The 112,770-nt window shown below is 46.9% G+C and overlaps 3 protein-coding genes across 10 annotated transcripts; 2 read left to right on the top strand and 1 right to left on the bottom strand.

The window, feature by feature from the left end:
- The first annotated feature begins 8,687 nt into the window (after positions 1–8,687).
- ubl4a (ubiquitin like 4A) lies at positions 8,688–19,357 on the top strand. Of its 2 annotated transcripts, none has more exons than XM_072246238.1 (4): positions 8,688–8,842; positions 9,541–9,646; positions 18,735–18,931; positions 19,039–19,357. In XM_072246238.1, exons 1-4 carry the CDS (start codon positions 8,795–8,797, stop codon positions 19,147–19,149), a joined length of 462 nt encoding a protein of 153 aa, XP_072102339.1. In that variant the 5' UTR covers positions 8,688–8,794; the 3' UTR covers positions 19,150–19,357. The 2 variants fall into 2 exon arrangements, with proteins under 2 accessions (XP_072102339.1, XP_072102340.1); XM_072246239.1 differs by having other exon boundaries at positions 8,691–8,842; positions 18,738–18,931; positions 19,039–19,355.
- Positions 19,358–37,942: 18,585 nt separating this feature from the next.
- Positions 37,943–56,897, bottom strand: LOC140190316 (red-sensitive opsin-like). Its single transcript, XM_072246942.1, has 6 exons — positions 56,792–56,897; positions 55,746–56,042; positions 54,852–55,020; positions 43,773–43,938; positions 39,721–39,960; positions 37,943–38,059 (listed from the first exon to the last, which is right to left on the bottom strand). Exons 1-6 carry the CDS (start codon positions 56,895–56,897, stop codon positions 37,943–37,945), a joined length of 1,095 nt encoding a protein of 364 aa, XP_072103043.1.
- A 12,470-nt stretch (positions 56,898–69,367) lies between these two features.
- Positions 69,368–109,316, top strand: naa10 (N-alpha-acetyltransferase 10, NatA catalytic subuni). Of its 7 annotated transcripts, none has more exons than XM_072246443.1 (9): positions 69,376–69,475; positions 71,233–71,662; positions 77,162–77,260; positions 78,150–78,208; positions 88,953–88,998; positions 102,052–102,167; positions 103,395–103,439; positions 106,155–106,239; positions 107,990–108,727. In XM_072246443.1, the coding sequence occupies exons 2-9, from the start codon at positions 71,651–71,653 to the stop codon at positions 108,275–108,277; spliced, it is 750 nt and encodes a 249-aa protein (XP_072102544.1). In that variant the 5' UTR covers positions 69,376–69,475; positions 71,233–71,650; the 3' UTR covers positions 108,278–108,727. The 7 variants fall into 7 exon arrangements, with proteins under 7 accessions (XP_072102547.1, XP_072102544.1, XP_072102542.1 ...); XM_072246441.1 differs by lacking the exon at positions 71,233–71,662 and adding an exon at positions 71,048–71,106; XM_072246447.1 differs by having other exon boundaries at positions 71,233–71,693; positions 107,990–108,726.
- Positions 109,317–112,770: the final 3,454 nt, after the last annotated feature.

Genomic DNA, 112,770 nt, shown 5'->3' with positions numbered 1-112,770 from the left:
TCCTAAATTCAATTCCACGATTTATGAAGGCCAATACACCGTACGCCTTCTTAACCACAGAGCCAACCTGCGCAGCTGCTTTGAGTGTCCTATGGACTTGGACCCCAAGATCCCTCTGATCCTCCACACTGCCAAGAGTCGTACCATTTATACTATATTCTGCCCTACCAAAATGAACCACTTCACACTTATCTGGGTTGAACTCCATCTGCCACTTCTCAGCCCAGTTTTGTATCCTATCAATGTCCTGCTGTAACCCCTGGCAGCCCTCCACACTATCCACAACACCCCGAACCTTTGTGTCATCTGCAAACTTACTAACCCATCCCTCCACTTCCTCATCCAGATCGTTTATAAAAATCACGAAGAGTAAGGGTCCCAGAGCAGATCACTGAGGCACACCACTGGTCACCGACCTCCATGCAGAATATGACCCGTCTACAACCACTCTTTGCCTTCTGTGGGCAAGCCAGTTCTGGATCCACAAAGCAATGTCCCCTTGGATCCCATGCCTCCTTACTTTCTCAATAAGCCTTGCATGGAGTACCTTATCAAATGCCTTGCTGAAATCCATATACACTACATCTACTGCTCTTCCTTCATCAATGTGTTTAGTCACATCCTCAAAAAATTCAATCAGGGTCGTAAGGCACGACCTGCCCTTGACAAAGCCATGCTGACTATTCCTAATCATATTATACCTTTCCAAATGTTCAAAAAACCTGCCTCTCAGGATCTTCTCCATCAACCTACCAACCACTGAAGTAAGACTCACTTGTCTATTATTTCCTGGGCTATCTCTACTCTCTTTCTTGAATAAGGGAACAACATCCGCGACCCTCCAATCCTCCGGAACCTCTCCCGTCCCCATTGGTGATGCAAAGATCATCATCAGAGGCTCAGCAATCTCCTCCCTCGCCTCCCACAGTAGCTTGGGGTACATCTCATCTGGTCCCGGCAACTAATCCAACTTGATGCTTTCCAAAAGCTCCAGCACATCCTCTTTCTTAATATCTACATGCTCAAGCTTTTCCATCCGCTGTAAGTCATCACTACGATCACCAAGATCCTTTTCCATAGTGAATACTGAAGTAAAGTATTCATTAAGTACCTCTGCTATGCCGTCCGGTTCCATACACACTTTCCCACTGTCACACTTGATAGGTCCTATCTTTCATGTCTTATCCTCTTGCGCTTCACATACTTGTAGAATGCCTTGGGGTTTTCCTTAATCCTGCCCGCCAAGGCCTTCTCATGGCCCCTTCTGGCTCTGCTAATTTCCTTCTTAAGCTTCCTGTTAGCCTTATAATCTTCTATATCTCTAACATTACCTAGCTTTCTGAACCTGTAGATGCTTCTTCCTATTGATGCTGCCTGGCCTGCTGCGTTCTATCAGCATTTTGTGTGTGTTGTTCTCTGAACCTTTTGTAAGCTTTTCTTTTCTTCTTGACTAGATTTATTACAGCCTTTGTACACCACGGTTCCTGTACCCTACCATAACTTCCCTGTCTCATTGGAACATACCTATGCAGAACTCCGCACAAATATCCCCTGAATATTTGCCACATTTCTTCCATACTTTTCCCTGAGAACATCTGTTCCCAACTTAAGCTTCCAATTTCCTGCCTGATAGCCTCATAATTCCCCTTACTCCAATTAAACACTTTTCTAACTTGTCTGTTCCTATCTCTCTCCAAGGCTATTGTAAAAGAGATAGAATTATGATCACTATCTCCAAAGTGTTCTCCCACTGAGAGATCTGACACCTGACCAGGTTCATTTCCCAATACCAAATCAAGTGCAGTCTCTCCTCTTGTAGGCTTATCTACATATTGTGTCAAGAAACCTTCCTGAACACACCCAGCAAACTTCACCGCATCTAAACCCTTTTCTCTAGGGAGATGCCAATCGATATTTGGGAAATTAAAATCTCCCACAACGACAACGCTTATTATTACACCTTTCCAGGATCTGTTTCCCTATCTGCTCCTCGATATCGCTGTTATTATTGGGCAGCCTATAAAAAACACCCAGTAGAGTTATTGACCCCTTCCTGTTCCTAACCTTCACCCACAATCCCTCCATGATGTCCACCTTTTCTGCAACCGTGACACTATCTCTGATCAACAGTGCCACGCCCCCACCGCTTTTCCTCCCTCCCTGCCCTTTCTGAAACATCTAAAATCCGGCACTTGAAGTAACCATTCCTGTCCCTGAGCCATCCAAGTCTCTGTAATGGCCACCACATTATAGCTCTAAGTACCGATCCACGCTCTAAGCTCATCCACTTTGTTCACAATACTCCTTGTGTTCAAATAGACACACCTCAAACTGTCGGTCTGAGCGCGTCCCATCTCTGTTACCTCCCTACCCTCCCTCACACACTATCCTTCTTTTTATTTGTCGGTCTATCTCTGTGTCCAAATGTCTATTATTTATTTACTGCATATCTATCTATCAAATTATCTATCTATATATTCATCTAACTATATTTATGTCAACCCATCTATCATTCCATTGAGCTACCTAATTCACTTAGCCATCCATTTATCTCTGTTAATCTACCAATATGTATATCTATATTACCTTCTAAGTATCTATTCATCTATGTTTCCATTTATCTATCAGTCAATCTACAGTTGTTGGGCACGTGGCCAAGTGGTTAAGGCATTCGTCTAGTGACCTGAAGGTTGCTAGTTCGAGCCTCAGCTGTGGGAGTGTGTTTGTGTCCTTGAGCAAGGCACTTAACCACACATTGCTCTAGTATCTGTGCAAGGAGTGCCACCTCACACAGACTTCCAATCTGCACCTTATAAGGCATGAAAATGCCCAGTGCACGCCTCTCATCTGCCTCATGGTCTGAGTTGACATTCCCTCCCTCCCCAATCTGCAATCTGTCAAACTAAATATCTATTTAGCGATATATGGCCTAGTTCTGCTCCAATATCATATGGTCTTATCTGGCTATTTACCTACCCATCTAACTATCCATGGATTCTGCATGGAGTTCGGTGACCAGTGGCGTTCCCAGGGATCTGCTCTGGGACCGCTTCTCTTGTGGTTTTTATAAATGACCTTGATGAAGAAGTAGAAGGATGGGTTAGAAAATTTGCTGATCACCCAAAGGTTGGGGGTGTTGTGTATAGCCTGGAGGATTGTCAGAGGTTACAGCAGGACATTGATAGGATGCAGAACTAGGCTGAGAAGTGGCAGATGGGGTTCAACCCAGATGAGTGTGAAGTGGTTCATTTTGGTAGGTCAAATTTGAAGACAGAATATAGTATTAATGGTAAGATCCTTGGCAGTGTGGAGGATCTGAGAGACCTTGGTTGATAGGACACTCAAAGCTGCTGCACCGGTTGTCAGTGTTGTTAAGAAAGTGTATGGTGTGTTGGCATCATCAACCGTGGGACTGTGTTTAAGAGCCGGGAGGTAATGTTGCAGCTATATAAGACCTCGGTCGGACCCCACTTGGAGTACTGTGTTCGGTTCTGGTCACCTCACTACAGGAAGGATGTGGCTACTATAGAGAGAGTGCAGAGGAGATTTACAAGGATGGTGCCGGGATTGGAGAGTGTACCTTAAGAGAATAGGTTGAGTGAACTTAGCCTTTTCTCCTTGGAGCGACAGACGATGAGAGGTGACCTGATAGAGGTGTATAAGATGATGAGAGGCATTGATCATATGGATAGCTGGAGGCTTTTTACCAGAGCTGAAATAGCTAACACAGGGAGGCATAGTTTTAAGGTGCTTGGAAGTAGGTACAGAGGGGATGTCAGGGTTAAGTCTTTCACACAGAGAGTGGTGGGTGCATGGAATGCATTGCCAGTGAGTGTGGTGGAGGTGGATACAATAGGGTCTTAAGAAACTCTTAGATAGGTACATGAAGCTTAGAAAAAATAGAGAGCTATGCAGTAGAGTAATTCCAGGCAGTTTTGAGAGTAGGTTACATGGTCAGCACAACATGGTGGGTCAAAAGGCCTGTAATGAACTGTAGATTTCTATATTCTATCTGTCTATACATCCATCTATATACAGCTGCAAGAAAAAGTTTGTAAACTCTTAATTACCTGGTTTTATGCATTGATTACTCATAAAATGTGGTCTGATCTTCATACAAGTCACAATAGACAAACACAACCGGCCTAAACTAATAACAAACAAACCATTGTACTTTTCATGTCTTTATTAAACACATTGTTTAATCAATTACAATCCAGGCTGGAAAACGTATGTGAACCCTTGTATTTAATAACTGCTTTTCCACCGATTAAACTGGCACCCGCTCTTCATTAGCTATTTCATTTTCTTCAAAATACTGTTCAATTAATTCAGTATACATCACCCAGTTATCTGTTGTGCAATCAAATGTGTCTCTCTTTCTGATGTAGCTGGCTATTTCTGCCTTTTATTAATTACTGTATTCTTATTCTTCTTATTATTACTATCATCACTTGGTACTCACTGTTTATGAACTTGTGAATTTCATCTGTCTCCTGCCTTTTTTAAACTCAACCTTCTCTCTCCCCTTGTGAAGAAACACACTCAGTGCTTCTTCTTAACTTGACCATCTTTCTCCCCTTGTGAAAAAACCCGCGTTGTACTTCTTTTTAACTTGATTGTCTCCCTCCCCTTGCGAAGACAAAAACCTGCTGTGTTCCAACAGGTAGGCAGTTGTCTCGGGTTCATTTTAAAATCTACTTGTCACCACTGTTATGTTTAGTGACTTCAAAAACTAATGAGGAGAAAAAAACACGGGAGCCAGGAAAATGTGTCTACTTACTTTTACCAGCTCAAATATATCACAGTGGCATAATAACGTATGCCATTCACGTACTTCATACATATAACCCCCTAATCAATTATGTAGATGACAAAGAATGTTTAATCAAACAATATATTTACAATATTACTCAAATATTACTGAAATATTATGTACACAACAATTGTGAGTAGTTTCAATCTCCTGGGAATGCACACCTCACACTACCTCACATGGTCCCAGAACATATTCTACACAATCACGAAAGCTCACCACTACCTCTACTCCCTCAAGAAGCAGAAGAGAGCTGGACTGTGCGCATCTACGTCCTTCTTCACATGTGCAGTAGAGAGCATCAGGATATGCTGTATCTCTGCATGGTATGGAAACTGCACTGTGGCAGCAAGAAGGCTCTACAACGATAGTCACAACTGCCCAAAACATCACTGGAAGTAGCCTACCCACCGTCAAGGACATGCAGATAGGTGCCAGAAAAGAGTCAGTAACATCATGAAGGATCCCACCCACCCTACTCACAGAATGTTTGTCCCACTCCCATCAAGGGAGGAGGCTACGTAGCATCCACATCAGGACCACCAGTCTCAAAAACAGTTACTTTGCCCAAGCAGTAGAGTCGCTCAACACCACCGCCCACTAACCCACCCCTCCACATCCCCAATGACCTGCACGGTTTTGTACTCCTTTTCCTGAGCATCTGTCAGTGCTAATCCACCCATGGTGTCATCCATGCGGTATATCAGTGTGCATACTTGATGCTCTTCTGAAGTCAGAGTGAGATTGCCCAGGCATCTCTCAAAGCTCTCAGAGCCATCTCTCAAAGTACCCTGCTTTAGAGAAAGCAAATGTCTTGGGGAGCTTCATTAGGTAAGTAGATGTAGGTACTGCAGATATTTGCTCCATTTTTCTGTTTGTTTGTTTGTTTGCTTATTTATTCATAATTTGATTTATTTGGACTACAAAAGTCGTCTTTTCTCTCCCTGAGAGTTTGACTGACTTCTCTGCTGTGTCTGTGTCTCTGTGCACTTCCCTAGGCTAGTGGCCCACAGATTATTACAATGTATCTACTTTTGGGTGTAGTTGGAAAGCGTTGCTTAGCTCAGCATTGTCTGTCTCAGCTCAGCCTTCTGGTGCATACAATTAGCAACTAGCATAGGCAGTTTAGGTAGTAAGTCTCTGGATGATTTTTATAGATATATGCTAACAAGAACAGACTTACTCTAAATTTTTTCTTATTGCAGATCTCACTTGGTCTGTAGAGCTAATTTATCATAAATCAACCACCTCTGACACCATGTTGTGTTCAATATTGAGGGAGAGTGCAAAGCACACCAGGACACCAACATGCAGGATATTCCTCTGAATTTTATTGATAACGCTGCTTGTACAATGTGTGAACTCCTCCCATGTGGGTGTGGCTAAATGACTGGCATAGGATTAACCCATTAACCACCAATACACCTGACATTCACTGAGACACTCCTGTATCCAGTGTCACTTTATGGTCATACTTTACAATCAATCTATGTATGTAGGTTATCTTATTGTGCATTTTTATTACTGTATTCTTTATCTTATTTTTTTGGGCTCCATCAGATCCTTTACACTTGCGTACTGCAAATGACATTAAGCAATCTTGAATCTTTTAGACAAAGGATACAGATTTGAAGATTGAAATTGAAATAGAAATTGAACTTGAAATATCTTTATTGTTATTGCATAGTACAAGTTGTCATGCACTAATACAGCGAAAATGAGTTTGCAACTCTCATACTTAATGCTATAAAACAACAAATAAAATAAATAAACAATAAATAAAATCAAGTAACCAGCCAGTACAAGCAACGTCCAGCAGTACGAAAGCGCAACTCAGATGCATGACAGCCAGAAAACCAGTATTAAAGTAGCAATATAACAAATTTATGGATGATGCTTGATCGATTGGTTCAGAGCAATTATAGCTCTGGGGAAAAAGCTATTTTTCAGTCTGGAAGTGCGGGCATAGAAAATCTTACAACGTCTGCCAGATGGAAGAAGTTCAAACAGATGATTGCATGGGTGTGTATTGTCCTTACAGATGGTTGTAGCTTTCCTTAGGCTGCGAGAGCTGTAGGTGTCCTCCAGGGCTGGGAGCTGTGTCCCGATGATCTTCCGTGCGCTAGAGACGACCCGCTGAAGTGCTTTCCTATCAGCTGCTGTACAACGGAGATACCACACAGAGATGCAGTATGTTAAGATGCTCTCTATGGTGCAGCGGTAAAAGGGTCACCAGCATCTGTTCAGGTAGACCAGCTTTCTTCGGCGTCCTGAGGAAAAACAAGCGTTGCTTTGCTTTCTTAACTATTGTAGTGTTGTTAGTGGACCATGTAAGGTCTTCTGAGATGTGTATTCCCAGAAACCTGAAACTGGACAGTCTCTCCACTATGTCTCCGTTAATGTAGACTGGAGTGTACCTGTCATCTCATGACTTTCCAAAATTGATAATTAGCTCCTTAGTCTTTGCTGTATTAAGAGACAGGTTGTTCTCTGAGCACCAGCTCACTAAGTTCTGTACCTCCGCTCTGTACGCTGATTCATCTCCGTTGGAGATCAACCCGATCACTGTTGTGTCGTCTGCAAATTTGACGATGGTATTGGTGTTAAATGCAGTATGTTGATTCTTGTACATGACAAAGCCATCTTTTTTGTTAAAAACTATTGAAGAGGAAAATAAATCCTAACAGAGGGAGGAACATCAGGCAGTTCCACTTACGGAGCTGGATCAGCAATGAACTGGAGTGCTGAGTTCCACAGCGAGTCCTCACTGGGGGGAGTTCAGGACCGGGAAAGTGATTATAGAACATAACTTCTCTGGGGATTGCCACTTTGCCGTGGGGATAGGCTGGAGTACCTGTGATCCAGAAAGCTATGCAGTCTGGAGCTTAGCTGCTGATGGGGTCGTCACCCATGGCGGTAAGGTCCAGGAGGAGGTTGCAGACAGAGAACAACCAGCCAACTGGAAGATGGTAACGCATTACAACGGTCGTGAAGGCTGTACGATAGGGTCTGGACAGGTACATGGAGCTTAGAAAAATAGAGGGCTATGGGTAACTGTAGGTAATTTCTAAGGTAGGAATGTGTTCAGCACAGCTTTGTGGGCCGAAGGGCCTGTATTAAAACATAGAACATAGCACAACACAGTAGAGGCCCTTTGGCCCACAATGTTGTGCCGACCCTTAAACCCTACATCCCATATAACCCCCCCCCACCTTAAATTCCTCCATATACCTGTCTAGCAGTCTCTTAAATTTCACTAGTGTATCTGCCTCCACCACTGACTCAGGCAGAGCATTCCATGCACCAACCACTCTCTGAGTAAAAAACCTTCCTCTAATATCCCCCTTGGACTTCCCACTCCTTACCTGAAAGCTATGTCCTCTTGTATTGAGCAGTGGTGCCCTGGGGAAGAGGCGCTGGCTATCCACTCTATCTATTCCTCTTATTATCTTGTACACCTCTATCATGTCTCCTCTCATCCTCCTTCTCTCCAAAGAGTAAAGCCCTAACTCCCTTAATCTCTGATCATAATGCATACTCTCTAAAGCAGGCAGCATCTGTAGGTTTTCTATGTTTCTAACCTGGCCCTGGGGAAATGCCTGTGACCATTCACCTTATCTATGCTCCAGCTCCACACATCCCCATCAACTCAAGGGAAGGGGGAGATTTTAGAACATAGCACAGTACAGGCCCTTCGGCCCACGATGCTGCAGTAGCATTTAACCTTCAGCAAGACCCTTCCCTACCAGTTGACCCTCAATTTCGCTATCATCCATGTGCCTACGGATTCAAGATTCAAGATAAGATCTGGGACCTGTGCCAGCTGCCCGCGGCTGAGGCCTGCGCCTTTAAGGGGCTCCCTGTTCGGCTCGGCCGCGGCCTGCGCCTTTAAGAGGCGCCGTTCTCGGGTCGGCTCGGCTCCGCCGCCCGCGCCTTTAAGAGGCGGCCTGCTCGGCTCAGCCCGGCCGCCCCATCGCGATGAGGATCAGCGTTAAACTTCTGCACGGAGTCGAGTGCGGCCTTGAGGTGCGCACGGTGGGGCGATTAGAGAGCAGTCTGGTGGGGGGCGAGGTGGAGGAGACCGCGGGGGTGGGGGTAAGGAGAGGTATCATAGGGAGGGGGTGAGGGGAACCGAGTGCCGGTGATCGGGGTGGAGGGGGTAAAGGTAGAGGTCGGGTTAATGGGGTAGTGAGGGGGTTTGGGCTTGGAGATGTGTAGAGGCACCGGGGGTCTGGCTGGAGGGGTAAGGGTAGGGGGTTTGGGCCTGGAGCTGTGTGGAGGCGCCGGGGGTCTGGGTGGTGGGGGTGAGGTTGCTGTGGGCGGAGAGAATAAAGGTAGGGGTGGGGGACGTGGGGGATGGGGTAGTGACTGAGGCGGTGATGGGATGGGAGACTCCTGAAGTGGTGTCGGCTGTGCCTGTGTGGAGGTACCAGGGGTCTGGGTGGTGGGGTGAGGTTATTGTGGGAGGAGGGTTTGAGGGCAGGACTGGACAGTGGGGGTGGGGGTCAGAGTTGAGGGGGTTAGTGGGAGAATGGAGAGTGCGATCTGAACAGGTTGGGACAGTGGAATATGGGGCAGGGGACACGGGACTGGGAATGGGGGGGGGTGTATAGATGGGACTGGTGCTAGTCAACAGCAGAGGGGATATTGGGCCAAAGGGTCTGAAATTCCCCCACACCCTTCGGAAGGCTGAGTCCTGCGTCTGTGGCCTGGGTCATTTGCAGGTTCCTGAAGACGAGGTAGTCTCTGCCTTGAAGGTGCTGATCGAACAGGAGCTGAAGATACCCAGAGTCCAGCAGCGGCTACTATACAAGGGCAAGGCACTGGCAGGTACAGGTTTGGGTGTGGGGGTAACTGGTATCTTTGGTGCAGGGGAGGAGAGAAGAGCGGGCTAACGGGATAGATCTAGGCTGAGAGCTTCCCAGTCCCAGAAGTGCCGATGCTTTAGTGATTCTTAAATCCGTTGGTCAGACTGGGGTATGGACTCTGTATCCAGAGAATGATTCTGGCATTGAAAGGGTTAACATAAATGTTTGCCGCCTTCAGTGTAATCGCTGGAGTTTAGAATGGGGTGGGGGGAGGGATTTCTCATTGAAACCTGTTAAATATTGAGAGAAAGAAGATATTTCCAACGGGGGGGGGGTCTCGGACCGGAGGGCACACCTTCAGAATAGAAGGACGTCCCTTTAGAGCAGAGATGGGGAATTTCTTCAGTCAGATGGTGGATCTGTGGAATTCATTGCTACAGGTGGCTGTGGAGGCCGAGTCACTGGGTGTAATTAAAGTGGAGGTTGTTGATTAGGAAGGATGTCAAAGGTTGAGGAAAAGAGGAGAAATGGGGGTTGGGGAGCAAAACTAATCATCCACGATAGAATGGCAGAGCAGATTTGATGGGCTGAATGGCCCAGTTCTGCTCCTATGGCATAATGGTCTGAAATTCTCAGGGGTGTGGACTGGATCTCGGGGGCTAATTGAGAATTAACAAGTAACAGACCAACCATTTTCTTTTCCCATTTGGATGTTGGCTCTCTCACCAGGGCAGTGTGAGCTGAATCTTCAATTGTTTTTGAGGTGGGGAGGATGCTCAGTGAGAACGATGGGGCCCTGGGGAGTGTTGTAGAACAGAGGGAGCTGGGGGTACAGGTGGACGGTTCCCCAAGAGTGGTGTTGCAGGGTGTCGTAGAGCAGCCCACGAACCCACAGTCATTTGCCTCAAAGTCCGGTGCTGGTGCCATTACACCACCATCTATGGAGAGGAATAAACACTCGACATTTCGGGCTGTGACCCCTCATCTGAACTGCAAAGGAAGGACAAGAAGCCAGACTAAGAAGGTGGGGGGGTGGAAGAGAAAAGAGTCCAAACTGGCAGCTGATAGGTGGAGATGGGTGGATGTAGGAGGGGGATGAAGTAAGAAGGTGGTAGGTGGAAAAGGTAAAAGGGCTGAATAAGCAGGAATCTGACAGAGTGGGGAAGCTGATGGGCAGGTGAGGAGAAGAGGTTAGAAGGGGGTCAATGGGGAATGGAAAGAGAAGAGTGGGAGGCTGACATTACTGGAAGCCATCAGGTTGGGGGGCTGCCCAGATGAAATAGGGGGTCTTGCTCCTTCAACCTGAAAGTGGCCTCATCGGGGCAGTAGAGGGGGCCGTGAACTGACATGTCGGAATGGGGAAAGATGGCATTAAGCTGGAATTAGTGCAGAGCAGATTATCGAGGATGTTGCTGGAACTTGAAGTTGTGGAAAGAGATTGAGTAGGTTGTGACTTTTTTTTTACACTGGAGTATCTTATAACAATTACAGCATGGAAACAGGCCAAATCGGCCCTTCTAGTCCGTGCCGAACGCTTACTCTCACCTAGTCCCACCGACCTGCACTCAGCCCATTAACCTCCATTCCTTTCCTGTCCATATAGCTGTCCAATTTAACTTTAAATGACAACATCAAACCTGCCTCAACCACTTCTGCTGGAAGCTCGTTCCACACAGCTACCACTCTCTGAGTAAAGAAGTTCCCCCTCATGTTACCCCTAAACTTTTGCCCCTTAACTCTCAACTCATGTCCTCTTGTTTGAATCTTCCCCCCCCATGGAAAAAGCTTATCCAGGCCCTTCAGCCCACAAAGCTGTGCTGAACATGTCCTTACCTCAGAAATTACCTAGGGTTACCCATATCCCTCTATTTTTCTGAGCGCTATATATCTATCTAGGAGTCTCTTAAAATACCCTTTTGCATCTGCCTGCACCATCGTCGCTGGCAGCCCATTCCACGCACTCACCACTCTTTGCATTAAAAAAAACTTGCCCCTGACATCTCCTCTGCACCTACTTCAAGCATCTTAAAACTGTGCCCTCTCTTGCTAGCCATTTCAGCCCCAGGAAAAAGCCTCTGACTATCCACATGATCAATGCCTCTCATCATTTTGTACACCTCTATCAAGTCACCTCTCATCCTCTGTCGCTCCAAGAAAAAAAGGCTGAGTTCACTCGACCTGTTTTCATAAGGCACGCTCCCCAATCCAGGCAACATCCTTGTAAATCTCCTCTGCACCCTTTCTATGGTTTCCACATCCTTCCTGTAGTGAGGTGACCAGAACTGAGCACAGTACTCCAAGTGGGTTCTGACCAGGGTCCTATATAGCTGCAACATTACCTCTCAGCTCTTAAACTCAATCCCACGATTGATGAAGGCCAATACACCGTATGCCTTCTTAACCACAGAGTCAGCCTGCGCAGCAGCTTTGAGTGACCTATGGACACGGACTCAAGGATCCCACTGATCCTCCAGACTACCAAGAGTCTTACCATTAATACTATATACTGCCATATTTGACCTACCAAAATGAATCACCTCACACTTATCTGGGTTGATCTCCATCTGCCACTTCTCAGCCCAATTGTGCATCCTTCCAATGTCCCACTGTAACCTTTGACAGACCTCCACACTATCCACAACACCCCCAACCTTTGTGTCATCAGCGAATTTACTAACCCATCCCTCCACTTCCTCATCCAGGTTATTTATAAAAAATCACAAAGAGTAGGTCCCTGTGACACACCACTGGTCACCGGCCTCCATGCAGAATATGACCCGTCTACAACCACTCTTTGCCTTCTGTAGGCAAGCCAGTTCTGGATCCCATGCCTCCTTACTTTCTCAATAAGGCTTGCATGGGGTACTGAAATCCATATACACTACATCTACTGCTCTACCTTCATTAATGTGTTTAGTCACATCCTCAAAAAATTCAGTCAGGCATTAAGCCATGACCAGCCTTTGACAAAGCCATGCTGACTATTTCTAATTATATTATACCTCTCCAAATGTTTATAAATCCTGCCTGTCAGTATCTTCTCCATCAGCTTACCAACCACTGAAATAAGACTCACTGGTCTATAATTTCCTGGGCTATCTCTACTCCCTTTCTTAAATAAGGGAACAACATTCACAACCATCTAATCCTCCAGAACCTCTCCTGTCCCCAAGGATGATGCAAAGATCATCGCCAGAGGCTCAGCAATCTCCTCCCTCGCTTCCCACAGTAGCCTGGGGTATGTCTCGTCTGGGCCTGCTGACTTACTCAACTTGATGCTTTCCAAAAGCTCCAGCACATCCTCTTCCTTAATATCTTAGTGCTCAAGCTTTTCAGTCCGCTGTAAGTCATCCCTACAATTGCCACGATCCTTTTCTGTAGTGAATTCTGAAGCAAAGTATTCATTAAGTACCTCTGCTATCACCGTTGATTCCATACACACTTTTCCACTGTCAGACTTGATTGGTCCTCTTCTTTTGCATCTTATTCTCTTGCTCTTCACATACTTGTAGAATGCTTTGGGGTTTTCCTTAATCCTGTCCACCAAGGCATTCTCGTGGCCCCTTCTGGCTCTCCTAATTTCATTCTTAAGCTTCTTCCTGCTAGCCTTATAATCTTCTAGATCTCTACCAGTACCTAGTTTTTTTTTAACCTTTCGTAAGCTTTTCTTTTCTTCTTATCTAGATTTATAACAGCCTTTGTACACCATGGTTCTTGTACTTTATCATCCTTTCCCTGTCTCATTGGAATGTACCTATGCAGAATTCCATGCAAATATCCCCTGAACATTTGCCACATTTCTTCTGTACATTTCCCTGAGAACATCTGTTTCCAGTTTATGCTTCCAAATTCCTGCCTGATAGCTTCGTATTTCCCCTTACTCCAATTAAACGCTTTCCTAACTTGTCTGTTCCTATATCTCTCCAATGCTATAATAAAGGAGATAGAATTGTGATCACTATCTCCAAAATGCTCTCCCACTCACCTTCCAAGAATCGATGGATTCTGGCATTGTACCGGATGACTGGAAAATTAGAAATGTTATTCCACTGTTTAAGAAGGGTGGGAGTCAATAGAAAAGAAACTATGGACCTGTTAGCCTGACATCAGTGGTTGGGAAGTTGTTGGAATCGATTGCTAGGGATGAGATTACGGAATGCCTGGAGGCACATGACAAGATAGACTGAAGTCAGCATGGTTTCCTGAAAGAGAAATCCTGCCTGACTAACCAACTGCAATTTTTTGGCAGAAAGCAGAGAGTGGGAATAAAGGGATCCTATTCTGGCTGGCTGCCGGTTACCAGTGGAGTTCCACAGGGGTCGGTGTTGGGACCGCTGCTTTTTATGATGTATGCCAATGATTTGGACTATGGGATTAATGGATTTGTGGCTAAATTTGCCGAAGATACAAAGATAGGTGGAGGAGCAGGTAGTGTTGAGGAAACAGTCTGCAGAGAGACTTGGATAGTTTAGGGGAATGGGCAAAGTGGCAAATGAAATACAATCACAAACACAAGGAAATCTGCAGATGCTGGAATTTCAAGCAACACACACAAAAGTTGCTGGTGAACGCAGCAGGCCAGGCAGCATCTCTAGGAAGAGGTACAGTTAATGTTTCGGGCCAAGACCCTTCGTCAGGACTAACTGAAAGAAGAGCTAGTAAGAGATTTGAAAGTGGGAGGGGGAGGGGGAGATCCAAAATGATAGGAGAAGACAGGAGGGGGAGGGATGGAGCCAAGAGCTGGACAGGTGATTGGTAAAAAGGGATATGAGAGGATCATGGGACAGGACGTCCAGGGAGAAAGAAAAGGGGGAGGGGGGAAACCCAGAGGATGGGCAAGGGGTATAGTCAGAGGGACAGAGGGAGAAAAAGGAGAGTGAGAGAAAGAATGTGTGTATAAGAATAAATAACAGATGGGGTACGAGGGGGAGGTGGGGCATTAGCGGAAGTTTGAGAAGTCATTGTTCATGCCATCAGGTTGGAGGCTACCCAGACGGAATATAAGGTGTTGTTCCTCCAGCCTGAGTGTGGCTTCATCTTTACAGTAGAGGAGGCTATGGATAGACATATCAGAATGGGATGTGGAATTAAAATGTGCGGCCACTGGGAGATCCTGCTTTCTCTGGTGGACAGAGCGTAGGTGTTCGGCGAAACGATCTCCCAGTCTGGGTCGGGTCTCGCCAATATATAGAAGGCCACAGCGGGAGCAGCAGATGCAGTAAATGAAATACAATGTTGGAAAGTGTATGGTCATGCACTTTGGTGGAAGAAATAAACGGGCACGCTATTATCTGGATGGAGAGAGATCTCAAAATGCAGAGATGCAAAAGGACCTAGGAGCCCTTGTGCAGGATACCCTAAAGGTTAACCTCCAGGTTGAGTTGGTAGTGAAGAAGGTGAATGCAATGTTGGCATTCATTTCTGGAAGTATAGAACATAAGAGCAGGGATGTGATGTTGAGGCTCTGTAAGGCACTCATGAGACCACACTTGGAGTATTGTGTGCAGTTTTGGGCTCCTTATTTTAAAAAGAATGTACTGACATTGGAGAGGTTTCAGAGAAGATTCACGAGAATGATTCCAGGAATGAAAGGGTTACCGTGAGGAACGTCTGGCAGCTCTTGGGCTGTGTTCCCTGCAGTTCAGGAGAATGAGGGGGGATCTCATAGAAACATTCCGAATGTTGAAAGACCTGAACAGGTTAGATACGGCAAAGTTGTTTTCCACAGTAGGGGAGTCTAGGACGAGAGGGCACGACTTCAGGATTGAAGGCCGTCCATTTAGAACAGAGATGCAGAGAAATTACTTTCGTCATAGGGTGGTAAATCTGTGGAATTTGTTGCCGCGAGCGGCTATGAAGGCCAAGTCATTGAGTGCATTTAAGGCAGAGATAGATAGGTTCTTGATTAGCCAGGGCATCAAAGAGTATGGGGAGAAGGCGGGGGGTGGGGATGACTGGAAGAATTGGATCAGCCCATGATTGAATGGTGGAGCAGACTCGATGGGCCGAATGACCTACTTCTATATCTTATGGTCTTGTATCAACTACATTTAAAAGACGTTTGGCCAGGTACAGTGTTAGGAGAATGTGCACACATTTAGATATGGGAGTCTGACGTACATTTTTGTATTACTGAGATACAGCAAAGAACAGGCCCTTCTGGCTCTTTGAGATACATCGTCTGGCAATCCCGCCCCCCGGCCTTATTTAATCCTCACCTAATCGCAGGACAATTTACGATGACCAATTTTACCTACCATCCAGTACATCTTTTGAAAGTGGGAGAAACTGGAGCACATGGAGGAAACCCACGCGGTCACAGGGAGAACGTACAAACTCCTTACGGACAACAGCAGGAATTAAACCCAGGTCCCTGGTACTGTAAATCACTCCACTACCCTGCCACTTGAGTCTAGCTTTGTGTTTACTTTAAGCAAGGCATGCATGTATCACATAGCAATTCATATTTTTACATATAACCCATAATGAGTTATTGAAACAAAGAATGCTTAATCAAGCAACATATTTACAAGATTACTTAAATTTTACTGAAGTATTAAATATACAATGTTCCTCCCTGCTTAGCTATAAACTCCAACTGGATAGAGAATGCTTGTCAGTTATTTACATAGTATATTAGGTAATATAACTACTCTACAGACATCCACAGCATAGTCAATTTTAGATTGTTCCATTCAGGCCTAAAGATTTAATCACTGTGTAGGATTTCTCTTGTGGGATAGTAGTGAGACTTGCGGCTGTGAAGCGATCTCGTGTTCTTGGGCCTCCTCCCTGGTGTGGGATCTGGGGAATTTTTTATGTTCTTTTAGGGGTCCAAGAATGAGTGAAAACTTACGATCTTTTGTTTAAAGTTTAAAGAAAGGAACAGGTGCAGAGCATATGAAACTAAGTGGCAGACAGAGGCACAATTGAGTTGCAATGTGGAATGAAAGTGAGCGTGAAATGTCGAATCAGAAACCAGCCTGACCAAATCAATTGTGTCACCGTTGCTCAGTAGATAAAATCCAGTCATCTGTTGTGAAATCAAATGTGTCTATCTTTGCAATGTTGCCATCCATTTCCGATTTTAAAAAAAATACGATTATCACCTGCTTCTCTTTGTGTTGGTGAATTCTTCCATCTTCTGACTTGTTATTTTTAAAAACTTGATCATGTCTTCCCTTGCGAAGAACCCGTGCTGCGCAGCTTTTTCCTTTAAAAACTGTCTCTGCGCTTTTTTATTTGCACACTTCAACAGGTGAGCAGCCATCTCAGGTTCATTTTAAAAGTACCTTGTGGCCACTGTAATGTAACTTCAAAACATCAAACTAATTCAAAAGAAGACACAGGAGTCCAAAGTGTGAGGCTAACTCCATGTTTACTTAAATTGAGGCGCTCACATGTCCTGTGGTAGCCTGAGGACATTTGTAATTCACGTATTTGTGCATACAAGCTGTAATATTTTAAATGAGCAAGAATGCTTAATTAGATTAGATTATGAGGACACGCAGTCCTCTTTTATTGTCATTTAGTAATGCATGCATTAAGAAATGATACAATTTGTTCCTCCAGAATGATATCACAGAAACACAAGACAAACCAAGACTAAAAAAAACTGACAAAAACCACATAATTAAAACATAGTTACAACAGTGCAAAGCAATACTGTAATTTGATGAAGAACAGACCATGGGCACGGTAAAAAATATTCTCAAAGTCTCTCGAAAGTCCCATCATCTCACGCAGACGGTTAAAGGGAGAAACTCTCCCTGCCATGAGCTTCCAGCACCGCAAACTTGCCAATGCAGCACCCTGGAAGCACCCGACCACAGCCGACTCTTGAGTCCGTCCGAAAACTTCGAGCCTCCGACACCGAGCACCATCTCTGCCGAGCACTTCGACCCCGGCCCCAGCAACAGGCAATAGGCAAAGCCGAGGATTTGGGGCCTTCCCTTCCAGAGATTCTCAATTGCACAGTAGCAGCGGCAGCGAAGCAGGCATTTCAGAAGTTTGTCCCGATGTTCCTCCGTGCTTCTCACATCTGTCTCCATCAAATCAGGATTGTGCACGGCCCCTATTTAATAAATACGATATCATTTCGGAGCAGCCGCGCGTGCTGCGTCGCGCCGCCATCTTCTCCTCCCCTCCAAAATCAGACAACGTTTACAAAATTAGTCAAAAGTTATTGAAATATTAAATGTTTGTACAAATACAAAGATTTGTAAGGCTTGGCCAAAGGGGGTAAACTTAATGGAGGATCTTGGTCAGCGTGGACCATTTGTGCTGAAGGGTGTGTTTTTGTGACGTGGGGGTATGGGGGTGGAGTTGGAGGTATTGAATAGGGAGGGGGGCTGAGCAAATTTGTTGTGAGTCTTCGTGTCACCATTGAGAGAGCTGTGGCTTTTCTCTTTGGAGTGAAGCAGAATGAGATGTGACTTGATTGAGGTGTACCAGATGAAAATATGGATTGGACAGCTGGTACCCTTTCCCAGGGCAGAAATGGCTAATACGAGGGGACATGATTTTAAGGTGAATGGATAAAAGTATAGGGGGGATGTCAAGAGGTAGGTTTTGTTTCTAGAGTGGTGAGTGTGTGGAATGTGCTGTCAGGGGTGGTGGTATTTAGGGTTATTTAAGACACTATCTTATTCTGGCTTCTGCCCTCTTATTTTCCAGTCCTACTGAAATGTCTCTGCATGAAGCATCGACTGTTTATACCTGTCCATAGATGCTGCCTGAGCTGCTGAGTTCCTCCAGCATTTTGTGTGTTAACAGGAGAGTGGCATAAGAACCATATATAGAATAGACAGCCAGAATGTGAATGTTTTAAACATGGGGCTTTAATTTTAGGGTGATTGGGAGGTAGAAGGGCTGTAACAGAAGAAAGTTGCTTTTTTTTTTATTTTGTGTGTGGAACGACCTTCCACGGGTGATGGTAGAGGCAAATACATTGAAGACATTAAAGAAACTCTCAGATAGACACATAGGTGATAGAAAGATGGATGGCTCTGTGGGAGGGAAGGGTTAGGTTGGTCATGGATTAGGTTAGAAAGTCAGTGGAACATTGTTGGCCAAAGATATGTTCTATGTTCTTCCCCCGTCTCCCCCAGCAGACGAGCACCGGCTGACGGATTACGGTGTGCACGCAGGTGCCAAGCTGAACCTGGTGGTGAAGCCGGCTGACCGGCCCTCACCCGAGGGGACTGCCCAAACCGGGCGCCCCCAGGCCTGGCAGCAGGTGGCCCGTGTCCTGGAGAGGCACTTCGCCCCGGCTGATGCCGAGAAGGTCCTGGAGCAGCTGCAGAAGGTACGGCCCCGTGCCTTGGGTGGGGTGGGATTATGGAATATACGTGCCGGGTGACGGCCGCCACCTCAACTCCCTCAAGTGACTAACTCTCTTCGGTCTCTCCTCAGGATTACGAGAGGAAACTGCGCCTGTTGAGCCTGGATGACGTGGAGCGGATCTCCACGCGCCTTCTCCATCCTGACACCGCTGAGGCGATGGACCTCTCCTTCATGGAGTGAGGGAGCCTCCTTCCCCTCATACTAACCCATCTCCACACCTCGGTCACTCCACTCTCCTCCTGGCCTCAGAAACGGCCCACCCCCCCCTCCCCCCACCACACCTCACTGCGGAATGTCGTGCTTTGAGCTGCTCAGAACCACTGGGATGAAAACGCAGTGACTGCTCAAAACGAAAATTAAAGGAATAATTCCAAGTGTCGTGCCTTGATTTGGAGAGGGTGCAGAAGGGGTTCACTACAATGCAAAACACAAAGGATTCTGCGGATGCTGGAATTCTTCAGCGACACGAACACGATGCTGGAGGAACTCAGCAGATCAGGCAGCTTCTTGTGGAGACAACGTTGCGGGCTGCGACCCTTCTTCAGGGCTGAATCTGGAGTGTTGTGTTCAGTTTTGGTCACCAAATTACAGGAAGGATATAAATAAGGTTGAAAGAGTGCAGAGAAGGTTTACAAGAATGTTGCCGGGACTTGAGAAACTCAGTTACAGAGAAAGGTTGAATAGGTTGGGACTTTATTCCCTGGAGCGTAGAAGAATGAGGGGAGATTTGATAGAGGTATATAAAATTATGATGGGTATAGATAGAGTGAATGCAAGCAGGCTTTTTCCACTGAGGCAAGGGGAGAAAAAAAGAGGACATGGGTTAAAGGTGAGGGGGGAAAAGTTTAAAGGGAACATTAGGGGGGGCTTCTTCACACACAGAGTGATGGGCGTGTGGAATGAGCTGCCACATGAGGTGGTAAATATGGGTTCTTTTTTAACATTTAAGAATAAATTGGACAGATACATGGATGGGAGGTGTACGGAGGGATGTGGTCCGTGTGCAGGTCACTGGGACAAGGCAGAAAATAGTTTGGCACAGCCAAGAAGGGCCAAAAGGCCTGTTTCTGTGCTGTAGTTTTTCTGTGGTTTCAGGTTTTGGCTTGAATTGTTGATTATTTTGCTGCAGCTTGATCTGAGTTTCTCTAGCATTCTATGTGTTTCTTATTCACACTTTTAAAAAAAAATACACCACACAGTAGCAGGCCCTTCTGGCCCACGAGCTGGTTCTGCCCGATTATACCCATCTGATGAATTAATCTACTGATCTGTTCATCTTTGGAATGTGAGAGGAAAGCACTCACCCCCATTTGAAACTTTCATCGGCACACTGCCTGGGTCAGAGGGCGTGCTGTAAGGGGGGGTTGGGCAAACTTCCGTCGTCTTCTCTGGAGCGTCAGGGGATGATAGGAAACCCGACTGAGGCTGATAAAGATCGTGAGAGCAATAGATGGACTGCCTCCTTCCCAAGGTTGACGTGGCAAGAGCGGGGCAGTGTGATTAGTTTAGGGACTGACGCGGGCAGTGAGGACAGAGGGGCAGGGGTTTTAGTCTGGGGTCTGACACAGGGCTGTGAGGAGGAGTGGTGCAACGGGATCAGTTTGTGGACTGACATGGGGCTGTGGGGAGAGTATGGCAGTGGGATAAGTGTGGGGTCTGATACAGGGCAGTCGGGGAGTGAGTGGGACAGTGGGATAAATTTGGGGTCTGACACGGCAGTGGGATTATTCTGCAGACTGATGGCTGTGGGGAGTGTTTGGCAGTGGGATTAGTTTGGGGACAGGGTTGCTAGGAGAGGGGCAGGGGGGTTAGTTTGGGGTCTGACACAGGACTGTGAGGAGTGAGTGGTGCAGTGGGATCAATTTGTGGACTGATAAGGGCTGTGGGGAGATGATAGCTGTGGGATTAGTCTGAGGTCTGATACAGTGCTGTGAGGAGAGTGGGGCAGTGAAGTTCATTTGCCGAGTGACACAGGACTGTGGTCAGTGTGGGGTAGTGGGATTTGTTTGGGGACAGATACAGGGCTGTGGGTAGAGAAAGGTAAACTTGGATTTGTTTGGGGACTGACATAGGGAGAGAGGGAGTCAGTGGAATCAGTTTGGTGACTAATAGGGCTGTGGGATAATTTTGGGATGCATGACGGGAGATTGGGGCTGTGGTGAGGGAATGGGATTAGTAGTTTTTGGAACTAACTCTGGGTTCTGAGGAGAGTGGGACAGTGAGGAGACTGCAGGGTAGTGTGATTGATCAGAGGACTGACAGCTGTGGGGAAGTGGGATCAGTTCAGGGACTGAAGGAGCTGTGAGATGAGATTAGAATAAAACTATTTATCCCAAAGGAAATTATTGTTGCAAGGTTACTCAGTCAGGAAATACATACTTTAAAAATACAAAATATAAGCATTGAGGTATGAAAAAATATAAAATACACATTACAAAGTAATAGTGCAAAATATAAATGTGCAATGAAACCATATACATATATACTTGAGGAGGAGTTGTATAGCCACAGGGAGGAAGCACCTGGATGGAATCAGTTTGTTACTAAAGGTGCTTCTCTGCTTGTCCAGAATGTCATGGAGGGGGTGAGAGGGATTGTCCATAATCCTCCGTGGCTTGTGCAGCATCTTCCTCTCAGGCACAATCACCAGGGAATCCGGTTCCACCCCCAGAGCAGAACCAGCCTTCCTGACGTGCTTATCGATCTTTCTGGCATCAGCTGCTCTCACCCTGCTGCCCCAACAGACTACAGTGTAGGATAGAGTGCTGGCCACCACTGAGTCGTACAACATCTGTAGCAGAGTACTGCAGATGTTGAATGACCAGAGCCTCCTCAGGAAGTACAGTCGGCTCTCCCTTGTACAGAGCTTCTATTTTTAATTCAGTACAGTTTATTCCAGGTATTTGTAGTCCTGGATGACTTCCACAACAATTCCCTTGATGAAGATGGGAATGCAGGGAGTTCTCACCTTCCTGAAGTCCACACCCATCAACAAAGTTGTCCATCACTCTCCCGTACTCAGCCTCTTGACCCCCCCCCCCCCACAACTGCTGAATCATCCGAAAACGTCTGCAGGTGTCAGGACTCCGAGTTTTATCTGAAGTTCAAGGTGAAGATGGTGAACAGGAAGGGGGTCAGGACAGTCCCCTGAGGTACCCCTGTGCTGCTAACCACAGTGACTGATACATGGCTCTGCCATCTCATATACTGTGGCAGCCTGGACGGGTACTCTGTAATCCAGGACACTAGGGGAGCATCCACCTGCATCTCTTGTGAGCTTACTCCCAGGTAAAGCAGGTGGCATAGGGTTAAAAGTGCTGGAGAAATCAAAGAACATGATTCTTACAGTGCTGCCTGGCTCATCCAGGTGAGTGTAAGCCTGTTGAAGCAGGAAGATAATGGCGTCCTCAACTCCAATATGTGGTTGAGCAAACGGCAGGGGGTCCAGTGATGGATTTATGATGGTCTAGAAGTGTGTCAGGACCAGTCTCTCTAATGATTTCATAACGTGAGGTCAGTGCCACTGGGTATGGTGGGACTTGTCTTCTTGGGTACTGGAACTAGGCAGGATGTTTTTCACAGCACAGGGACCCTCCCCAAGCTCAGGCTCAGATTAAAGACGTATTTAAAGACTGCACCCAACTGAGTATCCTGAGTGCCCTTGGGCTGATGCCATCCAGTCCCAAAGCCTTGCCTGGGTGGGGTGGAGTCTGCTAGGCTCTCTCCTTACCTGCTCACCGGTGACAGCCCATGTGTCTGTGGTTGTTGGCTCTCTAGTGTCCTTTGAGAGAGATGGAGGCCAAGGGACGAGAGGGGAGGAGCTTGTGGGGGGGGTGGGTGGATGTGTTGTCGAGGGGTAACCAGAAGCTTCCTAATCAAACCTGGTGAAAAACCAGTTTAACTCATTGACCCCGTCCTGGACCCCTTCAATCCTCTGGTCTTCTCGTTTTCATACCATTCCACACATCCTTGTGTTGTTCCGCTGCAGTTTCCTCTCTTGCCCTGGGCGATCTTCTCCCTCAGCCTAATCTCCATATCTGAATGCTCTCTTATTCCTGTTCAACATGGCTTTGATGATCAAAGGTTAATTGTTTGGGAAACAGCGTACAGTCCTAGTTGGAACAGTATTATCCGCACAGAAGTTAACATACCCTGTAATGCCGTCAGTCTATCAACGTCCTCTCCATATGGACTACAGAGCATATCCCAGTCAGTTCCTTCAAAGCAGCCTTGCAGGGCTTCATCGGCCTCCTGTGACCATTTCCTACCAAACTTCTTGATCACAGGTTGCTGCTGGACCAGAGGCTTATACAAAGGCCGAGGTACACCAGGTTATGATCTGATCCGCCAAGAGGGGTGAAGATATGGCATTATATGCGTCCTTAATATTTGCATATAAGTAGATCTTATTTTCCCTGGTATGACAGTCCACAAACCGTGTGAAAGTGGACAAAGAGTGTGAGATGAGAGTAGGGCACTGGGATTATATTGGGTAATGACAGGGCTGTGGAGAGGGTGTGTGGTACAGTGATTTGGCCACTGACAGGGCAGTGGGTTCAGTTTGGAACCAGGTTTAATATCTGGCATATGTCATATAACTTGTTATGTGAGAACAGTACATTGCAATACTAAATTATGGTAAGTATGTGCGTGTATGTGTATATATAGAACAAAAAGAGAAAAGAAAAAAAGTAGTGAGTGAGTGTTCTTGGGTTCAATATCCATTCAGAAATCTGATGCCAGAGGGGAACTTCTTTCTTTCTAACAGAGGGACATGTGGAATGAGTGAGATGGTGTGATCAGTCTTTGGAGGAGTATAGGGTTCTAGGGAGAGAATGGTAGTATGGCTCATTTGGTGAGTGAGATGGGGCTGTGGGCTTGGATGAGGATTGGATGCGGGGCCAAGAGGAGAGTGTGTGGAAGCGGGAATCATTTGGTGAATGGCAATTGGCTGCGTGCAAAGAATGGGCAGTGCAGTCTATTTGGGGACTTTCACGGACTGTGGGATTAGCTTGGGGACTGACAGCTGTGGGGAGAGAGTATGGCAGCGGGTTCTTGTTGGGAAGTAACAGGACTGTGGGGAAAGAGTGGGACAGTTTGTGGATTGACACAGGGCTCTAGGGAGAGAGCAGGACAGTGTGGTTCATTTGGGACTGAAATATGGCTGTAGGGATAGAGCAGGCCTATGGGATAAGATGGATGGATAGGGGAAATAGATACAGCTGCAAGGAAAACCTTTGCAATTACCTGGTTTTCTGAATTAATTACTCATAAAATGTGGTCTGAGCTCCCTCTCAGTCACAGTAATAGACAAACACAATCTGCCTAAACCAATAACACACGAACAATTGTACTTCTCGTCAACACTGAGTACACCATTTAAACAATCACAATCTCGGTTCAAAAAAGTGTATGAAGCTTTGGGCTAATGCCCTGTCATCGTCATCATCATCAGGGGCCGTGCCCAGTTTGAGCTTTGACTGCCGTGGCCCACACACTCCTGTTTCAGGTCAAGTGGATCAATTCATTGGTATTCATTTCCAGTTCTCTGGCTGCTGTCTCCATCATCATTTGTCCTTGTCATCCTCTTGCTTTCTTCCCTTCAATCTTTCCCATAATTACCGTGCATTCTAACTCGTCTTTCCTAATCACATGCCCAATGAAGTTACGTTGCCTTTTCATGATCTCATACATTATTTCTCTTTTTGTGTTTGCTCTGTCCTTCATGACATCCTGGTTAGATATTCGTTTCGTCCATGATATTCTTTGCATCCTCCTCAAAAACCACATTTCTGCTACTACAATTCATTGCCTCATGTTACAACATTCTGAGCCATATAACATAACTGGATAAATGTAACATTTCAGTACTCTGAGGCGGGTTGTCATGCCTAATTTGGTATTGGTCGGTATACTCTTCATTCTCATAAAGGTGTCTTTTGCCATCCTTATTCTTCTTTTGATGTCCAAGTCACACCTGCCATCTGATGTCACCCAGCTTCCTAAGTAGCAAAAGTTCTGTACTGGTTTTATGTCTTCCTGTTTATTCTTAGCCTGCAGATAGGATTCTCCTTCTTTTTAGATATCACCTTACAGTCTGTCTTTTTGCAATTGATAGATAGACCCATTTTTGCGCTTTCTTCAACAATTATATCAATTAAGTTTTGTACTTCTTCCCCGGTACTTGCAATTAACACAGTGTCATCTGCATATCTGAAATTATTGCTGTTTTCACCGCCAATTTTGATTCCCAAAGTTTCTCTTATTTTTTAATGCCCTGTGTAAAAGCTATTTGGAGCCAGGTGTTCCAGTCAATGAGATGAGACTGAAGGAGTGGGTTTTGGAGATGCACTGCCCTTTATTTTGAAAAAAAGACACATAAAGTCAGGTTACTGACAGAGCCTGCTCTTCACAAGAAAGATCTGTTTATGTGTACCATGCCTCAAACAAAACAACTTTTGATGGACCTTAGAAGAAAATTGTAGAGATGCATGAAGCTGGAAAAGGCTACAAAAGCATTTCAAGACCTGAGTGTTCATCAGTCCACAGTAAGAGAAATTGTCTGCAAATGGAAGAAACTAGGTACTGTTGATACTCTCCCTGGGAGTGGGCGTCCTGTAAAGATCACACCAAGAGTACAAAGTGCAACGCTGAAGCAGGTGAAAAAGAACCCACGGGTAACAGCAAAAAAACCTGCGGAAATCTCTGGAACTAGCTAAAGTTTCTGTTCATGTGCCTATTATAAGAAAACCACTGAACAAGAATGGTGTTCATAGAAGGAAACCAGTGCTCTCCCAAAAAAATCTCAAGTTTGCAAAAGACTACCTGGATGTTCCACAACCCTTCTGGGGCAATGTTCCATGGACAGATAAGACAAAAGTTGAACTTTCTAGCAGGAATGCACATTATGTTTGGAGGGAAAAGGGCCCTGCACATCAACACCAAAACCTTATCCCTCTTGTGAAGCATGGTGGAAGGGGAATCATGGTTAGGGTTGCTTTGCTGCCTCGGGGCCTGGACAGCTTACAATCGTTGAGAGAACAATAAATTCAAAATTGTATCAAGACACTTTGCAGGAGAATATCAGGGTAGCAGTCCGTCATCTGAAGCTTAATAGAAATTGGGTGATGCAACAAGACAATAATCCGAAACACAAGAGTAAATCAGCAATAGAATGGATTAAAAAGAAGAAAATTCGTATTTTGGAATGGCCAAGTCAGAGTCCAGTCCTTAACCCAATTGGATTTCTGTGGCTGACCTGAAGAGGCACTGTTCATGCAAGGTATCCCAGAAATATTGATGAACTGAAACAGTTTTGTATGGAAGAATGGTCTAAAATTCCTCTTCACCATTATACAAGTCTGATCAGCAGAAACGTTTGGTTGAAGTTATTGCTGCTATTTGACGACTCCAACCAAACCAGCTGAAATAAGCTTTGCTGATATCATAGAAGTAATAGTGATAGTCGTAGTCATAGTCATACTTTATTGATCCCGGGGGAAATTGGTTTTCGTTACAGTTGCACCATAAATAATAAATAGTAATAAAACCATAAATAGTTAAATAGTAATATGTAAATTATGCCAGGAAATAAGTCCAGGACCAGCCTATTGGCTCAGGGTGTCCGACCCTCCAAGGGAGGAGTTGTAAAGTTTGATGGCCACAGGCAGGAATGACTTCCTATGACGCTCTGTGTTGCATCTCGGTGGAATGAGTCTCTGGCTGAATGTACTCCTGTGCCCACCCAGTACATTATGTAGTGGATGGGAGACATTGACCAAGATGGCATGCAACTTGGACAGCATCCTCTTTTCAGACACCACTGTGAGAGAGTCCAGTTCCATCCCCACAACATCACTGGCCTTACGAATGAGTTTGTCGATTCTGTTGGTGTCTGCTACCCTCAGCCTGCTGCCCCAGCACACAACAGTAAACATGAGAGCACTGGCCACCGCAGACTCGTAGAACATCCTCAGCATCGTCCAGCAGATGTTAAAGGATCTCAGTCTCCTCAGGAAATAGAGACGGGTGTGACCCTCCTTGTAGACAGCCTCAGTGTTCTTTGACCAGTCCAGTTTATTGTCAATTCGTATCCCCAGGAATTTGTAATCCTCCACCATGTCCACACTGACCCCCTGGATGGAAACAGGGGTCACCGGTACCTTAGCTCTCCTCAGGTCTACCACCAGCTCCTTAGTCTTTTTCACATTAAGCTGCAGATAATTCTGCTCACACCATGTGACAAAGTTTCCTACCGTAACCCTGTACTCAGCCTCATCTCCCTTGCTGATGCATCCAACTATGGCAGAGTCATCCGAAAACTTCTGAAGATGACAAGACTCTGTGCAGTAGTTGAAGTCCGAGGTGTAAATGGTGAAGAGAAAGGGAGACAAGACAGTCCCCTGTGGAGCGCCAGTGCTGCTGATCACTCTGTCGGACACACAGTGTTGCAAGCACACGTACTGTGGTCTGCCAGTCAGGTAATCAAGAATCCATGACACCAGGGAAGCATCCACCTGAATCGCTGTCAGCTTCTCCCCCAGCAGAGCAGGGCGGTTGGTGTTGAATGCACTGGAGAAGTCAAAAAGCATGACCCTCACAGTGCTCACTGGCTTGTCCAGGTGGGCATAGACATGGTTCAACAGGTAGACGATGCAGGAACATTTAGAACTAAAACCATTGTTGATTGCAGAATCAAAGGGAAGGGCAGTCCATTTCATCAAACGTGGTTGAATTGAAGAAATTGTGTGTTGTCAGTTTAGTAATGGGCTTAATGATATACTGAAATTGTTTAATTTGTAGAATCTTGCAAGAAAGCATTCAAAAATTACTCCTAACTGAACCACAGCTCACATTTGAAAGAACAGTTGAAATTGGTGTATCAATAGAAACAGCAGCTAGAGAGGCAATTGAGTTGCAGTCAGGAATGAAAGAGAGTGTGAACAAAATTGCAACATTGAAGTAAAACTCTACAAGGTCAAACAAGTTGTTTTGCTGTTGTGGCAGATGCTCCAATACACTAGACTATCATCGGCGTCCATCAACCCCAGGGGATCAAGGGTTTGTGCCTCTGGTGGACTGTCTCCTCTCCAGGGCGCAAGCCTGGGTGGGAAGATTTGAAGAACTGGCTGTTGCCCATGCAGTGGGTTCCCCCTCTCCACGTCACTGATGTACTCCAAGGGACCGATACAGCTTGGCACCAGTGTCATCGCAGAGGTTGCCAGAGTGAAGTTGTAAACAACAAACTGCCTTAGGGACCTTGGCTCTGGATTTCTTCCTTGGGGTTTACTCCTGAAGCTTTTCCCATGGGTGGATATGGCCACAAGGCAGTGGTGGTTTACAATCATAGTCTTCCTTCTCCTCGGCAGGCAGCCGTTAAGTCCCACCTGCCCGAACACTAGACTAATGCAGGTAAAGGTGAAACTTGCAGAAAATGCAACAAAGTAGGACACATACAAAGAACATGTCGGGTAGACAAAAATAAATGAACTGCACAGGGAAGGAAAAAAGATTTTTAAAAAATCATGCTGCAGTTTCAAAAAGAGCACTAATCTGCATGCTGTTGATGAAAAATCTGATAGTGATGTGAGTGACACAGGACTGGATAGCCCTGAAATTTGTGATGTGAAAACTAACAAGAGATAGGCAATATGACTTTCACCAGAAGTGAACGATAAATAAATTAAAATGGCTTTGGACACTGGCTCGGCTGTTTCAGTCATTCCGCAAAATGAGTTTGAATGACATTTCAAAGATACTGAAGCCTGCAGATATCCAACTAAGAACCTGAGAAAAGATAACTCCTTTGGGAATGACATCCATAACAGTGAAATACAACAACCAACAAGCCACATTGGGCTTGTACGTGGTAAAAACAGGAGAGCCAACATTATGAGGGTGTAATTGGCCGTGACAACTACAACTTGATTGGAGATCCATCCACCATTTATTTGCATATCACATTCCTGCAGTAGACTCAACTGAAAGCAAATGAAGAAAGGTACTGGATGATGCCACAGCAGTGCACTGGAGAACTTAGACATATCAAGGGTAAAATGGTGCTAAATGAAAATGCCATAACCAAGTGTTACAAAGCCTGTCCAGTTCCTTATGTGACGGGGTCCTGATTTACCCCTATGAACTGTTGTTTTGAAAAGAGAGAGAGAGAGAGAGTGCTCAACAAGACACCTTGTTAAAAAGCGAGAGAGAGAGAAGGAGAGAGCGAGACGAAGACTGCTCACAGTTTGTTTATACTTTTCCAAGGACATTCCCTGCTTGTACGTTCTTACAGAAAGACAAGGGAGGAGTTGTTTGAGAGACAGTTGGTGCTCAGCACGGGGAGATAAATAGAAGGTCAGATGATAGACCTCAGACACATGGTCTTGGACACTGAATGAGCTTTGTTGTACCCGCAGAAAAAGTGGGTTTTTGGAGGATCGATCAGGCAGATCGATCAGTCGCTCTTGCAGTGTGAACAGGGTGTGACTGGTGGAGAGTTATTTGTGTGTCCAATCCTCGCCAGGGTTGATGATTCCACCACAGAAGAACGGTCCCCTTTGTTGTTGTCACAGTCAGTGACGTTTAAAGGATTTCGGAGGACAACGGGAAGATTGATGGTGACAGCTCACCTCAAGACTCAAATCTCTCCCTCTCTCTCTCCATCACTACTCAACTCAATACCACAAACTGAACTGAACTTTACTCATCATCATAAGACTGTATCTATTTACCCCTAGACATGAAAAAGATTGTTTTCACGTATTTCCACACTTATTTATATATAATCATTGCTAACCTGTTTGATATATCTGCATTTATATTACTGTATTGTGTAGTAACTAATAAATATCATTAGTTAGTAGCAATACTGGACTCCAAAGTGTTTTCCATTTCTGCTGGTTCTTTAACGTGTCACGGTGTACGTGACACTTATACCATCTGTGATAAAGTAGCCAGTGAGCTAGATCATTTGGAGGTTGAATGGAGACCACGGGCAATGCCAGTGGTCCCCATAGACAAGAAGAATGGGTCTGTCAGAATTGGTAATTTTAAGGTCACCATTAACCTAGTACTGAAAGTTTGCAAACCTTTCTGGGGGGAGCTTCAGCAAAGTGGACATAGCTGACACCTACCTACAGTCATAGTCATAGTCATACTTTATTGATCCCGGGGGAAATTGGATTTTCGTTACAGTTGCTCCATAAATAGTAAATAGTAATAAAACCATAAATAGTTAAATAGTAATATGTAAATTATGCCAGGAAATAAGTCCAGGACCAGCCTATTGGCTCAGGATGTCTGACCCTCCAAGGGAGGAGTTGTAAAGTTTGATGGCCACAGGCAGGAATGACTTCTTATGACGCTCTGTGCTGCATCTTGGAGGAATGAGTCTCTGGCTGAATGTACTCCTGTGCCCACCCAGTACATTATGTAGTGGATGGGAGATATTGTCCAAGATGGCATGCAACTTGGACAGCATCCTCTTTTCAGACACCACCGTCAGAGAGTCCAGTTCCATCCCCACAACATCATTGGCCTTACGGATGAGTTTGTTGATTCTGTTGGTGTCTGCTACAGATGGTGTCTACAGATGGAGATGGAAGAAGTGTCCAAAGCATTTTTCAACATAAAGGGCTTTATGGCTGTATTTTTGGAGTAGCATCTGCTCATGCGCTCTGGCAGAAAGCCATGGACCAGGTGCTGCAAGGCAGCCCAGACACTCAGTATTACCTGGATGACATCACTGTACCAGTGAGCATAAGGAACATATCCAAAATCTCAAGACAGTGTTAAGAAGACTATGGGCTCAGAGCACGATGCAACAAGTGTGAATTCTTTAAACCAGGCATCACTTACTGTGGTCACACCAACAACGCATTATACAAGCGTGCTGAGAAAATTCAAGCAGTGGTGGATGGCCCAAGGCCAAGCGATGTGTTGCAATTGCCCTAGTTTTAGGATTTGTCAATTACTATAACAGGTTCCTGCCAAACCTGGCTACTGTGCTCCACCCCTTGAACTCATTATGACAGATTAAAAAGAAATAGCAATGGACAAAGCAGTGTGAGGTGGCTCTCCAAAAGATAATGAAAGTGGTGACATCGGACACTGTTCATATACATTATGACCCACTTCATCCAGTGAAGCTTGCCTGTAAAGTCTTGCCTTACGGTGCAGGTCCATTCATGTCACATGCTATGAGTGATGGAAGTGAACGCCCTGTAGCCTTTGCATTACGTTCCCTTACCGCTGCAGAGAAAAATTACGCACAGATTGACAGAGAGACCTTGAATCTGGTCTGGGGTGTAAAACATTTCAACCAGTACGTATGGGAGAGAGTTTGCCCTCGTTAATGGTTATCAACCACCGTTGTCCATTTTCAATTCACAGAAGGGTGTTCCACTAACAGCAGCAGCACAAATGCAAAGATGGGCTCTTGGAGGACACGATTACAAGATCGAATTCCATCCAACAGCTAATCATGGAGATGCTGATGGATTGTCCTGTTTACCCTTGGAAAAGGGAATATCTGAAATTTTTTCAAAAGAGGACACTCCTCTTGATGTATTCTCCCTAATACAAATTGAAAATCTCCCTTTTACGGCAGAGATACTGTCTCAGGTCTACATGGCCACCCAAAGTGGTTGGAATGTGCTGCAGAAATTCCAGCACAGTGGTGAACTTCCCCTTGATGGGGGTTCTTTAACCAACCGGCACAATTCTGATCACTGAAGTTTAGCAACACCATGACCTATTTCCACAAAAAAAGGACTTAGTTTTATTTTGTTCTAATTGTGTAAAAATCTTGCACAATTTATAGTCATAGAGCACTACAGCACTGAAACAAGCCCTTCAGCCCATCTAGTTGCTGCCAATCTATTCTTCTACTTGGGTCCTTAGCTACATAGGCTATTGATGACCTGTCTCCATCATCCAAAGACGATGGTACGGTTGGACTTCTGTAATCCATTGTGTCCACTGTACAGGAGATTTGCCTTATTGGCTTCACCAGAGCATTGTTGGTTGACCTTACCCATTCCCACCTCTCACAACGGGGACATAGGGATGGACTTTGAGAGGCAAACTATTATTCTGCCTATTCCTAACTGCCCACTTGGACCATAGCCCTCATATCCCACCGATCCATGTACTTATCCAAATTCCTCTTAAAAGCCGAAATCGAACTTGTATTCATCACTTCCACTGGCAGCTCTTTCCACAGTTGCATCACGCTCAAGTGAGTAAGTTCCCCCTTAGGTTTCCCTTAAATATTTCACCTTTCGCCCTTACCCCATGACCTCTAGTTCTAGCCTCACCCAACGTCAGTGGGAAAAATGTGCTTCCCTCATTCCTATTGGGTGTTGTCCATTTGCCATCAACTCATGACGACCCTGTGGATAGTGTAGATGTCCATAGGGTTGTCATGGCAAGATATGGAAGTATCTGTGTAGATGCTGCTGCCCAGGTTGGGACCTGGCCGGATTTGAACTCAGGACCACCCAGTCTCCAAGTCCAGTGCTGATGCCACTACACCACCGACCAGCCCAAACCGTGCCCTAACTTTACCACCCATTATTTTGTCTACCTCTGTCAAATCTTCCCTCATTCTCCGATGTTCCAGCAAATAAGGTCCTAATGTTCAACCTTTCCCTCTAACTCAGGTCCTCAAGACCCGGCAACACTTATTTCATGTTTCTGTTGTGTATGCTGCTTATCTGATGCTGTGTTGCTGTGATGCTGATGCAGAGCAACACACACCAAAACTCAGCTGGTTAGGCAGCATCTGTAGAAAAGAGATAACAGTCAACGTTTCGGGCTGAGACGCTTCTTCAGGATTGAGCGAGAAGGGGGTGAGATCCTCAAATTACCTGGTGGGGCGGGTGAGGGGGAAGAGGCTAGCTGGAAGGTGATAGGTGAAGCCAGGTGGGTGCAGAAGAAAGAATCTGATCGGAGAGGAGGGTGGACAACAGGAGAAAGGGAAAGAGGAGGGGACCCAGGGGCTAGTTTTGACCAGCAAGGGCAATGCGAGTCTGTCTGTTCAGGAGCCAGCATTGGATCAGTCTCCATGCAGCACCTCGTCCACAGCCGTTCCAACGTGGGTGGCCCTGAGTTGGCATCGCCTGATGGAATCCATGAAGCACGCAAGCCTCCCCACGACATCAACGTGTTGACCAGGTCGTGGTGGAACGGGTAGGTGAGAAGTGAAAGGGCAGAGCGGGGAATAGAGGAAGTGGGGAGGGAGAATTTTGTTCAACGGAAGAGGAATTTGAGATTCATACCATCAGGCTGGAGGGTACCTGGATGGAATATAAGGTGTTGCTCCTCCACCCAAGGGGGGGCCTCAAGAGGAGGCCATTGGAATGGGAATGGGACATCCCACTTGTGGCGGATGGTGCGGAGGCATCGACAAAGTGGTCCCCCAATTTATGACGGGTGTCACCAAAGTCGAGGAGGCCGCATTGGGAGCACCAGACGCAATAGGCGACTCCAGCAGATTCGCAGGTGAAGCGTTCACCTGGATGGACTGTCTGTGGTTCTGAACGCGGGTGGGAGAGAAGGTGCATGGGCAGGTGTAGCACTTGGGCTGCTTGCAGGGATAAGCGCCTGGAGGGAGGGACGAAGGAGCGATCAACTTTTCTTTATTGTGCACTTCATAATAAACCCGATCTCGACTTTGAGAACGATGCCAGTCAACGGAAAGTTCAGAGAAGACCAAACAGAAAGATAGCTTCTGAGCCTTGCCAAACGTTGCAGAATTTGTATTTAATTCAGAAAATAATTTACATGAAGTAGACTATAAAACTATCACAATTTTTATGTGGTTTTTGAATGCTGTTCACTAGTTAGAATGAACGATTTAAAAAAACATAGAACACACAATATTACGGCACAGTATATATACAGAGTGGGCAATTTGCCTCTGTAAACATGTCACAGCATCCAGTCACCCTCCCAGTGGCCGTGAAGTGTCGATAGAACGAACGTGACAGTGTTTACACGAGGCAGTTGCTGGTTTGGGTGGGCGTTCAATTTTCAATACAGTGGATTCCTGTTAATCAGGCCATCAGTTAATTGGGACAGCCACTTACTTGGGACAACTCTGAACGAACAGAATCAGAATTCAGAATCGGGTTTAATATCACCGGCGTATGTCGTGAAATTTGTTAACTTTTCGGCGGCAGTACAACGTAATACATAACAGAGAAAAAAATACTGTGAATTACAGTAAGTACATATAGAGTTATAGAAAACTACGGCACAGAAACAGGCCATTTGGCCCATCTAGTCCATGCCAAACCATTTAAATATATATTAAATAGTTAAATAAGTAGTATAAAAAAATAGAAATGATCAAGAGAGAAATTAGACCAGATTCCCTTCATTTATTTAAGACACTAAAAGGGACAGGAGATTGTTAAGACCATAAGATATAGGAGCAGAATTAGGCCATTTGGCCCACTGAGTCCATTCTGCAATTTCATTATGGCTGATCCGATTTTCGCTCTCACCCCCAGTCTTCTGCATTCTCCCCCGTATCCCGCTGTGCCCCGACCAATCAAGAACCTATCAACTTCTACCTTAAATATACCCAATGACTTGGCCTCCACAGCCACCTGTGGCAGTGAATTGTACAGGTTCACCAATTTCTGGCTAAGGAAATTCCTCCTCATCTCCTTTGTAAAAGGATACCCCTTTATTCTGAGGCTGCGTCCTCTGGTCTTAGACCCCCACTCCCCACCCCCATCATAGGAAACATCCTCTCCACATCAACTCTATCAAGGCCTTTCAATATTCAAAGGTTTCAAATGAGAGAGTTCTTCTGAATTCCGGCGAGTACAGGCACAGAGTCATCAGACACGCTTCGTAATGCAAGCATTTCAATGCTAGAATCAGAATAATTGTTGTAAACACCCTTTGAACTCTCTCCAGTGTCAGCAGTTCCTTTCTCAGATAAGGAAACTGCTCACAATACTAAGTGCGACCTTACCAGTACTGTACTTTATAAGACCTCAGCATTACATCCTTGCCTTTATATTCTAGTCCTCTCGAAATCAATGCTAACATCGCATTTGCCTTCCTTCCCACAGACTCAACCTGCAAGTTAATCTTTAGGGAATCCTGCATTTCTCTCCATTTAGAAAATAGTCTATGCTTTTATTCCTTCTACCAAAGTTCACTTCCCAACACTATTCCATCTGTCACTTTGACCATTCTCCTGTTGCTGCTGAACAACTTCTAACTTGTATCACTTGTGTGGCCCACAAGTTAGACACCCCACCGTGCTTAGAATGAACTGTTTTTAAATAGCATCAGTTGCGCATGTGAGTTCAAAAAAGCTGCGATTTTTGTCACTGATAGTGAGCAAGAAATAAGCAGTCAGACAATTCAGAACAGTTTTGCTCACTGTAGTTTCAAGCACTCAGGCTTGGAGATGCCAGAAATGGCTGGGAATGAAAATGAAACGATTTCACTACTTCAACAAGTTAGGACCTACAAATAATTCGAAGGTGTGGACAATCATCTTGAATGTTACAGTGAAATTAAGATTTGGAGGATGCAATTGTTTGAAGTTGTATGGAGGCTGTTCTGGACTAGGTGTCTGTGATGATTTTGTTTGTTTATAGTCAATCAAAAGCGTAATTCCTCTGTCGATGACTGTTAGGAACTCATGCTAGTTAATAGTACTCCAGTAGTACTGATAGTGTCCTAACTTGTTCTGAATTTCTCTCTTAACTGTATACTTTGTTTCTCAGTTAAACATTAGTTTTTGTCTTTTTTATACATTTTTAAACTATTTTCATGAAACTTCGGCTAATTAGGGCAGCCACTTAATTGGGCCAAAATGTCCGGCTCCCAATGTGTCCCGATGTAACTGGAATCCACTGTATTTTCTAAAAAGTACACACAAGGTTGGGGTTTACAATAACTTGATAAAGAAATCTATATATTTTGCTTTACGCAGTTCTCCTGATTATTCGAAGGTCAGTTCAGACTTATTGATCGGAAATACACCAAAACAGAGTGAAATGCTGCTTGCGTTAACGACCAACACAACCTAGTGATGTGCTGGTGCAGCCCATGTGTGTCGCCACACGTTCCTGCTCCAACGTAGCGTACCCACGACGCTCAGCACAACAACACAGAACACAACAAGCAACAAAACAACAGCAGCAAATCGAGCCCCGTTTCCCCCTCCCTCTCTCACACACACACACACACACACACACACACACAAACACATGGACAGTCCGGACCTCTGGGCTTTGACTTCTGCACTTCCGATCGGAAATGTCAGTTACCTGAAGGACTCACCCCGAGTTGGGATTGCTGGCGTGAGAACAACTGATTGACTCAGGTACTCAGACAGAAGATAGAGATTCACATGCTGGGGGGAGGTCGGAGCGATGAAGAGGGTGGGGGCTGAAATAAACCCTGAGGATCAGAGCAGTTTATCATCTATTTTGGGGCTGAGGTCTTGAATTCATTGGGGTTTCCTTTCGCCTGGAAAGAGAGTGCTGTCATGGGGAAAGGGGCACGGCAGCCATTTTCTGACTTAACTGTGAGACTGGCACTGGGACTCGGGGCAGAGTCATCTTTCCAATGGATCGGAACCCCTTGGGACTTCCGCGTCCAACCGTGAGGGCACATGCCTCCTGTGGAAAAGTTTGGGATGGGTAGAGCCCCTGGATGGGGAGTCGAAACAAAGGCAGGCCTACTAGCCAGCCCCGTCCTGGTTCAACACCATCCATCAACGGGTCCGAATGAATCAGTGGCCAGGGGAACAAGAGCCACTGTCCCAGAAAGAGTCGACACAGAGAGGATGTTTTCAGTAGCTGGGGAGTCGAGGACCAGGGGGCACAGCTTCAGAATACAAGGACATTCCTTTAGATCTTGAGATGAGGAGGAATTTCTTGAGCCAGGGAGAGGTGAATCTGTGGAATTCATTGCCACCCGCACCTATGGAAGCCAAATAATATTTAAAACAAAGGTTTATAGGTCCTTGATTACTAAGGGCTGCAGAAGTTAGGAGGAGAATGGCAGGTCAAACTCAGTGGGCTGAACTAATGTGGCAGGGGGATGGGAACAAGTGCAGAGAGACAGAGGGGTGTAAAATGAGGGTAGAAGCAAAAAGTAGTAAGGTGAAAAGTAAAAGCAGCAGGCAGGCAAATCCAGGGCGAAAATCAAAAAGGGCCACTTTTCAACATAATTGTATAAGGGCTAAGAGTGTTGTAAATACAAGCCTGAAGGCTTTGTGTAAATGAATGGCCCTAATTCTGCCCCTGTGTCTTATGGTTAAGTGTGTCAAAGAATTAGTGACAGTCAACTCTGAGAGAACAGGGCACTGGCATTGAGATTTAAAGTTTTATGGACGATAATGGACTCTGGCCTGGAACGCAGTCAATGTTCTAATGAGGCAGGTCATCGATGTTGGATTGGGATGTAGATTTGTTCTCCTTGCAGTTTACTATCCCTAAGTTTGCTTGTATTTTTATATAATTACATATATACATATATTTGTTCAGTGAATTTTCCAAACATTACAGTAAAATACTTCCTGGTTATTAGGGAACTGCAGTTTCTGTGTTTTTCTCGAAACTTCTTAGTTTTCAGTAACAGGCGTCAGGCCACTTGATCTGGCTATCTTATCGGTTAATTGTTTTATAATTGGAAAGCTGTTATCTTGAGTCTAAGAGATGACCATGATTGGTTCTTCCTTTGTCTTTTCTTTGTTCCTTTCTTGTTCATTTCCTACTCTTGTAACACTTAATAAAATGGCCACAATCAGTAATTCCTGTGCCTCATTCTTGACTTCCGAAGGACCTTTGGATCGCTAAAGTATCAGGATCCAACATCGAGGACCTGCCCTGTTGTCCAATGTCAGAAATCGGTCAAGTGGGAGATGCAGAGTGGGAACGGTGGAAGTGTTCTCCTGGGAACATACCTCCGACCCGCCCGAGCTGCGATACTCAAATCAGGCCGGGGAAACCGAGGAATTTGAAACCGATGACACCTCTGTTTTCGATGTTGAGGAGAGCTCAGAACCGTCGTCCACCTTCTTCCCAAGGAGTTGCATTATACAGCTCCGGAACTGACAGGGAAAGACGACACAGGTTAGCTACCTGTTAACAGAGTGAGACTCCCTCCGTACCTCCCATCACACCCTCCCAGGGTCAGACACAGAGTGAAGCTCCCTCCACACCGTCCCATCACACACTCCCGGGGTCAGACACAGAGTGAAGCTCCCTCCACACTGTCCCATCACACACTCCCGGGGTCACACACAGAGTGAAGCTCCCTCCACACCGTCCCATCACACACTCCCGGGGTCAGACACAGAGTGAAACTCCCTCCACACCGTCCCATCACACACTCCCGGGGTCAGACACAGAGTGAAACTCCCTCCACACCGTCCCATCACACACTCCCGGGGTCAGACACAGAGTGAAGCTCCCTCCGCACTGTCCCATCACACACTCCCGGGGTCAGAGTGAATCTCCCTCCACACCGTCCCATCACACACTCCCGGGGTCAGACACAGAGTGAAGCTCCCTCCACACCGTCCCATCACACACTCCCGGGGTCAGAGTGAATCTCCCTCCACACCGTCCCATCACACACTCCCAGGGTCAGACACAGAGTGAAGCTCCCTCCACACCGTCCCATCACACACTCCCGGGGTCAGACACAGAGTGAAGCTCCCTCCACACCGTCCCATCACACACTCCCGGGGTCAGACACAGAGTGAAGCTCCCTCCACACCGTCCCATCACACACTCCCGGGGTCAGACACAGGGTGAAGCTCTCTCCACACCGTCACATCACACACTCCCGGGGTCAGACACAGAGTGAAGCTCCCTCCACACCGTCCCATCACACACTCCCGGGGTCAAACAGAGTGAAGCTCCCTCCACACTGTCCCATCACACACTCCTGGGGTCAGACACAGAGTGAAGCTCCCTCCACACCGTCCCATCACACACTCCCGGGGTCAGACACAGAGTGAAGCTCCCTCTACACCATACCATCACACACCACCAGGGTCAAACACAGAGTGACGCTCCCTCCACACTGTCCCATCACACACTCCCGGGGTCAGACACAGAGTGAAGCTCCCTCCACACTGTCCCATCACACACTCCCGGGGTCAGCCACAGACTGAAGCTTCCTCCTCACTGTCCCATAGACACTCCCGGGGTCAGACAGAGTGAAGTTCCCTCCTCACCATCCCATCACAAACTCCTGGGTTCAGACACAGAGTGAAACTCCCTCCACACCGTCCCATCACACACTCCCAGGGTCAGACACAGGGTGAAACACCTTCCACACCGTCCCATCACACACTCCCGGGGTCAGACACAGAGTGAAGCTCCCTCCACACCGTCTCATCACACACTCCCAGGGTCAGACACAGAGTGAAGCTCCCTCCACACTGTTCCATTACACACTCCCGGGGTCAGACACAGAGTGAAGCTCCCTCCACACCGTCCCATTACACACTCCCAGGGTCAGACACAGAGTGAAGATCCCTCCACACTGTCCCATCACACACTCCCGGGTTCAGACACAGAGTGAAGCTCCCTCCACACTGTCCCATCACACACTCCCGGGGTCAGACACAGAATGAAGCTCCCTCTACACCATCCTATCACACACTCCCGGTGTCAGACATAGAGTGAAGTCACTCCACACTTTAGTGGAGATGTGACTAGGTGGTGTGGTGGGAGGAAAGTATGCTGGAGTTTTACTTACCTGTCTGTTCATGAAGATGTAAATAATGGGGTTGTAGATCGTGGAGCTCTTTGCAAAATAAGGAGGGAGAGCAGCTGTCAGGGGGTGGAAAGCATAGCCAGGGTTCAGGGAGGCAAAGACCGCAAAGAAAGTGTAGGGCCCCCAGCAGAAGCAAAAAGCCAGAATCATCACCACTACCATCCGTGACACCTCCTTCTCAGCCTTCTGTGTGGTCTCCGATTCCTTCTGCTGCATGGCCACCTGAGGGGACAGCAACGAGCATCAGCAGAGTCTGGCTCACACCTCCCGGTCCCGCGCACCTCCCGGTCCCACGCACCACCCAGTCTCACACCTCCTGGTCCCGCGCACCACCCGGTCTCACACCTCCCGGTCCCACGCACCACCCGGTCTCACACCTCCCGGTCCCATGCACCACCCAGTCTCACACCTCCCGGTCCCATGCACCACCCAGTCTCACACCTCCCGGTCCCAGGCACCACCCGGTCTCGCACCACCCGGTCTCACACCACCCAGTTTCACACCTCCCGGTCCCGCGCACCACCCGGTCTCACACCACCCAGTCTCACACCTCCCGGTCCCGCGCACCACCCAGTCTCACACCTCCCGGTCCCGCGCACCACCCAGTCTCACACCACCCGGTCCCACGCACCACCCAGTCTCACACCTCCCGGTCCCGCGCACCACCCGGTCTCACACCTCCCGGTCCCACGCACCACCCGGTCTCACACCTCCCAGTCCCATGCACCACCCAGTCTCACACCTCCCGGTCCCATGCACCACCCAGTCTCACACCTCCCGGTCCCAGGCACCACCCGGTCTCGCACCACCCGGTCTCACACCACCCAGTTTCACACCTCCCGGTCCCGCGCACCACCCAGTCTCACACCTCCCGGTCCCGCGCACCACCCGGTCTCACACCACCCAGTCTCACACCTCCCGGTCCCGCGCACCACCCAGTCTCACACCTCCCGGTCCCATGCACCACCCAGTCTCACACCACCCGGTCCCACGCACCACCCAGTCTCACACCTCCCGGTCCCGCGCACCACCCAGTCTCACACCTCCCGGTCCCGTGCACCTCCCGGTCCCACGCACCACCCGGTCTCACACCACCCAGTCTCACACCTCCCGGTCCCACGCACCACCCAGTCTCACACCTCCCGGTCCCGTGCACCTCCCGGTCCCACGCACCACCCGGTCTCACACCTCCCAGTCCCACGCACCACCCGGTCTCACACCTCCCAGTCCCACGCACCACCTGGTCCCGCGCACCTCCCAGTCCCACGCACCACCCAGTCTCACACCTCCCGGTCCCGCGCACCTCCCAGTCCCACGCACCACCCAGTCTCACACCTCCCGGTCCCGTGCACCTCCCGGTCCCACGCACCACCAGGTCTCACACCTCCCTGTCCCGCGCACCACCCGGTCTCACACCTCCCGGTCCCACGCACCACCCGGTCTCACACCTCCCAGTCCCACGCACCTCCCAGTCCCACGCACCACCTGGTCCCGCGCACCTCCCAGTCCCACGCACCTCCCGGTCCCGTGCACCTCCCAGTCCCACGCACCTCCCGGTCCCGTGCACCTCCCAGTCCCACGCACCACCCAGTCTCACACCTCCCGGTCCCACGCACCACCCAGTCTCACACCTCCCGGTCCCACGCACCTCCCGGTCCCACACACCACCTGGTCTCACACCACCCAGTCTCACACCTCCCAGTCCCACGCACCACCCAGTCTCACACCTTCCGGTCCCGTGCACCTCCCGGTCCCACGCACCACCCGGTCTCACACCTCCCGGTCCCATGCACCACCCAGTCTCGCACCACCCGGTCTCACACCACTCAGTCTCACACCTCCCGGTCCCATGCACCACCCAGTCTCGCACCACCCGGTCTCACACCACCCAGTTTCACACCTCCCGGTCCCGCGCACCACCCAGTCTCACACCTCCCGGTCCCGCGCACCACCCGGTCTCACACCACCCAGTCTCACACCTCCCGGTCCCACGCACCACCCAGTCTCACACCTCCCGGTCCCGTGCACCTCCCGGTCCCACGCACCACCAGGTCTCACACCTCCCAGTCCCGCGCACCACCAGGTCTCACACCTCCTAGTCCCACGCACCACCTGGTCCCGCGCACCTCCCAGTCCCACGCACCTCCCAGTCCCACGCACCACCTGGTCCCGCGCACCTCCCAGTCCCACGCACCTCCCGGTCCCGTGCACCTCCCAGTCCCACGCACCACCCAGTCTCACACCTCCCGGTCCCACGCACCACCCAGTCTCACACCTCCCGGTCCCACGCACCTCCCGGTCCCACACACCTCCCGGTCCCGCGCACCACCCAGTCTCACACCTCCCGGTCCCACACACCTCCCGGTTCCGCACACCTCCCGGTCCCGCGCACCTCCCGGTCCCACACACCTCCCTGTCCCGCGCACCACCCAGTCCCACGCACCACCCAGTCTCACACCTCCCGGTCCCACGCACCACCCAGTCTCACACTTCCGGGTCCCATGCACCACCCAGTCCCACGCACCACCCAGTCCCACACACCTCCCGGTCCCACACACCTCCCAGTCTCACACCTCCCGGTCCCGCGCACCACCCAGTCTCACACCTCCCGGTCCCACGCACCTCCCGGTCCCACACACCTCCCGGTCCCACAGACCTCCCGGTCTCACACACCTCCCGGTCTCACACCTCCCGGTCCCACGCACCACCCAGTCTCACACCTCCCGGTCCCACACACCTCCCGGTCCCGTGAACCACCCGGTCTCACACCTCCCGGACCCACACACCTCCCGGTCCCACGCACCACCCGGTGTCACACCTCCCGGTCCCGCGCACCACCCAGTCCCACACACCACCTAGTCTCACACCTCCCAGTCCCACACACCTCCCAGTCCCACGCACCACCCAGTCTCACACCACCCGGTCCCACGCACCACCCAGTCTCACACCTCCCGGTCCCACGCACCACCCAGTCTCACACCTCCCGGTCCCGCGCACCTCCCGGTCCCGCGCACCACCCGGTCCCACGCACCACCGGGTCACACGCACCACACAGTCTCACACCACCCCGTCCCGCACACCTCCTGGTCCCAACACCCCTCCCTGCCTCACACACCTCTTCGTCCCTCACACAGGGTGTGACTCTGTGTGTGTGTGTGTGTGTGTGTGTGTGTGTGTGTGTGTGTGTCTGTCTGTCTGCATGTGTGTTTGTGTTTGTCGGTCTTTCTGCATGTGCATGTGTGTGTGTGTGTGTGTGTGTGTGTCTGTCTGTCTGTCTGCATGCGCACGAGTGTCTGTGTGTGCGTGTGTGTGTGTGTGTGTGTGTGTCTGTGTGTATGTGTGTCTGTGTGTGTGTGTGTGTGTCTGTCTGCATGCGCACGAGTGTCTGTGTGTGCGTGTGTGTGTGTGTGTGTGTGTGTGAGTGTGTCTGTCTGTGTGTATGTGTGTGTGTGTGCGTGTGTGTGAATGTGTGTGTGTGTCTGTCTGCATGTGTGTGTGTGTGTGTGTGTGTGTGTGTGTGTGTGTCTGTCTGCATGCGCACGAGTGTCTGTGTGTGCGTGTGTGTGTGTGTGTGTGTGTGTCTGTGTGTATGTGTGTCTGTGTGTGTGTGTGTGTCTGTCTGCATGCGCACGAGTGTCTGTGTGTGCGTGTGTGTGTGTGTGTGTGTGTGTGAGTGTGTCTGTCTGTGTGTATGTGTGTGTGTGTGCGTGTGTGTGAATGTGTGTGTGTGTCTGTCTGCATGTGTGTGTGTGTGTGTGTCAGTGTGTCTGTGTGTGAGTGCGTCTGTGTGTGTGTGTGTCTGTGTGTGTGTGTGTGTGTGTGTGTGAGTGTCTGTCTGTGTGTGTATGTGTGTGTGTGTGTGTGTGTGTGTGTGTGTGTGTGAGTGTGTCTGTCTGCGTGTGTATATGTGTGTGTGTGTGTGTGTGTGTGTGTGAGAGAGAGAGAGAGGGCATTGTTCACCCATGCCCCTGGCTGTGGCCAGCCACTCAGTCACTACTCTCCCTGCTGGGCTGAGAAGCGGTCAGACCCCTCACCGATCGAATGGCCATCCAGACTTGCAGGTAGCAGATAATGATGACCAAGAGGGGGAGAACAGCGCAGGTGGCGGTCAGAGTGATCATGTAGGACTTGACCCCGGGGTCCGTGCTCCCGCTGAATACGTCTGGTCCGCACGAGGTCTTCAGCCCGTGAGGCCAGTATCTGTCAAGGAGATAGAGAGTCAGATAGCCTGAGCTGGGTCAGCTGGCCCGCTTCAGGACACGGGGAGAGCCACAACTCCCACTCCCCACCCCAGGAGGTACAATCTGTTGTCGTCTAACTCTATCAATTCACACAAATCGGTGGAGGATCTCAGCACAGCAGGCAGCATCTATAGGGCGGAATAAACCGTCAACATTTCGGACTGAGATGCTTCATCAGAACTCGGCACAAAACAGGCTATTTGGCCCATCACTCACATGCCGATTTTTAAAAAACCCTTCTCAGCATCTCCTGGTGGCCACCCATTTCAATTCAATTTCCCATCCCCATTGCAACATGTCCTCTACTGAGGCCAAACTTATCCCTCCATGTTCCATCTAGGCAGCCCCCAACCTGATGGCGTGAACAATGAGTTCTCCAACTTCTGGTAATTTGTCCCCCTCCCACTTCTCTCTTTCTCTATTCCCCATTCCCTTCTCCTCCACTGCCCAAATTTCCCCTCCTCTTCCCCTTTCTTCCATTGTCCACTCTCCTCTCCAATCAGATTCTTCCTTCTTCGGCCCTTTACCTCGTCCACCTATCACATCCCAGCTTCTTACTCCATCTCCCCATCCACCTTCCCCCTCACCTGGTCTCACCTACCACCTGATGGCCTGCATTCCTTCCGGTACGTTTTGTAACTTCAAAACATTAAATTAATTCAAATGGAGATACAGGAGTCTGGGAATACAGGTCTGGCTTCATCTTTACTTATAACGAAGCACACGCGATCAACTGCTAGTGTGATGACATATGCAAGTCATGTATTTTGACATATAACCCATAATTAACCATTTAAATGAACAATTAATCAAACTATAAATACCCAAGATGACTCAAATATTATTGAAATATCACATACACAACACCATCCCCTCCTCCTTCTTATTCTGGTGTCTTCCCCTTCCTTTCCAGTCCTGATGAACAGTCTCAGCCCGAAACTGTTGACTGTTCATTCCCTCCATAGATGCTGCCTGACCTGCTGAGTTCTTCCGGCTTTTCGTATGTGTTGCTCCAGATATGGGCATGAACTAGAAGGGCCGAATGGCCTGTTCCCGTGCTGTACTTTTCTATGTCTCGATGACTCTGCTTCCAGCGTCTGCAAAATCTTTAGTGTCTCTGAAAGGAAACGGCTGGAGGGAGTCAATGGGTCTGCCGGTGTTGGAAACAGCTGCTGTTCTGATACTTTGTGTTAGGTATCAGATGAATTGACGTAAGACTAAAGGTGTAGTTTTACTGACCGGTGGTGTGGTGGCTTTAGCATCAGACTTCAAGGCCAATGACCTTGGGTTCAAATCCGGCTAGCTTCCACCCATGCTGGGTTAAGTGTCCCAGCCTCGGCCTTGTTTTAAAAAAAAATTAGTCAAATGCCACAGAAACGGCAAAAACGCCACCCAATGCGCCACAAGACATGGAAAGGAACATTGTAGTTTAACATGTGTACTTTGGTTCTAGTTTAATCATCTGTACTTTTCGCAAACTCATGTATTTTTCACAGTAAGTGATGGTTCGTCCCTATTTACTGGCAGAAGGCAGTATAGCAATTACATATACTGTATCTTTCCATTGGCTAAGTGTTTGCACATCAACCATGTGGTGTAACTGTGCAACCATTAAATGGTTTACCTTATCTAAGGAATTTTCTCTCATCTCCACTATAAAGATGATGGATCTTTCAGAGGGGTTTGTCTTTTACCTTCACCTTCATTGCTTTTTGTGTTTTGCTTCTCGGCTCCCCATTGAGTTTCCCTAGTGTTCGTATGTTTGTTTGTACTTTAAAATAGACGATCGTTAAGAATTAAGCCTGCTCGCCACTCTTGACTTCTGGGAGGACCCCCAGAATATCAGGGAAATAACTGAGAGCCGGCAGCAGCATTTGTGGGGGGGGTGGTGGACAGTTGATGTTTTAGGCCGAGACCTTTCATCAGGACTGAAAGACAGGCGGGAAGAGATCTGGTGTAGAGAGGTGAGGGGAAGGAATCAGAATCAGGTTTACTATCACCGGCACGCGGCGTGAAATTTGTTAACTTAGCAGCGGCAATTGAATGCAATACATAATATAGAAGAAAAAAATCAATAAATAAATCTTATTCAGTATACTTTATATAGATTAAAACTCATGCAAAAAAACCCAGAAATACTATATATTAATTTTTTAAAAGTGAGGCGGTGTCCCAGGGTTCAAGGTCCGTTTAGAAATCGGATGGCAGAGGGGAAGAAGCTGTTCCTGAATCGCTGTGTGCCTTTAGGCTTCTGTGCCTCCCACCTGATGGTGAGTGAGAAAAGGGCATGCCCTGGGTACTGGAGGTCCTTAATGGACGCTGCTTTTCTGAGACACCGCTCTCTAACGATGCCCTGGGTGCCTTGTAGACTAGTACCCAAGATGGAGCTGACTAGATTTACAACCTTCTGCAGCTTCTTTCGGTCCTGTGCAGCAGCCCCTCCATACCAGACAGTGATGCAGCCTGTCAGAATGCTCTCCCCGGTATATCTATAGAAACTGCTATTGTTGCTTTTTTAAAAATAACTTAGAGAGTGCGAAGTGAAGGAGCCTTGGGTCCCACAAGATGCAAGATTCGATCGCCTCTGTGGCTGGAGGCTGTGGACTCGCTCTCGGCTGTGGTTTGATGTCTAGTGTCCTCCGCGCTTTACTTGTTGCGCTTCAGCGCGGAAATGGACCTGCGCCTACGGCCTGAAGTCGTCGAGTCCCCGCTGGACGATGTGGCCGCAACTGCGGCCGCCGGCTCCCGGACCAGCTTCGCTTGCCTCCGCGGCTTGCGGCTGCGGGCGCTTGCTTTGGAGGCGCTGCAGTCTGGTGTTCAATGTCCTGTGGGTTACTTGTTCGCTTTTTTTGCAGTTTGCGCACTTCGTCCTTTTTTTAAACGCACGTTTGATTGTCTTGTGTGGGGGTTTTCTTTAAACGGGTTCAATAGTGTTTTATGGGTGCCTGGAATCAGACGAATGTCAAGGTTGTAAATAAATATACTTTGAACGTTTAAGTGCCTATACGGGAAGCAACACACATCAGAGTTGCTGGTGAACGCAGCAGGCCAGGTAGCATCTCTAGGAAGAAGTGTAGTCGACGTTTCGGACCGAGACCCTTCGTCAGGACTAACTGAAGGAAGAGCTAGTAAGAGATTTGAAAGTTGGAGGGGGGGGAGGGAGATCCGAAATGATAGGAGAAGACAGGAGGGGGAGGGATGGAGCCAAGAGCTGGACAGGTGATTGGCAAAGGGGATATGAGAGGATCATGGGATAGGAGGCCTAGGGAGAACGAAAAGGGGGGGGGACCCAGAGGATGGGCAAGGGGTATAGTCAGAGGGACAGAGGGAGAAAAAGGAGAGAGAGATAAAGAATGTGTGTATATAAATAAATAACGGATGGGGTACGAGGGGGAAGTGGGGCATTAGCAGAAGCTAGAGAAGTCAATATTCATGCCATCAGGTTGGAGGCTATCCAGAGGGAATATAAGGTGTTGTTCCTCCAACCTGAGTGTGGCTTCATCTTTACAGTAGAGGAGGCTGTGGATAGACATATCAGAATGGGAATGGGATGTGGAATTAAAATGTGTGGTCACTGGGAGATCCTGCGTTCCCTGAAGGACAGAGCGTAGGTGTTCCGCGAAATGGTCTCCCAGTCTGTGTCAGGTCCACCGGGAGCACCGGACGCAGTATATCACCCCAGCCGACTCACAGGTGAAGTGTTGCCTCACCTGGAAGGACTGTCTGGGGCCCTGAATGGTGGTGAGGAAAGAAGTGTAAGGGCATGTGTAGCACTTGTTCTGTTTACAAGGATAAGTGCCAGGAGGGAGATCGGTGGGGAGGAATGGGGGGGACGAATGGACAAGGGAGTCACATAGGGAGCGGTCCCTGCGAAAAGTGGGGGGGGGGAGGGAAAGCAGGCAGTTTAGTGGAGATTAAAAGGCTTTTAGACTGACACATGACTGTGAAGGGACTGGAGGGATGTGGATGAGACACAGGAAGGGGACATTTAGCATAAAAGATAGGCACAACATTGAGAGTGAAATGGCCCGAACCAGTGCTGTACTCTTTATGTACCATGTTCAATACAATGGAATGCAGTCAAGGGTTAAGTGGGATGGCACAGTAATGTAGCGGCTACCTTAACGCTTTATAGTACGAGCCACCCTGGTTCAAATCCCACCGCTGCCTTGAAGGGGCGTGTACGCTCTCGGAGCCAGTTTCCTCCAGCATTTCAAAAACGTACCGGTTAGTGAGTTCAGTGGCATGGGCTCATTGGGCTGGAAGGGCTTGTCACTGTGCTGTTTTATCTTTAGATAGACAGATAGTTAGATAGATAAATGGATAGATGGAGCATAGAAGGTTGAGGGGGGACTTGACAGAGGTGTTTAAAATTATGAGGGGGATTGATAGAGTTGACGTGGTTAGACTTCCATTGAGAGTGGGGGAGATTCAAACAAGAGGACATGAGTTGAGAGTTAAAGGGCAAAAGTTTCGGGGTAAGATGAGGGGGAACTTCTTTACTCAGAGAGTGGTAGCTGTGTGGAACGAGCTTCCAGCAGAAGTGGCTGAGGCAGGTTCGATGTTGTCATTTAAAGTTAAATTGGTTAGATATACGGACAGGAATGAAGAAGGAAGTCTGAGAATCGGAGCGGGAGTACGGAGGAAGCCATTTTTGAATTTTTCGGGTTTTTTTTTCCATCGGCGTTCAGAGAGGCGGGACTGCGCAGGCATGTGACGTCGGGCAGTGAAGCACGAAAGATTTAAAAGGAACAGAGCCTTTTTCAGCGGGCAGCATAGTTTGCGGGCAGCAAAGTGAGCCGGGAGCAGAGTGAAGGCTTAAGGGCTTTGGCTCAACAGGCTTAGGCAGAAATGGGCAAGGCAAGGAAGGTTTTGGTATTCATTTTTTGTTGTTATTTGAGGAGAGGAGCAGTATGAGTGTGAGGGCAGTTTGTTGTTCTCCGTGCCGAATGTGGGAGGCCCTGGAGTCTCCAAGCCTCCCGGACATCCACATCTGCACCAGGTGCGCTGAGATGCAGCTCCTAAGGGACCGTGTTAGGGAACTGGAGCTGCAGCTCGATGACCTTCGTCTGGTCAGGGAGAGCGAGGAGTTGATAGAGAGGAGTTACAGGCAGGTGGTCACACTGGGGCCACGGGAGGCAGACAAGTGGGTCACGGTTAGGAGGGGGAAGGGGAAGAGTCAGGTAATAGAGAGTACCCCAGTGGCTGTGCCCCTTGACAATAGGTACTCCTGAGTACTGTTGGGGGGTGACAGCTTACCTGGGGGAAGCAACAGTGGCCGTGCCTCCGGCACTGTAGCTCAGAAGGGCAGGGAAAGGAAGAGGAGGGCAGTTTTAATAGGGGACTCAATAGTAAGGGGGTCAGATAGACGATTCTGTGGACACAGTCCACAGACCTGGATGGTAGTTTGCCTCCCTGGTGCCAGGGTCCGGGATATTTCTGATGGTGTCCAAGATATCCTGAAGTGGGAGGGTGAGGAGCCAGAGGTCGTGGTGCATATAGGTACCAATGACATAGGTAAGAAAAGGGAAGAGGTCCTGAAAGGAGAATATAGGGAGCTAGGATGGGAGTTGAGAAGAAGGACCGCAAAGGTAGTATTCTCGGGATTACTGCCTGTGCCACGTGACAGTGAGAGTAGGAATGCGATGAGTTGGAGGATAAATACGTGGCTGAGGGATTGGAGCAGGGGGCAGGGATTCAAGTTTTTGGATCATCGGGACCTCTTTTGGCACAGGCGTGACCTGTACGAAAAGGACGGATTACACTTGAATCCTAGGGGGACCAATATCCTGGCAGGGAGATTTGCGAGGGCTACTGAGGTGACTTTAAACTAGAATGGTTGTGGGGTGGGAATCAAATTAAAGAAACTAGGAGAGAGGAGGTTAGTTCACAACAGGGGGTTGGGAACCAGTGCAGAGAGACAGAGGGGTGTAAAATGAGTGTAGAAGCAAAAAGTAGTAAGGAGAAAAGTAAAAGTGGCAGGCCGGCAAATCCAGAGCAAAAATCAAAAAGGGCCACTTTTCAACATAATTGTATAAGGGCTAAGAGTGTTGTAAAAGCGAGCCTGAAGGCTTTGTGTGTCAATGCAAGGAGCATCCATAACAAGGTGGATGAATTGAATATGCAGATTGTTATTAATGAATATGATATAGTTGGGATCAGAGAGACACGGCTCCAGGGTGACCAAGGATGGGAGCTCAACATTCAGGGATAATCAATATTCAGGAGGGATAGACATGAAAGAAAAGGAGGTGGGGTAGCATTGCTGGTTAGAGAGGAGATTAACGCATAGAGAGGAAGGATATTAGCCGGAAGGATGTGGAATCGATATGGGTAGAGCTGCATAACACTAAGGGGCAGAAGACGCTGGTGGAAGTTGTGTACAGGCCACCTAACAGTAGTAGTGAGGTTGGGGATGGTATTAAACAGGAAATTAGAAATGTGTGCAATAAAGGAACAGCAGTTATAATGGGTGACTTCAATCTACATGTAGATTGGGTGAACCAAATTGGTAAGGGTGCTGAGGAAGAGGATTTCTTGGAATGTATGCGGGATGGTTTTTTGAACCAACATGTCGAGGAACCAACTAGAGAGCAGGCTATTCTGGACTGGATTTTGAGCAATGAGGAAGGGTTAATTAGCAATCTTGTCGTGAGAGGCCCCTTGGGAAAGAGTGACCATAATATGGTGGAATTCTTCATTAAGATGGAGAGTGACATAGTTAATTCAGAAACAAAGGTTCTGAACTTAAAGAGGGGTAACTTTGAAGGTATGAGACGTGAATAAACTAAGATAGACTGGCAAATGACACTTAAAGGGTTGATGGTGGATATGCAATGGCAAGCATTTAAAGATCGCATGGATGAACTACAACAATTGTTCATCCCAGTTTGGCAAAAGAATAAATCAAGGAAGGTAGTGCACCCGTGGCTGACAAGAGAAATTAGGGATAGTATCAATTCCAAAGAAGAAGCATACAAATTAGCCAGAAAAAGTGGCTCACCTGAGGACTGGGAGAAATTCAGAGTTCAGCAGAGGAGGACAAAGGGCTTAATTAGGAAGGGGAAAAAAGATTATGAGAGAAAACTGGCAGGGAACAGACTGTAAAAGCTTTTATAGATATGTGAAAAGAAAAAGATTGGTTAAGACAAATGTAGGTCCCCTACAGACAGAAACAGGTGAATTGATTATGGGGAGCAAGGACATGGCAGACCAATTGAATAACTACTTTGGTTCTGTCTTCACAAAGGAGGACATAAATAATCTTCTGGAAATAGTAGGGGACCGAGGGTCCAGTGAGATGGAGGAACTGAGGGAAATACATGTTAGTAGGGAAGTGGTGTTAGGTAAATTGAAGGGATTAAAGGCAGATAAATCCCCAGGGCCAGATGGTCTGCATCCCAGAGTGCTTAAGGAAGTAGCCCAAGAAATAGTGGATGCATTAGTGATAATTTTTCAAAACTCTTTAGATTCTGGACCAGTTCCTGAGGATTGGAGGGTGGCTAATGTAACCCCACTTTTTAAAAAAGGAGGGAGAGAGAAACTGGGGAATTATAGACCAGTTAGCCTAACATCGGTGGTGGGGAAAATGCTAGAGTCAGTTATCAAAGATGTGATAACAACACATTTGGAAAGTGGTGAAATCATCGGACAAAGTCAGCATGGATTTGTGAAAGGAAAATCATGTCTGACGAACCTTATAGAATTTTTTGAGGATGTAACTAGTAGAGTGGATAGGGGAGAACCAGTGGATGTGGTACATTTGGATTTTCAAAAGGCTTTGACAAGATCCCACACAGGAGATTAGTGTGCAAACTTAAAGCACACGGTATAGGGGGTAAGGTATTGATGTGGATAGAGAATTGGTTGGCAGACAGGAAGCAAAGAGTGGGAATAAACGGGACCTTTTCAGAATGGCAGGCAGTGACTAGCGGGGTACTGCAAGGCTCAGTGCTGGGACCCCAGTTATTTACAATATATATTAATGACTTAGATGAGGGAATTAAATGCAGCATCTCCAAGTTTGTGGATGACACGAAGCTGGGCAGCAGTGTTTGCTGTGAGGAGGATGCTAAGAGGATGCAGGGTGACTTGGATAGGTTAGGTGAATGGGCAAATTCATGGCAGATGCAATTTAATGTGGATAAATGTGAGGTTATCCACTTTGGTGGCAAAAACAGGAAAACAGATTATTATCTGAATGGTAGCTGATTAGGAAAAGGGGAGGTGCAACGAGACCTGGGTGTCATTATACACCAGTCATTGAAAGTGGGCATGCAGGTACAGCAGGCGGTGAAAAAGGCAAATGGTATGCTGGCATTCATAGCAAGAGGATTCGAGTACAGGAGCAGGGAGGTACTACTGCAGTTGTACAAGGTCTCGGTGAGACCACAGCTGGAGTATTGTGTGCAGTTTTGATCCCTGAATCTGAGGAACGACATCCTTGCCATAGAGGGAGTACAAAGAAGGTTCACCAGATTGATTCCTGGGATGGCAGGACTTTCATATGATGAAGGACTGGATCAACTAGGCGTATACTCATTGGAATTTGGAAGATTGAGGGAGGATCTTATTGAAGCGTATAAAATCCTAAAGGGATTGGACAGGGTAGATGCAGGAAGGTTGTTCCCGATGTTGGGGAAGTCCAGAACGAGGGGTCACAGTTTGAGGATAAAGGGGAAGCTTTTTAGGACCGAGATGAGGAAAAACTTCTTCACACAGAGAGTGGTGAATCTGTGGAATTCTCTGCCACAGGAAACAGTTGAGGCCAGTTCATTGGCTATATTTAAGAGGGAGTTAGATATGGCCCTTGTGGCTAAAGGGATCAGGGGGTATGGAGGGAAGGCAGGTACAGGGTTCTGAGTTGATGATCAGCCATGATCATACTGAATGGCGGTGCAGTCTCGAAGGGCTGAATGGCCTACTCCTGCACCTATTTTCTATGTTTCTATGAAAGGAGTGGAGGGTTATAGGCTGAGTGCAGGTCGGTGGGACTAGGTGAGAGTAAGAGTTCGGCACGGGCTAGAAGGGCCGAGATGGCCTGTTTCCGTGCTGTAATTGTTATATGGTTATATGGTTATAGATGGACAATTAGGTAGATAGATAGATAGATGGACACAGAGACACAGACAGACAGATAGGTAGATGGATAGACAGACATCTAGATAGACAGACGGATAGATGGATAGACAGACAGTTAGGTAGATAGATAGACAGATAGGCGGTTACGTAGATGGATAGGTAAATGGATGGATAGACAGACAGTTAAATAGATAGATGGGTAGATAGGCAGACAATTAGATACGTGGAGAGATGGATAGATGGACAGAAATGGACAGATAGACCATTAAATAGATAGACAAATGTGTAGATAAATGGACAGATAGACAGTTAGAAGTATAGTTAGTTAGATGGACAGACAGATGATAGAAAGAGAGAGAGAGAATTAGAGTAAGAGAAAGAGACAAAGAGTTTGGGGAGATTTGCTATGTCACCAGAGTCTGGAAGTTGTCTGCAGACGTGCTGTGGAGAGCATTGTGGCAGGTTGTACGACTGTCTGGCATGGAGGTCCCAATGCACAGGGTCAGAAGAGGCTGCTGAGGGTTGTAAGCTCAGCCAGGTCTATCAGGGGCACAAGCCACCAAAAAGTTAAGGGCGTCTTCAAAAGCCGTTACGTCAGGAAGGTGGCATCCATCATGAAGGCCCCCTCCATCCGAGGCATGTCCTCTTCTCACTATTACCATCAGGGAGGAGGTACAGGGGTCTGAAGACACACATTCAATGTGGAACAGCATCTTCCCTCCACCATCAGATTTCTGGACCACCAGGAACCCACGAACACCACCTCACTATTTCAGTCTCTGTTTGCACTACCTTTGTGAATTCTTGCTGTAACTTACAGTAATTTTCACTTGTGCTGCAGTGCTGGTGCCAAGCAACAAATTTCATGATACCGCACACAGATGGAGATGGGTGTGCAGAACACACTGCCAGGGGTGGCAGGAGAACTGAAACATTAGGGACGTTTAAGAGACAGATGATAGAAATTTGACGGACTATGTAGGAAGGAACGGTTAGATTGATGTTAGAGTATGTTGAAAAGTTAGACCGTAAGAGATAGAAGCAGAATAAGGCCATTTGGCCCATTGAGTCTGCTCCACCATTTCATCGTGGCTGATCCATTTTCCCCCTCAACCCCATTCTCCTGCCTTCTCCCCATAATCTTTCATGCCTTGACTAATCAAGAACCTGTCAGCCTCCATCTTAAATACACCTACGACCTGGCCTCCACAGCCTGCTGTAGCAATGCATTCCACAGATTCGCCACTTTGGCTAAAAAATTCCTCCTCGTCTCTGTTCTAAAGGGACGTCCCTCTATTCTGAGGCTGTTCCCTCTGGTCCAAGACTCCCCCAGTGTAGGAAACTTCCCCTCCACATCCATTGTATCTAGACCTTTCAATATTCGACAGGTTTCAATGAGATCTAAATTCAAGTGAGTACAGGCTCAGAGTCATCAAACACTCCTCATTTAATAACCTTTTCATTCCTGGAATCATTCTCATGAACCCTATCCAACGGCAGCACATCCTTTCTTAGATAAGGGGCCGAGAACTGCTCACAATAATCCAAGTGCGACCTCACCAGTGCCTTGTGAAGTCTCAACTTTACATCTTTGCTCTTATATTCTCGTCCTCGCAAAATGCTAACGTTGCACTTGCCTTTCTCACCACCAACTCAACAAGCTGGCACAACATAGTGAGCCGAGGGGCCTGAACTGTGCTGTAATGTTCTACGTTCTACTGCAGCGGTAATCTGATTCTGACTCAGATAGATGGCCCTGAAAGCACAGGGAGGGTGGATGAAGGTTCTCACCTGCTCCATCCGAAAATAGGAGGAAGACACCAGATAGTGGACCACGTCCAGGAGAAGATGATGCCAGCAGAGGCCCACTTCTCGTCAAACTTGACGTTCCCAAATGGTTTGCAGACGACCACCCAGCGCTCCCATGCAATGACGGTCAGTGACCAGAGAGCTGTAATACCTGGCGAAGGAACAACAATGTCACCAACGCAGCTTGTCCCATCGCCAACCCTGCCACCATCTCCAAACAGTTTCACCAAACCCCTCTGACTCAACAAACCCGTCCTCGCCTCCCTAGTTACCCCAAAACCCTTGTTCCCACCCCAACACCCCAACTCTTCTCACGGTTACCCCAAAACTCTTGCCAATATCCTGAGTCCTAACCGTGTCCTCAACTCCTTGCAGTTACCCCAAAATTCTTGTACTCACCCCAACACCCCAACTCTTCTCACAGTTACCCCAAAACCCTCATCCTCATCCTGACCCTCAACTTCTCACAATTATCCCAAAAGCCTCATCCCACCCTGACCCCCAGTTCTGCCCTCATCTCCTCATGGTTATCTCTCATCCCTACACCAACCCTCTCATCTCCTCACGGTTACCTCATATCTCTCATGCCTACACTGACCTCAACTCTGCCCCCATCTCCTCATGGTTACCTCAAAACTCTCGTACACACCCTGACCTCCCAACTCTACACCCTCATCGCATGGTTACCCAAAACCTCTCATCCCCACCCAAACCCCCAACACTACCCTCATCTCCTCACGGTTACCCCAAAACCTTCATATCCACCCTGACACCCAAGCCTGCCCTCACCATACCCCAACCTCCCAACTCTGCCCTCATCTCAGTTACTCCAAAATACCCAACCCCATCCTAGGACCAAGGGATGGGAGGTCTCACCGCAGACAGAGACAATGAAGCCCTCGAAGATGCACATGGGGTGGCCGAGGATGAAGTATCCGAAGATCTGGTTGCAGATGCTGACGGTGCTGGCGAAGAGGGTCTCGCCGAGGTCAGCCACCGCCATGTTCACCAGGATCCAGTTGAGCGGGTGTCGTAGCTTCTTGAACTTCCAGGTGGAGACCAGCACCAGGCCATTGGTGAAGATCGAGGCAATGACCACTAGCACCATCCAGAGGGTGGTCAGGTCGTAAGCCCAGCGGGGGGCTATGTGGTAGTTGGGGCCCTCAAATGGGCCTGTGGAGGTGGGGGGGGGGCGCAGTGCAGGGTGGGAGGGGTTGAATGGAGGGAGGAGAGTGAGTAGGAATATGAGGGTAAAGGTTGGCAGGAGGATGGAGGAGGAAGGAGAGGACAAGACGGGGTGGAGGAGGTATGGGATGTGGGGAGAGGACAAAGGGGTGTGGGGTGGATTAGGATGTGAGGAGGTGTGGGGAGGGGGAGGAGAAAGTAGTGAGAAGGGTGGGGAAGGCGATGAAATGGAGGGATTAAGATGGGGGAAGGATTGGGAGTAGGGGGTTGCAGATGGAGAACAGGTGGGGCGTAGAGAGGGAGAGGAGAGAGAGAGAGAGGTTAGGCCACAGTGCATGAGTGTTTTCCCTCCCCTCTCCCTCTCTTTCTCTAATCCGGGGGTCACTGGGCAGTGACGGGGAGCAGGAAACTGGGCTGATTTTCCCGCTCTTCTTGGGTGATGTTCAGGATAGCCTCTTGCCCAAGGGGACTAGGGCGAATGTGAGTGTTGATCCCCCAGCGAGGGACAGGGAAGTAATGGCTTTCAGGACACCAGGGAAACGAGGTGGGGCATGAGGGACAGTCCGAGGAGTCATACGTGGGGTATGAGGAGCGGTAAGGACCGGACACCCTCTCTGAGGGCCAGACGTTTCATGGAGCAATATGCAAGGTGGGGAAGGGGTGAGAGGGATGAGGTGGCCTTCTGCTGGGACGTGGCACACCTTCCCGATTACCTACCCCCCCCCCACATCGCTTACCCCTGGTGGAATTGCTGTTAGTGTAGATGAAAACACTGCCCTGCGTGGTCTCCTCCTCATATCTCCGCCGTGCCGCGTACCCCGCTGCGTTCCAGGATTCTGTCATCTCCCTCGCTTCGTGACCCCCTCCTCCTCCTCTTCCTACCCACCCTCCGCCCCGATCTCTGAGCCGACGGACCGTGCACGGCCGGAGAGAGCTGGGCGTGACTTTATAAACCACTCAGAGATTTGCCTCCCCCCCATCCACTGGCAAACCCTCCCTCACCCAAAATCCTGCCCTTAAGAGCTGAAATATTATTCTGCTCTTCCTCCCAATACTCCTCTGACGTCAACAGGCAGGCTTGAGTGGAGACTTTTCTGGGCGTCTGAGGTGAAAGGCCTCAAGTGACAGGTCAAGAGTAATCGGGATTCCCAGCAATCTGTTCTTATTACTTCCAAGGTCTTTGCGCCCTCCCTTCTAAATGAAACTGGGTCAACCCTCACTGAGAGTAGGGAAGTCCTCACCACAACTATGGAGGGGTTGTGGTCTTTAAGGGTGAGTGCGGTGCGGAGCTTGGGCTGAGAAGTGGCAGATGAAGTTCAACCTGGAGAAGGGTGCAGTGGTTCATGTTGTAAGGTTGACTTTAAAGGTGAAATACAGGGTTAATGACAGAAGTGTGGAGGAACAGAGGGATCCTGAGGTCCACATGCATAGATCCCTCTAAATTGCCACGCAAGTTGATAGGGTGGTTAGCCAGGTGTATGGTGTTCTGGTCTTCAGTTAGTCAGGGGACTGAATTCAAGAGGCGTGAGGTAATGTTGCAGCTCTATAAAACTCTGGTTAGACCATATTTGGAATATGGTGAACACAGGAGATCTTGCAGGTGCTGGAAATCCAGAGCAACACAAACAAAATGCTGGAGGAACTCAGCAGGTCAGGCAGCATCTGGGAAAAGGAATAAAGAGTTTATGTTTCAGGCCAAAACCCTTCACCAGAGCCAGAAAGGAAGGGGGAAGAAGACAGAATAAGTTGGGGTATGGGAAGGAGTTATCTTCCCCACCTTCTTATTCTGGCTTCTAACCCCTTCTTTTCCAGTCCTGGTGAAGGGTCTTGACCCCAAAACGTCAGCTCTGGAATATTGTGCTGCATTCCGGTCACCTCATTATAGGTAGGACCTGGAAGCTTTAAGAAGAGATTTACCAGGATACTGCCTGGATTATAGAGTACATTTCATGAGGTTAGGTTGAGTGAGCTAGGACTTTTCTCTCTGGAGCGAAGGACGATGAGAGGTGACCCGATGGAGGTGTACAAGATGATAAGAGGCACAGGTAGAGTGGATAAGACATTTTCCCAGGGTGGAAATGGCTACTAGGAGGAGGAATAATTTTAAGATGATTGCGGGAAAGTATAGGGGGGAAGGCAGAATCAGGGTTAACATCAGAATGTGAAAGGTTTAGAGAGGGTGCCGAGGAGATTGACCAGCATGATGCCTGGATTAGGGAGTATGCCTTATGAGGATAGGCTGAGCGAGGAGCAAAGGAGGGTGAGAGGCAACTCGATAGAGGTGTATAAGATGATAAGAAGCATAGTTCGAGCGTGTGGGTAGCCAGCAGCTTTTCCTCAGCGCTGAAACAACTAATATGAGTGGAGGGGAAGGATGTCAGAAATAAGTTCTTGTTACACAGAGTGGTGGGTGCATGGAACACCCTGTCGGTGGCGGGGTGAGTGGGGGCGAGGGTTGATATATTAAGAACATTTCAGAAACTCTTAGGCACTTGGATAATATTAGAACAGAGGGCTATATGGAAGGGAAGGGTCAGACTGACAGTGGAATAAGTCAGCACAACACTGGACTTCTACTGTGCGTAGTTCATGATATGATGAAGGCCAGTATGCCACATACCTTTTATTTTTAAAACCTATCTACTCGTGTTGACAGTTTCAGGGAACAAAGGGGGAACTGCTTCGTCCAAGCACCTTTGCTCTGTCCGCCGTAACGGCTGGGATTTCCCAGTGGTCGCCCATTTTAATTCATCATCCCTTTACCACTCCAACATGTCGGCCCATTCCCTCCTCTACTGCCACCATGAGGTTGGAGGAGCAACAGCTCACATTCCATCTGAGTAGCCTCCAACCTGATGGCAAGAACGTTGACTTCTCTAACTTCCTGGTAATTTCTATCTCCACCCCCCCCCAACCCCTTCTCTTTTTTTTAAATTCCCCATTCTGGTTACCCTCTCTCTCCTCTTCTGCCATCACCGCCCTCTTGTGCCCCTCCTCCTTCTCTTTCTTCTTTGGTCTGTTCTCCCCTCGTATCAGATTCCTTCTTCTTCACCCCTTTATCTCCTCCACCAATCACCTCCCAGCTTCTGGCTTTACTCCCCACCCACCCAGCTAGCCCCTCACCTGATCTCACCTATAACCTGCCAGGCTGAACTCCTTCCCCTCCCCACCCCTTCTTATTCTGGCCTCTGCCCCCTTCCTTGCCAGTGCCAATGAAGGGTTTTAGCCCAAAACGTCAACAGTTTATTCATGTCCATAGATGCTGCCTGACCTGCTGAGTTTCTCTAGCATTTTGTGTGTGTGCATTAGAGCTGTTTCTAATTCCTGATCCATAATCCCTACAAGATCTGATCCTCTCACTCCGTGACACCATCCCCACGCACTCCATAACCCAGTTCCATAGTCCCATGAATTTAACTTGTAATTGAGTAAACTAATCCCCCCTCCAGGCACAATGTCCCTATCCCTACATCCTCTCTCCATCCATGTGCTTGAGAGTCTCTTAAGCACTTGAATTAAATTGACTTTATTACTTGCATCCTTCATATACACGAGGAGTAAAAATCTTTTCGTTACATCTCCATCTAAATGTACAATGTGCAATTTATAGTAATTTATAATGAACAGTATGTACAACAGGACAGCCAATATAACATAGAAATGCAGTTGTATCAGCATGAATTAATCAGTCCGATGGCCTGGTGGAAGAAGCTGTCCTTGGGCCTGTTGGTCCTGGCTTTTATGCTGCGGTACCATTTCCCGGATGGTAGCAGCTGGAGCAGTTTGTGGTTGGGGTGACTCGGGTCCCCAATAATCTTCGTCCCTTTTTACACACCTGTCTTAGTAAGTATCCTGAATAGTGGGAAGTTCAAATCTATAGATGCACTGGGCTGTCCACACCACTCTCTGCGGCATCCTGCGATTGAGGGAAGTACAGTTCCCACACCAGGCAGTGATGCAGCCAGTCAGAATGCTCTCAATTGTGCCCCTGTAGAAAGTTCTTAGGATTTGGGAGCAGTTACCAAACTTCTTCAACCGTCTGAGGTGAAAGAGGCGCTGTTGTGCACATACACAGCTGGTATGTACAGACCATGTGAGATCCTGGTGAAGTGTATGCTGAGGAACTTAAAGCTGATCACCCTCTCAACCCCAGATCCATTGATGTCAATAGGGGTTAGCCTGTCTCCATTCCTCCTGTAGTCCACAACCAGCTCCTTTGTTTTTGCAACACTGAGGGAGAGATTGGTTTCTTGACACCTTTCTCGTATCTGCCTCCACCACACCTAGCACCCTCCACTCTTTATGTAAGAAACTTCCCCCGCACATCTCCTTTGAAATTACACCCTTACACCTCAAATGCATGTTGTCTGGTGTAAGGCATTCCAACACTGGGGAAGTGATCCTGGCTGTCTATCAGCTCTCCTTGTATCCCCTGATGCTCCAGAGAAAATAACCCAAGTTTCTCCAACCTCTCTTTATAGTACATGTTCTTTAGTTTGCAGCTAAACCTCTCCAAAGCCTCCACATCCTTGATGGAATGGGATGCCCAGAAATGAACAATATGAGGGGTGATTGATAAGTTTGTGGCCTAAGGTAGAAGGAGATGAGTTATTAACTTCAAACTTTCTGCATAATCATTCAAAGAGTTGAACCGCACGTGCATGTAACGAGAGCATCTTGGACCTCCAGGTCCACAGCAGGGGTGATTGATAAGTTCGTGGCTTTAGGTAGAAGGAGATGAGTTATACAGCTCTCGTTACATGCACGTGCAGTTCAGCTCTTTGAGTGAAAATGCAGAAAGTTTGAAGTTATTAACTCATCTCTTTCTACCTTGGGCCACAAACTTATCAATCACCCCTGCTGTGGACCACTTCTGGAGGTTCAAGATGCCGACTTCTACAAAGAAGGGATCCGTATACTCCACGACTGCTGGACTAAGTGTGTAAATGTAGGAAAAATAAATGTGCTAGGTTTTCTAAAATTGACTCCTTCTACCTTAGGCCACAAACTTATCAATCACCCCTCTTACTTCCAATGCAGCCTGACCAGAGCTTTATAAAGCTACAACACAACTTCCTGATTCTTTAACTCAGTACCTTGAATAATAAAGGCAAGCATGTTGTATGCCTTCTTTAACACAGTGTTACCACTATGGACGTGGACTCCAAGATCCCTCTGTACGTTATGGGTCCGACCATTAACAGTGTATTGTCCACCATATATGTGATCTCCCAAAGCACAACACCTCACAATTACCCAGATGTCACCAAAGACATTTGCAAATTTCTACAGACGTACTGTGGAGAGCATTCTGACTGGCTGCATCAGCGTCCGGTATGGGAGGGGTGGGGTGGGGTCGAAATCAGCTGCAGAAAGTTGTGAACTCAGTCAGCTCCATCCTGGGCCCTGGCCCCCCCCCCCCCCCAGCATCCAGGACGTCTTCAAGGAGCGATGCCTCAAAAAGGCAGCATCCATCATTAAGGACCCCCATCACCCAGGACGTGCCCTCTTCTCATTGCTACCATCAGGGAGGAGGTACCGGAGCCTGAAGACACACACTCAACGATTCAGGAACAGCTTCTTCCCCTCTGCCATCAGGTTTCTGAATGGATATTGAGCCCATGAACACCACCCCACTACCTTTTTTCCACTTGTTGCACTATGTATTTAATTTAACTTAAATATATATATTTTTTAAAGTGAAGTTTGTTATGTGGCATTGTACTGTTAGCATGTAACACACACTGCAAATTATATTTTATATATATATATATATATATACAGGTTTTATTATTATTTACTGCTGCCACATAACAAAAAATTTCATGACATATGCCAGAGGTATTAAACCTGATTCTAATTAAACTCCATCTACCCACCTACACTAGCTACAACACCTCCAATCTTCTTATCATCTGCAGACTTATATACCCACCCATTTACATTTTCATCTAGGTAATTTATATATATCACAAACAGCAAAGGTTCCAGTCTGGATCATTGCAGAACACCACTGGTCACGGACCTCCAGCCAGAATAACTCGCATCGACCCTTTTCAATGGGCAAGGCAATTCTGAATCCAGCCGGGCTAATTCACCAAGGAATCGGGGAGGGGGGCATTACCGGAAGTTCGAAATCGATGTTCATGCCATCAGGTTGGAGGCTACTCAGATGGACTATAAGGTGTTAATCCTCCAACCAGAGGTGTGGCCTCATCACGACAGTAGAGGAAGCCATGTACTGACATGTCAGAATGGGAATGGGAAGTGGAATTAAAATGGGTGGCCATTGGGAGATCCTGGTTTTTCTGGCCAACCACAACCTGTGTTGAGGTGCTTGGCAAAGCAGTCTCCCAATCTATGCTGGGTCTCACCAATATGAAGGAGGCCACACCAGGAGCACTGGACACAGTATATGACCCCAACAGACTCACCTGGAAGGACTGTTTGGGACCCTGAATGGTAGTGAGGGAGGAAGTATAGGGGCAGGTGTAGCACTTGTTCTGCTTGCAAGGGTAAGTGCCAGGAGGGAGATCAGTGGGGAGGGATGAATGGACAAGGGAGTTGCATAGGGAGTGATCTCTACGGAAAGCAGAAAGTGGGTGGGTTTGGGATTCCACACTCTTACTGTGACTCCTCGTTTTTTTTTCTCCGGTTCTGATGAAGGGTCTCGGCCTGAAATGTCGACTGTACTCTTTTCTGTGGATGCTGCCTGGCCTGCTGAGTTCCTCCAGCATTTTGTGTGTGTGTGTGTGTGTGTTTGTTGCTTAGGTTTCCAGCATCTGCAGATTTTCTCTTGTTTGTGAACGTGGAAGGCATGCGAGTGTGCAGCCAGACTGTCTACCAGCCTCTTGTTTCCTGCTGCCCGAGGAAGGTGTCTGTGTGTGACGGTCTCTCTCCCTCCCTCTCCCTCCCTCGATACTGTCAGAGGATGGTGCCAAAGTCCTGGGTCTTGGACAAGATTTAACCAACGCAGGTTGTGGATTAGACTCTGTAGTTCACATTATGATGTGTTTCTGGTTTCTAGTTGCTCCTTTTTTTGCTGCTATTTTGGGCGATTTTGATCGGAGCGGCCTGCAGATAACAAACACTGAGCTGAACTGAGTCTTTCAATTTTGTGTTTTATATTCCGTATTTTTGGCTCAATTCTTTTTGTTGCTGTTTGCGCGACGTTTTGCGCATGGGGGGGAAGTGTTTGATGTTTTTCTTTGAATGGGTTGCATGGTGTTTCTCTGTTTCGTGGCTGTCTGTGGGAAGACAAATCTCAGGGTTGTACACTGCATACACACTTCGATAATAAATGTACTTTGATTCTTTAAAATCTTTCCCCTCTCATCTTAAACCTTTACCCTCCCCTCCTTTCCAGTCCTGAAAAATGTTGACTGCTTATTCCCTTACAAAGATGCAGCCTGACTTGCTGAGTTCCTCTAGCATGTTGTGTTTTGCTACTGTATGTCCTCCAGCTCACCCTGGGGAAAAAAAAACTGTGTGTGTGTTCACCCCTTTTATACCCCTCATGATTTTATACACCTCTGCAAGGCCATCCTTCATTCTGCAATCCTCCAGTATCAGATTCAGGTTTATTATCACTGACATATGTTGTGTGACTGTGTGGCTCGGCACAAGCTCAAATGCCATCTATAAATTTACTGATGACACAATTAGTGTTGGCAGAGTTTCAGACGCGACAAGAAGGCATGCAGGTGCGAGGTGGATCAGCTGGCTGGGTGGCACCGCCGCACTCAGCATCGGTAAGAATTGTAATTGATCGTGGACCTCAGAAAGGGTAGGATGAGGGAACACACAGCAGTCCTCAGCGAGGGATCGGAAGTAGAAAGGGTCCCTGGGCGTCAACGTCTCTGAGGGTCACTAGCACTGTAAAGCAATGTGCTAACCACTGTGCTGCTGCGCCGCCCCGGTAGGAGTGATCAAGCAGTGATGCCTCAAAAAAAGGTGGCATCCATCTTTAAGGACCCCCATCACCCAGGACATGCCCTCTTCTCATTGCTACCATCAGGGAGGAGGTACAGAATCCTGAAGGCCCACACTCAGAGATTCAGGAACAGCTTCTTCCCCTCTGCCATCCGATTCCTAAATGGACATTGAACCCATGAACACTACCTCACTACTCATTTAACTTAAAACTATATATATATTTCTACCGTAATTTACATCTGAAGGCACTTGAAAAGTTCCATCAATGCTGTCTTCGAAACACCTTAAATATCAGCTGGGAAGATAGAAGAACCAATGTCAACTTGCTAAATGAAGCAAAAACAACAAGCATTGAAGCCTACGTCAAGAGCCAGGTAAGATGGAGCGGTCATGTTGTTCAGATGAAAGACGAACGTCTGCCGAAACAAATCTCCTACTCCCAGCTTAAAGAAGGCAAACGTAAACGAGGCGGACAACAGAAGAGATTCAAAGACGTCTTAAAAGCCAACATGAAGAAATGTAACATCGACATCAACAAGTGGGAAACCAATGCCAAGGACAGGAATTTCTGGCGAGCCATCATCCGAGAAGCAACAGCAACTTTGGAAGCCAACAGATGTGCAGAATTAGAAGAAAAGAGAAGAAAATGGAAAGAGAGGCAGCAACAACCAAAGCCTGGTCTGCCATCTGGAAATACCTGTCCTGAATGCGGAAGAACTTTCAAAGCCAAGATTGGACTCATAAGCCACTTGAGAGCCCATAAGTAGATCAACAGAACAAAGACCATCATCCTCGACCTCGAGGGATAGCCACGACGACGACAGTTTCTATTATTATGTATTGCAACATACTGCTGCCGCAAAACAATAAATTTCAGAATCAGGTTTAATATCACTGGCATATGTTGTGAAATTTGTTTTGCAGCAGCTGTATATGTACATAAAAATTACTACAGGTTACGAAATTAAATAGTGCAAAAGACAAATAACAAGGCGGCGTTCATGGCTTCGTGGACTGCTGAGAAATCTGGCGGAGGGGAAGAAGCTGCTGCTGGATCATTGAGTGTGGACCTTCAACCCGAATTAGAATCAGGTTTAATATCACTGGCATATGTCGTGAAATTTGTTTTACAGCAGCAGTACGTTGCAATCCATAGTATTAAAAACTATACATTACAATAAGAATATATACTGTAAAATAAAGTAAATACACAGTGCAGGAAGAGAGTGGGGAAATATTAGGTCATGTTCATGGGTTCGTTCAGAAATCTGTTGATGGAGGGAAGAAACTATTCCTAAAACGTTGAGTGTGTGTCTTCAGGCTTGATGGTAGCAATGAGAAGAGGGCATGGCTGGGTGATGGGGTCCTCAGTGATGGATGCTGCCTTTTGGAGACGTGCAGTAGGCCAATGCCCAAGAGGGAGCTGCCTGAGTTTACAACTTTCTTCTGATCCAAACCCGATGGTGATTGCAATAAGTTAGAATGCTCTCCACAGTACGTCTGAAGAAATTTATGAGAGTCGTTTGTGCCATAGCAATTCTCCTCAAAACCCTCATGAAATATTACTGCTGTTGTACCTTCTTTGTAATTACATCAACGTGTTGGGCTCAGAGATGTTGACACCCAGGAACTTGAAACTGCTCACACTTCCGATCCCTCGATGAGGACTGGTGTGTGTTCTCTGAACTTCCCCTTCCTAAAGTCCACCATCAGTTCCTTGGTCTTACCGAAGTTGAGTGCAAGATTGTTGCTGCGACATCACTCAACCAGCTGATCTATCTGGTTTATAAATGACCTGGTTGAAGAAGTAGAAGAGTGGGTTAGTAAGTTTGCTGATGACACAAAGATTGGGCGTGTTGTGGATAGTTTGGAGGGTTGTCAGAGTATGGTGGAGGATCAGAGAGATCTTGGGTCTGTGTCCATAAGACACTCAAAGCTGCTGCGCAGGTTGACAGTGTTGTTAAGAAGGTATATGATGTGTTGGCATCATCAACCATGGGGTTGAGTTCAAGAGCCGTGAGGTAATGTTACAGCTATGTAAGACCCCAATTGGAGTACTGCGTTCAGTTCTGGTCACCTCATTACAGGAAGGTTGTATACTATAGAGAGAGTGCAGAGGAGATTTACAAGGATGTTGCCTGGATTGGAGAGCATGCCTTATGAGAATAGGTTGAGTGAACTCGGCCTTTTCTCCTTGGACCAAAGGAGGATGAGAGGTGACCTGATAGAGGTGTGTAAGATGATGTGGGTCATTGATCATGGGGATTGTCAGAGGCTTTTTCCCAGAGCTGAAATGGTTAACACGAGGGGGCATAGTTTTAAGGCGCATGGAAGTAGGTACAGAGAGGGTGTCAGGGGTAAGCTTTTCACACAGAGAGAGGTGGGTGAGTGGAATGCACTGGTGGCGATGGTGGTGGAGGCGGATACAAGAGGGTATTTTAAGAGACTTGGATAGGCACATGAAGCTTAGAAAAATAGAGGGCTACGCGCTAGGGAAATTCTAGGCAGTTTCTAGAGTAGGTTACATGGTCGGCACAACATTGTGGGCCGAAGGGCCTGTAATGTGCTGTAGGTTTCTATGTTCTATCTCACTCCTGTACGCCTCTTTGTCACCATCTGAAAGTCTGCCAACAATAGTTGTGTCATCAGCAAATTCATAGATGGCTTTTGAGCTGTGCCTAGCCACACCGTCATCGGTGTAGAGACAGTAAGACACGCATCCTTGAGGTGCACCAGTGTTGATTGTCAGCGAGAAGGAGATGTTAATTCAGATACGCCCAGACTGTGGTCTCCCGGTGAGGAGGTCAAGGATCCATTTGCAGGTGGAGGTACAGAGGCCCAGGTTATGGAGCTTGTTGATTAGAACTGAGCATATGATTGTCTTGAACGCTGAGCTGTAATTAACAAACAGCAGCCTGATGTAGGTATCAGTATTGCCCAGGTGATCCAAGATCAGGTGGAGAACCAGTGAGACAGCATCGGCTGTAGACCTATTGCAGCGATAGGTAAATTGCAGGGGATCCAGGTCCTCGCTCGGGCAGAAGTTGATTCCATCCACGACAACCTCTCAAAGAATTTCATTGTCGTCGATGTGAGTACCACCAGATGGTAATCATTCAGGCAGCTCCACCCTGCCTTTCTTGGTCACTGGTATGCTTGTCGCCCTTTTGAAACAGATAGGAATCTCCGACTGCAGCAGTGAGAGATTGAAGATGTCCTTGAACATTCCCACCAGTTGGTTGGAATAGGTTTTCTGTGCCCTACCAGGTACATCATCAGGGCCTGATGCCTTGTGACGGTTCATCCCCTGTTGAAAGGTGTTCTGACATCACCTCCGAGACAGAGATCACAGCGTCACCGAACGCTTTAGAGACTCGCAGAGATTTGATTTCATTCTCCCTCTCAAAGCGAGCATAAAAGGCGTTGAGCTTATCAGGAAGTGACGCATCTCTGCCATTCATGATGGTAGGCTTCGCTTTGTAGGAAGTGCTGGCCTGCAAACCCTGCCAGAGCTGACATGCATCCAATTCTGTCTCTAACTTCAATCGGAATAGGTTTCTTTCTCACTCCTAGGTTATAACTGGATGGCTTGTATAGTTCTGGATTACCAGTCTTGTGCCACAGATCTAGCCCTCAACAGACTACCAATCTCCTGGTTCATCCACAGATGTTGGTACAGGTACGTCCAGTATATTCTCAGAGGTACACACTCATCGGTGCCAACAGTGGCGTATTCATTCACATCTGAAGATGAATCCCTGAATATTGTACCGCCCACACGACTCAAAGCAGTCCTGTAAGAATTCCTGTGCCTCCCTTGTCCATGCCTTTCTGATCCTCGCCACTGGTGCTGCAATCTTTCGTCTCTGCCTATATGTTGGGAATAGAAGTACAGCCAAGTGATAGAACTTACTGAAGCGTGGGCTTGGGATGACACGGTGTACAAGAGAAAATCTGCAGATGCTGGAAATCCAGAGTAACACACACACACACAATACTGGAGGAGCTCAGCAGGTGAGGCAGCATCTATGTTAGAGAGTAAACAGTCGACGTTTCGGGCCGAGACCCTTCTTCATTCCCGATGAAGGGTCTCAGCCCGAAATGGCGACTGTTTACTTTTCCGTAGATGCTGCCTGGCCGGCTGAGTTCCTCCAGCAATTTGTGTGTGTGGGGCACAGTAGGTGTTCTTGAAGGGGTCAAGTATGTTGGTTCCTCTGGTTGTGCCAGTGATACATTTGTGGTAGCTGTTCAGAGACAGTGATAGGAAGGCATTGGAGTGCACAGTTCCTTGCCTGTTGATTACGTTGCTCAGCACTTCCAAAGCCTGCCTGACGTTGGCCTGAGGTGGAATGCACACCACTACCAGGGTGATGGCAGAAAAATCCCTTGGCAGACAAAATAGACAACAGCTGGATGTTCAAGGTCGGGTGTTCCATAGTGCATTACTCATAAAGTATACTCCACTGGACTCAAAAACAATTATTTCCCTCAAACCATCAGGCTGATGAACACCTCCACCCATTAACCCACCCACCACATACATTGCACATGGTGTTTTATATTTATTATTATAAATATATACATTTAATATTTATATTTATTATATTAATTGTGGGGTTTGGTCATTTATTGTTATCTTTATACTTAATACATTATTTTATGCTGCATCGGATCCTTTACACCTCATGAACTGAAGAATGACAATAAATAATCGAATTTTGAAAATAAACCCGATTCTGATTCTAATTCTAATCCTGTCAGTGTGCCAGACATCTTCTTCACTACCCTGTCTCCCTGTGATGCCACTTTCCACGAACTATGCACTTGTACTCCCAGATCCCTCTGTTCTATAAAACTGCCCAGGACCCTGTATAACAAAAAGCTCGATTTGACTTAAATCTGCTGAGGCTATTCCACTGTGGGAGGCATCACAGCAGACTAACCTGCCTCAACATCTTGGTCGCAAACTTCCCAAACCATATTCATAGGTTGGCACATTATCAGAGTGGGGTGGGGAGTCTTTACTAGATTGTAAGCAGAAACCCCATTTAATTTCCTTTGCAACCCACAGTTTGATGGGGACCTAACTTTTTCCTTTAAAAGACTGGGCTGCCAATTCAGCGGCGGGCTCAGATCGTCAATCATCATTGGCTGATACTTCTGACAATCACATTAGCTTTCCACACTATTGGCGCAGGGATATGTCAATTGCATGATTTCGGCGCCGGAGTAGTTGGAGGGCGGGCCTAGAAGCAGGAGAGAGAACTTTGAACGTGGCCCCGCCTTCTCCTCGCAAGATAGGTCCACTTGCCCGTCAATCGGCGATGGTCGCGTCGCTGGTTGGGTGGAGACGGCCAGGCGTAGCCAATCAGAGAAGGCGGTCAGGCTCAGTCACGTGGTGCTTGCTGAGGCGAGGGACGGCGAACGGCGGTTTGTTCGGGCTTTGAGCAGCGAGATCGGCCGCCATGAATATCCGTAACGCTAGGGTGAGTGAACTTCGGGGATAGACGGTGGCGGGAAGAAGCCTTCGGCTCCCGATAGTCAGGGTCTTCGGGCGGAGTTGTAACTTCCCCAGCCCGGTGCCAACGGTTGGTAAAATCGGGCCGAAGAGCGGCCGCGTGGAGACCGGGACGCAGGCCACGCCCCTTGGCCACGTTACGCTGAGCTCGCGATGTGGTTTTCCCCGCCTCACCCGTGACCTCGGTTGGCACTTCCGCCTTTATATTGGGGTTCCATCCTATATAGAAAACCTTCGGCCCAATTAGAAATTATCTGAGGATACCCATAGTCCTCTATTTTTCTAAGCTTCATGTCCCTATCCAGGAGTCTCTTAAAAGACCCTATCATGGGGGAGATTCAAACAAGAGGACATGAGTTGAGAGTTAAAGGGCAAAAGTTTAGAGGTAACTTACTCAGAGAGTGGAGGCTGTGTGGAACGAGCTTCCAGCAGAAGTGGTTGAGGCAGGTTCGATGTTGTCATTTAAAGTTAAATTGGATAGCTATATGGACAGGAAAGGAATGGAGGTTTATGGGCTGAGTGCAGGTCGGCGGGACTAGGTGAGAGTGAGAGTTCGGCACAGACTAGAAGGGCTGAGATGGCCTGTTTCCATGCTGTAATTATTATATGGTTATATCCACCTCCACTACCTTTGCCGGCAGCCCAGTCCATGCACTCACCACTGTCTGTGTTAAAAAAACTTACCCCTGACATCTCCTCTGTACTGAAAGGTCTAGAGCGGACATGATGAGGATGTTTCCTATGGATCAGAAGGCACAGCCTCAGAGTAGAAGGACGTTCCTTTAGGATTGAGATGAGGTCGAATTTCTTTAGGCAGAGCATGGTAAATTTGTGAAATTCATTGTCACAGATGACTGCGGAGTCCAAGACATTGGATATATTTAAAATGGAGATTGATAGATTCTTGATGAGTTAGAGTGTCAAAGGCTAAGGGGAGAAGGCAGGGGGATGAAGGTGAGTGGGAAAATAATCTGTCATGATTGTACCTTGCAGTATTTTAGATGGGCTGAAGCAACACTCACAACACGCTGGAGGAACTCAGTAGGTCAGGCAGCATCCGTGGAACTGATCAGTCAATGTTTCGGGCCAAAACCCTTCGTCAGGACTGAAGAAGGAAAGGGCAGAGACCCTATAAAGAAGGTGGGGGGAGGGTAGGAAGGAGAAGGCTGGTAGGTTCCAGGTGAAAAACCAGTAAGGGGAAAGATAAAGGGGTGGGGGAGGGGAAGCAGGGAGGTGATAGGCAGGAAAGGTGAAGAAGGAATAGGGGAACACACAATGGGTAGTAGAAGGAGGTGGAACCATGAGGGAGGTGATAGGCAGCTCGGGGAGGGGACAGAGTGAAATAGGGATAGGGGAAGGGAGGGGGAGGGAATTATCGGAAGTTGGAGTATTATATGTTCATGCCAAGGGGCTGGAGACTGCTTAGACGGTATATGAGGTGTTTCTCCTCTAACCTGAGTTTAGGTGTTGCTCCTCCAACCTGCAGAGTATTTTGTTTTAGATGGGCCGAATGGCCTAATTCTGCTCCTTTGTGTTTTAGAAAGTTGAAGATGCGCAGCACAACAAAGAATGGCAGGTGCTTCGGATGCACTGCAGAAGGTGTGTGGAAACAGACATGCATAGTTCGAGAGGCATTTAGGCAGACTTGTGAACATTAAGATTTGCTTATTAGCCACATGCAAATCAAAAAAATATGCTGTGAAATGCTTTGTTTTGTGTCAACAGCCAACATAGTCCAAGGATTGAGCTGGGGATGGCCCGCAAGCGTCGCCATGCTTCTGACGCCCACATGGCGGTGGCTGTCCATCGTGTCTGACAATGATAGGAAACCTGAGCGGGAGAGTTATTAAAGTGGAAAAGCCAGTTCCACTCTTTCGACCTCAGAAGTCCGGGTCCAGTGGATGACCGTGACATCTTCTGTGCCCTGTCAGGCCCTCTGCTCTCCACGTGGTGTTGCAGAACCGCCTTCCTAGCCATTGGATCTCTCTCTAGATCCCATCCGCCCAAGCTGCCGGAGCTGACTTTGGATGCTGGGACAGGCATTTCCCTACCTCATCGGGATATGAGGCCGCTGGCTACCCTTACCTGATTTAACCCGAAGTTTTGTAGCAAGGTGTGGCCCCTGTCATGTGCAAACAGCTACATGGAGCCACAGGTGAGAGCTGAGTGCCTGTTGGGGACCAAAGGTGAGTGAGCTGCGTTTGTGCACGATAAGTCCTTTCACCAGAGGTGCTACCCCTCCCTAGACACCCCATAAATCCTAACCTAGCATGCCTGCAGCTCACTAGTCGTCACCCTTACAGTCATTGGAATGTGGGAGGAAACCAGAGCACCCGGTGGAAAGCCATGTGGTCACCTGGAGAACTTGAGGCAATGGAAATCGTCAGGAACAGGCACGGTTTGGAGGGATGCAGACTGATTGCTGGCAGATACCTGTAGTTTAATGAGGTGTCATGGCTGGTGCAGGCATTTTGGGCTGAGGAGCTTGTTACTGTGATGTAGCTTCCTGTGCTCTGTGAAAGGGGACTTTTAAGATGATGGGCTTTGTGGTGTGAATGCATCAGGTTAAGGAGAAGCGCATGGTCAAGTGGTTAAGGCGTTTGTCTAGTGATTTGAAGGTCGCTAGTTCGAGCCTTGGCTGAGGCAGCGTGTGTGTCCTTGAGCAAGGCACTTAACCACACATTGCTCTGCGACGACACTGGTGCCAAGCTGTATGGGTCCTAATGCCCTTCCTTTGGATAACATTGATGGTGTGGAGAGGGGAGACTTGCAGCATGGGCAACTGCTGGTCTTCCATACAACCTTGCCCAGGCCTGCGCCCTGGAAACCTTCCAAGACGCAAATCCATGGTCCCATGAGACTAACGGACGCCTAAAAAAAAAAGGAGAAGCTGTCAATCGAAAGTGCTCACTGAGGTACCATGGACATCTTGGCTCCATGACATATAATGGAACAGAGCGAGCTAGAATTCATTGGAAGTGGTGTCATGGATGAACAAAAGTGGTGAGAAACAGTGTCCGAGCATTAAGTGCAGGAGTTGGGACATCATGTTGTAGTTCTACAGGTTGTTGGTGAGGCCGCACTTGGAGCAGTGTGTACAGTTTGGGTCACCCAATTCGTACAAAAAACATTAGATTGGAAAAGGTTTGGAGAAGATTTATGAGGAGGTCTTGAGGGCTAGAGTTTTGGTCAGGCTGGGTCTTTTTTCCTGGGAATGGAGAAGGAGATGTGATCATTATGATTATGAGAAGCAGGAATAAGCTGGACACCTGCTAGTCTTTTTCTCATAGTAGGGGAGACCAAAACTAAGGGTGTATTAAGTCTAGCATGAGAGCAGAAGGTTTAAAAGGGATCTAACGCAACCATTTCAGGCAGAGGGTGGTGAGTATATGGAACGAGCTGTCAGGGTAATTGGTTGAGGCAGGTACAATAGTTTCATGTAAGAGGCATTTGGATAGGTACATGGAGAAGTGGGACATGTGCTGAATGCAAGAAGTTCAGATTAGCTGATTGGACACTGTGGTCAAGTTGGGATAAAGGGCCTATATTTATGCTCCGTTGCTTAATGACTCCAAACCTAATTAGGAATCAGGAGGTACCCTGACAGGTGTGAGAGTGTGTAACTCTGTCCCATGGGGAAGAGTTGAGGGGGGGGGAACAAGGTCTGAGGGAGAAGGTAAGAGAGTTACATTAGCTGCATAGGATGGGTGGGTTGCGGTTACACACACAAAATGGTAAGAGTAACTCAACAGGTCAGGCAGCATCTGTGGAGATGTCATTGTTTAAGGCTGAAATCTCCCATGAGGACTGGAAAGGAAGGGGGCAGATGACAAGATAAGAAGGTGGGGGGAGGGAAAGGATGGTGATAGGTGGAATAGGAGAGGAGGAAGGTAGGTTGGTGGTGGGGGAGTGTGAAGGAATAATTTAAAAAGTTAAGAAGTGATGGGTGGAAAAGGTAAAGGACTGAAGAAATGAACAGAAGAGGAATGTGCACCACGGGAGAAAGTGAAGGAAGAGGGGCACCAGAGAAGGGGGTGAAAGGCAGGAGAGGAGAAGAGGAGGGATAAGAGGAGAACCGGAATGGGGAATGGAAAAAGAGATGGAGGAGAGGGGAGAAATTACTGGTAGTTATAGAAATTGATGTTCATGCTGTCAGGTTGGAGGCTACCCAGACAGAAGATATTGCACCTCCAACCTGAGATGGCCTCATCTTGGAGTAGATGGGGCCGTGGACCAACATTGCAGAATTGGAATGGGCAGTAGAATTAAAATGGATGGAAACCAGGAATTCCTTCCTGTTGTGTGAGGAACGAAGGTGCTCGATGAAGTGATTCCCCCCCCCCCACCCAACCTATATCAGATCTCACCAATGTAGAGGAAGGAGGCTGCGTTGGGAGTACCGGATACAGTAGAATACCTTGACAGACTTGCAGGGATTTAATTGGAGTTGCCAGAATCAACTCGTTAGGCTGAAAAATCTCCTCATAGACATTATTATGTGCCGTGCCATATGACGAAGGCTATCCTGCTTTTTCCATGACCATGATCTTGGCAAATTTTCCTACAGAAGTGGTTTGCCATGCTGCCTTCTGGGCAGTGTCTTTACAAAGACGTGTGATCCCAGACATTATCAATACTCTTCAGAGATTAACTGCCTGGCGTCAGTGATCACATAACCAGGACTTGTGATGTGCACCGGCGGCTCCCGTGGCTTCAAGTGACCCTGATTAGGGGCGAAGCAGGTGCTGCACCTTGCCCAAGGGTGACCTGCGGACTAGCGAAGAGAAGGAACGCCTTACATCTCCTTTGGTAGAGACATATCTCCATGCTGTCAGCCACTGAAAGGTTGCCTCCAATTTCGAAAGAGCGGAAGCTTTGTGTCGTGTCAGAATAATAATGGTTTTATTAATTGGGTAATTCCATTATAGATTGTTGGTGTACGAAGCAGGTCAGTGAATGAAGTAGTACGGTGATGCAGATGATAGGTTTATAGTGATGGGGATCAGGGTGGGTGGGTGAAGATGTTGTTCTGACAGATGTGGAGATGAGACAGATGGAGAGGTTGACAGCAGGACCTACAGCTATTCTTGGCCAGTCCTGGCATGAATATGTGACAAGTGCTGACAGCTGAGAGATTAGGGCAGTCTTATCTGCACCCAATGCTGATCTTTGCACCCCTCCCCCCAGCACCCTGATCTGAGGCTCCCAGAGCAGATTACCAAAGAGGCTTACGAATAATCCAATCGGCTTGTTGTTAATCCTTCTGCACCTGCCAAGGTGCCGACTGTTTAACCCATGGCAGTTTGCTGAGCTGCGTTCATCTCAAAGCTCAAGGTAAACTGTGATCAGGTCAACAAAGAAATTGCCCCTCCAATACTGAACACCTTCCCATCCACCTTGGGGTGTGACCCTGCACTGAGACTCGGCTCTTCAGCTGTGCAGAAGTTTAATGGAAAGCCTCATTGTGGTTGTTATTTAATGCAGTCGGGTGTGAGGTGTTTCACTTTGGGAGGATAAACCAGGGTAGGGCTTGCACAGTGAGCTGCAGGACACTGAGGAGTGCACTGAAGCAAAGAGATCCTTGAAAGTGACATCCCAGGTGGATAGGGTCATGTGATCTTCGGGCACATTGGCCTTCTTCAATAAAAGTACTGAGTACAGGAATTGCAATGTGTTGAAGTTGTATGAGACATTGGTGAGACCTTATTTGGAGTACTGTAGTACTGTGTGCAGTTCTGGTCTCCTACCTACAGGAAATGTGCAAATAAGATTGAAGGATTACTGACCAAATTTGCAATGATGTTGTCAGGACTTGAGTTATAAGGAAAGGTTGAATAGATGTGGTTTTTGTTCCCTGGAACGTAGAAGACTGAGGTTTTGATAGAGGTTGACAAAATTATGAGGGGTATAGATAGGGTAAATGTAAACAGGCTTTTTCCACTGAGCTTGGGTGAGACTAGAACTCTTAAGACTCATGGGTTAAGGGTGAAAGGTGAAGTGTTTCAGGGGAACATGAGGGGGATCTTCTTTACTCAGAGGGTGGTGCGCGTGTAGAACGAGCTGCCAGGGAAAGTATTGGATGGAAAGGGTATTGATGTATATGGTTCTGGTGCAGGTCAATGGGACGAGGCAGAATTATAGTTCAGTATGGACTAGATGGGAAGAAGGGCCTGTTTCTGTGCTGTAATGCTCTGTGATGATGGTTGCGAACTATCTCTGGTCTCCCAGTGCTCATCAGAGCAGATTCCACAACGGAGGAACAGTGTTTCGAGCCCAAATGATGCGGGTTCAAGCCCACACCTCCTTCAACATATCTCTTTTATCATTTTGTTCTGCCATGGCTACAGATGTGGAAACTTAGCCTTTATTGCAGCATGGTTAGAGTTCAGAGTTGGGGGAGATACTATCCACAGTTTTGGTCCCCTTACGTAAGAAAGGATGTGCTCGTGTTGGAGGTAGTCAAAGAGATTCACTGAGGGGGATAATAAGACAAGCAATTAGCTTCAAAACAGGACAAAATCTGCAGTTGCTGGAAATCCAAAACAACACAGGCAAAATGCTGGAGGAACTCAGCAGGCCAGGCAGCATCTATGGTAAAGAGTAAACAGTTGATGTTTCGTACTGAGGCCCTTCATCAGGCCTGGAAGGGAAGGGGAGAAATCAGAATAAGAAGATGAGGGGAGGGGAGGAAGTACAAGGTGGCAGGTGATAGGTGAAACCGGGAGAGGGGTAGGGGGTGAAGTAAAGAGCTGGAAAGTTGATTGGTGTAAGAGTTAAAGGGCTGGAGAAAGGGGAATCTGATTGGAGAGGACAGAAGGCCATGGAGGTAAGGGGAGGAGCACCAGAGAGACGTGATAGGTAGGGCTGCTAAGGAGATAAGGAGAGAAAGAGGAATGGGAAACTGAAGGAGGTAGGGGAGGTGCAGTTACCGAAAGTTCGAGAAATCAATGTTTATGCCGTCAGGTTGGAGGTTACCCAGATGGAATATAGGTTATTGCTACCCAGAGGGAGTATAATTTGTTGCATCTCCAACCTGAATGTGGCCTTGTCTTGGCAGTAGAAGAGGCCGTGGACTGACATGTCGGAATGGGATATAGAATTGAAATGGGTGGTCACAGGGAGATTCCACTTTTTGTGGCGATGGAGCGTGGTAGCTGCTTGACGGAGTAGTCTCCCAATCTACGTTGAGTCTCACTGATATACAGGAAGCCACACTGGGAGCATTGGATACGGTAGATGACCCCAGTAGGCTTGCAGGTGAAGTATCTTCTCTCCCGGAAGGTCCGTTCGGGGCCCTGAATAATTGTGAGGGAGGAGGTGTAGAGTCAGGTGTGGCCCTTGTTCTGCTTGCAACGATAAGCTCTCTATGTGACTTCCTTGTCCACTTGTCCCTCCCCACTGAACTCCCTTCTGGTACTTATCCTTGCAAGAGGACCGGAGGAAATCCATACAGTCACAGGGAGAACGTACAGACTCCTTACAGACAGCAGCGGGAGTTGAGCCCAGGTCGCTGGTACTGTAGAGTGTTGTGCTAGCTATTATACTAATGAGATAATATTCATGGATTATTCAGAAACCTGATGGCAGAGGGGAAAGACTTCAATCTAACTGTGAAGTATATTGTGGTAATTCCTCCTGTTTGATCTGCCCACAGCCCGAAGACCTGATGAACATGCAACACTGCAATCTGCTATGCCTTCCTGAAAACTACCAGATGAAGTATTATTTCTACCATGGCTTGTCCTGGCCTCAGGTAGGGACTATCCCATGCACCATATGTGACAACATCACCACAAGTGGTATATTTGAGCTCCGCAGCCAGATTGGTGGGCCTGTAATCCTGACCGATGTTCCTCGATGTGGAGCTGTGCCCAGGGAATTCTGTTCAGTCAGAGAGCACTGGCCAGAGAGTGCTTCTCTCCCTGCTGCCTGACTTGCCCATTATTTCCTCACTTAATTACATTTGCTATCCGGGTAAAGATTAGTCCTAGCTCTAACCACCCCAATGTCTCCACTCCAAAATGATAACCTCTGAAGTTGGGGAAGAAAGTAAAACCCGTTTTAATTTAGTGCTATTCATAATCTTGATATGCGTCAGATTAGTCCAGTTTAAGGTAGAAAATTGATTTAACATTTGAACAGTATTGTGCCACTTGGACTATTGTGTACAGTTTTGGTCACCCTGTTGCAGGAAAGACATTAAAAATTAGATTGATTTGTCACATATACATCGAAACTTTGAAACATACAATGAAGTATGTTGTTTGCATTGAGGATGTGCTGGAGCTAGCCTGTAAATGTTGTCATGCTTCCAGTGCCAACATAGCATACCCACAACTCACTGACCCTAATGTCTTTTTTGACCCTAATGCCAATGCACCACAGTCAATTCCAAATACATGTAAATGTATGTGGCAAATGAAGTTGATTCTTAATCTTTGGAATGTGGGAGGAAACCAGAGGAAACCCACATGATTATAGAGGGGCGTACAATCTCGTTACAGATAGTGGTGGGAACTGTACCCCGATTGTACAACTGGCGTTACGCTAACCCCACAGTAACGTGACATGTGACAAATAGCTCTAATCTTAGCTGCTCGGTTTCAGGCATTGTGCGCTAATCGCTCTCTATTTCTTTCCAGCTCTCTTACATTGCTGAGGACGAGAATGGAAAGATTGTGGGCTATGTTCTGGCTAAAATGTAAGTGGATGTAAGCCCTGTGGTTTCCTTCCTCCTGGGCTTCCTAATTGGGATCGTCAGGGTCAGATTGAATTGGGTTGGGTGAAGTTTTGGGTTCGGGCTGGGAGTTCAGGACTGTTTGCACAGTATCACAAGTGGTTTCCGATCTGTTTTCTACTGGAATGGTTGGGTCAGGCATGGAGTAAATTATCAATATTTGGATTTAAACTTTTTTGGGAAATCCACACCCTGCAGACTCCTTTCCAAAGTCTTTATAAAGATTAGCTTTACGTATCACATGTATAGTGAAACATACAGTGAAATGCATCGTTTCCGTTAATGACCAACATGGTCCGAGGAGGTGCTGGAGGCAGCCCACGAGTGTCGCAATGAGCACCTAGAGGAAACCCACCTGGTCACGGGGAGAACGTATAGACAGCGAGATTGAACCTTGATGGCTGATCACTGGTGATGTAAAGCTCTGTACTAATGGCTACACTACCATGCATAGCATTCTGACTTGGCCATAGATCAATACCGCACAGAAAGGGGCCCTTCAGCCCAACTTGTCAATACTGACCAGCTGAGATAGTCCCCATTTGCTTAAAATTGGCCTGCATCCCAAACTTCCCCATCTATTCATCAACATATCTTTTAAAAGATTTACTGTGAGCACTTCCTGTAGCAGCTCATTCAATGAATGCACCATCCTCCGATGAAGAAGCTATTGCTCAGGTCTTTTAAATATTTCCCCTCTCATCTTAAGCCCTCTAGTTGTGGGTTGCACAGTAGCGTAGTGGTTAGCACAACATCTTACAGCGTCGGCTATTATGTTGGGGTTCAGTTCCCACTGCTGTCTGTAAAGAGTTCGTATCTTGTCCCTGTGACCTCCTGGGTTTCCTCTGGATGCTCCAGTTTGCTCACACAGTTGAAAGACGTACAGTTAGACTTAGTAAGTTGTGGGCATGCTATGCTAGTGCCTGAAGCATGGTGATACTTGCAGGCTGCCCAGCACAATACTTGCTGATTTGTTTGGATGCAAACTGTGCATTTCACTGTATGTTTTGATGATTATTATTGTCATATACAGTATATATAGCTAGGGTGCATAAGACTTTGGCAAAGTACTGTACATATTATTAGTATGCATAATACAAATTATAAATTACAAGTATATAAAAATTAAATCAGTAGTGCAGAAAGAAGAATAAAAATACTGAGATAGTGTTCATGGGTTCAATGTCCATTCAGAATTCTGATGCCAGGGGGAAAGAAACTGCTCCTGAAACATTTGAGTGGGTGCCTCGTACCTCCTCTTTGATAGTAGCAATGAGAAGACGACATGTTCTTAATGATGCATGCTGCCTTTTTGAAGATGCCCTTGATGGTGGATGGGGAGGCGAGTGCCCATGACGGAACTGGCTGAGCTGACAACTTTCTGCAGTTTTTTTCCTGATCCTTTGCAGTAGCCCTTCAGACTATAATGCAACCAGTTAGAATGCTCTCCACAGTACATCTATAGAAATTTCCTTGGTGACCGGCATATTCTCCTCAAACTCCTAATGAAATATTGCCACTGTCGTGTCTTCTTTGTAATTACCTCAGTATGTTTGCCCAGGATAGATCCTCAGAGATGGAACTTGGAAACTGCTCTCTTTCCCCTTCTGATCCCTTGATGAGGACTCGTGTGTGTTCCCTCGACTTCCCCTTATGGAAGTTCACAATCAATTCCTTGGTCTTAATGACGTTGAGTGCAAGGTTGTTGCTAAAAACACCACCAAACCAGCTGATCTATCTGGCCTCCTCCTCGCCATTTGCTACTCTGCCAACAATAGTTGTGTCATCAGCAAATTTATAGATGGTATTTGAGCTGTGCCTAGCCACACATTTGTGGGTGTAGAGTGGGCTAAGCACGCATCCTTGAGGTGTGCTAGTATTGATTGTCAGCGAGGAGAAAGTGGTGTCTCAGTGAGGAAGACCATAAGACATAGGAGCAGAATTAGGCCATTCAGCCTATCGAGTCTGCTCCACTATTCCATCATACACCTGCCTTCTCGTCGTATACTTTGATATCCTAACTGATCAGTAAGCGATCAACTTCCGCCTTAAACATATGCACGGACTTGGCCTCCCACAGTCTGTGACAGAGCATTCCTCATTTACTATTCTCTGGCTAAAAAAAAAAATCCTCGTAACCTCTGTTCTAAAGTTTCACCATTCAATTTTGAGGCTGTGCCCTCTAGTTCTGGATATCCCCACCATAGAAACATCCTCTTCTCATCCACCTGATCTAGTCCTTTCAACATTCAGTAGGTTTCCTCCTTCATTCTTCTAAATTCCAGTGAGTACAGGCCCAAAGCTTCCAAAGGCTCCTCATAAAGAACCCGTTTATTCTTGCAATCATCCTCATAGAAACCATAGAAAAACTACAGCACAGAATCAGGCCTTTTGGCCCTTCTTGGCTGTGCCGAACCATTTTCTGCCTAGTCCCACTGACCTGCACACGGACCATATCCCTCCATACACCTCCCATCCATGTATCTCTCCAATTTATTCTTAAATGTTAAAAAAGAACCCGCATTTACCACCTCGTCTGGCAGCTCATCCGACACTCATGGATCTGCACTGGACTCTCTCCAATGACAACACATCCTTTCTGAGATATGGGACCCAAAACTGTTGACAAAACTCCAAGTGCAGCCTGACGTGTCTTAAAAAGGCTGAGCATTATCTCCTAGCTTTTGTATTCTATTCCCCTTAAGATAAATACCAACAGTGCATTTGCCTTTACCCCAAACTCAAACCTGTAAATTAACATTCTGAGAGTCTTGCACGAGGACCCCCAAGTCCCTCTGCACCTCTGATGTTTGAACCTTCTCCCCATATAGATAGAACATAGAAAACCTACAGTACAATACAGGCCCTTCGGCCCACAATGCTGTGCCGAACATGTACTTACTTTAGAAATTCCCTAGAGTTACCCATAGCCCTCTATTTTTCTAAGCTCCATGTACCTATCCAGGAGTCTCTTAAAAGACCCTATCGTACCACCGTTGCCGGCAGCCCATTCCACGCAATCACTACTCTCTGCATAAAAAACTTACCCCTGACATCTCTTCTGTACCTACTTCCAAGCACCTTAAAACTGTGCCCTCTTATGTAAGCCATTTCAGCCCTGGGGAAAAAGCCTCTGACTACCCACACGATCAATGCCTCTCATTATCTTGTATACCTCTATCAGGTCACCTCTCATCCTCTGTCGCTCCAAGAAAAAAAGGCTGAGTTCACTCAACCTATTCTCAGAAGGCATGCTCCCCAATCCAGGCAACATCTGAGTAGGTCTCCTCTGCACCCTTTCTATAGTTTCCACGTCCTTCCCGTAGTGAGGCGACCAGAATTGAGCACAGTACTCCAAGTGGGGGTCTGACCAGGGTCCTATGTAGCTGCAACATTACCCCTCGGCTCTTGAACTCAATCCCACAGTTGATGAAGGCCAATGCATCTTTTGCCTTCTTAAGCACAGAATCAACTTGCCTAGCAGCTTTGGGTGTCCTGTGGGCTCAGACCCCAAGATCCCTCTGATCCTCCACACTGCCAAGAGTCTTACCATTAATACTATATTCTGCCATCATATTTGACCTACCAAAATGAATCACCTCACACTTATCTGGGTTGAACTCCATCTGCCACTTTTCAGCCCAATTTTGCATCCTATCAATGTCCCGCTGTAACCTTTGATAACCCTCCATACTATCCACAACACCCCCAACCTTTGTGTCATCAAAAAATTTACTAACCCATCCCTCCACTTCCTCATCCAGGTCATTTATAAAAATCACAAAGAGAAGGGGTCCCAGAACAGATCCCTGTGACACTCAAAGTTGCTACGCAGGATGACTCTAGTTAAGAAGGCATAAGGTGCATTGGCCTTCATCAATTGTGGAATTGAGCTTAAGAGCCGAGAGGTAATGTTGCAGCTATATAGGACCCTGGTCAGACCCCACTTGGAGTACTGTGCTCAATTCTGGTTACCGCACTACAGGAAGGACGTGGAAACCATAGAAAGGGTGCAGAGGAGATTTACAAGGATATTGCCTGGATTGGGGAGCATGCCTTATGAGAATACGTTGAGTGAACTCGGCCTTTTCTCCTTGGAGCAGCGGAGGATGAGAGGTGACCTGATAGAGGTGCAAAGATAATGAGAGGCATTGATCATGTGAATAGTCAGGGTTTTTCCCCAAGGCTGAAATGGCTAGCACGAGAGGGCATAGTTTTAAGGTGCCAGGAAGTAGGTACAGAGGAGATGTCAGGGGTAAGTTTTTTACGCAGAGAGTAGTGAGTGCCTGGAATTTGCTGCTGGTAGTGGTGGTGGAGGCGGAAACGATAGGGTCTTTTAAGACACTTCTGGATGGATACATGGAGCTTAGAAAAATAGAGAGCTATGGGTAAGCCTAGGTAGTTCTAAGGTAAGGACATGTTGGGCACAGCTTTGTGGGCTGAAGGGCCTGTATTGTGCTGTTAGTTTTCTGTGTTTCTAAAATAAAATACCACTGGTCACCGACTATGACCTGTCTACAACCACTCTTTGCCTTCTGTGAGCAAGCCAATTCTGGATCCACAAAACAAGGTCCCCTTGGATCCCATGCCTCCTTACTTTCTCAATAAGCCTTGCATGGGGTACTTTATCAAATGCCTTGCTGAAATCCATATACACTACATCTACTGCTCTACCTTCATCAATGTGTTTAGTCACATCCTCAAAAAATTCAGTCAGGCTCATAAGGCATGACCTGCCTTTGACAAAGCCATGCTGACTATTCCTAATCATATTATCTCTCCAAGTGTTCATAAAACCTGCCCTCTCAGGGTCTTTTCCATCAACTACCAACCGCTGAAGTAAAACTCACTGGTCTGTAATTTCCTGGGCTATCTCTACTCCTTTTCTTGAATAAGGGAACAACATCTATAACCCTCTAACCCTCCGGACCCTCTCCCATCCCCACTGATGATGCAAAGATCATTGCCAGGGGCTCGACAGTCTCCTTCCTCACCTTCCACCGTAGCCTGGGGTACATCTCATCCATTCCCGGAGACTTATCCAACTTGATGCTTTCCCAAAGCTCCACCACATCCTCTTCCTGAATGTCTATGTGCTCAAGCTTTTCAGTCTGCTGTAAGTCATCCCTCCAATTGCTCAGATCCTTTTCCACAGTGAATACTAAAGCGAAGTATTCATTGTGTCTACACTGCCTCCTCTGGTTCCTTACACACTTTTCCACTGTCTCACTTAATAGGTCCTATTCTCTCATGTCTTATCCTCTTGCTCTTCACATACTTGTAGAATGCCTTGTGGTTTTCCTTCATCCTGCTCGCCAAGACCTTCTCATGGCTCCTTTTGGCTCTACTAATTTCATTCTTAAGCTCCTTCCTGCGTGCCTTATAATCTTCTAGATCTCTATCATTACCTAGATTTTTGAACCTTTCGTAAGCTTTTTTTTCCTTCTTGACTAGATTTTCAGCAGCCTTTGTGCTCCATGGTTCCTGTACCCTACCATCCCTTCTCTGTCTCACTGGAACGTACCTACGCAGAACGCCACACAGATATCCCCTGAACATTTGCCACATTTCTTCCGTACATTTCCCTGAGAACATCTGTTCCCAATTTATGCTCCCAAGTTCCTGCCTGATAACTTCATATTTCCCCTTACTCCAATTAAACGCCTTCCTAACTTGTATGTTCCTATATCTCTCCAATGCTATGGTAAAGGAGATAGAATTATGATCACTATCTCCAAAATGCTCTCCCACTGACAGACCTGACACCTGACCAGGTTCATTTCCCAATACCAGATCAAGTACAGCCTTTTTTCTTGTAGGCTTATCTACATATTTAGTCAGGAAACCTTCCTGAACACACCTAACAAACTCCACCCCATCTAAACCCCTTGCTCAAAATTTAGGAAATTAAAATCTCTCACCACCACAACCCTGTTACTATTTAAAAAACATCCGGTAGAGTTATTGACGTCTTCCTATTTTTAATTTCCACCCACAGACTCAGTAGATAACCCCTCCGTGACTTCTACCTTTTCTGAAGCTGTGACACTATCTCTGATCAGCAGTGCCACTCCCACTCCTCTTTTGCCTCTCTCCTTGTCCTTCCTGAAACATCTCGAGCCTGACACCCCTGCCCCTGAGCCATCCAAGTCTGTAATGGCCACAACATCGTAGCTCCAAGTAATGATGCACGCTCTAAGCTCATCTGCTTTGTTCATGATGCTTCTTGGATAATAATCAACCCTATGTTCCTTTTACCAAAATGCATATTCATACATTTCCCAACACTGTATTCCATCTGCCACTTTTTTGCCCATTCTTTCAATTTGTCTTAGTCCTTCTGCAATCACTTTGCTTCCTCAGCAATACCCACCCCTATCTTCTTATCCGCAAACTTTGCCACAAAGCCTTCAATTCTGTTATCTAGATCACTGACAATCAATGTGAAAGGAGTCAGTCCCAATACTGACCACGAAGGAACATCACTAGTCACTGGCAGGCGGCAGCCAAATAGAAAAGGTCCCTTTTGTTCCCTCCTGCCTGTCAGCCATTCCTCTATCCATGCCAATATCTTTCCTGTAATGCCATAGGATTTTATCTTGTTAAGCATCCTCATGTGTGGCACCTTATCAAACGACTTCCGAAAATCCAAGCAAATCACATCCACTGCCTCTCCTTTGTCCAAGGATGTCAAGGATCCAGTTATAGAGACCCAGGCTTTGGAGCTTGTTGGTTAGAACTGAACACTGAGTTGCACTGTGCGCAATACTCCAGATGCGGCCTCACCAAACTCTGGATGCAACTGCAATGTAATGCCCCAACTGAGGGGGAGGGGCCACAGTAGCATTCGGTTAACATTGGTCTCCAATTAGGATTCAATTCCTGTCGCTGTCTGTAAGGAGTTTCTACGTTTTCCCCATGATCGATTGGGTATCCTTCAGGTGCTCCAGTTTCTTGTCTCATTCAAAAGCCATAAAATTAAAGATAGCAGTGGTAAGTTGTGGGCATGCTATGTTGGTGCTGGAAGCATGGCACCACATGTGGGCTGCTTCCAGCAGATCATCAGACCGTGGTTGTTGACACAAATAATTAATTTCACTTTATGTTTCAATGAACATGTGACAAATAGTTAATCTTTGTCTTTATCTCTTACATCTTGACTGATGAAGGTCAGTGCGTCAAACTGTGTATCTGTGACATCACTTTCAGCAAGCGGGGTATCTGTACCCCTGGAAAATATATTGCTCAGTTCTTCTCAGTTGCTGAAATTCCCTCCCCTACAGCACTGCGGGAGCGCCTTCACATAATACTCCAGTGGTTCAAGGAGGTGGCTTCCCGTCCCACCCCAACCCAACCTCAAGTGGCAACTAGGGATGCCAATGTTGCCGAGATACCAAGAATAATTTTAAAACGTATACAAAGCATGGTACGAGGATGTTGTCAGGACTAGAGGGCCTGAGTTAAAGATAAAAGATAGTCTTTATTTGTTCAAAGTACTTCTATTATCATAGTTTGTAAGCAGTATACAACCTCGAGATCTTTCTTCCCACGGACAGCCACGAAATAAAGAAACAGGATGGAAGCTGTTCATAGAAAACATCAAACACCTAACTTGCAACAAAAAGAGAACAAATTGCACAAATGGCAAAAAAAAAGAGCGAAAAACAAAATGTAAAACATCAAACCACATTAAGACATTGAAACAGTCTAGGAGTGTTCAGTTCAATACAATTTAGCACTGTGTCATTCATTGTCTGCAGGCTACAGAACCTGAACAACATCGCACAAAATAGCAATAAAAATGGAGAAACCAGAAACACATTATAACCTGAACGACGGTATTCAATCCGCAAACTGCATCGATTAAACCTTGCCCAAGACCCAAGACCCTGGCACCATCCTCCAGCAGCGTTGAGCAAGGCAGGCATCTTCCTGTGGCAGCAGTGAGAGGGGGAGAGAGACCAGTCAAACAGGCAGACTGCGCTGAACACCGGCTCGCCTCTTGCTCTAGTCGCCGCTGTTTTCAGTCTTCCTCACGCTTTAGTCACAATAGAGTCGACCATGGGCCCATGCTCTTCTCCAGGCCGCACGAACCTCGCCAAACTCCCTCCGAGACAGCAATGCGCCAGATCAGCCAATCAGCCCAAAAACACCATCAAAATGTAAACCGCAGTTCCAAAAAGTAGCAGAATCATATTTGAAAGAAGCAGTAAAAGAAGTAGTTTCATCAACTGTCTGAAGGAGATCATCGCCTTTGGTTCTTCTTTAGATTCAAGATTCAAAAAAACCTTATTGTCATTCTAACCATACATCAGCTCTGCAGGGCAGAATGAGACAGCGTTTCTCAGGGGCAGTGCAATCATAACATAACAAACGCAACACTAAATAATAACATAACAATAAATAGTAAAACACAACAGCCACATATCAGTTAAAATCAGTTATAAGTGTCCAGTGCAAGTTAAAAGTGTCCAAAGCAGAGTCAGGTACAGCAGCTATTTAGCAGTCTGACTGCCTGTGGGAGGAAGCTGTTTAGTAGCCTTGTGGTTTTAGTTTTGATGCTCCTGTAACGTTTGCCTGATGGCAGAAGAACAAACAGTTCATGGAGAGAGTGTGAGAGGTCTTTAATGTACCGTGTCTTCTGGAGGCATCGACTCTGAAAGAGGTCTTGGACAGAAGGTAGGGAGACCCCAATAACCTTCTCTGCTCCCCTAACCACCCTCTGCAAGGCTTTTTTGTCAACAGCACTGCAGCTGGAGTACCAGGTTGTGATGCAAAAGGTGAGCACACTCTCAACCACGCTCCTGTAGAATGTAGTTAAGATGTTAGTGGGGAGTGATGCTTGTTAAGCCTCCTCAGAAAGTGCAATCTCTGCTGGGCCCGCTTCACAATTCCAGTGGTGTTCCTGGACCAGGTGAGATTGTCCGAGATCTGCACCCCAAGGAACTTGATGTTTTCCACTCTCTCCACTGTGGAGCCGCTGATGCTGAGGGGTGTGTGCTCAGGCTGAGACCGTCTGAAATCGACGATCATCACCTTGGTTTTGGTGACATTAAGCATCAAGTTGTTATCCCTGCACCAGCTCTCTAGGTGTTTGACCTCCTCCCTGTACATAGTTTCATCATTTTTGCTGATGAGCCCCACCGCTGTGGTATCATCTGCAAATTTAATGATCAGGTTCTTCTTGATCTGGCTGCACAGTCATGTGTTAGCAGTGTAAACAGCGATGGGCTAAGCACACAGCCTTGTGGGGATCCAGTGCTCAGTGTGACGGAGTCAGAGATGTTCCTGACCCCATGTCAGGAAACACAGTGAAATGCGTCAGTTGTGTCAACGACCAAAACAGTCAGGATGAGCTGGGAGGCAGCCTGCATGTGTCACCATGCTTCTGGCACCAACATAGTCTGCTCACAGCTTACCAACCTTTTCTAATCTTTTGGGATGTGGGAGGACACTGGAGCGCTCAGAGGGAACACTCTGGTCATGGGAAGAATATTACAAACTCCTTACAGACAACAGTGGGAATTGAACCCTGATCTCTACAAAGTGATCTACATTAATTACAAATATAAAACACAAAATGATTGATTGGATTAAGGTAAGTGAAGTTATCCATGTTGGTTCAGGACCCTGATGACTGTAGGGTAATAACCGTCCCTGAATTGGGTTTAGTCTTATGAACTTCCATTTTGCATTACATACTTTAGTATGTACCAAAGAGGAATCAAATTTAACCCTTCCATACTCCGTACGATCGGCCAAGAAAGAAGAGTCTCCACAGTGTACAAACTTGTTCAGTTTTCAGTTACCCCTTCCTGTGGCTGGTAAGGCAGTTCCCTGAAAGTGAGTCTCACTGACATGCTGCCTTAAGCACAGTCTGGGTTTCTGTCCCCTGGAGTATCTACTTCAAGGCAGCTCCTGTGGAGGAGGGTCTTTTAAGATGATTGAAGGCTTTGGTGGGGAGGATAAAGATAAAACTGTTTGTTCTGACGGTTGGATTTATACTCAAGAGATTTTGCAGATGCTGGAAATCCAAAGTATTATACAAAAGTGCTGGGAGAACTCAAGCAGTATCTTTGGAGGAGAATGAACAGCTAAATTTTCAGGCTGAGGCCATTCATAAGGGTGGTTGCATTTAACCTTTGGAGCCCTGCGGTCACTCTGCTTTTCTTCTAAAGAACTGCTAATCCTGAGCATGATCTGAAAGATTGTGGTTTTTTTTCCTGACTAATGTAAAGGGAAGGAGTTGAGACATATTGTCTGCAGTCTTGATGATTGGGCTCATCTGTCATTCATGAAGTTGGAACGCCATTCCCCACCTCCCAAAGAAAGAGAGTTCAAGGCCAAGTGGCCCAGTATAGCAGGGTTCAAGAGGGGCCAAATGGCCTCCTCCCCCTGTGGCAGGTGGAGGCTGCTGACCCCTTTTGAGCCTGTCCCTGATCTAGCAGTTTTAGACCCCATGTTTCACCCCTTGAATGATTGCTGACCCGTGGTCTGTTGACTGCTCCTTCTTGCCACGTTCTGTGAGAGGGAGGTGTGCACACATAGCGTGTGTACCTCAGTCTTGCACATTGCTCCCCAGGTAGGGCACTGTCTCGGTATGCGTGCGCACTTCGGAAAGCTGAACCCCACCCCCTTCAGCCTGATACACTGATCATGGCCGCTTTGATCTTATACCCATGTGTGTCTTTATTTCATTTCCTTCTAGGGAGGAAGATCCCGACGACGTCCCACATGGACACATCACCTCTCTGGTATGGAACTTGGGGACAGAGCTCAGTTTGGGCCTGGGGTGGATTTCAATCGGTTCTGGAGTTTCTGCTCTCACCCCCCCCCCCCCCACACCAACAAAGGGCAAACATTCATTACCACAGCTGAAGGCTGTCTTGTCCTGCTGAATAAGGGGTCGGGCAGGGAGATCCCACTCCCTCAAAAGTGGGGAGGAGGAGAAAGAAGAGGTTTATTCATCACCTCCTTTCAGACAGCCCCAGATTAAGGGACAGGGTCTCTTCCCCACTACCGTGGGCAGGGAGGCAGTGTGCAGGTAGCCCACTGCTGCCTCCCGGTGGCTGGTTGTGGAACCACAGTGGGTTTTCTTTCCCACTGCAGCCGCATCCTATCCCACAGCCTTAATTGGGCATTTGTCACAGGGTGTCTCCTGTTCACACTCTCCCTTATGGCTCAGGTGAATGGGTCAGGATCTAGTGAAGTCGTTTATTGTCACAAGTGCGATGAAAAGCTTGCTCGCAGCAGCATCACGAACATGGGTACAGAAAACACACTGACTATAAATTATATAAGTCATTGAATACAAAGAGGGCAAAAGAAAACTTTAGTACAAAATATAAATGCATGATCCTGTAGATGCTGGAGATGAAGAACAACACACACAAAATTCTGGAGGAACTGAGCAGGTCAGGCAGCATCTCTGGAAATAAATGAACATTTGATATTTCAGGCCTTTGGGACTGGAGAGGGGAGGGTGCTAGAATAAGAAGCTGGGTGGTGGGGAGAGGGGGCGTTTGGAAGGAGAAAGAGGACAAGCTAGAAGGCGATTGGTGGGAGAGGGGGGTGAAGTAAGAAACTGGAAGTTGATAAGTGGGAAGGGCTGGAAAAGAAGGAAACTGATTGGAGAGTGGATCATGGGAGAAAGGGAAGGAGGAGGGGCACCAGCAGGTGAGGAGAAGAGGTCAGAGTGGGGAAATGAGAAGAGGGATGGGGAGAGTAAACAAAAACTGGAAGCTGGAGAAATCGATGTTCATGCCATCAGGTTGGAGGCTACCTAGACAGAATATGAGGTGTAGGTCTTGCCATCTGAGAATGGCCTCATTATGCCACAAGAGGAGGTCATAGACCGACATGAACGTGATCAGAGTGGGAATTGAAGTGATTGGCCACCGCAAACTTCTGCCTGGTGCGGATGGAACTGATGTGCTCGACAAAGCGGTCTCCCAATCTACGTCAGATCTCACCGATGTAGAGGAGGTTGCATTGGATACAATAGACTCACAGGTGAAGTGTTGCCTCACCTGGAAGGACTGTTAGAGAGGCTCTGAATGGAGGTGAGGGAGGTGGTGAATAGGCAAGTGTAGCACTTCTGAGGTTTGCAGGGATAAGTGCAAGGAGGGAGATTAGTGGGGAGGGAATCACGCAAGGAGCAATCTCTGTTTGGGGGTGGGGAAGGTATAGTACAAATTAAATTCATTGGTCATTGTACTGTAATATTTTATGTTCTAAAGCCACAATAGATCCCTCGGTTCTCATTCAGAAAGTCAGGAAGCATGGGATCCAGGTAAACTTGGCTATGTGTATATACAATTGGCTGGCTATAGAAGTGCATTCTGCCTTGTGGTTGGTGAACAGTGGTGTTCTGGGACCCCAGCTCTTGGTAATTTTTATAGATGACTTGGATGAGGAAGTGGAGTGGTTGGTTAGTAAGTTTTCAGATGAAACGAAAGTTGGTGGAATTGTGGATAGTGTGAAGAGGTGGGTGTAGGTTGCAGGGGGACATTGACAGGATACAGAGCTGGGCTGAGAAGTGGCAGATGGAGTTTAATTCAGAAAAATGTGAAGTTAATCATTTTGGAAGGTTGAATTTGAAGGCAGAATACATGGTTAATGGCAGGATTCTTGACAGTGTGGAGGAACGGAGGGATCTTGGGATATGCATCCATACATCCCTCAAAGTTGCCACATAGGTTGATAGGGTTGTTAAGAAGGTATATGGTGTGTTGGCCTTCAATAGATGGGGATTGAGTTCATGAGTGTAAGGTAATGTTGCAGCTGTTTAAAACCCTGGTTAGACACTTGGGTTCAGTTCTGGTTGCTTCATTATAGGCAGGATAGAGGAGTACAGCGCAGGAACAGGCTCTTTGGCCTACAATATTGTGCCCAACCGATTCAATTAGTAATCAAGTGGCTAACAAAACTAATCTCTTCTGCCTACACAATGCCCATATCCTTCCATTATCCTTGCATTCACGTGCCAATTTAATTGCCTCTTAAAAGTCTGTAATGTTTCTGCCTCTACCACCTCTTTAGGCAGCGCATTCCAGGCACCGCCACTCTTGTTTTTTTAAAAAAAAACAACTTGCCGCTCACATCTTTGAAATTACCCCCCTCACCTTAAATGCATGCCCTATGGCAGTGGTCCCCAACCACCGGGCCGCAAAGACGTGCTACCGGGCCGCGAGGAAACGATATGATTTGGCGATATGAAACTATATGAGTCAGCTGCACGTTTCCTCATTCCCTGTCATGCACTGTTGAACTTGAACACCCCGCCCCCCCCACTGTCGGCCGGTCCACAAGAATATTGTCAATATTAAACCGGTCCGTGGTGCAGAAAAGGTTGGGGACCCCTGCCCTATGGTATTAAACACTTCAACTCTTGGAAAAAGATTGTCTATCTACCCTATTTATACCGCTCATAATCTTGTAAACCTCTATCTGATCTCCCTTCAGCCTCTGCTGCTCTGGACAAAATAACCCAACCTCTCATTATAGCACATGCCCTCCAATCCAGGCAACATCCTGATAAACCTCTTCTGCACCCTCTCCAAAAACCTTGACGTCCTTCCTGTGGACGATCAGAATGGTGTACCGTACTCCAGGTGTGGCCTAATGAGTTTTATAAAGATGAAACATAACTTCTTGACTTTTGAACTCAGTGCCTCAACTAATAAAAGCAAGCATGCCATATGTCGTCTTAGCCACTCTATCAATCTGTGTAGCCATTTTCAGGTAACTATGAACTTGGACTCCTAGATCTCTCTGCTTATCAGCACATACAGTCTCTTCGTATTTGACTTAGCAAGGTGTAGCACTTCACATTTGGTTGGTTAAATTCTATCTGCCATTTCTTCATCCATACCTGCAACTGATCTATATTCCTGTTGTATTCTTTGCCTGTTTTCCACGCTATCCACAGCACCACCAATTATAGTACCATCTGCAACCTAATAACCCGCCCATCTACACTTTCATCCAGATCATTTATGTACATCAGAAACAGCAGAGGTCCCAGTACAGAGCCCTGTGGAACACCCTATCAGTAATCACAGACCTCAAGTCCTTTCGACCAAGATCTGCTTTTTTCTATTGACAAGCCAGTTCTGAATCCAATGGCCAATTCAACATGGATCCCGTGCATCTTAATCTTCCAAATGAACCTCCCATGAGGAACCTTGTCTAAATGCCTTGTTTAAATCCATGTACAACCTTCTGGGAAGAGATACAGAGCATTAAGGACGACAACAAAGAGACTGCTTAGCAGCTTCTACCCACAAGCAGTGAAATGTATAACACCTCCTTCCCTTCTCCTGCCCCCCTCCTAAGACGGCGGCAGCTAAAAGCATCACACTTCCAGGAATGGCAGGTGTGCAATAGTCCTACCCCCCCCCCCCCATCCATATATTATTAATTTTGGACTGCACTCCTGAGGTTTTAGAGTTTATTTTATGTATATATTCTTTGTCATGCTGCAAAACGTTGAGCTGCTAAGCTGTGTTTCATTGCTCCACAACAATGACAATAAAGATATTCTTACTTCTTACTTCTTCTTACAACATCCACGGCTCTACCTTCATAAATTATCCTAATGAAAAGACTCTATCATGTTAGTAAGACACGACTTGCCCCACACAAAGCCATGCTGCCTCTACTTAATTAGGCCATGGTTTTCCAAATGCTCATAAATCCTATCCCTAAGAATTCCCTCCAGTAACTTTCCTACCACTGATGTGAGACACACTGGTGGATAGTTTCCAGGATTATCCCTTGTGGAATAACGGAACAACGTTAGCTACTCACCAGTCCCTTGGACCTCACCTGTGGCTAGAGAGGACATGAAAATATTGCTCAAGGCCCTGACTATCTCTCCTTTTGTCCATTTCTCTCAATAACCTGGGGTATAGCCCATCAGGCCCTGGGGACCTATCCACCTTAATGCTCTTTAACAGACCAAACATTACCTCTTCCTTGCCTCGAAATGCCACTAGCATATCAATACTCCAAGCACTTCTCCTTGATAAATATTGATGTAAAATACTCATCAAGAACTTCCCCCGCATCCTCTGCATTGAAACAAATGTTGCCCCCCTTACCCATCAGTGGTCCCACCCTCTCCCTAGTTGTTTTCTTGCTCATGATGAATGAAAGGGATTCCTTTGGAGGAGACTTCCGGGTCATCAAGAGAATGGTGGCGTAAGGAAAAGGTTTCTCAACAAAAAAGAAGGTAAACTGCCCCATAATCGAATTTAGACAAATACTTAATATTGCATAACTATATTAATAAAAGCAGCAAGGATGATGTCTAAGAACAAGATTAAAAAGTCCGCTCCGAAGGCTGATAAACATGAAGAGACGCAGCAAGGCGACGGGCCTAGCTCCCCCACGGCAAGCCAGGATGGAGATAATGAGGGGGAATCGGTGACTCTGTCCTTGATTCTCGGAGAGATTCGCGAGTTCCAACAAGATAACAGCAAACAGCTGGAAGATATTAAAGGAGAAATAGTAAAAACTAACTCGCGGATAGATGAAGCCGAAGCAAGGATTGTTGGAATTGAAGAGAAGCTACAAAACGCAGAGGAGGTGATAGCAGAAATGCTGAAGCTGCAAGACCAGCTCCAGTGAAAACTAATAGATCAAGAAGGCCGCTCGAGAAGGGAAAATGTGAGGATTTACGGAGTTCCCGAAGGAACTGAAGGTAAACCCGGATTGATGATTCCCTTCGTGGAGAAGCTACTTAGAGAGAACCTTGATATACCGGCCGCAAAAGACCTACAGATAGAAAGGACTCACCGCGCGTTGGCACCACAGCCTCCAGCAGGCGCCCAGCCCAGATTGATTCTGGTCAGATTTCTCAGTTACAGAATGAAGGAAGAGGTGCTTAAACGGGCATGGCAAAAGAAAGATTTCATGTGGAACAACTGTAAAATCAGTTTAGACCACGACTACGCACCAGGGATTCTTGCCAGACGGAAGGAATATACGGAAACACGGAGAGTCCTGAAGGAAAACAACATCAAATTCCAGACCCTGTATCCAGCTCGGCCGAGAGTCTTTTACGACGAAGGGACAAAAACTTACGCTACGGCGGAGGAGGCAACGTTGGACCTGGCGGACCGGGGACTACCTATTAAAGTTATCACCCAACCGGAGTCGCTACTGGAGAGGATTCGGCAGAAGTCGTGGCAGTTAGTGGGGCGAGGACGCTCCACACGAACCAGAGTGTCAAACTACAAGGAAAAGCTGCAAATATTCAGACGCGAATGTACAGAGAGCACAGATTAATTAAGAGAAATGACTGAAAAGAGTAAATCAGACTTAAAGGTAAAATGAAAACTGGTAACTGAAAATAAACTAGGCAGAATAACTTGATTGATAGCAATATGGTCGAGACATAAATAGGAGAAAATTCTCTATGATTATTCAAACTGCTGAGGGCCCTCTAACACGGTGAAGATAGAGGTTATCCCTCTGAACTGAGGCGGGTCGGTGCTCAGGCCTCACTGTGGGAAGTCGGGAAAAATTTTCAAATGTTACACATTCAAAAATGTCTAGGGTGTGGTTATATGTCTTGGTTTACTGTTGAGAAGGGATTGCTTACTGTTTGGTTAGAAAAGGAGAGTTTTTTTTTCTACTAGAGAAAAATGCAAACTGAATTGGTAAAAATAATTTCCTATAATGTTAATGGGGTTTTGAATCCAATTAAAAGAAATAAGATTATGTCTAAATTGAAAAAAGAGAGGGCACAAATAGCTTTCCTCCAGGAAACACATATGAGCCAATCTGAACATGGAAAATTAAAAAGGATGGGCTTTAAGCATGTATTTTATTCATCATATAAATTGAGTCACAAAAGAGGGGTAGCTACTTTAATATCAAGTACTCTTAATTATGAACATATTTCAGAGACTAGAGACAAAGAAGGACGGTTCGTAAAAATCACAGGAAGAATAGAAGGTACAGAAATAACTTTGCTAAATGTTTATGCTCCTCCAGGTTGTGAATGGTCATTTTATAGACACATTTTTGACCTAATGGTCAGTTCTCAAGGGGTAGTAATTTGTGGAGGGGATTTTAATATTAGATTAAATCCTATATTAGATTCTTCAAGAATAGTTACTCAGAATAAACCTCTGACTCGGAAAGTGAATTCATTGATGGAGGAGTTGGGAATTATAGATGTCTGGAGAGAATTACACCCTACTAGTAAAGATTATACATATTACTCTTTCCCTCATTCAGCCTATTCAAGGATAGACTATTTCTTTATCTTTAATACAGATAGACTCAGGATAAAAAACTGTAATATTGCAACAATTGATCTGTCGGATCATAGCCCAGTCTCTATGTCTCTAATCCTGGAAAGGAAAATGAGGAAAACACTATGGAAGCTAAACTCACATATACTCAATAATCCGAAAGTAATGGAGAGATTAAGGGGAGAAATCAAAGAATATCTGGACCTTAATGACACGGGAGAAACATCACCAGTGATCTTATGGGATACATTGAAAGCTGTACTGGGAGGGAAAATTATTTCCATTACCACTCACATGAAAAAAATCAATGCACAAAAACTAGCAGACCTTCAAGGAAAATTAAAACAACTTCAAGTTGTAGATAGCAACAAAAGTAATTCAAATCGAAAACAGGAAATTAGGAAATTGCAAAGTGAAATTGACGATATTTATACGTTGGAAACTCAAAGAAATTTTCTTTACCTGAGACAAAAGAATTATGAAGTAGGAGGTAAATCAACTAGATTATTAGCATATAAATTACAAAAACAACAAGCAGACAATACAATTCATGAAATAAAGAATCCAAAGACAAAGCTTGTGGAGAGTACAATAAGGAAAATTCAAGGGAGTTTTGAAACATATTATCGAGAGCTGTACTCCCAACCCCGGGCCCCCAATGAGCCCTATATAGACAGTGTATTGAATTTTTTAGATCTACCTAAACTTACAGATTGACAAAATGAAAGTTTATTAGAACCAGTAACTGTCAAAGAACTGAACGTGGCCATCTCCAGGTTAAAGGCTGGAAAGTCCCCGGGTTCTGATGGGTTTACCTCAGAGTGGTACAAGTCCCTGAAGTCACAGTTAGCCCCATTACTACTTAACACCTTTAATTGGATCTTGCAGAGAGGAGAAACTCCACCTTCCTGGAGAGAAGTGATTATTTCAGTTATTCCTAAAGAGGGTAAAGATAAACTAGAATGTGGCGATTATCGGCCAATTAGTGTTCTTAATTTAGATTACAAACTATTTACATCTATATTAGCGCACAGATTGGAAAAGCTTTTACGTGGCCTAATCCACTTAGACCAGACTGGATTTATTCAACAAAGGCAAACACAGGACAACATAAGGAGAACTCTGCACATATTAGAACAGGTTAATAAGAACGAGACAGAGACAATGGTAGGATTGGACACTGAGAAAGCTTTTGATTCGGTTAGTTGGGCATTCCTATACAGAGTGTTAGGAAGATTCGGCTTTCAAGAAAAGTTTATTAAAGTAATTCAGACTCTATATGACAGCCCTACAGCCCGAATTAAGATAAATGGGGACCTCTCTGACTCCTTCATCTTAGAGAGAGGCACTAGACAGGGATGCCCAATTTCTCCTCTCCTTTTCGCACTATATATTGAACCGCTTGCCCAACTAATAAGACAGAGCGAAATCGTAAAAGGTATCAAGGTGGCGGGGATTGAACAGAAAGTGGTGTTATTTGCAGATGATGTTTTGGTCTATCTGAGTGAGCCAGAAAAATCATTTATAGGGTTGTTTACACTGTTGGATGACTTTGGGAAAATATCAGGTTATAAAATAAATGTAAAGAAAACGCAGGTTATGTCCCTAAATTATACACCATCCAAAAAATTGCAGGATACATATGATCTTAAGTGGGAAGCTAAATCATTAAAATATTTAGGAATAACCCTGCCGAAGGATCTTTCAACACTGTCACAGGTAAATTATGGGCCATTAATCTCAGAGATAAAAGCAGATATGCATAGATGGAATCTTATCCCCTTTTTAAGTTTAAATTCCAGGATAAATACTATAAAAATGAATATTCTTCCTCGGTTATTGTATCTTTTCCGTACTTTACTGGTGGAGGTGGATGATAATCAATTCAGGGAATGGGACAAATGGATTTCCTGCTTCATTTGGCAAGGAAAGAAACCTAGAATTCGATATAACACAGTACAGTTAGGGAAGGAAGGAGGAAGTATGGTTCTTCCTTGCCTGAGAAATTATTTTTATGCCTCACAGATAACCCCTCTGTTATATTGGTGTAATAGGGAATATAAGGCTAGATGGAAGGAAATAGAATTTGGATTAGTTGACAGTTTTCCTCTTCAGGCCTCAATAGCTGACAAAGGATTGATGGCCCAGTTGGAAAAATTTAAAAACGCTTGGATAAATCTTACATTAAAAGTATGGCAGAAGGTGGTTAATTCATGTGGAATTAATAACATGTTAAAACTCTTTAGATGGTGTGCATATGATACCAAATTCCTTCCTAACAGAGGAGATAAAAGATTTGAGCTATGGATAAAGAAAGGTCTTACAACCTACCTCTCATTTATAGATAAAAGAGTATTACAAAGTTTCCAAATCCTGCAGGACAAACATGGCCTAGAACATAATGACTTTTTTAGGTACCTTCAAGTACGAAACTATGTTAACCAGAGTTGTAGATATACAGACCTATCAACAGTAGAATTAGCATTTTTCGAGATTCTGAATTCGGCTTGCAGTTCAATACCTAGTAAATCAGTTTCTCGATTATATAATGCACTCTCCCATGCTAAAAATGTAATTACACTGTATATTAAAGAGAAGTGGGAGAAAGAAGCGGGGTTGGTACTTTCAGAGGAGGCTTGGGGGAAAATCTGCAGCTTTCAATGGTCCTCGACTAATTCTTTGACTTGGAGAGAACATTGTTGGAAAAACATTATAAGATACTTCAAGACCCCATATCAGGAAAAATATAAAGATACAAATGTGATGTGTTGGAGAAGGTGCGGCTCCAAGGAGGCAAATCATTTTCATATTTTTTGGGATTGCCCTAAATTAAGTCTATTTTGGGAAGGTATTCATAGAACATTAGTTAAGGTACTTAGGTCCCAGATACCTCTGAACTTTGAGACGCTCTATTTGGGGCATGTATTGTTTCTTGAACAGAAGGAAGATATAAAGTTGCTGCAGGCCCTCTTAGCGGCAAGTAAGAAATCAATCACTAGAAAATGGCTAAATCCAGTACCACCTACATTAGAAGATTGGTACGAAATTATCTTGGAAATATTTAAAATGGAAAAGTTGACTTACTCCCTGAGAACTCAAAAAGAAAAATTTTATCAAATCTGGAATAAATGGATTGAATATATAACCCCAATGCGAGCAGACTTTAGATGACTCTCCTAATGATTTATACTGCTCTTCTCATCAACACAGTAATATTGTTAACGTAAGCACCCCTGGTCTAAATGTTTGTTTTTTTTGTTTTCTTTTGGAAAATAGAGAATTAACACAAGTAAAGGGAAAGATTTGGGAAAGGGATAAAAAAATGAAAAAATTAAGTAAATAAGTACATAGAGATTGGATAATTATGTCTGCGGGCAGGAGCAAGCATGAACAAGTTAGGATATAAACACCTACAATGGTTGGTACATAGGCTTATATACAACATTTTGGACCAGTGGAAATGGTCCAGGAGGGTTATATGGAAACTATTATTACCATTTTTCTTAACAACTAATTCCATTACTTAGCCTAATAGGTTAGATTTACCACAGTACATAATTATCTATTTAAATGTTTATTTTCCTTTTATATCATCTCAATGTGTACTTAAGAATGTATAAATAATTGTAGTTTTATACATATAAAAAAATGGAAAAGGTTATATGTGTGGAAAAAAGTACATGATATTTGTGAATTCCTTATCCAAGTAAAAATAAAATTTAAAAAAAAAAGAAGAAGAAAAGGATCCCTTTGGACTCTCCTACTTGCCAAGGACTTTTCATGGCCCCTCCTGGCTTTCTGAATTCCCTTGATTCTTTTCTGGCTTCTTTATAATCCTCAAGTGGTCTGTTTGATTCTAGCTTCCGAAGCTTTACATACTTTTCCTTTTTTCTGTTCTAAATTTATCGTCTCTCTCAACATCCAAGGTTTTGTTACCTTGCTGTCCTTGACCTTTTGACTGGGACATACCTGTCCTGTATTCTGTGCAGTTGGTCTTTAAACACCCTCCAGATGTCAGGTGTGAAATTGCCCTAAAACAACTGTTCCCAATTAATTGTCCCTTGTTCCTGCCAAATGCTCTCGTATTTTGCCCTGCTCCAATTTAATACTAGCTGGCTGGTGGCGGAGTGGCATCAGCGTCGGACTTCGGAGCGATGGCTTCCAAGTTCGAACCCAGCCGGCTCCCTTGCATGCTTTCCATCCGTGCTGGGTTGAGCATCGAGTTAGCCAACTGGGCCTCGTAAAAATAAGAAAGCCTGCTAAAAAAAAACACCGTCATGATGGTGTCCCGATGACTCCACTCAGAGTTAAGGGCTTTCTTCTTCTTCTTTCAATTTAATATTCTCCCACAAGGTCAATATTTATCTATAGCTATCTTAAAACTTAAGGAGTTATGGTCACTGTTTTCTAACTGTTCACCCATGGAATGGTCAGTCACCAAGTCCAGTACAGCCTCTCCTCTTCTTGCATTACTACATATTACTCTAAGAAACCATCCTGGATGCACTGAACACAATTCTGCCCCATCTAAACCACTTAGAAGGTCCCCGTTTATATCAGGGGATTTGAAGTTCCCCATGACAACAACCCTGTTGTTTTTATACTTTTCTTTAATCTGCCTGCATATCTGTTCCTCAGTGTCCCTGTAGCTATTTGGGGTTTGGTAGTGTAATCCCATCAAAGTGAGTACACTCTTCCTATTTTTGACTGCTACCCATATAGACTCGTTGGACAAGCCCTCCATTATGTCCCCTTTCAATGCAGATGTGATATTGTCCCTGATCTTACCTCCCTCTGTATTTTCTAAAACCCTGGGATATTATTGTCCCCACTCAAGTCTCTGTAATGGCCACATCACGGTTCCATGTACTGATTGATGCTCTAGGTTCATCACCTTTACCCAAGATACTCCTAGCATTGAAATACACACACTTCAAAATATCTGTCCTGTTACTTTGCTTCTGCCTGTCTTATTGGTCCTGACGTTTACCTTCCTCTCCATCCCTCATCTTTCTGACCTGATTCTTTGGTTCCCATTCCCCTGCCAAACTAGTGGAACGTGGAAGCTTTGGAGAGGGTGCAGAAGAGATTTGCGAGGATGTTGCCTGGATTAGAGAGCGTGTCTTCTGAGGATAAGACAAGCAAGCTAGGGGTGTTCATTTTGGAGCAAAGGAGGATGAGAAGTGACTTGATACACTTAGTGGCCACCTCCTGTACCTAATAAAGTGGTCACTGACTGGATTTCTGTATGGTCATGGTCTTCTGCTGTAACCTAGAGATGCATGCCGAGATGCTCTTCTGCACGCAACTGTTGCAACATGTGGTTATTTGAGTTACTGTAGCCCTCTTGTCAGCTTGGAACAGTAGCCACTCTCCTCTGACCTCTCTCGTTAACAAGGCATTTTCTCCCTCAGAATTGCAGTACGCTGGATGTTTGTTCTGTTTTTCATAAACTGACGAGTGCATGAAAATCTCAGGAAATCAGCAGTTTCTGAGATACTCAAAACACCCCGTCTGGCTGCTGACAATCATTCGAGGTCAAACTGATTTAGATCACATTTCTTCCCCATTCTGATGTTTGGTCTGAATCTCTTGACCACATCTTGCTGCCACTTGATTGACTGATTACATATTTGCATTAACAAGCAGGTGTGCCTAATAAAGCGACATAGAGTACGTGGACAACCAGCTTCTTTTTCCCAGGGCAGAATGGCTAATACTAGGGGACATCATTTTAAGGTGATTTGAGAAAGTATGTTGGGGGGTGGGGTGTCAGATGAAAGGTTTTTTTTATACAGAGTTGTGGGTGCATGGAATGCACTGCTGGGGGTTGTGGTAGGGGCAGATACATTAGGGACATTTAAGAGACTTAAGTAAGCACATTATCATGGAAAAATGGAGCGCTGTGTCTGAGGGAAGAGTTAACTTAATCTTGGAGTCTTAAAAGGTCAGCGTGATATCATAGGCATCATATTGTTGTACGTTCTAACACAATCAGATGAGTCCATGATCGTGCAGGAGGTGGCCCATGCTGTGCTGTTCTGTTGCTGAGGTAGGGTTAGGGTTGTGCTGGTCAGTTCAGGAATCTGATGGTTGAAGCGATGTAGCAGTTTCTGAACCTGGTGGTGTGGGAGCTAGACTACTGTATCTCCTGCCCAAGGATAGCAGTGAGAAGAGGGCATGGCCCAAGTGGTGCAGATTCTTGATGAGAGATGCTGCCTTCTTGAGGCAGCTCTTCCTGTAGGCCAGGGGTTCCCAACTTGGGGTCCATGCCATAAAAAAGGTTGGGAGTCCCTGTACGCTTTGGATGTGGATTCAGTCCTAACTCTGGCCTACCCTGTTGAGCTGAAGTGTGGTGAGTCTAGCCTGCTTGTAGGCCCTTCGTGGTGGGACGCGGGTACCCAGTGATTTGGCCTCATTGAGGAGTCTCTAGAGAGGCCACTCAGCCTGCTATGTGTGCATCAGATGTCTGAGCTCCAAAGGCTGTTCTATCCTGGTTCTCTGCTGCCTTTATCAACTCTGTCTCACCCACTCCTGCAGGCTGTGAAGAGATCCCACCGAAGGCTTGGCCTAGCCCAGAAGTTGATGGACCAAGCCTCCAGAGCAATGATCGAGAACTTCAATGCCCGATACGTGTCCCTGCATGTCAGGAAGAGGTACTATCATCTGTTCTGTGTGTGAGAAAGCAGTGGTGAGCAGAATGGGGCAAGACATAGTGGAGCTGGATACTTGGGGCTGGGTACGAGAGGTGGGAGAGTTTGTGGAGACGAATGGCAGAGCAGTCTCAGTAGGCCGAGTGGTTTAATTCTGCTCCAGTGTTTTATGGTCGTTGGTTTTGTGGAGAGGGGAGAGCTCGAGTGGGTCAGAGCAGCCTCTTGTTCAAAGTAGAGCCCTTTGAACTGCATCCCTGCACTTTGTGTTGTCATGCCCTGTGGGTTCAGGGATTCAGTGATGTGAAGAGTGGTCCCTCACACCTGTGAACTCGGGAGCAGCGTCCGGACAGTGACCAGTGGCAGGCAGCTTAAATTCATACATCCTTCCCCATGTAGACTTGGAGAAGTGGGGATTGCTGGTGAGACGCCACTGGAACTGGCTCTCCCAGTGGCTGAAGGGAAGTAGCTGTTCCTGTATCTGGTGGTGTGGGACTTCAGGCTTCTGTACCTTCTGCCAGTGGTAACTGTGAGGAGAAGGGTGGGGATCTTTGATGATTGACATTGCCCTCTTGACACAGCTCCTCCTGTAGATGATCTGTGTAGATTTATTCCTAACCTGACCTTTAGAGCCACACTGGGGTGATTAAATACTTTATCAAAGGTGTTGATGTCCTCAGCAAAGTAAATCAGCGTGCAGGTAGCCACTACAGCCACTTCCTTCCCACCTCAATTGGGTACTTGCCTCCTTTTTCTCTTATGGCTCAGTCCTTAAAGCATCTTCAAGTGAAGTCGTGTTTTTTGACACAAGTACAATGGAAAAACTTACAGCAGCATCACAAGGCACGAGGGTAAAGAAAACACACAGAATATAATTTATACAAGGCAGTAAAGACAGACTGCAAAACAACACGGTTAGAGACAGGCCATGGTAGTGTAAGAGGTGGTCCATAGTGTTCTGCTGCTGAAGTGGGGTTAGGGTTGTGCAAGTAAATTAAAGAACCCGACAGTTGAAGGGAACAGACTTTTCCTGAACCTGGTGGTGTGGGACTTGAGGCTTCTGCCTCTCCTGCCTCACTTAATAGTAAGAAGATGGCATGGCCTGGGTGGTGGGGCTCATCAGTGAAGTGTTTATAAGCTCTTGGGGGGTGGGGAGGCACTGTGTGAGGAACTTTGAACCAATCCAGATACAGTTTTAATTCCTGTTCTCATTTTGTGTGTCCTCTCTTACAGCAATCGGGCTGCTCTGCATCTCTATTCCAACACTCTGAATTTCCAGTAAGTACCACCTCGCTCCTCCCTATCCTCTGTATCCAGCTGCAACAGCCCAACCTGCCTCCTCACTTCCCCCTCCCCTAATATGTCAGCTGCTCCATTCCAGCCTCCTGATTCCTCTCTACTCCTGTTCGCTTGGCTGTTCACGTCCGTGTCTTCGGCTGCCTGGGCTGCAGGTTCAGGGCACCCTTTAATTAATAGTAGTACTGGCTTCCCAAGTTTAAAGTTCATGCAATGAAGAGCTTTTTGACATCATTCCTCAGTAACTGGGTTCTCACTTCATGCATTTGCTTCCTTTCGATTACCAGTGACTGACATGACTTCTCTTGTATAAAATATTTTAGCATTGGCGAATAAACTCTTCTCGGAGACTGAGAACAAAGGCAGAGATCTCACTAAGAACAGGAATTTGATTGTCGGCTAGGTGGGGTAGTGGAAACCTGATTGGATGAGGACTGATCAATTGGGAGGGACAGACAGGGATATAAGTACTACCTCACTAGACGTACCCTGGCGTCATCCCTGATAGTAGAGCTTGACATCGAAACATTAGTTATAATTGATATCTGTACCCGTTTGGAAGCCCAAGAAGAGTTTATTCATTGTAATGCCAGGAAAGCACTACATCCTTTTTTAAATTTAATGTTATTAGAGTTAGAGACACAGAGCAATACAACATGAATACAGGTCCTTTGGCTCAACCAGTTCGTGCCGACCACAGCGTTCACATAGCTAGTCCTAATTTCCTGTGTGCAGCCGATATCCCTTTTAGCCCCACCCATCTGTGTACCTCCCCACGTGCTTCTGAAATGACACGATTGTACCACCCTCAGCAACTTCCTCTGGCAACTTGTTCCATACACTTACCACTCCTTTATTTCCCTTTGAAATCTTTCCCTTCTCACCCTAAACATTTGGCCCCTTGTTTTGGACTCACCCTGTCCTGGGGAAAAGGCTGTTGCCATCCATTTTATCCATGTCTCTCAGCATTTTAAACACCTTCCCCTTCACGTTCCCTGGAATAAAGACGTAGCCTGGCAAACCAGCTATAACTCTGGCCCTCAAGTCCTGACAGCATCCTTGTAAGTCCTCTCTGCGATCATTGCAGCTTGATAACAGAGTGACTAAATCTGTACACAGTACTCCAAGTGAGATGTCACCAAATAACTTGCACAATCGCAACATGATTCCCCAACTCTTGTACTCAATACCCTGATCAATGAAGGCCATAAACCCCCTTGATGAGTTCTAGAGTCTTACAGCACAGAAACAGGCCCTTTGGCCCATCACTTCAATGCCATCTGACCTCCTTGCCCATGATCGTTATGTATCCTTCAATGCCTACTCTACTGCCTCTTAAATTTTTGTTATTTACCTATTTATTGAGATACAGCACAGGAAAGGCCACATTGCCCAGCAATCCCCCAACTTAACTGTAGATTAATCGCAGGACAATTTACAATGTCCAGTTAACCTACCAACCAGTACATCTTTGGACTATGTGAGGAAACCAGAGCACCTGGGTGAAACCCATGGGGTCCCGGCGAGAACATACAAGCTACTTACAGGCAGTGGCAAAGTGACTTTATCTGATTCCACCATCTCCTGGCAGTAGTACAGATGTCAACCACACGGTAAAAGAAAACTTTGATTGGGGTGGAGGGGGGGACAATATTGATCTAGATTTATTTATCACATGTACATCAAAACATACAATGAAATGGGCTGTTTGCGATAACAAACAACACAACCTGAGGACGTGCTGGGGTCAGCCTGCAAGTGTTGCCACACATTCTGGGGTCAACGTAGCACACCCAAAGCAACAGCAACAATACAGGATGACAACAACAGCGAAATAAGCCCCTTTCACAGACACACACACTCACAAACAGACCCCAGGACAGACCAGTTCTGGGCCTCCATTTGTCTTGTGGGCTCGCAGACATCAGGCCCCCGACTTTCCCAGTGAACCCATGGGTTTGTGGACATCAGGCCTCTGATTTCCAGACGTGCCAACCCAAGGCTTTGACCCCAACCGGACTATCTCTGGGCCTCTAATTGTCTAGCAGGCTCACAGACACCAGGACTCCAACTTCCCCAGGCCTCCGACTTACCCACTGAACTCGCTGGTATGCAGACTTCCCTAGTGAACTTGCAGGCTCACAGACACCGGGCCTCCAACTTCCCCATTGAACGCGAAGGCTCACAGACATCGGGCCTCTGACTTCCGGACACATTGACCCAAGGCTTTGACTATTAGTCCTTGACTTCGGTCTTCGGGTTTTGATATCTGATACCAACCCCTGGACTCACTGATGACAGGACGCAGAATTCCAGTGTCTCATGGACTGCCGATTTGGGGGACGAGTGGTCTCCCTCCCTCATGCTTCCTGCCCGCATGGACCTCAAATCCTAGGACCTGCTGTCCTTGGGGGGCGGGCGGGGGGTGGGGAGCAAACACTAACCCTCATCTGCGGGGCCCTGTCTGCGATTATCTACTGTAACTATGCCTCTGGTGATATCAGACCACTCCTTAGCCTCCAGAGAAAACAAGCTCAGTCTGTGCAGTCTCTGCCCAGAATTCAGGTCCTCTAATCCAGGCATGAGGCAGCATCCTGGTACGAGTTAGTTTGATGGAATGGAGGCTCAGTTTTTTGCTGGGACTGAATGCCATTATGACAGCATGACCATTAAACACTGCCGCTCTTCCCTGTGCAGGATCAGTGAGGTCGAACCCAAGTACTATGCAGATGGGGAGGATGCCTACGCCATGAAGAGGGACTTAACGCAGATGGCCGATGAGGTTTGTACTACTTGCCTCTCAACTTTGGGTTGACATGACAACACTGGTCAGTACAATGGGGAGAGATGTTGGGAGGGTGTTGGTGGATTGGGTGCCGGACAGAACCAGGGTTCCAGCAATGTGAGGAGGCCACATGTAAATCTGATGGGGAGAAGACCCTATCCCAGAAAGAGTAGGAATGTGAAAGCTGCTTTTCCCAGGGAAGGGTGGGGGTTATGGGGAAAGGTGCCCAGGGAGGAGCATTGGGGTGGGAAGACAGGAGGGCCGGAGGTGACACACTGGTCCAGAGGAAAGGGGCCAAATGGCCAACCTTTGGGTTGCAGCAGCTGCTGGGGGTGAGGTGGTTGTTTATTATTGTTTCATAAGACACACAAGCAGAATTAGACCAGTTGGCCCATCGAGTCAGCTTGCCGTTCACTCATGGCTGATTTCTTTAATCAACCCCATTTTCCTGCCTTCTCTCCTCTCCTGTAAGCTTCAACACACTGACTAATTAAGAACCTATCAACCTGTGCTTTAAATATATCCAATCACTCGGCCTCCACAGTCGTCTGTGGCAACGAATTCCACAGATTCACCATCCTCTGGCTAAAGAAATTCCTACTTATCTCTGTTCCAAATGGATTTCCTTCTATCTGAGGCAGTACCCTCTGGTCCTGCTATGGGAAAACTTCCGCTCCATGACTATTCCATGTGGGCCTTTTAATAAGATACAGTGCGAAGACTTCCAAATGCCACCCGGACAGATGGTTCCATTGAAGTAGTACTAAAGGGAAAAAATAGTAGAATTATACGGCATGAAAATAGGCTGAATTCAGCCATGCCAACCAAGTTGCCCTCTAGACCAGGGGTTCCCAGCCTGGGGTCCACGGACCCCTCAGTTAATTGTACGGGTCCATGGCATAAGAACGGTTGGGAACCCCTAAAACTGCTCTAAAACTTTCCCATCCGCATACCTGTTCAATGTTATTAAGCTGCCCACCTCAACCACTCCCTCTGCCTGCTCATGTCATATACGATCCATCATCTGGGTGAAAAAGATACCCTTCAGATTCCTGTTAAGTCCCTTCCCAGCTCTAGGTAAAAGACTGTCATCATCATTATGTGTCATGTCATATGATGTGGGCAGTCATCATCTTTCCATAACCATGATTGTTCTTGGCAATATTTTCTACAGAAGTGGTTTGCCATTATCAATCCACTTCAGAGATTGTCTGCTTGGCCTCAGGACTTGTGATATGCACCAGCTGTTCATGCGATCATCCACTACCTGACCCTGATCGGATCACGTGGCCCTAAGCAGGTGCTACACCTTTCCCAGGAGTGACCTGCAGGTTAGCATACACCTCTTTCAATGGAGACATATCTTCACCTTGCCTCCCCAAAGACTGTAACACATACAAAATACAGGAGAGGAATTCAGCAAGACAGGCAATTTGTAAGGAGAGGTATAAACAGTTCATGTTTCTGTCTGAGACCCTTCATCAGGACACCAAAGCTTGTATATCTTCAATGGGAAATTACAATTACAGAGAAAGAGCAGTGCAGGTAGAAAAATAGGTATCCTTAATGGTCAGGTATTGGTGAGTAGTGAGGAGTTTAGGACTTGTATCTCAGAAGGGAGGTGTTGGAGTTGGATAGGGTCCAGAGGAGGTTCATGAGAAGGATCACAGGAATGAAAGGGTTAATGTGTAGGAGTGTTTGATGGCTCTGGGCCTGTACTCACTGTAATACTCACCACCCTCTGTAGGAAATAGCTACTCCTCAGGTCCCTGTTGTCCCAGATGGTAAGGGTCTTAATGATGGAAGCCAGCTCTTGAAGATGTCGTCATGGTGGGGAGAGTTGAGTGCGTGGTGGAGTTGGCTGAACCTCTGCAGTCTAACACTTACAGCCTCCTGCGATCCTGTGCGTTGGCACTTCCAGAATAGATGCAACCAGTCAGAATGCTCTCCACGACACAGCTGTAGAAATTTGCTGGTGTTTTTTGGAGAGGCACCGTCCTGGTCAACTTATCCAAAGTCACCACACCCTTCCTGAATTGAAGCAACCAGAACTGCGTGCAGAATTCTGTGCTGCCTAACCAAAGTATTATACAACTGCAAAGTGCCCGTTGTTCCGTATACGGGGAGTAAGAATGAAAATGGAGTAGCAGGATTAAACGTTTTTTACTGAATCATGTTGGTAATGGTACACGCTGGGCAACTTCACTGTGGGAGTGTCAAACGGGGCATGCACTCAGAAGCCCACACATAAGGGAGGGGCCTTTTGTGCTGAGCACTGCATGATCAATCACCTACATGAACACTTGCCACATTGCAATTGATCTGATATGGTCACCTTCCAGGTCTCTGAGGCAGTGTTTCTCCAGACCGTTGGTGTTTCGTTGGGATACCTAGGGGAAATGGGTGAGGGGGCTGGCAGTGTTTGACACATTTGCAGGCTGTGATATGGTGGAACCAGTTCCGAGACCTGTTGCACTATCTCCGTTCTCTCTATCCCCTCCAGTTCCGGAAGCAAGCAGATGCACGGGAGCGTCTCAAGCCCCTGGCACCAGGCTCTGCGGACCACCGGCCCCACCACAGGTCCAACCACTTCCCCGACTGCTGCCGTGACGACAAGTGCCCGGGAGGTGGTGGCGGGGGTGCCGTGGGGTTGGGCAGAGCCCGGGACAGGGCGGAGGACAGCGGCGACAGCAAGGACGTCAGCGAGGTCAGCGAAGCGACGGAGAGCACCGACGTCAAGGACAGCTCGGAGACCTCTGACTCTGCCTCATAACACGCTGGGCAGCTGGGCAAGGGGTGGGGTAGTCTTGCGAGCAGGGAGCCCTCTCACCCCCCTCCCCCCCCCAACTCTGTTCTGCAGTCCATGGGTGGGCATAAGAGACCCCACCCCAACTCACTGAGAGAGCACACTGCACTCTGGGGTATCAGAAGGGTGCCGGTTCTACAGAGCACGCCTCCTCACACACTGCAGCGAAGTAGGGGAGTTGGGGAGGTTCACAGACAGTGGCTGGCATTGTCCCCGGTCACTACTGCACTGGGATGGTATGAATGTGGAATAAACTCCATTGAACAAATTGCTGCTGTCATTTACGACTCATGAGTTTCTTGCGTTAGGGTCCGAGCAACGGAATGAGGCCCTTCAGCCCATTTCCTGGCTTGTGCCCTTATTGTGTAACAGAATCCCTGGTCGATCGGTTGTGGTTTGGCACAGAGCTGGGTATGACTCCAGATTCCGAGCATAGAACAATAAATGTGCTTGAAGGCGAGCAATACACACAGACACCTCTTCTTCCCCCCCCCCCCCCCCCACCTACCTGGAGGAACTCAGCAGGTCAGGCCACGTCTGTGGAGGGGAATAAACAGTTGTTGTTTCAGGCTGAGATCCTTCTTCCGGACTGGAAAGAAAGGGCAGAAGTCAGAATAAGGTGGGGGGGGGCAGGGAGGAAGGGGAAGAAGTATGAGCTGGCAACTGACAAGTGAGAGGGCAGTGTCAATGAGGTCCATCCCAGTCCTGACAAAGGATCTCAGCCCAAAATGTCAACTGTTCATTAATTTCCATAGATGCTGCCTGACCTGCTGAGTTTCTCCAGCATTTTGTGTGTCTTACTGAGGGGATAAAGTAAGAATGTGGAAAGAGATAGATGGATGAAGTAAAGAGGAAAAGTAGGAATCTTGCCTTTTCTGTTGGACAGATGAGTGTCCTGGATGACATCCTGGGTAGAAACTGGAATCTCTAAGAGTGCCAGAGTTTTTGTACCAGTCCATAATTGAGCCCAGGCTACTAGATCACTGGGTCAGTAGGCAAGGTTACAGACCATCCCCTGGATAGTAAACGTTTTTTTTTCCAGATGTCAAAGTCATATGGTGTTTGTCCACCATACTTAATGATGACAGGAAACCTGTGTAGGAGAGTTTTTAAAGTGGAAAAGCTGTTGCACTGGGGCAGTTCCACACTCAGCCTCAGGGCCAGGTCCAGTGGTACAAACAAGCATCACAAACTGGGGTCTTCCTTGTTTGCACTGGATGACCATGACATCTTCTGTGCCTTGTCATGCCCTTTGCTCTCCGTGGAGCGTTGCAGTACCAACCTCCTGGCCGTCACATTTCACTGTAGATCTCAGCTGCCCAGTTCCCCAGAGATAACCTTGCATCCTAGAACAGGCATGCCATTATCTCTCCAGAGTGTGAGGCCACCTGTCGAAGCAGCGTACCGGGGTGTTTGAATTGAATTTACTATTACTTTCATCCTTCATATACATGAGGAGTAAAACTCTCTGTTACATCTCCATCTAAATGTGCAATTTATAGTAATTTATAATAAATAGTATGTACAACAGGATAGTCAGTATAACATGGAAATAAAGTTGTACCAGCGTGAGTTAACCAGTCTGATGGCCTGGTGGTAGAAGCTACCCTGGAGCCTGTTGGTCCTGGCTTTTATGCTGCGGTACCATTTCCTGGATTGTAGCAGCTGGAACAGTTTGTGGTTGAGGTGACTTGGGTCCCCAATGATCCTTCAGGCCCTTTTTACACACCTGTCTTTGTAAATGTCCTGGATAGTGGGAAGTTCACATCTATAGATGCACTGGGCTGTCCACACCACTCTCTGCGGAGTCCTGCGATTGAGGAAAGTACAGTTCCCACACCAGGCAGTGATGCAGCCAGTCAGGATGCTCTCAATTCTGCCCCTGTAGAAAGTTCTTAGGATTTGGGGGCCCACACCAAACTTCAACCATCTGAGGTGAAAGAGGTGCTGTTGTGCCCTTTTCACCACGCAGCCGGTATGTACAGAGCACATGAGATCCTCGGTGATGTGTATGCCGAGGAACTTAAAGCTGTTCATCCTCTCAACCCAGATCCACTGATGTCAACAGGGGCTAGCCTGTCTCCATTCCTCCTGTAGTCCACAACCAGCTCCTTTGTTTTTGCGACATTGACAGGTTGTTTCTGGCACCACTGTGTCAGAGAGATAACTTCTCTGTTAGCTGTCTCATTTGAGATTAGGCCAATTAGTGTAGTATGGTCAGCAAATTTAATTAGCAAATTGGATATGTGGGTGGTGACACGGTCATGGATATACAGAGAGTAAAGGAGGGGGCTTAGTTCACAGCCCTGAGGGGCAGAGGTGAGGGAACCCACTCTTACCACCTGCTGGTGATCTGATAGGAAATCCAGGATCCAGCTGCACAAGGCAGGTGTGACTGCTTTTGCATGCAAACAGCTGCTTTGAGCCCCAGGTCTAGTGGGGACCATACAGCACAGAAACTGGCCCTTCAGCCCAACTGTGAGCTAGTCCCATCTGCCCATGTCTGGCCTATTGCCCACCAGACCTCTCCTATCCATGGACTTAACTAGATGGCTTTCAAATTTTGCTCATGTGCCCACCTCAACCTCTTGACATTTTCTGGCAGCTCATTTGAAATTCACACCACACTGAAGAAGTTGCTCCGATGTCTCCCATTTCTCATCTGAAACCTATTCCCTCTTGTTTTTAGCACCCCATCCCTGGGAAAAGGACTGCATCTTTCGCACCTCATGAACTTGAATACCTCGATCAGCTCATCCCTCAATCTCCCAACTTTCCAGGGAATAAATGTCCAAATCTACGCCACCTCTCCTTGTACCTCAAATCCAGGCAGCATCCTGGTAAATCTTTTCTGCACATTTCCTACTTTACTAACATCTTTCCAATAACAGAGTGACCAAAACTGTTGATAGGAAACAAAAAGGAGCATTGACGTAAATCTTAGTGGCCCAGATAATGTAAATATGAAAGACCTGCAGCCCAGATGGGGACAGCCACGGTAGCTTTAGTGGTATGCTTAACACTATTTCAGTACACATGGATCACCAATCAGGGTTCAATTCCCACCGGTCTGTAAGGAGTTGTACGTTCTCCCCGTGACTGCATGCTTCCTCTGGGTGCTCCACTTTCCTCCCATGTTCCAAGGATGTACAGGTTAGAGTTAGTTGTAGTGGTTATATTGACAATGGGAGTGCAGCAACACTTGTGGGCTGGGCTTCCCCCAGCACAATCCTCACTCATTTGTTTTGATGCCTGTGACAAATGAAACGAATCAGCTGAAACTGAGCGGAGCATTGGAGCAGCGGGTAATGCTGCTGCCCCACCATCCCAGTGATCTGGGTTCAATTCAGACCTTCAGTGCTATCTGTGTGTGGAGAATGCATGCTCTCCTTGTGTCCATATGGGGTTTCCCTGGGTAAAGCCCTCCCAACCACTGAGTCCCTCTATATTTAAGACACAAACAGATTTTTGCAAAGCAGGGGAATTCAGGGTTCTGGGGAAAAGGCAGGTAGGTGGAGCTGAGTCCGCGGTTTTATTGAATGATGGAGCAGGCTTGACAGGCCAGATGTTGAGGAAAGCAGCATCCATCATCAGAGATCCCCATCACCCAGGCCATGCTCTTTTCTCACTGCTGCCGTCAGGTAGAAGGTATAAGAGCCTCAGGACTCACACCACCAGGTTCAAGAACAGTTACTACCCCTCAACTGTCAGGCTCTTGAACA

Source organism: Mobula birostris, chromosome 29 (assembly GCF_030028105.1).
Source record: "Mobula birostris isolate sMobBir1 chromosome 29, sMobBir1.hap1, whole genome shotgun sequence".
Taxonomy (NCBI): Eukaryota; Metazoa; Chordata; class Chondrichthyes; order Myliobatiformes; family Myliobatidae; genus Mobula; species Mobula birostris.
Note: the sequence above shows the minus strand (reverse complement) of the source record. Positions and strands in the feature narration are given on the sequence as shown.

Bases quoted from the DNA above. Each gene is read 5' to 3' on its own strand.
- ubl4a (XM_072246238.1), top strand. From the start codon at position 8,795: ATGAGGATCAGCGTTAAACTTCTGCACGGAGTCGAGTGCGGCCTTGAG. The intron at 8,843-9,540 runs GTGCGCACGGTG...GGTCATTTGCAG, and splicing joins GAGTCGAGTGCGGCCTTGAG to GTTCCTGAAGACGAGGTAGT. The intron at 9,647-18,734 runs GTACAGGTTTGG...CGTCTCCCCCAG, and splicing joins CAAGGGCAAGGCACTGGCAG to CAGACGAGCACCGGCTGACG.
- LOC140190316 (XM_072246942.1), bottom strand. From the start codon at position 56,897: ATGACAGAATCCTGGAACGCAGCGGGGTACGCGGCACGGCGGAGATAT. The intron at 56,043-56,791 runs GTAAGCGATGTG...CCACCTCCACAG, and splicing joins TAACAGCAATTCCACCAGGG to GCCCATTTGAGGGCCCCAAC. The intron at 39,961-43,772 runs GTGAGGGGTCTG...CTGTCCCCTCAG, and splicing joins TCTGGATGGCCATTCGATCG to GTGGCCATGCAGCAGAAGGA.
- naa10 (XM_072246441.1), top strand. From the start codon at position 71,077: ATGGCAGGTGCTTCGGATGCACTGCAGAAG. The intron at 88,999-102,051 runs GTATGGAACTTG...CCACTCCTGCAG, and splicing joins ATGGACACATCACCTCTCTG to GCTGTGAAGAGATCCCACCG. The intron at 106,240-107,989 runs GTTTGTACTACT...CACCCTCTGTAG, and splicing joins TAACGCAGATGGCCGATGAG to GAAATAGCTACTCCTCAGGT.